Below are 144,179 nucleotides of genomic sequence, written 5' to 3'. Positions count from 1 at the left end.
GCTGTACCGGACAAACGGTTTTGAAATTCAAAAATCTGTTGAAGAATTCAGTGAGGGTTGCTCTGACGATGATACCTGCCAATTCTGGGGAAGATTGGACAAAAATTGTAGGAGAAGTAGCAAAAAAACGTGTTTCCTAAATCTTTATTGTACAAAAAAATCCAATATGGCGGCCGTTATAGGTTATTGAGGCTTTTTTGTTCCTCATGAGAAATAAGGCATATCTAATGAATTTCAGAATTTTGGGACAAATGGGATGCGAATGGCATCACTTTGTAAATGGAAAATTGGGGCTTGGCCGTAGCGCCACCTATGGATAATGGTGCGTCATTTGTGGTGTGGTAGTTACTCCTGGCCTATACTATCAATGTTTCAGGATTTTGAGAACTTTTTCTAAAATGCATTACCATCAAGATCCACAAGGGCCTTCACTTCAAGCTAAGGAATGAGTGGCGGCTTGGTCAGCCCACAATTGCCTGAAATGTTGTGTATGCGTCTCGCCAAGCCCGCGCGTGTGTCAAGGGAAAGGCTGAGTGTGTGAGAATGTGGAGCACGCGCGCGCTGAAGAGCAGGGGAGACATTTCATTGAAAATTTCGTTAGCAATTAGCCAAGCATGCATGTTTCAAATATTCACATAAAATCGACTTTTCATGTTACAGTCAACTTTTCCTCAGATTTGTGTACTAAACATTCTCAAGAGTCTTCATATGAACTTGTGATTGAATCAAAGTATCAGTTTTTGACCGGCGGATGTGTAAAGCATTATTTTAGCGTGAGCAATAAATTCGATTTGCTTTATATCAATCATTTTTTGAGATATGAAGTTGCCTTTGCACATGGTAACATGTTGTAGTGTCGTCTACCGATATACCAAGTTTAGTGTTGATATCTCAAAGATCTGCAGAGATTTGACCCAAGTTCCTGTTTGGTTACTTTTTTGCTGATTTTGATTGGCTGTGCAGGACAAACGGTTTAGAAAATCAAAACGCCATGGGATAACTTTTGTGAGGCTTGGTCTGAAGATCATCTCTGGTCATTTTGAAGAAGATATGACAAAAATTGTAGGAGGAGTAGGCTTTCAAAGGTTTTTGATACAACCGGAAATTGCGGAAAATCCATATAACCGGAAATTGACGTCATAGGGTGCGTTGAACTCGGCTTGATCCAGGGAATCCAATGGTACCTCATTTTTGAGAATCAGTCATACGGTTCAAAAGTTGCGTGTGTAAACACAAGTCCAACTTTGACCCATTGGTGGCGCTAGAGTGGTCTGATGGGATACATGAAACTTGGTGTAGGTATAGAAGGAACTGTCCTTAATGAGTGTGCCAAATTTAACAAAAAGTTATCCAAGGGGTCTAGGGGCTGCCATTGACTCCCATGGAACTAGAATAATAATAATAATAATAATAAAACTAACAATAACAATAGGTTTCCTCCTTACGGAGGAATCCTAATAATAATAATAATAATAATAATAAAACTAACAATAACAATAGGTTTCCTCCTTACGGAGGAATCCTAAATATAACTGCAAGCAGCAATGGCGGATTCCTCCAAACATTGCAAACCACTGAAAAATGTATATTCTTTACAAATTGTCACTGTAAAATTCCATGCTGCAGACTTACCAATGGGATACCAAATCTGAAATGCAATACCATCAAGATCCACAAGGGCTTTTATTTCAAGCCAAGGAGTGAAGGGAGGGGGCTTGGTGAGCCTACCCATTCCAGAAAGCCTTGTATCTTTGTGTATCAGGGCGTGGCCTGTAGCGTCACTTATGGGTGATATTGGGCCATTTGTGGTGTGGTAGTTACTCTTGGCCTATACTATCAATGTTTCAGGATTTGGAGAACTTTTTACCATTGCATCCAAAATCGGAAATGCAATACCATGAAGATCCACATGGGCCTTTGCTAAAGACCAAGGAATGAGTGGGGGCTTGGTCAGCCCACAATAGGCTCTGTGCACAATCGTACTGACAAACTTCCGCCGTAGCCCAAATTCGGCAAATCAGTTTCCGGTTTACTTCCTGTCCTCATCCGAATTAGTGAACGAACAACAAGATGAGTGGTGCAGTTGTACGGAAAAAAGAAAGTAAAAAGAAATATAATGTACGTGATACATTCAAGTTCCAAGGTACTGTGCGTGGGTCTAAGGAACACTGTTGTGTGCCACTTTGCTCGGCTTCAGGCCGTTATAACAACCATTTGAGCTTCCACTGCTTCCCGAAGGACACCTGCCTTCGTGCGCGGTGGCTGCACAAAATAAGGAGGGTGGAATATTCGGTGACCCAACACACCAAGGTTTGCAGTCGACTTTTCGAAGACCATGAAATCGTCACTACTGCTAAGGGTAGACGGGTTTTGGCAGCAGGCTCTGTTCCTTCTTTATTTGAGTGGAACAAATACACCAGTAAGTCACGGGCTGGTGTTTGGGAGCGCCGATCTCGACCACCAAGTCCGGAACCTGACCCGGCAGAGCCAGAGGAGGACAGCGAGCAACCCGCCATGGTCCCGATGGTCGTGGACCACGACTATGGGGCCAGCGGTACCGTATGTGTGGACAGGGAGCAGTATGGAGATATGTTGAGGGAACTCGAGGCGCTGAGAGAGCAGGTCCAAACGTATCATCTTTCCAACTTTGGACTGAAACAGTTTGCTTCGTCTCCTGAAGACATCAGATTTTACACCAGGTAAGCTAGTTATTAGATCAACATCTTCTCTTAACTTGATTATTTCCTCTTTTTTTCTTAAAGGTCTCATGACATGAAATGTTCACTTTAGGAGGTTATTGAACATTAATGAGTTCCAAGGCTGAATTTCGGGAAAGAGACTTCAGATATTAGGGGACCATTAAGGCCTATATAAAAGCATACAAAAACAGCATGTCATGGGATATTTAATGTTATTCTTAAGCTTGTATGACAAGACAACTGATTTCAATTGTAATGCTGTATTTTAGATTCCCCTCACACGAGCATCTGATGGCGTTTTGGAACCTGATCGAACAGCCAAAATAATTAGGGTCACCAGAGCACAACAACTGAAAGCCCTTTAACCAGACCAACTGTAAGTACCCATTCACCCAAAAAACACACAGACACAGATCCCTAAGCATTAAAAGGGTGGTTTTGAACTAACACTCATTAAACACTTCTCCCCACAGAAACTGCTGCCAATAGATGAGCTCTTCCTGACATACCTGTCCACTGGCTGTACCCAGAGGGAGTTGGGTCATAGATTTAACATCCACCGAGCAACCGTCAGCCGAATCATCGTGACCTGGGCCAACTTCCTCTACAGCTTACTGGGCTCAGTCTGTATATGGATGTCTCCAGCAGCTGTGAAGGCCCATCTTCCACGCGACTTTGATGGCAGCTACAGTGACACACAGGTGGTCCTCGACTGTACAGAGCTACGGTGTCAAACACCGTCATCCATGCTCCTTCAGAGCGAAGTTTTCTCGACCTACAAGTCCCACTGCACCTTTAAGGCCATGGTGGGCATGTCCCCTCACGGAGCCCTGAGTTTTGTTTCAGCACTCTTTGAGGGTTCCATGAGTGACAAGGAGGTGTTTCGTCAGTCAGGGATTGCACCACTCTTAACGCCTGACATGGCCATCATGGTTGACAAGGGATTCTTGGTGGATGACCTTGTACCTGGGACTGTTCATCGTCCTGTTCCTCTCCAAGAGGGCCCAAATGCCAGAGGTGGATGTTCTGAAGACGCAGTCCATCGCCCGTTTGAGGGTGCATGTCGAGAGGATGATCAGAAGAGTTAAAGAAAATAAACTCTTTGATACCACCATCCCTCTCTCCATTGCAGGGAGCATAAACCAACTCTTCACTGTCGCTTGTCTCCTCTCAAATTACCAAAATGGACCTCTTGTCAAGAAATGGAGATATGAAGTTTGATATTGTAGCTTAATCTTTTTCTGAGGAATTTGATAACTATTGTTCTGTTAAACATACAGAATTCATGAAATGAAATCATTTTAATTGCCTTTAATATCAAGATAATAAATATTTCTTGGCGTGCTCACAGCACACACACATTTTATTGTGTTTACTTTTTGGGAAGGCAAGGTTAATCATGGAAAACATCTGCCATTGAAAGTTAAAGATGCACAAACATTAACATAAAATAATCTCAATCATAAAACGTACCATTAAAAGTGAAAATTAAAGAACAGATCTTAGAATATTTTATCTCAATCCTGAAGCATTACACATTTCTGCAAGTAGACATAAAAATAAAACCTGTCTACTTTCTCTCTGATTATATCCAAAACATCATTGTCTCTGTAAATTCTTTGGATGAGTACATCTTCCTCAGCTGAGACTACAAAATCACACCAACTCATTCCCGTTATTAGCATCTGCCCCTGTACTTGCCAGTAGTAAGCATGCTTTTCTTTTAGCTCCAATTTGCCTGACTTCATTTTGAGATACGGGCAGTCCACATAGCTTTTAACATTTGGGCACTTCATCTCAATCAGCCCAAACTGACATGGCTCTGAATGGTCAAAGATTAACCCGTCTGGAGACGCCCCCAGCCAAGGAGCGTCAGGGTGAATTACCAATCCACAGGGGTAGTGGTTGACCCTTTTCATTTGGCAATATTCCCAAATAGCATCTGCCTCTAATTCGAGCCCCCTCTTCATAGCTGCCGTCTGACGTGTCCCTTGCAGTATCCGGTTAGCCAGACCTTCTTCAGAGTTCTCTCCAACCTGGCAGATCTCCCTGAAACGTGACGCCGTCAATCTATGCCTCCTTAGCTGATGCCATTCAGTACATGAACTTTGTGCTCTGGTAGCACATTCAAATTTGTGCACCATGTCCCAGGTGACCTCCAGACTCCTATGGTGTAGCTGTTGTGGTTCAGTACAGACAAACATGCAACTTGATGGCTGTAGGCAGTAATTCTGAAGAGGCATAGATGGACGTGGTGGGGCAGCATGGAAGGACAGATCTCTCTTTGCTGTTGCTGGTTGTTGGTAGGACAATGGACTTCCGGCTTGAACCTTGCCAAGGGCAGAGTCAACCAGGGGAATTTCACAGCTAATGCCCATGCTGCAGATCATCGGCGCCTCCGCTGTAGAAAAATCTTTATACGCCTCTGTCACCTAGGGATGTAATAATATAATGATTAGCAATATCAAACAAAATGATTATACCATACATTTTCATGGCCACAATATGTTGCGCATCATGCACAACGCCAGACACCATTACAAATAAGTTCATAATAAAGAACCCTTGTGTAAACATTTATTTTGTTTCAGTTCAATCAATTCTTTCTTCAAAAGCAGAATACTTGTTTGTATAATTGATGGGTCATAGTACATTTAATCAAAAGGAGAGGAAAAAGAAAATCATGAAATACTAGTATATTGTTTGATATGAAATCCCTACTAACCCGAAGGACAGTAAGATCAGGCAATTCCCCACTGAGGCCTTTGTAGAGTGTGCTCCTGTGTGGAACATAACACTTTCATGAGTGGAAAGTGGCATATCCACACAGGTATTTTAATTCAAACAGGCAACATATTGGAATACATCGACAACATTGAGGGAGTCAGTTGGCTGAGCGGTGAGGGAGTCGGGTTAGTAATCCGAAGGTTGCCAGTTCGATTCCCAGTCATGCCAACTGACGTTGTGTCCTTGGTCAAGGCACTTCACCCTACTTGCCTCGGGGGAATGTCCCTGTACTTACTGTAAGTCGCTCTGGATAAGAGCGTCTGCTAAATGTAAATGTAAAATGCAATATTCAGGTTTTACCTTACACCATCTTTGGTTGCTCTACACTTTGGTTTAGCAGAAAGCACAGCCATCTTATCCACAGGGCCTGGCTTTACACCCTATCAAGTTAAGCACAATACAGTTAGAAGTTAAATATAGTTAGAAAATATATCCAACAGCTCTGTAATTACAGTGCAAACTTACCAACGTTCTGGGCTTGTGCCACTGCTGTTCTCCTTCAGTACAGCTTAGCACAGGAGGGACCACTGGCACCTTCAGCTGAGAGTAATGTGCTGACTGGAACAGCAAAGCGACACAGTGGTTGCATAAAGCTGCTCCAGCAACACATGTACAGCTGTGATGAAGCAGCTCCACAGGACTGGAATCTTTCAGTACCACCTGCATAAGTAAAATGTCATAGTAAATACTTATCTTAGCTTGGTCACTGTTTAACCATTCTTTTAGGACACAATCTTGTTTTTACAATATTTTCTATATCTAATATTCTAGAATCAGAGATCAAATGTCATGTATTTCTATATGTTGGATTAGAGTATGTTGTATAATATGCCAACTGCATTAAATCAACATCCATAATCGTTTTTCTTTGAAACATGATAGCCTAATACCTTAAACACAAGATTGCATCTTAAATGAATGACAGTTGGGGGAAACTTGAATAAGAACACATTTAACAGTCAACTTTTTCTGAGATTTGTGTACTAAACATTCTCAAGAGTCTTCATGATTTTGTGATTGAATTAGAGTATCAGTTTTTGACTGGCGGATGTGTAAAGCATTATTTTAGCATTAGAAATAAATTTGATTTCCTTTATTTCAATCATTTTTTAAGACATTAATTTGCCTTCTCACATGGGAACATGATGTAGTGTCTTTCACGTGACACACCAAGTTTGGTGGTGATATTTCAAAGATTTGCTGAAATTTGATCCAACTTCCTGTTTGGTTGCTTTGTTGCAGATTTTGATTGGCTCTACCGGACAAACGGTTTTGAAATTCAAAAATCTGTTGAAGGATTCAGTGAGGGTTGCTCTGACGATGATACCTGCCAATTCTGGGGAAGATTGGACAAAAATTGTAGGAGAAGTAGCGAAAAAACGTGTTTCCTAAATCTTTATTGTACAAAAAAATCCAATATGGCGGCCGTTATAGGTTATTGAGGCTTTTTTGTTCCTCATGAGAAATAAGGCATATCTAATGAATTTCAGAATTTTGGGACAAATGGGATGCGAATGGCATCACTTTGTAAATGGAAAATTGGGGCTTGGCCGTAGCGCCACCTATGGATAATGGTGTGTCATTTGTGGTGTGGTAGTTACTCCTGGCCTATACTATCAATGTTTCAGGATTTTGAGAACTTTTTCTAAAATGCATTACCATCAAGATCCACAAGGGCCTTCACTTCAAGCCAAGGAATGAGTGGGGGCTTGGTCAGCCCACAATTGCCTGAAATGTTGTGTATGCGTCTTGCCAAGCCCGCGCGTGTGTCAAGGGAAAGGCTGAGTGTGTGAGAATGTGGAGCACGCGCGCGCTGAAGAGCAGGGGAGACATTTCATTGAAAATGTCGTTAGCAATTAGCCAAGCATGCATGTTTCAAATATTCACATAAAATCGACTTTTCATGTTACAGTCAACTTTTCCTCAGATTTGGTACTAAACATTCTCAAGAGTCTTCATATGAACTTGTGATTGAATCAAAGTATCAGTTTTTGACCGGCGGATGTGTAAAGCATTATTTTAGCGTTAGCGATAAATTCGATTTGCTTTATATCAATCATTTTTGGAGATATGAAGTTGCCTTTGCACATGGTAACATGTTGTAGTGTCGTCCACCGATATACCAAGTTTAGTGTTGATATCTCAAAGATTTGCTGAGATTTGACCCAAGTTCCTGTTTGGTTACTTTTTTGCTGATTTTGATTGGCTGTGCCGGACAAACGGTTTAGAAAATCAAAACGCCATGGGATAACTTTTGTGAGGCTTGGTCTGAAGATCATCTCTGGTCATTTTGAAGAAGATATGACAAAAATTGTAGGAGGAGTAGACTTTCAAAGGTTTTTGATACAACCGGAAATAGCGGAAAATCTATATAACCGGAAATTGACGTCATAGGGTGCGTTGAACTCGTCTTGATCCAGGGAATCCAATGGTACCTCATTTTTGAAAATCAGTCATACGGTTCAAAAGTTGCGTGTGTAAACACAAGTCCAACTTTGACCCATTGGTGGCGCTAGAGTGGTCTGATGGGATACATGAAACTTGGTGTAGGTATAGAAGGAACTGTCCTTAATGAGTGTGCCAAATTTAACAAAAAGTTATCCAAGGGTTCTAGGGGCTGCCATTGACTCCCATGGAACTAGAATAATAATAATAATAATAATAATAAATATAACTGCAAGCAGCAATGGCGGATTCCTCCAAACATTGCAAACCACTGAAAAATGTATATTCTTTACAAATTGTCACTGTAAAATTCCATGCTGCAGACTAACCAATGGGATACCAAATCTGAAATGCAATACCATCAAGATCCACAAGGGCTTTTATTTCAAGCCAAGGACTGAAGGGAGGGGGCTTGGTGAGCCTGCCCATTCCAGAAAGCCTTGTATCTTTGTGTATCAGGGTGTGGCCTGTAGCGTCACTTATGGGTGATATTGGGCCATTTGTGGTGTGGTAGTTACTCTTGGCCTATACTATCAATGTTTCAGGATTTTCAGAACTTTTTACCATTGCATACAAAATCGGAAATGCAATACCATCAAGATCCACATGGGCCTTTGCTAAAGACCAAGCAATGAGTGGGGGCTTGGTCTGCCCACAATTGCCTGAAATGTTGTGTATGCGTCTCGCCAAGCTTGCGCGTGTGTCAAGGGAAAGGCTGAGTGTGTGAGAATGTGGAGCGCGCGCGCTGAGGAGCAGGGGAGACATTTCATTGGAAATTTCCTTAACAATTAGCCAAGCATGCATTTTTCAAATATTCACCAAAAATCAACTTTTCATCTTACAGTCAACTTTTTCTGAGATTTGTGTACTAAACATTCTCAAGAGTCTTCATGAACTTCTGATTGAATCAGAGTTTTTTGACTGGCGGATGTGTAAAGCATTATTTGAGCGTTAGAAATAAATTAGATTTCCTTTATTTCAATCATTTTTTAAGATATTAATTTGCCTTCTCACATGGGAACATGATGTAATGTCTTTCACGTGACACACAAAGTTTGGTGTTGATATTTCAAAGATTTGCTGAGTTTTGATCCAACTTCCTGTTTGGTTGCTTTGTTGGCTATACCGGACAAACTGTTTTAAAATTCAAAAATCTGTTGAAGAATTCAGTGAGGGTTGCTCTGACGATGATACCTGCCAATTCTGGGGAAGATTGGACACAAATTGTAGGAGATGTTGCGAAAAAACGTGTTTCCTAAATCTTTATTGTACAGAAAAATCCAATATGGTGGCCGTTAAAGGTTATTGAGGCTTTTTTGTTCCTCATGAGAAATAAGGCATATCTAATGAATTTCAAAATTTTGGGACAAATGGGATGCGAATGGCATCACTTTGTAAATGGACAATTGGGGCTTGGCCGTAGCGCCACCTATGGATAATGGTGCGTCATTTGTGGTGTGGTAGTTACTCCTGGCCTATACTATCAATGTTTCAGGATTTTGAGAACTTTTTCTAAAATGCATTACCATCAAGATCCACAAGGGCCTTTGATTCAAGCCAAGGAATGAGTGGGGGCTTGGTCAGCCCACAATTGCCTGAAATGTTGTGTATGCGTCTCGCCAAGCCCGCGCGTGTGTCAAGGGAAAGGCTGAGTGTGTGAGAATGTGGAGCACGCGCGCGCTGAAGAGCAGGGGATACATTTCATTGAAAGTTTAGTTAGCAATTAGCCAAGCATGCACGTTTCAAATATTCACATAAAATCGGCTTTTCATGTTACAGTCAACTTTTCCTCAGATTTGTGTACTAAACATTCTCAAGAGTCTTCATATGAACTTGTGATTGAATCAAAGTATCAGTTTTTGACCGGCGGATGTGTAAAGCATTATTTTAGCGTTAGCGATAAATTCGATTTGCTTTATATCAATCATTTTTTGAGATATGAAGTTGCCTTTGCACATGGTAACATGTTGTAGTGTCGTCCACCGATATACCAAGTTTAGTGTTGATATCTCAAAGATTTGCTGAGATTTGACCCAAGTTCCTGTTTGGTTACTTTTTTGCTGATTTTGAAAAACTAACAATAACAATAGGTTTCCTCCTTACGGAGGAATCCTAAATATAGCTGCAAGCAGCAATGGCGGATTCCTCCAAAACATTGCGAACCATTGAAAAATGTATATTCTTCACAAATTGTCACTGTATAGAAACATCCATGCTGTAGACTTACCAATGGGATACCAAATCTGAAATGCAATACCATCAAGATCCACAAGGGATTTTATTTCAAGCCAAGGAGTGAAGGGAGGGGGCTTGGTGAGCCTACCCATTCCAGAAAGCCTTGTATCTTTGTGTATCAGGGCGTGGCCTGTAGCGTCACTTATGGGTGATATTGGGCCATTTGTGGTGTGGTAGTTACTCTTGGCCTATACTATCAATGTTTCAGGATTTTGAGAACTTTTTACCATTGCATACAAAATCGGAAATGCAATACCACCAAGATCCACATGGGCCTTTGCTAAAGACCAAGGAATGAGTGGGGGCTTGGTCAGCCCACAATAAGCTCTGTGCACAATCATACTGACGAACTTCCGCCGTAGCCCAAATTCGGCAAATCAGTTTCCGGTTTACTTCCTGTCCTCATCCGCATTAGTGAACGAACAACAAGATGAGTGGTGCGGTTGTACGGAAAAAAGAAAGTAAAAAGAAATATAATGTACGTGATACATTTAAGTTCCAAGGTACTGTGCGTGGGTCTAAGGAACACTGTTGTGTGCCACTTTGCTCGGCTTCAGGCCGTTATAACAACCATTTGAGCTTCCACTGCTTCCCGAAGGACACCTGCCTTCGTGCGCGGTGGCTGCACAAAATAAGGAGGGTGGAATATTCGGTGACCCAACACACCAAGGTTTGCAGTCGACATTTCGAAGACCATGAAATCGTCACTACTGCTAAGGGTAGACGGGTTTTGGCAGCAGGCTCTGTTCCTTCTTTATTTGAGTGGAACAAATACACCAGTAAGTCACGGGCCGGTGTTTGGGAGCGCCGATCTCGACCACCAAGTCCGGAACCTGACCCGGCGGAGCCAGAGGAGGACAGCGAGCAACCCGCCATGGTCCCGATGGTCGTGGACCACGACTATGGGGCCAGCGGTACCGTATGTGTGGACAGGGAGCAGTATGGAGATATGTTGAGGGAACTCGAGGCGCTGAGAGAGCAGGTCCAAACGTATCATCTTTCCAACTTTGGACTGAAACGGTTTGCTTCGTCTCCTGAAGACATCAGATTTTACACCAGGTAAGCTAGTTATTAGATCAACATCTTCTCTTAACTTGATTATTTCCTCTTTTTTTCTTAAAGGTCTCATGACATGAAATGTTCACTTTAGGAGGTTATTGAACATTAATGAGTTCCAAGGCTGAATTTCGGGAAAGAGACTTCAGATATTAGGGGACCATTAAGGCCTATATAAAAGCATACAAAAACAGCATGTCATGGGATATTTAATGTTATTCTTAAGCTTGTATGACAAGACAACTGATTTCAATTGTAATGCTGTATTTTAGATTCCCCTCATACAAGCATCTGATGGCGTTTTGGAACCTGATCGAACAGCCAAAATAATTAGGGTCACCAGAGCAAAGAAAACCTACGCCACTAGCACAACAACTGAAAGCCCTTTAACCAGACCAACTGTAAGTACCCATTCACCCAAAAAACACACAGACACAGATCCCTAAGCATTAAAAGGGTGGTTTTGAACTAACACTCATTAAACACTTCTCCCCACAGAAACTGCTGCCAATAGATGAGCTCTTCCTGACATACCTGTCCACTGGCTGTACCCAGAGGGAGTTGGGTCATAGATTTAACATCCACCGAGCAACCGTCAGCCGAATCATCGTGACCTGGGCCAACTTCCTCTACAGCTTACTGGGCTCAGTCTGTATATGGATGTCTCCAGCAGCTGTGAAGGCCCATCTTCCACGCGACTTTGATGGCAGCTACAGTGACACACAGGTGGTCCTCGACTGTACAGAGCTACGGTGTCAAACACCGTCATCCATGCTCCTTCAGAGCGAAGTTTTCTCGACCTACAAGTCCCACTGCACCTTTAAGGCCATGGTGGGCATGTCCCCTCACGGAGCCCTGAGTTTTGTTTCAGCACTCTTTGAGGGTTCCATGAGTGACAAGGAGGTGTTTCGTCAGTCAGGGATTGCACCACTCTTAACGCCTGACATGGCCATCATGGTTGACAAGGGATTCTTGGTGGATGACTTTGTACCTGGGACTGTTCATCGTCCTGCCTTCCTCTCCAAGAGGGCCCAAATGCCAGAGGTGGATGTTCTGAAGACGCAGTCCATCGCCCGTTTGAGGGTGCATGTCGAGAGGATGATCAGAAGAGTTAAAGAAAATAAACTCTTTGATACCACCATCCCTCTCTCCATTGCAGGGAGCATAAACCAACTCTTCACTGTTGCTTGTCTCCTCTCAAATTACCAAAATGGACCTCTTGTCAAGAAATGGAGATATGAAGTTTGATATTGTAGCTTAATCTTTTTCTGAGGAATTTGATAACTATTGTTCTGTTAAACATACAGAATTCATGAAATGAAATCATTTTAATTGCCTTTAATATCAAGATAATAAATATTTCTTGGCGTGCTCACAGCGCACACACACATTTTATTGTGTTTACTTTTTGGGAAGGCAAGGTTAATCATGGAAAACATCTGCCATTGAAAGTTAAAGATGCACAAACATTAACATAAAATAATCTCAATCATAAAACGTACCATTAAAAGTGAAAATTAAAGAACAGATCTTAGAATATTTTATCTCAATCCTGAAGCATTACACATTTCTGCAAGTAGACATAAAAATAAAACCTGTCTACTTTCTCTCTGATTATATCCAAAACATCATTGTCTCTGTAAATTATTTGGATGAGTACATCTTCCTCAGCTGAGACTACAAAATCACACCAACTCATTCCCGTTATTAGCATCTGCCCCTGTACTTGCCAGTAGTAAGCATGCTTTTCTTTTAGCTCCAATTTGCCTGACTTCATTTTGAGATACGGGCAGTCCACATAGCTTTTAACATTTGGGCACTTCATCTCAATCAGCCCAAACTGACATGGCTCTGAAGGGTCAAAGATTAACCCGTCTGGAGACGCCCCCAGCCAAGGAGCGTCAGGGTGAATTACCAATCCACAGGGGTAGTGGTTGACCCTTTTCATTTGGCAATATTCCCAAATAGCATCTGCCTCTAATTCGAGCCTCCTCTTCATAGCTGCCGTCTGACGTGTCCCTTGCAGTATCCGGTTAGCCAGACCTTCTTCAGAGTTCTCTCCAACCTGGCAGATCTCCCTGAAACGTGACGCCGTCAATCTATGCCTCCTTAGCTGATGCCATTCAGTACATGAACTTTGTGCTCTGGTAGCACATTAAAATTTGTGCATCATGTCCCAGGTGACCTCCAGACTCCTATGGTGTAGCTGTTGTGGTTCAGTACAGACAAACATGCAACTTGATGGCTGTAGGAAGTAATTCTGAAGAGGCATAGATGGACGTGGTGGGGCAGCATGGAAGGACAGATCTCTCTTTGCTGTTGCTGGTTGTTGGTAGGACAATGGACTTCCGGCTTGAACCTTGCCACGGGCAGAGTCAACCAGGGGAATTTCACAGCTAATGCCCATGCTGCAGATCATCGGCGCCTCCGCAGTAGAAAAATCTTTATACGCCTCTGTCACCTAGGGATGTAATAATATAATGATTAGCAATATCAAACAAAATGATTATACCATACATTTTCATGGCCACAATATGTTGCGCATCATGCACAACGCCAGACACCATTACAAATAAGTTCATAATAAAGAACCCTTGTGTAAACATTTATTTTGTTTCAGTTCAATCAATTCTTTCTTCAAAAGCAGAATACTTGTTTGTATAATTGATGGGTCATAGTACATTTAATCAAAAGGAGAGGAAAAAGAAAATCATGAAATACTAGTATATTGTTTGATATGAAATCCCTACTAACCCGAAGGACAGTAAGATCAGGCAATTCCCCACTGAGGCCTTTGTAGAGTGTGCTCCTGTGTGGAACATAACACTTTCATGAGTGGAAAGTGGCATATCCACACAGGTATTTTAATTCAAACAGGCAACATATTGGAATACATCGACAATATTCAGGTTTTACCTTACACCATCTTTGGTTGCTCTACACTTTGGTTTAGCAGAAAGCACAGCCATCTTATCCACAGGGCCTGGCTTTACACCCTATCAAGTTAAGCACAATACAGTTAGAAATTAAATATAGTTAGAAAATATATCCAACAGCTCTGTAATTACAGTGCAAACTTACCAACGTTCTGGGCTTGTGCCACTGCTGTTCTCCTTCAGTACAGCTTAGCACAGGAGGGACCACTGGCACCTTCAGCTGAGCGTAATGTGCTGACTGGAACAGCAAAGCGACACAGTGGTTGCATAAAGCTGCTCCAGCAACACATGTGCAGCTGTGATGAAGCAGCTCCACAGGACTGGAATCTTTCAGTACCACCTGCATAAGTAAAATGTCATAGTAAATACTTATCTTAGCTTGGTCACTGTTTAACCATTCTTTTAGGACACAATCTTGTTTTTACAATATTTTCTATATCTAATATTCTAGAATCACAGATCAAATGTCATGTATTTCTATATGTTGGATTAGAGTATGTTGTATAATATGCCAACTGCATTAAATCAACATCCATAATCGTTTTTCTTTGAAACATGATAGCCTAATACCTTAACCACAAGATTGCATCTTAAATGAATGACAGTTGGGGGAAACTTGAATAAGAACACATTTAACCCGGAGGGGATCAGCTAAGTAAACTTACCTGCCAAATGAAGATCATTATATTTGAGAGTTATAATAAACGTAAATGACCTTAGCTAAATCCCCAGGAACTTTAGGAACGCCGGGTTATTAAAGTAACAAGCTTTTAAGTGTTGGCTGAACCTGAATTTGAATTTATCAATCCTAACTTCACCATACACTCAAACTGTGAGGTTTCTCAGCTTTCCTCATGGACCTGTAGCACAATGCCCTGACCACGACTTCCCCTGTGTCCTGATCTTTATTAGAAACTGAGAGGGGCAGAAATACAAATGCTAATACATAAAAACGGACAGTTAGCGTTTAAAATAAAGAAAAACAAGCTTCTATACTACATTAAAAATGAACACATCGCTAACTAGCTTAGCCGCTAGCCGGCCGGAACACCACATTAAATTACTTACCCTCATAGTTGTGCAGATAACTGGATATGTAAAGTTTGAATCCCTTGTCCCGCTTGCTTGTTGGAGCAGGGGAACAAGCATTTACGATGCGATGGACGTCACTGACGCTTATTTTAGGCAGGTCTTGGAGACATCTACTAAAGCCGGACATTTTGGCAAAGCGGGTGATCGCCTCCAGTAAACCGGAAACTGATTTGCCGAATTTGGGCTACAGCGGAAGTTCGTCAGTACGATTGTGCACAGAGCCTATTGCCTGAAATGTTGTGTATGCGTCTCGCCAAGCTTGCGCGTGTGTCAAGGGAAAGGCTGAGTGTGTGAGAATGTGGAGCGCGCGCGCTGAGGAGCAGGGGAGACATTTCATTGGAAATTTCCTTAACAAATAGCCAAGCATGCATTTTTCAAATATTCACCAAAATTCAACTTTTCATCTTAAAGTCAACTTTTTTTCTGAGATTTGTGTACTAATTCTCAAGAGTCTTCATGAACTTGTTATTGAATCAGAATTTTTGACTAGCCGATGTGTAAAGCATTATTTTAGCGTTAGAAATCAATTAGATTTCCTTTATTTCAATCATTTTTTAAGATATTAATTTGCCTTCTCACATGGGAACATGATGTAGTGTCTTCCACGTGACACACCAAGTTTGGTGTTGATATTTCAAAGATTTGATGAGATTTGATCCAACTTCCTGTTTGGTTGCTTTGTTGACGATTTTGATTGGCTGTACCGGACAAACAGTTTTGAAATTCAAAAATCTGTTGAAGAATTCAGTGAGGGTTGCTCTGACGATGATACTTGCCAATTCTGGGGAAGATTGGACAAAAATTGTCGGAGAAGTAGCGAAAAAACGTGTTTCCTAAATCTTTATTGTACAAAAAAATCCAATATGGCGGCCGTTATAGGTTATTGAGGCTTTTTTGTTCCTCATGAGAAATAAGGCATATCTAATGAATTTCAGAATTTTGGGACAAATGGGATGCGAATGGCATCACTTCGTAAATGAACAATTGGGGCTTGGCCGTAGCGCCACCTATGGATAATGGTGCGTCATTTGTGGTGTGGTAGTTACTCCTGGCCTATACTATCAATGTTTCAGGATTTTGAGAACTTTTTCTAAAATGCATTACCATCAAGATCCACAAGGGCCTTCACTTCAAGCCAAGGAATGAGTGGGGGCTTGGTCAGCCCACAATTGCCTGAAATGTTGTGTATGCGTCTCGCCAAGCCCGCGCGTGTGTCAAGGGAAAGGCTGAGTGTGTGAGAATGTGGAGCACGCGCGCGCTGAAGAGCAGGGGAGACATTTCATTGAAAATTTCGTTAGCAATTAGCCAAGCATGCATGTTTCAAATATTCACATAAAATCGACTTTTCATGTTACAGTCAACTTTTCCTCAGATTTGTGTACTAAACATTCTCAAGAGTCTTCATATGAACTTGTGATTGAATCAAAGTATCAGTTTTTGACCGGCGGATGTGTAAAGCATTATTTTAGCGTTAGCGATAAATTCGATTTGCTTTATATCAATCATTTTTTGAGATATGAAGTTGCCTTTGCACATGGTAACATGTTGTAGTGTCGTCCACCGATATACCAAGTTTAGTGTTGATATCTCAAAGATTTGCTGAGATTTGACCCAAGTTCCTGTTTGGTTACTTTTTTGCTGATTTTGATTGGCTGTGCCGGACAAACGGTTTAGAAAATCAAAACGCCATGGGATAACTTTTGTGATGCTTGGTCTGAAGATCATCTCTGGTCATTTTGAAGAAGATATGACAAAAATTGTAGGAGGAGTAGGCTTTCAAAGGTTTTTGATACAACCGGAAATAGCGGAAAATCTATATAACCGGAAATTGACGTCATAGGTTGCGTTGAACTCGTCTTGATTCATGGAATCCAATGGTACCTCATTTTTGAAAATCAGTCATACGGTTCAAAAGTTGCGTGTGTAAACACAAGTCCAACTTTGACCCATTGGTGGCGCTAGAGTGGTCTGATGGGATACATGAAACTTGGTGTAGGTATAGAAGGAACTGTCCTTAATGAGTGTGCCAAATTTAACAAAAAGTTATCCAAGGGTTCTAGGGGCTGCCATTGACTCCCATGGAACTAGAATAATAATAATAATAATAAAACTAACAATAACAATAGGTTTCCTCCTTACGGAGGAATCCTAATAATAATAATAAATATAACTGCAAGCAGCAATGGCGGATTCCTCCAAACATTGCAAACCACTGAAAAATGTATATTCTTTACAAATAGTCACTGTAAAATTCCATGCCGCAGACTTACCAATGGGATACCAAATATGAAATGCAATACCATCAAGATCCACAAGGGCTTTTATTTCAAGCCAAGGAGTGAAGGGAGGGGGCTTGGTTGAGCCTACCCATTCCAGAAAGCCTTGTATCTTTGTGTATCAGGGTGTGGCCTGTAGCGTCACTTATGGGTGATATTGGGCCATTTGTGGTGTGGTAGTTACTCTTGGCCTATACTATCAATGTTTCAGGATTTTGAGAACTTTTTACCGTTGCATACAAAATCGGAAATGCAATACCATCAAGATCCACATGGGCCTTTGCTAAAGACCAAGCAATGAGTGGGGGCTTGGTCAGCCCACAATTGCCTGAAATGTTGTGTATGCGTCTCGTCAAGCTTGCGCGTGTGTCAAGGGAAAGGCTGAGTGTGTGAGAATGTGGAGCGCGCGCGCTGAGGAGCAGGGGAGACATTTCATTGGAAATTTCCTTAACAAGCCAAGCATGCATTTTTCAAATATTCACCAAATTTCAACTTTTCATGTTACAGTCAACTTTTTCTGAGATTTGTGTACTAAACATTCTCAAGAGTCTTTATGAACATGTGATTGAATCAGAGTTTTTTGACTGGTGGATGTGTAAAGCATTATTTTAGCGTTAGATAGAAATAAATTAGATTTCCTTTATTTCAATCATTTTTTAAGATATTAATTTGCCTTCTCACATGGGAACATGATGTAGTGTCTTTCACGTGACACACCAAGTTTGGTGGTGATATTTCAAAGATTTGCTGAGATTTGATCCAACTTCCTGTTTGGTTGCTTTGTTGACGATTTTGATTGGCTGTACCGGACAAACGGTTTTGAAATTCAAAAATCTGTTGAAGAATTCAGTGAGGGTTGCTCTGACGATGATACCTGCCAATTCTGGGGAAGATTGGACAAAAATTGTAGGAGAAGTAGCGAAAAAACGTGTTTCCTAAATCTTTATTGTACAAAAAAATCCAATATGGCGGCCGTTATAGGTTATTGAGGATTTTTTGTTCCTCATGAGAAATAAGGCATATCTAATGAATTTCAGAATTTTGGGACAAAATGGATGCGAATGGCATCACTTTGTAAATGGACAATTGGGGCTTGGCCGTAGCGCCACCTATGGATAATGGTGTGTCATTTGTGGTGTGGTAGTTACTCCTGGCCTATACTATCAATGTTTCAGGATTTTGAGAACTTTTTCTAAAATGCATTACCATCAAGATCCACAAGGGCCTTCACTTCAAGCCAAGGAATGAGTGGGGGCTTGGTCAGCCCACAATTGCCTGAAATGTTGTGTATGCGTCTCGCCAAGCCCGCGCGTGTGTCAAGGGAAAGACTGAGTGTGTGAGAATGTGGAGCTCGCGCGCGCTGAAGAGCAGGGGAGACATTTCATTGAAAATTTCGTTAGCAATTAGCCAAGCATGCATGTTTCAAATATTCACATAAAATCGACTTTTCATGTTACAGTCAACTTTTCCTCAGATTTGTGTACTAAACATTCTCAAGAGTCTTCATATGAACTTGTGATTGAATCAAAGTATCAGTTTTTGACCGGCGGATGTGTAAAGCATTATTTTAGCGTTAGCGATAAATTCGATTTGCTTTATATCAATCATTTTTTGAGATATGAAGTTGCCTTTGCACATGGTAACATGTTGTAGTGTCTTTCTTGTGACATATCAAGTTACGTGTTGATATCTCAAAGATTTGCTGAGATTTGACCCAAGTTCCTGTTTGGTTGCTTTTTTGCTGAATTTGATTGGCTGTGCCGGACAAACGGTTTAGAAAATCAAAACGCCATGGGATAACTTTTGTGAGGCTTGGTCTGAAGATCATCTATGGTCATTTTGAAGAAGATATGACAAAAATTGTAGGAGGAGTAGGCTTTCAAAGGTTTTTGATAAAACCGGAAATGGTGGAAAATCTATATAACCGGAAATTGACGTCATAGGGTGCGTTGAACTCGTCTTGATCCAGGGAATCCAACGGTACCTCATTTTTGAAAATAAGTCATACGGTTCAAAAGTTGCGTGTGTAAACACAAGTCCAACTTTGACCCATTGGTGGCGCTAGAGTGGTCTGATGGGATACATGAAACTTGGTGTAGGTATAGAAGGAACTGTCCTTAATGAGTGTGCCAAATTTAACAAAAAGTTATCCAAGGGTTCTAGGGGCTGCCATTGACTCCCATGGAACTAGAATAATAATAATAATAATAATAATAAAACTAACAATAACAATAGGTTTCCTCCTTAAGGAGGAATCCTAATAAAACTAACAATAACAATAGGTTTCCTCCTTACGGAGGAATCCTAAATATAACTGCAAGCAGCAATGGCGGATTCCTCCAAACATTGCAAACCATTGAAAAATTTATATTCTTTACAAATTGTCACTGTAAAAATCCATGCTGCAGACTTACCGATGGGACACCAAATCTGAAATGCAATACCATCAAGATCCACAAGAGCTTTTATTCCGAGCCAAGGAGTGAAGGGAGGGGGCTTGGTGAGCCTACCCATTCCAGAAAGCCTTGTATCTTTGTGCATCAGGGCGTGGCCAGTAGCGTCACCTATGGGTGATGTTGGGCCATTTGTGGTGTGGTAGTTACTGTTAACCTATACTATCAATGTCTCAGGATTTTTAGAACTTTTTACCATTGCATACAAAATCGGAAATGCAATACCATCAAGATCCACATGGGCCTTTGCTAAAGACCAAGCAATGAGTGGGGGCTTGGTCAGCCCACAATTGTCTGAAATGTTGTGTATGCGTCTCGCCAAGCTTGCGCGTGTCAAGGGAAAGGCTGAGTGTGTGAGAATGTGGAGCGCGCGCGCTGAGGGTCAGGGGAGACATTTCATTGGAAATTTCCTTAACAATTAGCAGAGCATGCATTTTTCAAATATTCACCAAAAATCAACTTTTCATCTTAGAGTCAACTTTTTCTGAGATTTGTGTACTAAACATTCTCAAGAGTCTTTATGAACATGTGATTGAATCAGAGGTTTTTGACTGGCGGGTGTGTAAAGCATTATTTTAGCGTTAGATAGAAATAAATTAGATTTCCTTTATTTCAATCATTTTTTAAGATATTAATTTGCCTTCTCACATGGGAACATGATGTAATGTCTTTGAAATTCAAAAATCTGTTGAAGAATTCAGTGAGGGTTGCTCTGACGATGATACCTGCCAATTCTGGGGACGATTGGACAAAAATTGTAGGAGAAGTAAAGAAAAAACGTGTTTCCTAAATCTTTATTGTACAAAAAAATCCAATATGGCGGCCGTTATAGGTTATTGAGGCTTTTTTGTTCCTCATGAGAAATAAGGCATATCTAATGAATTTCAGAATTTTGGGACAAATGGGATGCGAATGGCATCACTTTGTAAATGGAAAATTGGGGCTTGGCCGTAGCGCCACCTATGGATAATGGTGCGTCATTTGTGGTGTGGTAGTTACTCCTGGCCTATACTATCAATGTTTCAGGATTTTGAGAACTTTTTCTAAAATGCATTACCATCAAGATCCACAAGGGCCTTCACTTCAAGCCAAGGAGTGAAGGGAGGGGGCTTGGTGAGCCTACCCATTCCAGAAAGCCTTGTATCTTTGTGTATCAGGTCGTGGCCTGTAGCGTCACTTATGGGTGATATTGGGCCATTTGTGGTGTGGTAGTTACTCTTGGCCTATACTATCAATGTTTCAGGATTTTGAGAACTTTTTACCATTGCATACAAAATCGGAAATGCAATACCATCAAGATCCACATGGGCCTTTGCTAAAGACCAAGCAATGAGTGGGGCTTGGTCAGCCCACAATTGCCTGAAATGTTGTGTATGCGTCTCGTCAAGCTTGCGCGTGTGTCAGGGAAAGGCTGAGTGTGTGAGAATGTGGAGCGCGCGCGCTGAGGAGCAGGGGAGACATTTCATTGGAAATTTCCTTAACAATTAGCCAAGCAAGCATTTTTCAAATATTCACCTAAATTCAACTTTTCATCTTACAGTCAACTTTTTCTGAGATTTGTGTACTAAACATTCTCAAGAGTCTTCATGAACTTGTGATTGAATCAGAGTTTTTTGACTGCCGTATGTGTAAAGCATTATTTTAGCGTTAGAAATAAATTAGATTTCCTTTATTTCAATCATTTTTTAAGATATTAATTTGCCTTCTCACATGGGAACATGACGTAGTGTCTTTCACGTGACACACCAAGTTTGGTGTTGATATTTCAAAGATTTGCTGAGATTTGATCCAACTTCCTGTTTGGTTGCTCTGTTGACGATTTTGATTGGCTGTACCGGACAAACGGTTTTGAAATTCAAAAATCTGTTGAAGATTTCAGTGAGGGTTAATCTGACGATGATACCTGGCAATTCTGGGGAAGATTGGACAAAAATTGTAATAGAAGTAGCGAAAAAACGTGTTTCCTAAATCTTTATTGTACAAAAAAATCCAATATGGCGGCCGTTATAGGTTATTGAGGCTTTTTTGTTCCTCGTGAGAAATAAGGCATATCTAATTGAATTTCAGAATTTTGGGACAAATGGGATGAGAATGGCATCACTTTGTAAATAGACAATTGGGGCTTGGCCGTAGCGCCACCTATGGATAATGGTGCGTCATTTGTGGTGTGGTAGTTACTCCTGGCCAATACTATCAATGTTTCAGGATTTTGAGAACTTTTTCTAAAATGCATTACCATCAAGATCCACAAGGGCCTTCACTTCAAGCCAAGGAATGAGTGGGGGCTTTGTCAGCCCACAATTGCCTGAAATGTTGTGTATGCGTCTCGCCAAGCCCGCGTGTGTGTCAAGGGAAAGGCTGAGTGTGTGAGAATGTGGAGCACGCGCGCGCTGAAGAGCAGGGGAGACATTTCATTGAAAATTTCGTTAGCAATTAGCCAAGCATGCATTTTTCAAATATTCACCACAAATCGACTTTTCATGTTACAGTCAACTTTTCCTCAGATTTGTGTACTAAACATTCTCAAGAGTCTTCATATGAACTTGTGATTGAATCAAAGTATCAGTTTTTGACCGGCGGATGTGTAAAGCATTATTTTTGCGTTAGCGATAAATTCAATTTGCTTTAAATCAACCATTTCTGGAGATATGAAATAGCCTTTGCACATGGTAACATGTTGTAGTGTCTTCCTTGTGACATACCAAGTTACGTGTTGATATCTCAAAGATTTGCTGAGATTTGACCCAAGTTCCTGTTTGGTTACTTTTTTGCTGATTTTGATTGGCTGTGCCGGACAAACGGTTTAGAAAATCAAAACGCCATGGGATAACTTTTGTGAGGCTTGGTCTGAAGATCATCTCTGGTCATTTTGAAGAAGATATGACAAAAATTGTAGGAGGAGTAGGCTTTCAAAGGTTTTTGATACAACCGGAAATAGCGGAAAATCTATATAACCGGAAATTGACGTCATATGGTGCGTTGAACTCGTCTTGATCCAGGGAATCCAATGGTACCTCATTTTTGAAAATCAGTCATACGGTTCAAAAGTTGCGTGTGTAAACACAAGTCCAACTTTGACCCATTGGTGGCGCTAGAGTGGTCTGATGGGATACATGAAACTTGGTGTAGGTATAGAAGGAACTGTCCTTAATGAGTGTGCCAAATTTGTCAAAAAGTTATCCAAGGGGTCTAGGGGCTGCCATTGACTCCCATGGAACTAGAATAATAATAATAATAATAATAATAATAAAACTAACAATAACAATAGGTTTCCTCCTTACGGAGGAATCCTAATAATAAAACTAACAATAACAATAGGTTTCCTCCTTACGGAGGAATCCTAATAATAATAAAACTAACAATAACAATAGGTTTCCTCCTTACGGAGGAATCCTAATAAAACTAACAATAACAATAGGTTTCCTCCTTACGGAGGAATCCTAATAATAATAATAAAACTAACAATAGGTTTCCTCCTTACGGAGGAATCCTAATAATAAAACTAACAATAACAATAGGTTTCCTCCTTACGGAGGAATCCTAAATATAGCTGCAGGCAGCAATGGCGGGTTCCTCCTCAGCATTGCAAACCATTACAAAATTGACATGACACAGACATGTATTTCATACATGTACACAACATTTCAAGACAATTGGATCAATGGCTGATTTGAAGTCATTTTTTGAAATTCTTCACAAATTGTCACTGTAGAGAAATATCCATGCTGCCGACATTATGGTTTCTTGAGACTTCTTTGTTCCCCATTGGCAATATGGCATGCGTACCAACTTTTAGACATTTTGGACTGACAGGGTTAAAATGCCACCCTTTTGAAAGTGACAACTTTGAAGCGTGTTCTGTCAGGCCACCTGTGCTCTAGTCAGGCCCATCATGCAGAGATCCATTCTTTAAAAGCTTTGATTACAACAATAACTTTATGAAAGTCAGAATACACTTTAGTAAAGGACGTGTGTAGTTTATTTACTACTACTGCTTGCTCTGCCCACACACTTTCCCCATCCATGCCGTTTCCCTCTTTCCCAGTGCAGGTGGTGCGGTGGCCGCATGAGGTTTAGGTGTAGTCCAAAAGTTGCCTCCCACTATCAAAACATATTAACCGCAACATTGTTTTCAAATTTTCTCAAAGATGGCTTGAAAACCACAGATATTGACTCTCTTCTTGAGTAGATCTCTTTCCAGAATCTCAGTCAATCCAGAATCAAGATTAGCCTCATAGGCAATTGGTCTGGTCTAGGGCACAGCCCACGTTCAGCTCCTTGCAAGTATAGCCTGTGATACTAAAATGGCCGACTCTCTGTTCCCATTAAACTACACAGCATGCACACTCAAGGTGACCAACAAGATTATATTAACTAACAAACAATAACATTACAAAAACATCTAACTGAACGAACACAACAACTGAAATCCCTTGCGTAGCTGTTGTTTTTTTAAATGCCGCACTGCATGCTGGGTACCCAAGAGCGCTGACGCTGATTATCTAGCTGTGCTCCAACTGCGTGATATGACGAGATGCTAGTGGCGCGCTGATGTCTCAGAGTCTCCTGCCCGAGTTCAAGTTCTGCCCGATTAGCAAGCTATTTTTACTAATGTTTTGTTAGCAATTGAATGGTAATGCAAGCTAGCTAAAAACAATGTTAGATAGCTTGGCTAAACTGGTTTTCATAGCAACAGAAATCAACAAATCAGATTAGTCGAACTTTATTCAGAAATGGGGGGATGGCGGGAACATTAAAGGTGTAGGTACATTAAAAGTGAAATGGAACGCGTCTTTCTGCCTTGAAGCTGCGTGCGCATCAACAAGACCCCATCTATAGACAAGTTTACGCGCCAAATCCCAGGGGGCCGCCATAACTCTACACAAATGCATTTCATTTCCGCCGGAAGTGGTTTGCAAAGCGTCTGCCGGTGTAAACACAGCGATGTTGATGCTAGCTTGGGATCACGGTTCTACTACTTTGACATACTTGTCGTTTGACATTTACTACGGGATAAGTTGCCAACGTCGTCGCCATACTTTTAAGTACATTTTAGAGTAGATTTGTAGTTATAAAGCTTTTGCCAGTCCATCATTTTGTAGCTTTTAACGTGGAGAAAAGGCAATGTCAGAAGATGACTTTAGTCGGTGATTCATTAGAACATTTGTTTTGTAGCTCTTCATTCTCTCAGCAAAATGTAGGCTAATTATTTGGCTAAAGGATGCCACACGTATCAGACAGAAGTTGTTCTATAAATTCGTAGCCCGGCATTAAAAACATTTATAGTCGGTTGACTGATCGCGTTGTTGTACCCAGTCAAAGGAATAAACACACAGGAACATCATGAACATTCAATGGTCTTGCCAGTTATCCTGGCAAAACATGTAGCATAATGTTGTTTATTTATTGCCAGGACACGGTCCAAGTAGCCTAGGTATACATAACATTGAAAGCTAATTCGTTTGGAATTTCTAGGCTATTGATGTTACATGTTGATGTTCAGCCTATTAACAACTTCAGAAGGACAAGACAGGCAGTACACTGTTATCCTTATTTAAGTGGCTTGTCACTGCCTGAAGTGCCTACTTATCTATCTATTCTTCCTATGAACCCGGTTATGACTGCTTTAAACAAGCACCGGTTGGCTACACACCTCATGCCGGGCTTTTACAGATGTGTGTATTGGCACTTTGAAAGGTTTGAATTATTATATCCACATATCAATGTATAATTATTAAATCCACTACAAAGGAACACCAACAAAATGTGAATAGCCTACAAACAATAACCATACTACTGTAATATAACTGTAACAGGCTAGAGGCGATTCTAGGTTTTAAAACTGGTGGTCGTAGCACTATCTAACCACTCGTTCAGGTGCTTTCTCGAGTGTTTGCAACCAACTACCGTCGTTCCCGAACCACTTTTCTTCATGTTGTAAATTGTATATCCTCTTTGTCACTGCGATATCAGTGCTTTGTCGGCACAACGGAGCTAGCTAGCAAAACAAACCCAGCTCGCCAGAACGGAAGTGAATTGCATCGAAGGGAGGAGTTTAGGAAGTAGAGCGGAAACGGCTCATAAACTTGTCTATATGTAAAGATAACATCCAAGCTAACAATTTTGCCAAATCTGACTGCAGCTTTGTATACCATATGTACCGTGTTATGGTTGTTTGAGTTAAACAACTCGCTAAATGAATTAAATGTCTGTTAAATGTCAAATCCAACTATAAATGTATAAAAGAGAGAGTTCCAATCAAATCTGAATTTGTTTTAAACCTAGAGGTTTAAAAGGCTACCTTTGCCTAAACTGACATGCACCAACTCAGAGAACTGAGTTTCAACAGCTATTTACACATTTAGTCTCTATTTGTTACTCTACTCTTAAGGCATGTTTAACTTAATGTCTGCACCTCTCTGTCACCAACTGTATCTGGAGTGGGGGGTGGGGGCTTCACAGGGTGTCTACAGGTATAAACAAGTTAAATGTAAGACCTTTTAATACCACTTCCAAATGAAATTAAAGACCAAACTTACGATGGAAATACAAATCAAAAGTGGAAATATACAGTCATCTTTCCAAGTAAACACTGATGTCTGTTCAATATGAACAGTATGGTAAAATGACAATAATCGGTTGAGTTTAAGAACATTGACTAAATGTGTGTAATGCGAAAGGATAACACAAAAATGTAATTGCTGTCCTAAATTATACTTATTATTACACTAGGGTGGAAATGGTGGAGCAGAAACTAACAATTCCATGAATCCCATGGAAACAAAGGCAAATGTGTGAGATGTACTGATGTGGAGCACAAATGATCCAAGAAGCAGTACTTCTCTTGAGTGGTTTCTATTCAGATGAATAATCATTGGATTCAGGTCAAAAGTCTATCACTTGAACTAGTTTCATCACTTAAGACACAAAGTCAGCAGCTTGGCATACTGGCACATGGAAAGGATTAAACATTTAGACTTTCATCAAAGTAATGCTGGCTTGTCCTTTTTCATCAATGTCCTCAAAAAAGCAGGCTGCAGAGCTACTGTGTCTGTGGGGTGATTGTCTCTGGAGGGCTGGCAGGCAGGGGCAAGCAGGGCCTGCAGGCAGGCAGGCAGGCCAGCTGGATGAAGCTGTCCTGGGGTCAGGGCTGAAGAGAAGCTGTCCAGCTAGAGAGGGGTAGTCCAGCAAGGGGTCTGTGTGGATCTCACCATTCTCGAGTCTGTTGCATCCTCTGTTGAACTCTGTTGAGCAGGCCTCTGCATGACCCTCCAGACCTGTCAAAGTGAAGAAAGGGTCCATGTCAGTTGTGAAAAATGAAGCTTTTCCCATCTACACTTGATACAGACTTCAGTTTTGACTGTGAAATGCAGTGTCATTACTTGAACTTGAATCCAAATGTGTTGACCTCATGGAGACCCATGCAGTCACTCAAAACACGGGTTCGATTCCAGGCTCTGGCAAGAGTATTTACCTCTAAACTGGTCAATATATACACATCTGACAAAAGACCAGCTCGACCTTTGCTTGTAAACAGTGATTCTGACTGTCAGAGACCTTTAAATAGCCTGACTTACCGAAATTGGCAAAACTAGCCTGGCTAACGTAGGTCGCTTTCTCAGGGCATATGACGAATGAAACAGGCTCGCCTTGAAAAATCAGATATACTGACTATCTTTAGCAGGCCCTTGTCTACAAAAAGCAGTCCTCCCTGACGTTTTTGGAGTAGAATTGAGTGAAATACAAAATTGTTTACACACTGCCAGTGGGCGAGCCGAGCCTGACTCTGAGGCTAACGTCTATGCGGTCTCCCTGCCGCATAGGCTTATTACAAAGACTTTCACGCCCCAAATCACAATTATGAGCCGACAGGTCTGTGGGGAATTGCTTTTTCTCCTAAAGGCTGCTCTCCTCGACCTTTTTGATGAACAATTCGCCGAGATGCAAAATGACTCACTAATTAAAAACAGAGAGGAAAAAAGCTAGAGCTACAGTAGCTACTTTTCGAGTTCGGTTTTCCGTCACTTCAGAATCACGATCTAAAAGGTCTAAAAGTGCTAAACCTTCACCATAATTCAAGAGTAGTGTACTTTCACAAACCCAATCATTAATTCTAGCTTAAAATGTGTAAAAACAGGACTTACCGAAAGTGGCTGTCTCCAACACGGCTATTACGGGACTCCAGTTGAAAACAACAATGGCCGCCGAAAAAGAATTGATATTCGTAACGGCGAGCTGCGATTGGAAGCGAAATGAAACAGGGGCTAAAAAACGAGGGTGGGGGCTTGGTCACACTTGGTCAGCTGAGTGTGTGAGAATTTGGAGCAGGCGAGGGAGCAATTAGCCAAGCATGCATGTTTCAAATATTCACTAAAAATCGACTTTTCATCTTACAGTCAACTTTTTCTCAGATTTGTATACTAAACATTCTCAAGAGTCTTCATATGAACTTGTGATTGGATCAGAGTATAAGTTTTTGGCCGGCGGATGTGTAATGCATTATTTTAGCGTTAGCGATAAATTCGATTTGCTTTATATCAATCATTTTTAGAGGTATGAAGTTGCCTTTGCACATGGTAACATGTTGTAGTGTCTTCCATGTGACATACCAAGTTTGGTGTTGATATCTCAAAGATTTGCTTAGATTTGACCAAACGTCCTGTTTGGTTGCTTTGTTGCAGATTTTGATTGGCTCTACCGGACAAACGGTTTTGAAAATCAGAAATCCCTACGATAACTTTTGTGAGGCTCAGTCTGGAGATCATCTATGGCAATTTTGAAGAAAATTCGACCAGAAATGTAGGAGGAGTAGCGAAGAAACGTGTTTCCTTAATCTTTATTGTACAGAAAAATCCAATATGGCGGCCGTTATAGCTTCCAGAGGCTTTTTTGTTCCTCATGAGAAATAAGGCAAATGTAATGAATTTCAGAATTTTGCGACTTATGGCCTGCAAATGGCATCAATTTGAAAATTGACATATTGGGGCGTGGCCTGTAGCGCCACCTATTGTATCACATGGCCCATGTTTGGTATGGTAGTTAGTAATGGTCTGCAGTTTCAACATGCCAAATTTCACAACTTTTTACGGTACTGGTCTAGGGGCTGCCATTGACTCCCATGGGTAAAACATAATAATAATAATACCACCAATAACAATAGGTTTCCTCCTACCGGAGGAACCCTAATAAAACTAACAATAACAATAGGTTTCCTCCTTACGGAGGAATCCTAAATATAGCTGCAAGCAGCAATGGAGGGGCCAAGCAGTCCAGAGCAGGACATGGCCTCCATAGCACTTGTGCAACAATTAAGTCACAACAACCTGTTGCACTTATACAACACACCAAGTTTGGTTGAAATATATGTTTGCGTTCAAGAGTACTGAGAGTTCAAAGTTATTTTTCTGGTATAACACTGCAGGCCTCCTCTGCTCCTCATGGGAACGATGGAACCCAAGTCTGGTGACAATCGCGCAAATGGTTGCTGAGATATGCTCTTGCGCCTCGTTTGGCGGCTTTGCCACCGCTTTTGATCGTCTCTACCGAACAAACGTTTTTGAAAATTGAAAATTCATCTGATTGCTTTTGTGAAACTGGGTCTAAAGATCATCTTTGCCAAATTTGGTAAACATTGGACAAAAATTGGGGCGTGCAAAAGGTTTTTACACTTTTCCATGAAATCCAAAATGGCGGCAACGTCAATTCATTTATTATGAAAAGTTATCAATGGTCAGGCTTGATATCTCACAAGACATCAAGAGACAAATAAATTACTTTATTAAGGTAAAAACTTCAACAGTTATTAGCCAAAACACGTTTATGCTTCCGGCCACGCCCCCTTTTAGTCACATGACACAATTCTTGGAGGACATCCTTAGAAGGATCCGAGTAGGCGTACCAACTTTGGTGTCACTGCCTCAAAGAACTGCTGAGATATGGTTTCACTTCCTGTTTGGCGGCTTTTCTGCAGAATTTGATTGGCTGTACCGGAAAAACGATTGTGAGGATCAAAATTATTTTCGATATTTTGTGAGGCTTGGTCTGAAGATCATATCTGGTAATTTTGTAGAAGATTTGACCAAATTTCTAGGAGGAGTAGGCTTTCAAAGGTTTTTGATAAAACCGGAAATAGCGGAAAATCAATAAACCGGAAATTGAGGGAATCCAATGGTACCTCATTTTTGAAAATGGGTCATACGGTTCAAAAGTTGCGTGTGTAAACACAACTCCAAATTTGACCCATTGGTGGCGCTAGAGTGCCAAAGTATGGGACATGAAATTTTGTGAATTGGACCAGGGGACTGTCCCCAATGAGTGTGCCAAATTTCACAACTCTCGAACAAGCGCTTCTAGGGCCTGCCATAGACACCCAGTCTTAAGAAGTATAATAATAATAATACTAACAATAACAATAGGTGCCTCGCAGCTTCGCTGCTTGGCCCCTAATAATACCACCAATAACAATAGGTTTCCTCCTACCGGAGGAACCCTAATAATAATACTAACAATAACAATAGGTGCCTCGCAGCTTCGCTGCTTGGCCCCTAATAATAATAATACTAACAATAACAATAGGGGCCTCGCAGCTTCGCTGCTTGGCCCCTAATAAAACTACCAATAACAATAGGTTTCCTCCTTACGGAGGAATCCTAATAATAAAACTAACAATAACAATAGGTTTCCTCCTTATGGAGGAATCCTAACTAGAGAGGGTACAATTTCTGGGGAAATTGTAGGGTGTGCTTGCTTGCGTCGGTTGCACAGGGGTCCGTTTTTGAATGATATTTTTACAACTGATATTTCTGTATATTTATATAAAAATGCATACTTATTATTTATAAAGATTACATAGATTTAAAAGCATTTTTTTTTTGCTGCTCATTTACAACTGAAAATACGAGTGAAGTGTAGAATGAAATAGATCTTCTCATTTCCCCTGCAAGAGGCAGCCTCATCGTTGAATCAAAACGAATAGATTTGGCAGACCATTCATTAATAAAGAACCCCCTTTGAAGATTATTCTACGACGTTACCCGGCAGTAGAAGATGGATTCACGATTCAAACAGTACCATCTGCTAACTGAAAATATGCCCCCCAAAACGTAAATAAGCTTGACATTTATTTAGTGGAAAATCGCTCATTCATAAAAAGCTCACTGGTAGCGATCATTGTCAGTAACAACGCAAAATGCGATATAGCCCTGTGTGGAGAAGCTGCCCCGGTAAATTGTACTACTACGGTACAGTACTAGACTACTGCTGTGTTCGTCTTGGTAGCGATTGCGTTGGTTGAATTGGATTTAACGTTCCGTTGTACGGTTTAGGCTGAAATTAATTATTTTCATGAACAGACACAACGTTTAGGCTGTGGCAATGAAGTTCAGGTTAGTAGTTAGATAGACTTTTGATTTAAGTAAGGGGATTGCCGAACATGTTCTGTCGCCGTTTGACTTCCTAAACAGCTGTGTACTGTAGATGTTTTTGTAGTGTGTCTCGCGTAAGCTACAGCGTTGCAGTGAGCTACACTGGTTTGAAACCACAGGTAATGGTAATTTCACCAACAAATCGTTTACTAATGTCAGAATAAATCCTACAACGAAAATGTATATGTGAGGAATGTTTATTTTAACGATTGAAAACAGTTAAAATAACAATCAATATATATGTGAGAGAACAAAGGTTGTGCCCTTGCCGAAGGCAAAGCACACCCAATTATTAGTGTAAGAGTATAGGGTTTCAGAATGTTTTGGCAGTAATTAAGGTTGCAGCTTCAGTAACAAAAAAGATTCAATGTGCAATGCATAATAGACTTTCCTAGACATGAATAATTAGAATGAGATGGATCTAAAAAAATGTAACCTGTATTGTACTTTTAAATTATTTTGACGGTTTTTGCTGTGTAATAATAGAAAACGTACATCCTACTCCAGAAGAAATGTATACCATTTTCTGTTTCTAAGCATATCAAAAGTGAACTATTTTCTAAGTATACTTCTTACAAAAGTTAACTATTTTCTAACTAAGTATACTCCTTAAAAGTATATCAAAAGTTAACTATTTTCAAAGCATACTTAAAAGTATATCAAAAGTGAACGATTTTCTAAGTATACTCCTTAAAAGTATATCAAAAGTGAACTATTTTCAAAGCATACTTAAAAGTATATCAAAAGTGAACTATTTTCTAAGTATACTTCTTAAAAGTATACTTCAAAAGTGAACTAAAAGTGTACTATCCATATTTTAGTATACTTATAGTATACTTTAATATATGTATTTTTTGTAAGGGTATGTACCATGTCAGCGTAAAGGAAAGCTCAGAGTAGCTGAAAGGCTTGGTGACCGGCGTGGAGAAATGCGCGTCTGGTGTGAACAGCTTTTGCTCAGTCGGAGCCGATCGTGGCGCTGCGCGTCCAGGCGCTTCGCAGCCAGTGTCCCAGTCGTTAGGCGGCAGCCATGTTTTGGTTGCATCATGTTCACCATTTTATTTACAGTTCGGTAAATTCTACCCCCAAAAAAGGGCAGGCCAGCCTCAAGAGATGTGGAAATTGTGCTTTTAGCCAGATGGTCCTATTATTTTTGTGATTTGTGGAAAACTTGGTATTGTTTTGACGTTAGCCTCAGAGTTAGACTTGGTTCGCTCACTGGCAGTGAATGGGCGGACCTAGTTCAGGCATGGAACTCGGGCAGCACGCGTCATATCACCCATCGCCGTGTTCTCAGCCCATAGGCTTAGCTTGATAGGCGGCGCTATAAAGTCGCTCACATGCACGCACACATGTCCTCGATTACCCTTGTGTTGTGCGCTGCTGCCATTGCTGGTCGCGCCCCGATCTCTGTGTTGTGTTGGCCTGTCTGTCATTCGCGTTTCCCTGTCCGTCTCTTCAGTCTCGGACGGCGTGTGTGTGTTTTGGGGATCTGAACGAAGGTTTCGAGCTGCTTCCTGATGATTCTCCATCCGAGGAGCCCTGCACCGATGGGGTCGGTGGAAACTCGGGGCGCCAAGTCAGGCGCAGTTCCCGTTTGGCCTTGTCGGCCAACATTAAGGACTGTCCGTTGTACAACATGGGATTCGGCCACTAGGAGCTGTTTGGTCCTCGAGTGCGGCGAGGCCGTTCCATCCGCTCCCCTGCATGCTGCCGGGGAAGGCACCAGCGAAGGGCGGCTCCGTTTCCCGTGCTGCTGTTGTGCTGTCCAAAAAAGGGGCTCGCGTTCAGGAGCCGACCACGAGCACTCGCGGCATATCTGGCATATCCGAGGAGCGACTTTTGCAGGTACCGTCGTGAATCACGTTCAGGTTTCTCGGTGCACTGACCTGTTGGACAGGCGTCTGATTGATTGCAGGTTGTAGGGTTGGACATATCGTGCAAGGACAATGCAATGTGCACGCTTCTCAGTCTACTAGCAGTCAACAATAATAGGAGCATTAATGCATTGTTGTACAAGCCCGCATTCTAAGAATCAGCCAGAGTTCGCTAGGTAGCTACTTTAGCCATTAGTAGTGTTACCGTTACTAAGCTGCCCTGTTTGTCACTGCTTGACCGAGCCGAACAGAAGTGCTTGCTGTATTCGCGCCGTTTAAATTGGTTGTTAGAATCGTGGAGCAGATCCAATCTACTCGCTCGCATTTGATGACGTTTCTTTCAATTCCGAGCAGCGGTATGATGAATACAGCGGAAGCACTGGAGTACATCGTCCTAGTGACATTTTAAGTAGCCTAACAATGGAGACAGCAAACGTTGTCGGTTAATAGCAGTATTAGTTTAATAGGATGTGTCCTGTAAAGGAATGAATCTATGATGCTAATCCTGCTGCTATTTCATATACTACTAGTTATGTCTCTTACTTAAGAGACTCATCTTATGGTCCCATGACATGCTGTTTTGGATGCTTTATACAGCCTTAGCGGTCCCCTAATATTGTAGCCTATCTGGTCTACGGTCATTTGCACGCATGTTGTCTTACGACATCATAAGAGGAACATTTGTATTTGGAGCGTTGAGCTTCTTTTCTCAGGGCAGAAAAGAATACCCTGGCCCGGTTACACCTTTAGATATACCAATGTGTACTGACAATGCTGAACATATGTCTGATGTAATCAATGCGTCAGATAATGATTAACGATAATGATGAACCGAGAAGCTTGTGAGACGGTCTGCATGAAGGCAGCTATACTGATTGCAATAGGTATCTGCATGCTGCAGGTAGCCTGCAGGGACGCTTCTCCGATCTGTGCCCTCATCAAAGGGCAAGTGAATACCGTCAACCCCTGCCTAGAAAAGAAACCGAGCATGCGCTCGAGAAGGCGCTCAAGCTGAGCAGGCCTCCAAGCTGAGCAGGCGCTCAGGAAACCGAGCAGGCCCTCGAGAAGGCGCTCAAGCTGAGCAGGCCTCCAAGCTGAGCAGGCGCTCGGGAAACCGAGCAGGCGCTCGGGAAGCCGAGCAGGGGCTCGGGAAACCGAGCAGGCGCTCGGGAAACCGAAGCAGGCGCTCGGGAAACCGAGCAGGCGCTCGAGAAGTCGCTCAAGAAACTGAGCATGCGCTCGAGAAGGCGCTCAAGCTGAGCAGGCCTCCAAGCTGAGCAGGCGCTCAGGAAAACGAGCAGGCCCTCGAGAAGGCGCTCAAGCTGAGCAGGCCTCCAAGCTGAGCAGGCGCTCAGGAAAACGAGCAGGCCCTCGAGAAGGCGCTCAAGCTGAGCAGGCCTCCAAGCTGAGCAGGCGCTCAGGAAACCGAGCAGGTGCTCGAGAAGGCGCTCAAGCTGAGCAGGCCAAGCAGGCGCTCAAGCTGAGCTGGCCGAGCAAGCGCCCAGGAAGAGGCCGAGCAGGCGCCCAGGAAGAGGCCGAGCAGGCGCCCAGGAAGAGGCGGAGCAGGCGCCCAGGAAGAGGCCGAGCAGGCGCACAGGATGAGGCCGAGCAGGTCGCCCAGGCCGAGCAGGCACTCAAACTGAGCGGGTCTGATACCTCCGGTGACCAATGTGGTCCACATGTATCCTGTGGTTGGGTGGCTTCAAACATTGCAATGTTAGTATGTCTCTTCGGATCTCCATGCAGCCGTGGTGATCCGCAGACGTCCTCTGATGCGCTATGTCGCCATCAGAATCCAGTGTCTACATGGGGACGTCCGTCTAGATGCCCTGGGAACAGCGGATGCACCGCTGATTTGTCTCACACATAGTTTTGTTGCTAGTAACAGTTGGATGTCATGTGGCCCTCCTGAGGCTCAGGAGGAGCTCCGCTCTACACATAGTATAGACTGGCAGAGTGTCGGTGTTTTGGGGATTTAACTTGTTGCTTCCCCATGTACATCCATTCCTCCAATGTTAAACCATTTGTCATGTGTATGAATTAATGGTGAAATCAATCACGTGAGTGTCTTAACTGAAATGGGCGGAGCTAGTTCAGGCATGGAACTCGGGCAGCACGCGCCATATCACCCATCGCCGTGTTCTCAGCCCATAGGCTTAGCTTGATAGGCGGCGCTATAAAGTCGCACACATGCACGCACACGCGTCCTCGATTACCCTTGTGTTCTGCGCTGCTGCCACCCACCACCATCCCCTTCTCCCCCATGTGGTCTGTCTGTTCGCTCAGACGCTCTTATCCAGAGCGATTTAGAGTAAGTACAGGGACATTCTAAAGAATATATTGTGCTTCATCATTGTGTGGAGCACACAATGATTATTCATTTGAATAAAAACACTCAAGAGAATTACTGCTTCTTGGACGATTTGTGCTCCACATCAGTACATCATTTAGTCATTTAGCAGACACTCTTATCCACAGCAACATCTCACACATTTGCCTTTGTTTCCATGCGATTCATGGAATTGCTCATTTCTGCTCCACCATTTCCACCATAGTGTAATAATAAATATAATTTAGGACAGCAATTACATTTTTGTGTCATCCTTTCCCATTACACACATTTACTCAATGTTCTTAAACTCAACCGATTATTGTCATTTTACCATACTGTTCATATTGAACAGACATCAGTGTTTACTTGGAAAGATTACTGTATAGTTCCACTTTTGATTTGTATTTCCATCGTAAGTTTGGTCTTTAATTTCATTTGGAAGTGGTATTAAAAGGTCTTAAAAAGTCTTACATTTAACTTGTTTATACCTGTAGACACCCTGTGAAGCCCCCACCCCTCACTCCAGAGACAATTGGTGACAGAGAGGTGCAGATATTAAGTTAAACATAGTCATGCCTTAAGAGTAGAGTAACAAATACAAACTAAATGTGTAAATGGATGTTGAAACTCAGTTCTCTGAGTTGGTGCATGTCAGTTTAGGCAAAGGTAGCCTTTTAAACCTCTAGGTTTAAAAACTCCCCACCTCCATCAGAGACACTGACTGTCTCCCCACTTTCAAGAAAAGGCTCAAGACGCACTTGTTCCGGGAGTACAATGGTACTTAGCAATGATTGGCTGGACCTGATGTTTCCTCCAGGATCACAATGACTCTTATTGAGAGACTTGTTGCTCTTGTTGGTTAATTGTAACTGACTTAAAACTACTGTACTTGCTGTGTAATATATCTTTGTTGCTTGCTTTTTTCCACAGGTACACCCTTGCACTTTTTGAGGTTCATGTTGTTAAATTGTTTAATTGTAACTTGTTCAACTACATGCTCTTATGGTTCTTCTCTTTGGGACTTATTTCGTTTTCACAGTGTATGCTTCATGTTTTGGCTACCCGCATTGCTTGGGGCTATCTCGTTGTTATGATCAGTGACCTATGCACTTTTGTAAAGCTCTCTTTTGGAAGTCGCTTTGGATAAAAGCGTCCGCTAAATGCATAAATAATTCAGATTTGATTGGAACTCTCTCTTTTATACATTTATAGTTGGATTTGACATTTACATTTAGCAGACGCTCTTATCCAGAGCGACTTACAGTAATTACAGGGACATTCCCCCAAGGCAAGTAGGGTGAAGTGCCTTGCCCAAGGACACAACGTCAGTTGGCATGACCGGGAAGCGAACTGGCAACCTTCGGATTACTAGCCCGATTCCCTCACCGCTCAGCCACCTGACTCCCTGATCATTTAACAGACATTTAATTCATTTAGCAAGTTGTTTAACTCAAACAACCATAACACATTACATATGGCATACAAAGCTGGAGTCAGATTTGGCGAAATTGTTAGCTTGGATGTTATCTTTACATATAGATGGGGTCTTGATGGTGATGCACACGCAGCTTCCAGGCAGAAAGACGCGTTCCATTTCACTTTTACTGTGCCATACACTTTTAATGTTCGCGCCATCCACCCATTTCTGAATAAAGTTCGACAGATCTGATTTGTTGATTTCTGTTGCTATGAAAACCAGTTTAGCCAAGCTAATTAACATTGTTTTTAGCTAGCTTGCATTACCATTCAATCGCTAACAAAACAATAGTAAAAATTGCTTGCTAATCGGGCAGAACTTGTTAATGCAGGAGACTCTGAGACCTCACTAGCATCTTGTCATATCACGCAGTCGGAGTACAGCTAGATAATCAGCGTCAGCGCTCTTGGGTACCCAGCATGCAGGGCGGCATGTCAAAAAAACGAAAAGACTTCGGTTACAGCTATGGTCTTGGTAACAGCCATGCAAGGGATTTCAGTTGTTGTGTTCGTTCAGTTAGATGTTTGTAATGTTACTGTTTGTTAGTTAACATAATCTTGTTGGTCACCCTGGGTGTGCATGATGTGTAGTTTAATCGGAACAGAGAGTCGGCTACTTTACACTTTAAGGTTACACTTGCCAGGAGCTGATCATGGACTGTGCTCCAGCCTAGTAATTAACGAGGCTAGTCTTCATGTGGATTGACTGAAATTTTGGAAAAAGATCTACTCAAGAAGGGTCAATATCTGCAGCTTTCAAGCAATCTTTGAGAAAGTTTGAGAACAGTGTTGCGGTTATTATGTTTGATTGTGGAAGGCAATTTTAGGACTACATCTAAACCTCATGCGGCTGCATGTGGCAATGTGGACATTTATGTAAATGTTCACATTGCCTTTGTGTCAATAAATCAAACATAATTTAGACTGATGGTTTTTCAAACCTTATTGGCTTCAAGGTGACATCATTCTGATGTACCATGCGCAATTTCATGCAATTTTACCTTGAAATGTCAACCGTTTCTTAACCTTTTTCCCAAAGCTGAGCAAAGCTATTGATAAAATCGCAACAGTTGATGTGTAGCAGAGAGGATAAAGAGACTAACTTGTAACTTTATGCTCATGAGTTCAAATCCCCATTCAGCCTATTGTTGTTGGCCAACTACATTAAGTGGTTTTGCTCTCTTGTCCAACTCTTAATCTTCTTCAATGTACATTTTTATAATATTTTCCCATCTTGCGGAGGAACCCGCATTGCTGCTTGCAGCTATATTTACATTCTATTATTGCCATGTACTGTAAAATAATGAAATAACGAACAAAACATATAAAGAGTACAATGGGTTCAGAAATTCAGAATCACGATGCTAATGATACCGGCAAGACTAATCAATAACAATTATACATGTTGGTTACCCCTTGATTTCCTAGATGTCCAGAAAGCATTTGTTGAGCTTTTGACCCTAAGCTTCACATTCTGACTCAAAAAAGTGCCCTTATGTTTCTGGCTTTAGGTTGGCTACACTAAGCCAGATTGATGTGAGTTATTGTCAACTATATAATTAAAAAGGCAGTGATGAACATGGGTAGGCTAAAGGCCAGTATTAGGGTGATAATATAAATTTTGAAGATAGGGCATCTTCTACGCAAAAGCCAACATGCATATATCCTAGTAGCCTTTCTGAGAATTGTAGAAATTTCACTGCATTCTAAAACGTTGGACACTCATTTGAGAGCTACACTGCTGGCCACAGTCAACTTCAGTCAACCCATGGTCCATTAATGCTGCATTAGGCTATACCCTCCACCTCCTTCCCATCCAGCCCCTGTGCTGTGTCTCCAGGGGTATGACAGCAGTATGTGGGTCAGAGCTGCTTTCTGGGGCTGATGGCCCCTGTGGCCCCCTGCAGGCCGGACACAATAGCATCCCCCGGAGCGGGTACCATTGCTGGGATTCCCTGGCGTAACCGGGGCACCCCTCACCCAGAGCACAGACACACTGGCAGCAGCCCCACAATCAATTCCTCAATCTGTAAAGGGAAATGGCGAGACGCCGGCAAAAGGCCATAGTGGCTGTCGCCCCAACACCTTTTCGGACAGGCCCACCCACCGGCGCAGATGATCTCTGTCTAATCTGATCAGACCAAAACTTGGGCACCATGTAGTCTGGCAGGGTTGAAGGCAGCACAGTTTTCTATGCTGATTATCCTCTGAAATAGCTCCCCCCACCACTAATACATTGGCAAATGTATTTTAACAATTTACAATGGTCTTATAGTGTCTGTTTGCAACACTACTTGACTGTAAACAAAGAAAAAGTTACAGATCTTGTTTGAATATATCCTTTTAGATTCAAATTACGAGTTTGAATACATTTATTTGATATCGTCATCTGTGTAAGGGAAATGTTATAGTCACTTCATCCACTGTAAATTTCTCCATAAAGTGTGTGGTGCCCTTGTTCATCTTTGTAGAAGGAAACTTTAGTTAAATATACTCCCTACTATATTTTTTTATTTTTATGTAATTGCATTTGCCATAATTAAAGTTTAAAATGTAAAATCTGCTAATAGATATGATCTGGGAGTTCAAACCAAACTCCCAGCCTCTGTCTCCTCCCTCTGGACACTGAGAGGTATGGCTACTATCACTACAGTCATGTCTATAGGGATGAGAGATATACACAAGATCACTTTCACATACAGAATAAATAGCATGAAACAGAACATTTTATTAAACCCTCTAAAGCATGAATTATGTTTTTGCAGCAGATTTGATTTTGTTGCCTCAGGGCAACAATATGCAGTATTGGTAGTAAATCACAGAAAGAAAACATGTATTAGGAAAATCAAGAGGGAGCTGCTACTCTTTGTGTTTCAAATATTTCATTATGGCATTTGGCCACTTCAAATATATCCAAAAAGTGACAAGTATTTTATTTGACAAAAACTCTTTCGTCAGTCCATATCCACATCAAACAGTAGTGGTTTTCTTTTCAAAAACATTGTAGACCAGTGTTCACCTTCTCAGTGTGTGAAACGTTAAGAAGGTTGTGGTGTGAAGCAGAGGTGGGCATTACACTTCCTGCATTTAGCTTTTGGAGTGCCTTTGCAGCCTGGGACCCTGCATCTCCCCTTCTTCATCATATCTCATGATGATCCAGTGGCTGTAGCATCCATCCGCACATCTGGGACTGGGATTGGAGCAGTGGGTCCCTACCTCATCTTCTTTGCCTCATACTCACTGGAAATCCCACCACTGGGCCGGCCTCTTTTCTTCTCAAATCTTTCCCAGATTTGCAGAGTCCCTGTGCAATGTAGGATTTTAAAGGGGTGATTTACTGGGTTTTTGGGGCATTTCACACTGTTCCTTAAGGTCTCCGAATAGGGTATGTAACATTGGTTGGGCTGAAAATGGCCCGGGTGCTATTCTATGCCCCCTGATACATCCTCTGAAATTTTCCCGGGAAAAAACGCTAGGTTTTCTCATTTTATGGTATGCTCATGAATATATAGATGAGCTAAATTTAAAAGAGGTATTGAGACTGGAAGAACTCCTACAGTAAACTAATTCCGCATAGCACAAGGTGCAAACAACCTTAGTCTTGTCAAGGTTTCCATTGGGAAGCTTCTTAAAAATACATTTTCCCTGAAGCAAACCAGGCGGCTTCATAGCTGCATCCATGTTAGCACGTTACGTTTGATGTGATAATTTCATACACAAGGCATACACACAGGTTCAAAGACTCGTTCTCGCCCTCTACAGTGCAATTCGGCAAGGTATACATCCGCGCTAAAATATCAAGGTGAAAGTCATTATAGCTTGCGTAGTACAGACCCAGCTCCATACCCAACTTTGAGAATAGATTAACGGCGATATTTTTTTATCGCCCGATAAGAGTCTCAGGTTAACGCAGCGCGTTAACGCCGATAACGGCCCACCACTAGTTAAAAGTATTAAAGAATGAAAGATTGAGAAACAGAAAAAAGTTTGAAGTTAGAAAAATGAGCAAATATAGTGATGAAGAGTATATTGCATAACAGTTATCAATATCATAGCAGACAAAAGTATGTCAGCAGTATGAAGGTGAACAAAAGTGTTGCTTTGAAACCAAAATGGTGAGACAGTTTTAAAAGTATATCTGTCATTGTTATGCATTGCAATATTTTCTCACGGTTGAAAAAGGAGAAAAAAGAGTGATGAAAAGGGTATCTTATTTAATTTTATAAATGTTAAAGCGTTATGTTAGAGACATTTTATTTAATTCTAAACCTTTTACATTTTTAAACCTTAGTATTAGTTAGACTTGTACACTTCTTATTTAAGATTCTTAGATGTTTAATGTGTGCACCTTCCTGCCACAGTAAATTCCTTGTCTGTGTGATGTTTCTTGGCGAATAAAACCCATTCTGAAAAGTATTAATAATTGAAAGATGTAGAAACAGAAAAAAGTTTGAACAGTGGAACAGTGAAGAGCGTTGGCCAATCGGATTGGTTCCTTGTTTCTTGTAACGTAGCAACTGTTGGTCATTGTCAACATTTCTAACCTAGAATCTAGGTTTTAGGTTCAAGATGAAGGAGAAACTAATCATGTGTGCCTGCACAACCAGTCCTGTTCAGACACTTAATTTAAAGATGACATCAAAATAATAATCCATAGTGCAGGGTTGCCGATGTTGTCGTTGTCCCTGGTGAGTTTTTTAAATTCAATCTCGTCACATTATGTGACTTTGTTGTGCAACTGGAAAAGCTAGCTACTCTAACTCAGAATGTTGCTGCAAAAAAAGCAGAACTATTGTGGGTGGTAAATAAGATCATGATACATCTAGCCAGCGGATCATTTCTTGCAAGTGTGTCAAAGTGGTATTTTTGCAGACTGTATTAACACCGTAGGCGTGAATAATGCATGCATCGTCATTGTCGTCCATCTTTAGCCGAAGAAGCTAGAGAGAGGATGCAATGGGAGATTTCCTACAGTTAGCTAGATACTGATTCAAATTGAAAACGGAGACGATCTTTTGATTAAAGACAAGTTCCTTAACCTCTGTTGTCAATATCGCCGATAAAAAGTAAATACTGTTACGAAGCATTTGTTTGTAGGTAACGAACGATAGACGTAGCCAGTTCTCGCAGTTCTATGGCAGCTACAGTACTGTATGATGACAGTCGTAGCTAGCGTTGTAAGCACTCGTCACTAGAATGGCCATAACTTTAAAACAAAAGATAATATTTCAAATCTGTCTGCTGTTCTACATTGCCCACACAATTATGTATATATATATCAACTCTAACATGGCCTGTATCTTGTATTGAAAGTGCTCGAAAATTAGCTTGTCTAATGTATGGTGGACTGAGAAAACATATTTGTCAAAGCGGAGCGAGCGGATGTCGTGGGAGAATTCCTACTGTGTTAGATTTACTGCTTCAAATTGAAAACGGAGAAGAAATTTAGAGTAAATACAAGTTTCTTAACGTCTGTGTTCAATATCGTCAACTAAAAGTAAAAACTTTTCAGTTACGAAGCTTTTGTTCGTAGTAACGCCAGCTGCAGTAAACCTTTCGTGACCCCGGTTTGGCTGTTCGTGACAGTCGGATATGACAGTGTTGAGCCTCGATTGTTGCAGATTTCTGTGAAACTTTCTTAAAGAAAAATTATCTAGATAGATTATGTACACTTTAAGTTCAATGTACATACCTTGTTTGGCCAATTTGGTCGATTGTGGAAAAAAGTTGAACCGTTTTTAGTTATGGAGAGCCATAGCGCTAGCTTGGAATTGCGTTATCCCACTCATCACTTCAGTGGTCATAACTTTTGTAAACAAATTAGTCTATCTTAAATATGTCTGCTGTTATGAATTCATGACAAAAGTACGCACATTTCATACGCTCTAACTTATCCTCTATCTTGTAGTGAAAGTGGTTAAAAATGAGGTTTTCTAAAAAAGTAATGCTGACGGAGAAGATTTTTGTCAGAATGGCTCCGTGAAATCGTCTTGATAAAGGATGATTTGCCTAACATGATCATATAAATATTTACATCATTAGAAAGCCCTAAATCTTGTCTTCAAAATGGTATAAACAGTTCAGGTATATTATTTGAAAAAAAAAATCTGCATATTCAGGCAGAAAAGTGTTAAACAGTGTCAAAAATTGACGCGGTGAGAAACAGTTCTGTCAGTGCATGACGTCACAATTGAATTTGACTTGAACATTCTGAACCATTGAAACCCATTCATTTTTTTTTGCACTTTAAACTTTAATACCTTAAAAACTTAAAATGTTATCAATGAGAAAAGTAATAGCACACTAGAGCAGTTCAGACTTTATCAAATGAAGTTTGAACGGTGTTTCTAGCTTAAACGGTGTGAAAGGAGTAGGCGACGGAAAAAAGTGGGAGGAAAATAAAAATAAATAAAAATAATAATAAGTATGCAGAATAACAATAGTGTTTTTGCTTGCAGCAAACACACTAATAAAAAAAAAAAATAAGTATGCAGAATAACAATAGTGTTTTTGCTTGCAGCAAACACACTAATAAAGGAAGCGTAAACCGGACGATCGATTTGTACTTCGCATTTTCGTTGAACAGTGGTTGAACAGACAGAAGGGACCACCATGACTAGGTAAGTTGACGTTAGTTAATGTTCGTCAATGTTTATCACTTTGACAAAAATAGTCTAGCTAGCTAGCCATGGAGAATCTCTTCCGTCTGTTCAATCACTGTTCAACGAAAATGCGAAGTTTGACGCTGCATAACATGACATAGCTCTAGCTAGGCTAGAGCTAGGCTAGCTCTGGACGTTCTGCACTGCACATAAGCCTATGGTTTGAGAGCATGTTTGAATATTAAAATAACAAAGTAGGAGGCTGTAATTTCTTATACATGCAATATAAGGTGTATACTGAAGGATTCATATATCTGTGTCTATTCCAATATGTAATGATGGTATTCAATGACACAAATCTGTGTTCTAGAAAGAGTGGTCTGGAGTCGCAGAGGTCCCATAATATCAGCTTTAATGCAGCAGTTGGAAATCAACAAGTACAGAGCTCTGGGGTTGTCTACGTTTCCCTACCCGCAACAGACTGGGGAGTCTGTTGGCTGAGCGGTGAGGGAATCGGGCTAGTAATCCGAAGGTTGCCAGTTCGATTCCCGGTCATGCCAACTGACGTTGTGTCCTTGGGCAAGGCACTTCACCCTACTTGCCTCGGGGGAATGTCCCTGTACTTACTGTAAGTCGCTCTGGATAAGAGCGTCTGCTAAATGACTAAATGTAAATGTAATGTAACAGAGTTTGGGCTGGTTCACGAAGTCCAACTGGCTATCTTTCCCTGCCCCAGCATATCATATACAATGCAATTGAAAACACAAGTATCAAAAAAGGGTTGAGCTTGTTCTCTCGTGCATCAGGGAGTTGTTCTTGCCTACCCCACCTGCTCAGGTGCCATCTCCACCCAGTTTCAAGGTTGTTTCTGAAAATGAAGAGATAGAGACACAAAGAACAGCCTGCTTCCCACACTCAGTGTGAGACCCAATCTTTAAGCCTGAGCACACTTCTAAGTTCATAACTTTAATAAGCACAATGCATAACTTTAATAAGCACAATATATTCTTTAATCCCTCTTTTGATCTCTGAAAACACCAGAGATCAATCAACACCGGACCAACCACCGTCTCCTCGTCCTGGTCAGCCAGCCCCAGCAACGGCATTTGGAACCCCTTCGTCGGGTTCTCCTCAGCCGAGACAATGATCCTGTTACACAGGGACCTGATACATGGGATACAGCAACAATCATGTTGGTATTGATATAGCACACTCTTAAGTAAAATAGCGGAAACCTTCTTAATCCAGTACAATTCTAGTGTGACCACTCATAGGTCTGATGAGGCATAGGGGCAGATGGGGCAGGGTCTCCAAGGGGAAGGGGTAGATCGTCCAGTGAGAAAGGGGGAGACATGGTCTCCAGGGGAATGGGGCCTTAGAACAGGGGTTAGGTAGTCAGACCCGCCGGTCTGACTCGTCCTGAAGCAGAAAAGAGTTACAGTCCCAGCATCACCTTATCTCCCATGATCCATGATCAAGCAGTAACTGAGTCAAATGAGATGCGAACAGTTGAACACCAATGATTAAACACAGATATTGAAATCAAGAACCCATTCGAGGATTTAGTGGATATTTTTAAAGTTCAAATAAATCCCTCCTTTCACACCCTTTTAGGGTGTGACAACAAACACAAATTAAAAAATATCCCATTACTGATTACACAATGTTGACATACAAATCAACAATAATGATGAGACTATGCAGCGTTACAGTGGACACAGTGGGAAAACCCTAATGATGTTATAGGGGAAAACCCACCGTCACTCCGCAGAGTGGACATTCGACATCCATGTATCCACGGCAGACCTGGACATACTCACAGGCCCCCTTCACCACATACATACAACTTCAGCCAAGCTTTTAGAATTGTAATAAAATAAAATAAATTTGAAACAAATAGAAAAACCAGAAATTAGACAGGATATTTTAAAGTTCTCATAAGATCCCTCCTTTCATTGATAACTTTAATCAATACCCAATCTCCTCGTTTGACTCCTCCACTCTTTGGTTTACTGCTTCACCTGGAACAGAATTTAGCAGAAGACATCTCTTTTTTCGTTAGCATTAGGTTTAAGTTGTGTAATTATGATCTTCTATAATTCAATTCAAATGTTGTTAAATGCATCTGGTACAGGACTGGGAAAGATTTCAATCCACTGTAAACATATCTATAATTACCAGGCAGTATTGACCCTTCAGTTTTCTTATTGTTGAGCAAACACATGTAACAGCATCTACATTTACATTTAGTCATTTAGCAGACGCTCTTATCCAGAGCGACTTACAGTAAGTACAGGGACATTCCCCCCGAAGCAAGTAGGGTGAAGTGCCTTGCCCAAGGACACAACGTCATTTTGCACGGCCAGGAATCGAACTGGCAACCTTCAGATTACTAGCCCGACTCCCTCACCACTCAGCCATCTGACTCCCTAATAGTCTAATAAGACAATACATCATTATTTGATATTCAACTCCTATTAGTCATGCCTAGAAATTACAATCTGTTTCTTTGTTCCCTTCTTTAGAAAATCAACTGTTAGTCTAATTTCTTTCACTTCAAAAAACCTTTTCTGTCTTTTAAAACAGTTAAGTTTAAGACCAATATTGTTTTAGATTCTCTATTTTACCAAATCACACCTCTTTTTATCAAAGATATGATAAAAGCAATTTTCATTATGCCAAACCAGAATCTGTATGCTTCTTAAATGAAATATAGACCAAATAATGTTCTTAATGTAGCTATTAACCAAACATTTTTCCCAACTATATTTTCTATAAAGGTCAGATAGGTAGAACTCCATAACTCGTTTTGCTGCAGTTCAAAACGAGCCAATTAGCTCAAACCATCATAACCACAATTTATCAGACTTGATGAGTCTTCCCAAATTATTTCAGAACTGAATGTTATAATAACCCTCTTCATAATCCAACATTATCACAGCCTAACTGTTTATCCCAAACAGTATGCCAGGCTCTGATAAAACTCTCAAATAAAACTTAAAACCAAATTACAATTAAACTCCAAATAAAAGTACATTTAGTTATTTTCTCTTTCTCATTTTTAACCAAATTATATCTAATACCTTTATCAAAACTCTTAAAAACCCCAGATTTTACTATTTTGACTTAAAATGTTATCCCATATACCCTCAAAGTATATTCATATTTTCCTCTTCAAAACATCAGTGTTTAAACCAATCATCTCTTCACATCCACAAAACGTTCTCATGTTTCATTTCATAACCTTCCATGATCTTCTCTAATCCAATCCTTTATGTAACTTTCCAATTGCTTCCTCATAATTGTTCACATAAATTTCCTCAAACCATTCTTTGACCAACACAGCTGGTTTGCTCTAGTATAACTCTTCCAATTGTATTAGAACCAATTTATTAACCAGGGGTTCAATTTCTGCATTTTTACTGAATACCATCACACATCACAGATTTTCCGCCTATAAATCCAAGTTCTGGTCGGAAAGGCTTCAAAAAACCTCCCTGTTTGGCTAGGAATTATAACAAATGTTGATCACGCATTTGTTAACCACCAAACTTGGGATTCATCTAAACGAACACATCTATCAGCATTAATACTCACATAATTTTGCAGAACTATACCCTCTGGGATCACCTTTGTAAGATCTCAAGTAACAGGACTCTTTTAGCCCCCACCTTTCTCCAACTCTCCTCTGGATTTCTGTAACTTCTTGGTCAAAGAAAAAAAGCACGAGATTGATAAAAGTGAGTGATCTCACAATTTGACAACTTGTTAGATTTTGCACTGAAGGCAATTATGGTCCTTGGAGGACACCTAGTGGATCTTTTTATTTTTTATAAAGAACGACATATGTTTAAAATACCGTCCAACTCAACCCGATTCCACACAAATATTACTTTTTCAGGGACTGTGACCCTTTTGTACCGGAGAGGACAAAGGAAAGAAAAAATAAACACACACAAGACAAATTCAGGGACTCTAACCCTTGGAGTGTATTTTAACCTCTCCTTTTTTAAACACAAAACAAGTTCAGGGACTCTAACCCTTGGAGTGTATTTTAACCTCTCCTTTTTTAAACACAAAACACGTAGGCCTACAGGGACTCTCACCCTTTTTGAAGAGGACTCTAACCTCTCCTTGACAAAGACAAACCACGTGTTAGGACTCTCACCCTTTTGAAGAGGACTCTAACCTCTCCTTGACAAAGACAAAACACGTATAGGGACTCTCACCCATTTGAAGAGGACTCTAACCTCTCCTTGACAAGGACAAAACACGTGTAGGGACTTCCACCCTTTTGGAGAGGACTCTAACCTCCCTTTGACAAAGACAAACGTGTAGGGACTTCCACCCTTTTGGAGAGGACTCTAACCTCCCCTTGACAAAGACAAACGTGTAGGGACTTCCACCCTTTTGGAGAGGACTCTAACCTCTCCTTGACAAAGACAAACGTGTAGGGACTTCCACCCTTTTGGAGAGGACTCTAACCTCCCCTTGACAAAGACAAACGTGTAGGGACTTCCACCCTTTTGGAGAGGACTCTAACCTCTCCTTGACAAAGACAAACGTGTAGGGACTTCCACCCTTTTGGAGAGGACTCTAACCTCCCCTTGACAAAGACAAAACTTAAAAACGGTTGATTTCCCACCACTGTTGGTTTGACTAGGTACGATGAAACATAGTAATCGTCTAAATTTGGTTCTCAGTTTCGAATAGCAGTACTTTGAATTAACAGGTGTCTGCTTACCTTTTTTTTAAATGTTGAGGCGCCTCTGACGATTACGTCTGCCTCCTCGTACCGGTGTATGGGTCTTTCTCCCGATCTGTCGGTCAGGCCGGAACCCTCTGGACTCCCTCTTTTCAGCGCCGGGGTCACCATTTGAAGGATTCATATATCTGTGTCTATTCCAATATGTAATGATAGTATTCAATGACACAAATCTGTGTTCTAGAAAGAGTGGTCTGGAGTCCCAGAGGTCCCATAATATCAGCTTTAATGCAGCAGTTGGAAATCAACAAGGACAGAGCTCTGGGGTTGTCTACGTTTCCCTACCTGCAACAGAGTTTGGGCTGGTTCACGAAGTCCAACTGGCTATCTTTCCCTGCCCCAGCATATCATATACAATGCAATTGAAAACACAAGTATCAAAAAAGGGTTGAGCTTGTTCTCTCGTGCATCAGGGAGTTGTTCTTGCCTACGCGTCCCACCTGCTTGGGTGCCATCTCCACCCAGTTTCAAGGTTGTTTCTGAAAATGAAGAGATAGAGACACAAAGAACAGCCTGCTTCCCACACTCAGTGTGAGACCCAATGTTTAAGCCTGAGCACACTTTTAAGTTCATAACTTTAATAAGCACAATGCATAACTTTAATAAGCACAATATATTATTTAATACACATCGTATACTTACTTTATTTCGTTGCTGTGGCAACTATTCCTTAAAAAACTTGCTAAAAAAACGGTCTCGGCCGATAATCGGGTCTAGAAAGTTAGGGTGGACGATAATGGGACCCCCTGGCTAACTGCCAAAATGAGGATATATTTTTTTTTTGGCATATCCTTATTGGTTTTTATAACCGGAATGTTGTAATATACGTGTGTGATTATATATTAAAGTACAATGCTTTCACTTGATGTTTTTAATTAGTATTTAATCGAAGTTTTCGTGAAATTTCTATCGAGCGTCGAGAGCTAGGTGGACAATAATGGGGCCCCTTACGCTATATTCGTAACAGCTAGCTGCGATTGGAAGCGAAATGAAACAGGGGCTAAAAACCGAGGGTGTGGGCTTGGTCAGCACACAATTTCCAGAAAGTATGTGTGTGCGTCTCACGCCAAGCTTGCGCGTGTGTCAAGTAGGGTGACCACCTGTCCCGCTTCGACTGTATCGCACAGCATTTTCAATATGCGACGTGCGGGGCAAGGGGTGATGATTTTTGCTGTGCGACACAACGCAAAGCGCGACAGGTGGTCACCCTAGTGTCAAGGGGCAGGATGAGTCTGAGAATTTGGAGCACGCGCGCTATGGACCAATTCAATTGAATTCAATCATATATTGACATATCAAGCTGAAATTGCGTATGGTACTAAATAATGATGTCATCTTGAAGGCACAAAGGTTTGAAAAACCATCAGTCAAAATTATATTGGATTTATTGACACAAAGATATTGAGGCAATGTGTACATTTACAAAAATACACCCCTTTCAGCCATCTTATATTGCATTTCTTATTCCATGTCCTATATAAAGACATGTATTCTACACATCTGTTACAAATTTCAAGTCGATTGGATCTATGGTTCATGAAGAGAAGGGTTTTGAAGGTTGTACCAAATTTGGACAGTACAGCCAAATCTGTCATGGCGGACCTTATGGGTCCTTGAGGCTTTTTTGTTCACCATGAGAAATAAGGCAAGTATACCAATTTTCAGGCATTTTGGAGTAATAGGGCGCTGAGGAAATCACGTACACTTTGGGCGTGGCTTATAGCGCCACCTATGGGCGTACATGGGCCACTAGCCGTCTGGGAGTAGTGAGTGACCTGTTGTATCATTGGGCCAAATTTGATAAAATCGGGTCAAGGACTTTTTGAGCTATTGAGCCATTTAGCGGAGAATAGGAAAAATAAATATAGCTGCAAGCAGCGATGCGGGTTCCTCCGCAAAATGGCAAAATATTATAAACATGTACACTGTTGAAGATGGAGAGTTGGACAACAAGAGAGCAAAACTACTTCATGTTTGGCCAACAACAATAGGCTGAATGGGGATTTGAACTCATGAGCATAAGGTCACATGTCAGTCTCTCTATCCTCTCTGCTACACACCAACTGTTGAGTTTGTATGAATAGAAAGGGCAGAGTATTAGTTTTGGTCAGCTTTGGGACAAAGGTTAAGAAACGGTTGACATTTCAACGTAAAATTGCATAAAATTGCGCATGGTACATCAGAATGATGTCACCTTGAAGCCAATAAGGTTTTAAAAACCATCAGTCATAATTATATTTAGTTTATTGACACAAAGATATTGAGGCAATGTGGACACTTACATAAATACATCCCTTTCAGACATTTTGTATTTCATTTCTCATTCCATTTCACCCTATATAAAAACACATCTGCCCGCACACTATCCCCATCCATGTTGTTTCTCTCTCTCCCAGTGCAGGTCACGCCAAAGCAGAAATGCTGCAGCAGCCACATGAGGTTTAGGTGTAGTCCAAGAGTGGCTGAGCGGTGAGGGAGTCGGGCTAGTAATCCGAAAGTTCCCAGTTCGATTCCCGGTCATGCCAACTGACATTGTGTCCTTGGGCAAGGTACTTCATCCTACTTGCCTCAGGGGAATGTCCCTGTACTTACTGTAAGTCGCTCTGGATAAGAGCATCTGCTAAATGACTAAATGTAAATGTAAAATGTAATTGCCTCCCACAATCAAAACATAACCGCAACATTGTTTTCAAACTTTCTCAAAGATGGCTTGAAAACCACAGATATTGACTCTCTTCTTGAGTAGATCTCTTTCCAGAATCTCAGTCAATCCAGAATCAAGATTAGCCTCAGAGGTAGTGATGCGTCGTTCGTGAACGATTCGTTCATTTTGAACGAATCCTTACAAGGACTCGGGAGTAACGAGTCCTCGCAAAGAGTGATTCTTTCATTTTCTCGTGTCCGCGCATCGGGACTGTTGCATAGGCTCGTCCAAGTAAACATAAATGATTCGTTCATTTCCCGACTCGGTCTTCGGGTACGAGTATTTGGATCGTTTTTCACGTGACCTGCTTAGGCTCTGTAGTGGTAGCTAGAGGAAACGCTAGAGGGAACGATTTGTTAATTTCCCGACTCTGTCTTTCTACGAGTCTTTGGATGACTTTTCACATGACCTGCATAGGCTCTGTAGTGGTAGCTAGAGGAAACGAACGATTCGTTCATTTCCCGACTCAGTCTTTCTACGAGTCTTTGGATCATTTTTCACGTTACCTGCATAGGCTCTGTAGTGGTAGCTAGAGGAAACGAACGATTAGTTCATATCCCGACTCGGTCTTTCTACGAGTCTTTGGATCATTTTTCACGTGACCTGCATAGGCTCTGTACTGGAGGAAACGAACGATTCGTTAATTTCCCGACTCGGTCTTTCTACGAGTCTTTGGATCATTTTTCACGTGACCTGCATAGGCTCTGTAGTGGTAGCTAGAGGAAACGAACGATTCGTTCATTTCCCGACTCGGTCTTTCTACGAGTCTTTGGATCCTTTTTTCACGTGACCCGCATTGTATTTTTTAGTAGAGGAAACAGTTTCCTCATTCCCTTTTGCGTGGCCGCTGTTTTAGTAAGACGTGAATGATATTCGCTCCAGTCATCATACTGACTGGTTTTGTTATCTTCACTTTACATTTACACTTACAGTTTAGTGCAGTGTAATTGTTTGCCGTGATAATTAAATGCTAGTGTGATAATAAATGAACAAATCATACAAACTGTCATGATACATTATTTTAATGCAGGAATTTCTTTTAAAATAGTATCTGCTGGTGCACATGTCATGCACTAACCTACATGAGAATATGATACGTGTTTGCAGTGGACGGATAGCCCCCCCCCCCCCCCCCCCTTCCCATTAAACTACACAGGGTGACCAACAAGATTATATTAACTAACAAACAATAACATTACAAACATCTAACTGAACGAACACAACAACTGAAATACCTTGCGTAGCTGTTGTAACCGAACTATTTTCCACAAGTCTTTGCGTTTTTTACATGCCGCACTGCATGCTGGGTACCCACGAGCGCTGACGCTGATTATCTAGCTGTGCTCAGCTTTGCAGATGCATACAGCTTTGTATACCATATGTACTGTGTTATGGTTGTTTGAGTTAAACAACTTGCTAAATGAATTAAATGTCTGTTAAATGTCAAATCCAACTATAAATGTATAAAAGAGAGAGTTCCAATAAAATCTGAATTTGTTTTAAACCTAGAGGTTTAAAAGGCTACCTTTGCCTAAACTGACATAGCCTGGTCCTAACCAGACTCTCGTACATTTCATGTGTACAGAGAGTCTGGCCTCGCTCCATTGACAAGCGTTGACTTCCTTGTAGGCGGATACTCTGTTGAAGTTTAAAACTATTGGATCTGGCCAGAGCCACTCTGATATTCCATAACCAATCGCTAGCGTTCGCCAATTCATTCACCACTACTGTAACAGAGCTAGCTGCCGTAGCTGCAAAATCAAACAGTTCCCAAACCCCGTGGGGAGGAGGGCCACAACATCATGGCCACCAACAAAACTCAGCAAAACTTGTTCTTGCTCCAGCTTTAGTTTATAGATATTCAGCAGTGTTGCCACAACGGACAGAATGGCTTCGCTCGCATCTTTCTCCGCCGCCATTACGGAACTTGATGAAGAAAATGTTTTGTCCGTCTCTTCATAAACGGAGTGACTAAGTTCAGTTGAGTTCTGGATTTTAATACGTATTTATCAATCTGCAGATTGGGAGAGAAAACCAGACCTCTGACAATAAATGACAACACAACACCAGGCTTAGGTCTCAATCATGTCTCTCTCAGCTCTGAAAGCCGGAGGACCATCTTTTATAGGGCACAGGAATGTAAACATAGATAGTGACAGGCAGTAATGACGTTACAACAGTCTCAGAGGAAGAGATTCACAGCTCCCAACACATGACCACTCAGACTAGAGAGATCATAGTTGGCGCTCTCCTTGTAGTCATGACAAAGGACGTTTACCCAGTACTTTCCCCTGATCACGAACATCTATTAACCCTGACACATAGACACAATCTACTCTTATTAATAGCAAGCTTACATGAGAACATACTAACTAGTATCCAATGACTAGTTATATTGATTAGTGAATAATGTAAGCACACCGGAAATCGCAATTTCTTCCACAAACTACAACACAAACTAGCGCACAACATCAACGTCATCGTTCTCAGCCACTCCCTCTGTTCGCTGATTCGCCGGTAGAAAATCTACCGGAGACATCCGACTTACGTACCTCATGGCCAGACCTAGTACAGAAGCAAAATCAAAATTGAGCGGAAGTACGTAGGAGGGCAGAGCCAGGCTAAAACTGACATGCACCAAGTCAGAGAACTGAGTTTCAACATCCATTTACACATTTAGTCTCTATTTGTTACTCTACTCTTAAGGCATGTTTAACTTAATGTCTGCACCTCTCTGTCACCAACTGTTTCTGGAGTGGGGGGTGTGGGCTTCACAGGGTGTCTACAGGTATAAACAAGTTAAATGTAAGACTATATGTATAAGACATTTTATTACCACTTCCAAATGAAATTAAAGACCAAACTTACGATGGAAATACTGACGAAGAAAGTGTTTGTCCGTCTCTTCATAAACGGAGTGACTAAGTTCAGTTGAGTTCTGGATTTTAATACGTATTTATCAATCTGCAGATTGGGAGAGAAAACCAGTCTTCTGACCATAAATGACAACACAACACCAAGCTTAGGTCTCAACCAGGTCTCTCTCCGCTCCGAAAGCCGGAGGACCATCTTTTATAGGGCACAAGAATGTAAACATAGATTGTGACAGTCAGGCAGGAATGACGTTACAACAGTCTCAGAGAAAAGATTCACTGCTCCCAACACATAACAACTCTCACACTAGAGAGTTCATAGTTGGAGCTCTCCTTGTAGTCATGACAAGGACCGTTTAGCCAGTACTTTCTCCTGACCCCGAACATCTATTAACCTGACACATAGACACAATATACTGTTATTAACAGCAAGCTTACATGAGAACATACTAACTAGTATCCAATGACTAGTTATATTGATTAGTGAATAATGTAAGCACACCGGAAATCGCAATTTCTTCCACAAACTACAACACAAACTAGCGCACAACATCAACGTCATCGTTCTCAGCCACTCCCTCTGTTCGCTGATTCACCGGTAGAAAATCTACCGGAGACATCCGACTTACGTACCTCATGGCCAGACCTAGTACAGAAGCAAAATCAAAATTGAGCGGAAGTACGTAGGAGGGCAGAGCCAGGCTAAAACTGACATGCACCAAGTCAGAGAACTGAGTTTCAACATCCATTTACACATTTAGTCTCTATTTGTTACTCTACTCTTAAGGCATGTTTAACTTAATGTCTGCACCTCTCTGTCACCAACTGTTTCTGGAGTGGGGGGTGTGGGCTTCACAGGGTGTCTACAGGTATAAACAAGTTAAATGTAAGACTATATGTATAAGACATTTTATTACCACTTCCAAATGAAATTAAAGACCAAACTTACGATGGAAATACTGACGAAGAAAGTGTTTGTCCGTCTCTTCATAAACGGAGTGACTAAGTTCAGTTGAGTTCTGGATTTTAATACGTATTCATCAATCTGCAGATTGGGAGAGAAAACCAGTCTTCTGACCATAAATGACAACACAACACCAAGCTTAGGTCTCAACCAGGTCTCTCTCCGCTCCGAAAGCCGGAGGACCATCTTTTATAGGGCACAAGAATGTAAACATAGATTGTGACAGTCAGGCAGGAATGACGTTACAACAGTCTCAGAGAAAAGATTCACTGCTCCCAACACATAACAACTCTCACACTAGAGAGTTCATAGTTGGAGCTCTCCTTGTAGTCATGACAAGGACCGTTTAGCCAGTACTTTCTCCTGACCCCGAACATCTATTAACCTGACACATAGACACAATATACTGTTATTAACAGCAAGCTTACATGATAAACGTACTAACTAGTATCCAATGACTAGTTCTATTGATTAGTGATTAATGTAAGCACACAGGAAATCCCAATTTCTTCCACAGTCCCCCCTTTTGACGTTTAACGTCAACACAACAAACAAGTTTCATAACATTTCAAAACCTTAACAATCAAACAATACTTTATCTGCTACTACTCAGCACAGCATACATGATTATAGGATTTGAAGAAGTATTAGGTAGTACCCCATCAGGTGAAAAGTACAAAGTCCATAAAGTGAATAGCATAATGTTTAGCTTATCAATGATACCAGAAACAGAGGCATATTTCTCTCCCGGACATAACCAAGGGTCATGCTCTCATGAGCTCAACACAGCATGGTATAGATCAAACACTGTTCATAAATTCAGATTATTTCAAACAGTATAAAAGTAATAAAGTAACCATCTTTAATTATTGTTCACCGATCTTTGGTTAAGGACAGATCTATTCAGATTGCACACAGCATTGTATATCAGTTGGAAAATAGAAGGAGGCAAATGGCCATCTTTATTACATTGGCAAAATAGTCACTTGGTACTTGAGATTACATATCCGACATATCAATCATTCTCAGGGCAATGCAGTAATCCTCATTTTTGCTTGCTTTTGTCTGTGGCTTGATTTGGGCTACCATAATCTTACTGAGAGCCTACTGCACAGCACTGTACACAGCAGGCAGTACACATCTTCAAAGCACAACCCACAATCAGCACAACAACGATTAACATGCCCAATCCAGTGATTCCCATTTGAATGATAGTCGAAAAAGAAACACCCCCACAGAGGAAGTCAGCCAGTCAGCACAATTCCAAGCTTCAGGTTCCCCCAAAGCTGAAATTATGTTTTAATGTGAGCAGCCATACTTGTGATATTTGCAGATTCATCGTGGATAAAAGTACAACAGTCATGACCTATCACAGCACAGGTTGTTCCCTGAGCTGACAACAGATAATCCAGTGCCATTCGGTTCTGTAGCACTACCTGCCTCATGGCCTTCATCTCAGAAGCAACCGCAGTTAAGGCGTCGGCTGTCTCATTACCAATGGACTCCAACCCTACTGCTAAGCTCCTAATATCTCTAAAGGCAGTGATAACACCATACACAGGGAGAATGGCAGCTGTAAACGTGAAAAGTGACTGTGTACTATTGAATCTACGTGATGTGATCCCAGCTTCTTAGCATCTGCATTAATAATACTTCTCTTGTGGCGGTGCCACCATTGTTTGGAAAAGGGGTGCAGGGGCAACCCATCTACAGGTCTGAGGGCTCCTACAATAAACCCAAGGTAACACTTTCCTGACCAGTCGGCCGGCAGGAAATAATAAGCACTCTTACCACATACCCACATGGTGCCATTGTTAGCTGCACGAGGAACCCAAAATGGTGATGCCCTTATACTTACAGGTCCATCTGCAACAGGCAAATCATGCAACAGGCTGTTAGCATACATACCACAGTGTGGTTACATATATTTTTCCAAATACCTTCCCATAATTATTTAAACATTTAATCAACCATATACTACATCTTCTGTAGTATGCTAAAGGTGTAGGAATAACATAGTTAGCAACATCAGGAATTTATGTCACCCGCCCAAATGGTATACAGGACAAGTAACATTGAACTCAGATACAATTGAACTTACAAATCATCCAGTAGAGTGTGAGCATACATAGAAACCGTATCCTCACATGTATTTTTTTCACTCTCACTGTACCACTGTGCCATACACATAACCATGCAGGTGGGGCATATTCAAGAGATGACTGACTCATTCGACAGAACAGTCACATTTGTAACATCCAACCCTACACAAGGCCACTTCTTGACCTTACACATATCAGCCATTGACAGAGGGACAGATCCCTGGATAACCTCCAGAATGCTTGGGACTAACCACAAACCCTGCAAGGTCTGTCCCCTCTAATGCTGCGTCCAGTCATTTTTCCCGTCCACGGTAAGGTGTTGTTGTACAGATTGTTCTTCATGTGTGCTTTTTGATGAATCTTAATGTTCACATCAGTATAATTGGGAGCGTGCAATAGTGACTCTCGGTGTGGCTCATGTATGCGATGTCTGTGGACTCGTGCGTCCAGTATCAGTAAATGTCTGTCAGGTGTGTGCGTCAGTATGTCTGGATCTCATCTCTTATCGTAGCTCAGGCAGCGGCCTCGGTTTCCTTGAAACAACCGAGGGCCTCCACCACAGTATCCTCTCGTCCCCGTTCTGGGTGCTGTCATCTGCTTCATGTAGAGGCCGGAGGAAGACTGAAAGTGTCTTCCCCTCTCCAGGCTCCTCTCTCTGGTTTCCCATCTGGGTGCTGTCATCTGCTTCATGAATCACACATAGGGGAGAGAGGCATGGTAGCAACAGCAGCCCCTCTCTGGCTTTCTCCACATGTGACTCACCTTTCGACGTCTTCAACACCTCCGGCTGGGTGCTCTTTGGGACCTCCTTCTCGGCGCCCCTGGATTGGAGTGCTGGATGGCGGGGTCCTGGTTCTGGCTCAAATCGGTCCGCTGGACTGGAACCTGCTCCCGGATCAGCGAACGGGTCTCCACCCCCCTTGGTGTACTCCCGGAGGAGTAACCCAGTGGGGATGAGACAAATGACAAGTTGGAGCAGGCACCATGTGGAGGTGCACCTGCTCCTCCACCGGCCCCTGGCTCTCCATTGGGACCCTCCACCGTGTTGTTCGGTGGAGGGGCCGTTTTGCAGTGTGTCGCATGGATCCATGTCGGACGACCCTCCACTTTTACAGCTGTGTGAGTCACCAAGAGAAACCAGGTATGGACCAGTCCATCTCGGTGAGAGGGCAGTCCACCGTTTGTGCACTTTCACGTAGGATAGGGATGACATGGCTCCCCAGCGGGCAGCTTTCACCTGTGAATGCACAACCCTGGCTTCTCTAGTTAGGGCAAAACAAAAGTTTAACATTGTATCATCCATCTGGTGGATATCCATCTGTTTCAATGATAGTGGGGGAGAGACAGGCAATCTCATTGGTCTCCCTAAAACGATCTCATGTGGGGAAAGTCCATTCCTCCTCTGGGGAGTGGACCTCATGGCCATAAGAGCTAGTGGGAGTGCATCAGGCCATTTTAGGCCAGTCTCTTCACATATCTTGGCTAGTTTGTTTTTCAAAGTTCCATTTTGTCTCTCCACTGCCCCTGCAGACTGTGGGTGGTAGGGACAGTGGAAATGCTGGTTGATCTGGAGCGCTTTACAAAGTTCCTGAACAATTTGATCTGTGAAATGTGAACCTCTATCACTGGACAGTCTTGTGGGGGTCCCATATCTACAGATCACATCTCTAATGAGAATCTTGGCTATCGTGGTAGCATCAACTTTCCGACATGGGTAGGCTTCTACCCATTTCGAGAACATGTCAACAATTACAAGTACATATTCAAAATTACAACACTTGTTCATCTGCATAAAAACAATTTGTAAATGAATAAAAAAAGGACCACTTGGTGGCGGGTGGGCTGCGTCTCTTCTCTTTGGTCCCTTTCCGGGATTATGATGCTGGCAGGTATGACACTGAGCACAATGTTGCTCAGCCTTTGTGGACAACCAGGTGCAAACCAATCAGTATTTACTATTGAGACCATACCCCCCTTGCTCGTATGGGCACAGCCGTGCGCCATGCGAGCTAACCAAGGGAACAATGCACGAGGCGCCACCATGCGGCCGTCGGGGTGGCTCCACACTGCCGAAGTTGGATCTTTCACACAGCCAACGGATAACCAACCATCCCTCTCAGTGTTATCAGCAGCGGCTTGAAGGTCCGCCACATCATGAAGAGAGGGAGTGTGTGTTTCCGGTTGCTGAGACACAGAAAAAATAGAGACCTGGGACACATCAGAGGATTTGTCCGCAGCCTTTGCTGCTAAATCAGCTCTAGCATTTCCTCTTGAAACATCATCTGTATTGTTAGTATGAGCCTCACACTTAACAATAGCTAGCTTTGTCGGTAGTAGTTATGCAGATAACAAATTATCAATCATCTTTCCATTCTTGATTGCTCCACCTGAGGAGTTAATGAAACCTCTGTCTCGCCATATGGCACCAAAATCATGAGTAACTCCAAATCCATACCTCGAGTCAGTGTAAATATTTACAACCTTGCCTTCTGACAAACAACATGCCCTTGTCAACGCAAACAACTCTGCCTGCTGTGCAGTGCATTGTGGAGATAGTTTACCAGATTCGAATGTCTCACTGTCCGTGCAGACCGCATATCCGGAGTTTAGGGAGCCATCCCATGCTCGGGACGAAGATCCATCTACGTACAACACAAGTTCAGCATTATCCATAGGTTTGTCAAACAAATCAGGTCTGGGTGTTAGCACTTTATCGACAACCATCTCACAGTCATGTGGTTCACCATCATCAGGGGTGGGCAACAATGAAGCTGGATTCAATGGGGAGCATCTATGGATCGTAATGTTACTTTGAGTCAACAAAATCAATTCATACTTTGTGGCTCTGGTGGCTGACAGGTGTTGAGTTTTGGTGCGTAACAGAAAAGCACTTACTGCGTGAGGAACCAATACTGCCAAGGGCGACCCCAGCACTATATCTGTAGTTGCTTCCACACATGTTGCCGCAGCACAGACTGCTCGTAAGCACGGGGGGAAACCTGCTGCCACAGTATCTAAAGAGGAACTCACATAGGCGATAGGCCTCCTAAGATTACCATGCTCCTGGGTCAGTACACCCTGGGCAAACCCTTTGGCCTCGTGGCAGTACAGTGTGAATGGCTTGCTGTAGTCTGGCAGACCGAGAGCTGGCGCCTGGGCCAAAGCCTGCTTGAGAGATACAAATGATTTATCAGCTTCAATGTTCCACAACAAATGAGTATCAGTCTGGCCCTTCATTAAATCGAGGAGAGGTCTAGCCAACACAGCATAATCAAGGATCCACTGACGACAATACCCAGCTGAACCTAGAAAAGATCTGAGTTGTTTTGGTGTTCTAGGCTTCGGTATCAATCGGATGGCCTCCACTCTATCAGGAGTCAAATAGTCGCTCTGTACCTTTGAGTGTATGGCCCAGATACTTGACCTCCTCAGACCATAACTGCAGTTTTGCCTTTGAGGCCTCGTGGCCCTTCTCAGCCAGTGCATGTAATACAGCAATAGTGTCCTGTTGGCAGGAAGATTCTTAGAACATATCAAAAAGGTCATTAATATACGGCACCAGAGTAGAGCCGGGTGCTAAAGTGACATCCTGGAGGTCCTCTCGTAATGCTTGACTAAACAACGTAGGTGATTCGGTGTACCCCTGTGGTAGAACTGAAATGTATAGTGGACCTGGCGAAACGTGAATGCAAGCAGATACTGGCTCTCTTCTGCAAAGGGAACAGAGAAGAAAGCAAACAATAGTCATTCACAGAGCAAGAAAGTAACAAGGTTACTTGCTAAGTATCGTAACAGGGTTAGGCACAACAGGATGTATAACACAGGCATTACCTGCTTATAAACCCATAATAACCTTCCAAGTATTTTATTAGCCTTAAAGGATCAAATTGACCTTAAATCTACCTATGACTCCTTGTTTCAACAAAGCATCAATAACTGGGACAATACCTTTCCCTACTTCTCTATTACTAGCATACTGAGGTACGGTTCTCAAGAGTTGTACTACAATCAATGATAATAACAAGTTGGGTAGCATTCTTAATGCGCCCAATATGATTAGTGTGTGTGGACCACAGTAGCTCAGGCCCAGCTTCTAGCAAGGCCACATCTGCGTTCGCTAAATCTCTGCATTCCGAATCAGAATCAGAATCAGAATCAGAAAGGGATTTATTCGCCATGAAAGTTTGCACAGACAAGGAATTTGCTTTGGCAGGAAGGTGCATACAATAAACATATACCTAAAATTTAAATATGTGGACTAACTATACTAAGGGTACATAAACTAGCAGTACTAAGTGGGATAAATATAAGTTGCCGTAAAGAGCGCACCTAACGACCGAGGCAGCCATCATCGGCGCCATCTTGGATCTATTCCACTGCTACCAACATAAGATCTTTGTTCAACTAAAGTTTTCAGCTGTAAACGTGCATTTTAAAAGAAACACATACCTTTCCTTGTTTGGTTCACCCCTGTTCTGCATCTGTAAAACCATACTCTCTGTTATCAGATCCTTTTCCCCAGATCAAGAGAATGGGACGTATTCTCTTAACAGATCCTTTGCCTCAGATCAAGAACACAGATTGTTTTACATACTTTTTCAATACTTCACACGACCAGAGTTCTTGTACGCTATCAGAGTTTGCCAACTCTGACCAAGACAAAGTAAAAATAGCAAGTCAATTAATGACCCAAATTTACTAAACCAAAACTCTAATATTATCTTCCTCCTGTTGAGGCCTAGCAGACTCTGGTCTGCTAAGACCAGGCTCCCAACTGAACGTCACAATAAAAGGTTCTTAAATTGTTCACGTTACCAGCATCGCAGAGGGACAGCAGGCGCACCAAGCATAAAGCAGTCCGTGAATGGGGTTTTGGAAAAGGATCCCCTTACCTTTTAGTTTTGTGCACCACGGGTTCTGCTTTATACTGGTGCCGCCGTGGGTCTCTCCTGGATCTGGTTCTGTAATCCTGCTGCTCGACAACGCCAATTGACGAAAAAAGTGTTTGTCCGTCTCTTCATAAACGGAGTGACTAAGTTCAGTTGAGTTCTGGATTTTAATACGTATTTATCAATCTGCAGATTGGGAGAGAAAACCAGTCTTCTGACCATAAATGACAACATAACACCAAGCTTAGGTCTCAACCAGGTCTCTCTCCGCTCCGAAAGCCGGAGGACCATCTTTTATAGGGCACAAGAATGTAAACATAGATTGTGACAGTCAGGCAGGAATGATGTTACAACAGTCTCAGAGAAAAGATTCACTGCTCCCAACACATAACAACTCTCACACTAGAGAGTTCATAGTTGGAGCTCTCCTTGTAGTCATGACAAGGACCGTTTAGCCAGTACTTTCTCCTGACCCCGAACATCTATTAACCTGACACATAGACACAATATACTGTTATTAACAGCAAGCTTACATGATAAACGTACTAACTAGTATCCAATGACTAGTTCTATTGATTAGTGATTAATGTAAGCACACAGGAAATCCCAATTTCTTCCACAATACAAATCAAAAGTGGAAATATACAGTAATCTTTCCAAGTAAACACTGATGTCTGTTCAATATGAACAGTATGGTAAGAGAACAATTGACTAAATGTGTGTAATGCGAAAGGATAACACAAAAAATGTAATTGCCTAAATTATATTTATTATTACACTATGGTGGAAATGGTGGAGCAGAAACTAGCAATTCCAAGAATCCCATGGAAACAAAGGCAAATGTGTGAGACGTACTGATGTGGAGCACAAATCATCCAAGAAGCAGTACTTCTTTTGAGTGGTTTTTATTCAGATGAATAATCATTGGATTCAGGTCAAAAGTCTATCACTTGAACTCGTTTCATCACTTAAGACACTCAAAGTCAGCAGCTTGGCATGCTGGGACATGGAAAGGATTAAACATTTAGACTTTCATCAAGGTAGAAAATGTTGGTTTGTCCTTCAATATCTTCAAAAAAGCAATCTGCAGAGCCAGTAGACACAGTAGTCTGTGGGGTGACTGTCTGTCTCTGGAGCGCGTGCAGGCAGGGCAGGCCAGCGGGATGAAGCGGTCTTGGGGTCAGGGCTGAAGAGAAGCTGTCCAGCTAGAGAGGGGGAAGCCCAGCAAGGGATCTGTGTTGCGGGTGACTGTCTGTCTCTGGAGGGCTGGCAGGCAGGGGCAGGCAGGGCCTGCAGGCAGGGCAGGCCAGCTGGATGAAGCTGTCCTGGGGTCAGGGCTGAAGAGAAGCTGTCCAGCTAGAGAGGGGTATTCCAGCAAGGAGTCTATGTTGCTCTCAGCATCCTCTGTTGTACTCTGTTGAGCAGGCCTCTGCATGACCCTCCAGACCTGTCAAAGTGAAGAAAGGGTCCATGTCAGTAGTGAAAAATGAAGCTTTTCCCATTTACACTTGATACATACTTCAGTTTTGACTGTGAAATGCAGTGGCATTACTTGAACTTGAATACAAATGTGTTTACCTGATGGAGACCCATGCAAAGTCACTCAAAACACGGGTTCGATTCCAGGCTCTGGCAAGAGTATTTAGCTCTAAACTGGTCAATATACACATCTGACCAAAGACCAGCTCGACCTTTGCCTGAAATCAGTGATTCTGAGTGCCAGAGACCTTTAAATAGGCTGACCGAGTGAAACTAGCCTGGCTAACGTAGGTCGCTTTCTCAGGCAAATGATGAATGAAACAGGATTGCTTTGAAAAATCCTAGATACTGGTTATCTTCAGCAGGCTCTTGTCTACAAAAAGCTGTGAAAATTGTGAACATGACGCAACCAAAACATGGCTGCCGCCTATGCGGTCCCAGTTAACACAGTTACGTTGCCCTTTCGTTGCCGCAACGTCACTCGATGACCAAACATACGTTGCCATGACGTTGAGTGACGGACCGTGCATCTGGACCACAGACCGTGCATCTGGACCACAGACCGTACATCTGTGGGACACCAGAAGGTAACCGCAACGTAATCTTGTGACGTTGCCTGTCCGTAACCGCGACGTCCTGGTAACGTAATTTGTGTGACGTTGCCAGTCCGTAACCGCAACATCCTAGCAACGTTATGTTCTGACGTTGCCAGTCTGTAACCGCGACCTCCTAGCAACGTAATTTTGTGACGTTGCCAGTCCGTAACTGCGACGTTAATTAAGTAACCTATATTTCTCAATTCTACTGCTTATATTGGGGCGGTTCATATGCAGACCTCATTTGCCCCAAATGCTACTTGTTCTTGTATAATAGGCTACATGGTAGCAAACTTTAGGAGGACTATGTTTGTGTGATGTGTAGCCTAACTCAAGCTAATCATAAACGAGGCAGCATTACCATGTAACATTCAGTCATTTTATTTCAAACAAAGTGCCAAACAGTGAATTAAAATCTTCTGCCAGTCCCCGCTACAGGTCCTGTCTGTTGGCCCTGACAATGAAGCACAAAATAAGTTAGTGTCCTATCAACATAATTGCATGTGTGAAAGGGGCTATACAAGTCATAAAAAATCACATCTAAAATAATATACATCAAAAAAATATTATGGGATTCTAGTTTTTTGTCACATAGCCATGTGAAAGGTTGGATATGGAAGCTGCAATCATGATTCATACACCTTGCTTGTTTGGAATGAGCTGTCGGGGCGTGTTTGAGTGTCTCTACTATGACAAGCTCCACAGCCTTCTCTCCCAGTCCCGTCTTCCACTTCATCACAGCGTCTGCAATTAGAAGTCATGAACTTATTGTCAGCACCAATGTGAACGCTGCGTATAAGCCATAGTTCATGGCATCTCCAAACACCTGCCACTCTCTTTCGGAACTCCAGCACCTTAAGGCGCTCCTCAAGGTCTTGGAGTTCAGCTTGTGTTTGGGCCACCTGTAGGTCCATCACTGGCACCTCTTCAGTGTGTCTGCCCTGTAGTCGCCTAAATAGGAGAGCCTTTCGCTGGTTCTCCTCCAATGTCTCCATCTTCCGGAGCATAACCTGTAATGTGTCTGTAATTACGGACAAGTAAAACGAGTTTACAAGAGTTTGCATGATTGGCATACACTGTGGTTCTTCTAGATTAGCTGTAACATTGATGTAAATAACAAATGTTACCTTGAATGGTGTTTGCCCAAGATGGTACAGCTGAATGGGGTATACAAAGCATTAGCATGACAACATTTGTTGTTTTGACAAATGTGTTTCTCCCACGATCAGAACAACTTAGGTATGCCTTACAATGAGTTGGCAATGGTTTGAGTATTATTTAAGTGTCTTATATTTTTACTTGCCTGGCTGCCAGCTGTTTTCCTGGCCCCCCAATAGGTTCTCCTCCACCAGACCAGAGTTGACACGTATGGCATTTGGTGAGTTTTAAGTTAACCTTTAGGGTTGCTATGGCTCATACAATTATTGTAACTGTTATAAACGGTGATTCATCACTGCTGGTACTGCGGGAGGGTTAATTAACACTACAGAACATTGACCCAATTACATTTACATTTAATCATTTAGCAGACGCTCTTATCCAGAGCGACAGTAAGTACAGGGACATTGTCCATGGGACCAACTGGCAACATTCCCTTTATAACGTTGCTACGACGTTGCCACAACGTTGCGTCGCGGGTTACCATCTGAGCACTTACTGGGAACGTTGCCGCAACGTCATTTGTTAGCTGAGGCCTCCCTGGCGTCCTAACTCACTCCAATTACAAAGACTTTCACGACCCAAATCAAAATTCTGAGCCTTCAGGTCTGTGGGGAATCACTTTTTCTCCGAAAGGCTGCCCTCCTCAACCTGTTGGGTGAAGAATTCGATGAGATGCAAAATTATTCACTAATTATAAACACAAAGGGGAAAAGCAAGCTACTTTTCGAGTTCGGTTTTCTGTCACTTCAAACTCAATCTCCGTCCACACTAGCGTTTTCATATTGTTTTCCAAATGTTTGCCGTCCACACTAACACGGGTATAAATAACAATCGTTGTCATGGTTACGCCACTCCTGCCCCTCCCTCCTCCCTGCTCTATTTACATACATACTCCTCGGGCAATACTATTTGGTGTTGTAAAATTGTCCCACCAGCTAGCTGTTCAGCCAGGTCTCACCCAGAATCGCCGCTCTATGTTGTGGTTTAAACCGTCTTCTCTGTCTTGTCCCCCTATCGTTCAGGCACACCGAGTACAACGCTCGCCTTCTGCGTAGGAGTAACGCGTATCTATTAAGTGATAATACTTGTACCTGAAGTACACTAACTAAACTGGTAAATAAATTATAGAGATGGAGCAGCATATTTTTTCACCTTCCATGTTCATCTTGACATTATAGCTATAGAGCGCAAGCTACCCCCAATGCCATGGCAACTGAACGTCATCGTATCTGAAAAGCTCCATGGACCCCGTCCACAGTACTACGCGAACCCGGCGTTTTCAAATGTGGGCAGCGTATTCGAAAAACTCAGTTTTCAGTGTCTGAATACGCCGTATTAGTGTGGACGGGAGGTGCAATATGTATGCGTTTCTAAATTTACCTGGGCTAGTGTGGACGGGGCCTAAATGGTAACACTTGAATACGTTATGCAAATATGCAATGTTTGTTGAAATGTTAATAAATGGGAGCTTCCTCAAGCAGCCATCTCTTTCCCGACAATCCCATCTGTGCACGAACCCTTACATATGGTAATTAAACATTAAAACACCTGCGGCTTATAGTCCAGTGCGGCTTATATATGTACACATCATTCAATTTAGCTGCTGCGGATTATATTCAGGTGCGCCTTATAGTCCGAAAATTACGGTACATAAATACACTTCTTTCAGCCATTTTGTATTGCATTCCTTATTCAATATGACCCTATAGAAAGACATGTATTCTACAAATCTGTAACAAATTTCAAGTCAGGTTTCCTCCTACCGGAGGAACCCTAATAATAAGAATACTAACAAAAACAATAGGTTTCCTCCGACAGGAGGAACCCTAAATACTAACAAAAACAATAGGTTCCCTCCTACCGGAGGAACCCTAATAAATATATATAAAAGAGAACAATGGTTGTGCACAACCATAAAATTTAACCAAAGAAATAACTATTTTGGTCGGTGGTGTGCCGCAAGATGTTTCCAACATAAAAAATGTGCCGTGGCACATTTTGGAAAATGCTGAAAAATACTGCTGTATACCATGCAGGGTTATTTCTGACTTTTTTTTTTTACTTGATTGATATTGTATATATTTGTACCTCTTTATAGGCCTACAAGGGAATAAAACGGTTTTAAACGTTCGCCACAAGCAGTAAACTATAGTTGCTCTTTTTTCAAAGGCACATCCTGCCAGGGATTGTCAAACGGTCCTTCTCTGAAATTCAGCATGTTCTTGTTTGTGGTAATAAGTCACTTGACCAAATGACAATGTGCCTATTGTGGGAGGCTGATCCACACATTTAAGAGGTGATTAACCAGCTGACAGGACTGGAGTACAATCCTGCTCTTCATTTGGAAACAGTACTGCCACTCAGACCCCTGTCGTGTACGACGGATAACCATTATCGTGGCCATTGCACTGGTTGACCAGAAATGGACACGACATTACATAAAATACTGTAGCCTCCTTTTCTCACCATCTGTTTTACAGAAACATTAAGAAAACGTTTAGAAACAGAAACATTTGAGATCACCAGGGTCCGATTAAGTTATCAACCAGTCAATGAACTGGTTGATGACAATTATGATTTCTAATTTCATTTCTAAAAGTAATTTTCATTAGTCTAAAATGATTTATTTAGACTGGAGTCATGGCAATTGTTTATTTTCCACTGATGAATTATTGTCCACAGACGGATTTTCTGAAAGACATGCAGGCTATATTGAAAATTTGAAAATATTCAGCTGGTCAATGAGCAGTTTGTCTGGATCACCACTAGGGAGAGGGTGCTGAGTTTCAAAATTGTCTTAAATGTATTCAGTCAATGTTTCCAAACTCGGAATAGACGCGACTCTCTAGCTGCCGTTGCCTTTCTTTCTAGATGTCTTTTATTTTTTCCAAAATGTGTACGTTTCATTTTCGTTACAACATAGGCTAGTCAGTCTAATAGTAATTTCTTTTTTTGATAATCCGGGTGTGGATATTGAGGTACTGCAATCAGACTGGATACATATTTATCTATTTTGAAGTCACAGTTGAATAATTTTAAGATCATACTGTGGGATTATAAAAACTGGACATGTTCACTTCTGTTTGACCGATTTCGACTTTAGCATGCACTGTTGGCAGGTGTCCGTGTTGTGCGCTGCGTTTTTATCGTGTGTGCATCCCACGTCGGCTCAAACGCACGAAGGTAGGTGGATACATTTACATTAACTTAAATAAATAATATACCGAAAAGGACGTATTAATCAAGTAGGCTATATGTGTTTATTTAAAAGACATGCAAAAGCTAACTTGAGAAAAACTGTCTTTAATCAATTCCCAGAAATGAATTTGCTTTCTTGTTTCCTGGTTACACCTAAAGGAGTGTCTGAATCTTTGTTACCCTTCCAATGACTTTACTCTGAGTCATATTGGGCTGGTCTGTACTATAAAAGTCACTGGTGGGGTCTTCACAACAGGTCCAAAATCACACTGAAAATAAATAAATTATAGTTGACAATATTTGACTTTATATTCGACAGCCGAATGTGCATTTTTTAACAAATGAAACTCAAGGGACACAAGACTGGTTTGGTTGTTAACTTAAAAACATGGACTGTTGCATATCTCATTAATCTTGGTCTTGGCAGTTTGGGTGACTGATCCCGCAATGATTAACTAAGCTCCTTCTTTCCCATCAACAGAAAGCAGCTCTGTTCTTGTACAAGGGAACTTTGCTACCCATATAATACACTGTAATAGGGCTCTCTGATTGCAGTAATATTTCAGCCATTGAGACACCGGTGGCAATGAACCACACAACTTATATTTGGTGCAGAAACACAGGGGGCTTGGAAGGCGGCAATATGGCCCCCCAGTTGTAAAACGTCACTTGGGATCCTATTGAAAGTGCAATCAAGTGATTTTCTGATTGTTATTGACTGTGAGAACCTCACAGTTTGTGCTGGCAGCTAAAATATCCAGTGTTATGTTTACAGAGGGTCAAAAATGGACAGAATCAATGTACGCTCCTAGATTAACTGCTTTTGTTTGGTCCTTTTACTACTTCCACTCCTCTCCAATGCCAATATTTGCTTGGGAGAAGTGTAAGTAGTAAATGGGTGCACTGCATGGGTTGGCCATGCCTTATGTGCATATAACGTTTTTTACTTTTAAAGGCATCATCCATACCAGCATACAACACTATTATTGAGTCTTGCTTGCTTGCACAAGCAACTGATTAGAGAAACTATGAAGTGCATATGTGACAATAATCTGCCCCCATTCTATGTACTTTGTGGCACCAACAACTAAAACATTTTTTGATGTTTAGATGAGATTTGTCTCAGTAATTTGTCTCCTAAATGAATAAATAAATAAAACTGCAGTTGCATTGGATGCCATATTCAATTTCATATCATGAATGAACAATTGCTGGTTAAAAATGGCTTAATGAGAGATGGTGTGCATATCTCCTTCCTGTCTCCCTATCTCCACTGCCTTCACCAGAATAGAGTTCTTACACATGGCCTTTTGTCTCCTTACTATGATCTCAGCATTGTCGGCCCCTCAAACACACACGCACAAACTGAAATACACACACAGAGGCTTCTACATACACATCGATACACTCAAGCTCGCTCATATAGTCTCACACACACTGACACACAAAAACACAGTCACAGGCACTGTCTGTCACTACATCACTCTTTCTAGTACACACAGTCCACATTTATGACTACACAACAACAGTGTATTTGTCTGAGAAGACTGTCCTTCCATTCTCAGCTCCATCAGCCTGAGGCTCAGGCAGCTATCCTCAGAAGGGTGACGGCCTTCCCAGCATCAAACACTGCAGAGCACCAGCTACAGACACAACATCAAAAAGTTTTAAGACACACTAATACAATATGCCCACAGCAACAAACAGATAGAAATACACACAAAAAACATTTACCACTAACAAATACTTTCATCCTTACCATCATGGCTGCAGATTGATTGAATTGCACCCCAAGGGATGAATTCTTTGGGGGGGAATATAACTTTTGTCTTGCTCTCTTTGGTTCCACCCTCTGCTAGTGGTGTGTTCTGGTACCCAGAACGGCCTGAGCTCCACAGGAACCCGCGAGAACCAGTACAAGCTGATCAGGGACAGATACACTGGATGTAAGATCATCATGGGAAATGTGGAGATCACTCTAATCGAGGAGGACTGGGACCTCTCTTTCCTTGGGGTAAGAAGGCACACCACTACCTTAAATAGCAAGACTTTTCCCCCACACCCCCACAGGAAAAATACATTTATTATATTTATTATTGAAACTTCAAGTCTTAGTATCCAGCTCAGTATGGTGGAATGGAGGGAGACTTCTAGATATTAGAAATGTTCCAAAGATGCTTAAACCTTTAACTGTCACTTTAGTCCAGGGTTCTCCAATCTTGGTCCTCGAGGGCCGCTGTCCTGCATGTTTTAGATGTTTCCCTGCTACAGCACACCTGATTCAAATGAATGGTCATTACCCGGCTTCCACAGAGCTTGATAACAACCCATTCATTTGAAACAGGAGTGCTGGAGCAGGGAAACATGCAGGACAGCGGCCCTCGAGCACCAGGATTGGAGAACCCTGCTTTTGTCACTCAATTATCCACAACTCCCAACTTTATCCTGTTAAGTCCAAATTTGCAGTTGATCATTTGTTTATAATATCTATTTTATTTGTACACGTGTTGCTTTTGGTCTGGCTTTTTACTTTCAGTACCTGCATGTGATGATTTACTGAATGTAATCACTGCCAGTTTACAATTATTTTCTTTCATCACCATCTGAGTATGTTGGCCAGCTCATTTTGATATAATGTCATCCTATAATGCACCCACACTAGTTCACTTTGCTCATGTGCTTAAAGATCCTGTAAAGGATGAAATTGAAAATGAGTTTTAAGTTCATTACACCACAGAAGAATGTGTTGTTTACTACCCATCCAAATTCAAATTCAAAAAACCCACCGACAAGTATGTTAAATTAGACTTTGAAATCGTCTTCTCTGCTTGAGACTGGGGGGGGCGTGTCGCCTGAAGGAGCTGAAGCTCCGCCCCCTCGAATTTATTGAATTTAGCAACAACAGCAACACTAGCTAAATCAATTGCAGATATCAGAACAGACCTACCTGCAGTCTCTGAGTGTTTTAAGTGTTAATTACTTTGTCTTTGCATCGTACCAGCTGAGTAACAGAATGCAACCGTCTGTGATCTGACGTAGATCGGTCGGGTTTTGGCTTCGCCTATACAAAACCTGAGCTGAAAACGGAAGAGAAACTGTTCAACGGTCTAACTCCACATTTCAGTGCGACAAAGTTTTCGCGCTTTGCACATGCTTTCAGGAACTCATTTCACACGTATATAATGTACTGAGAAGCAAATCATGGAATTTGCTTTACAGGATCTTTAACATGCTTTGTCACTCACATGTTCTTTCAGACCATCAGAGAGGTGACGGGCTACATCCTGATCGCCATGAACCACTTCCGCCGGTTGCCACTGGAGCATTTGCGTGTCATCAGGGGAAACACACTCTATGACAGCAGCTTTGCCCTCTCTGTCCTGTTAAACTACCCCAAGGAGGGTTCCAATGGCCTTGAACACCTAGGCCTCACACACTTGACCGGTGAGGAGAGAAGAAAGGGATGTGGAGGAGGGCAGATGTTGGAGGCATGGGTTGAGGGTTGGGAGTGAGAGAGGGGAGGAAGAAATAGATTACAGAGTGTGGAATAAAGAAGTGAGCCAGAGAAGAAAGGAAGTGAGGGTAAAATTGTGAGGGGGAGAAAGACAAAAGGAGAGAAAGAGAGAGAAAAACCTTTTTTATAATGGGTGGATGGAGAAGAAACAAAGGGGATGAAGTAAAAAAGTGTCTATAGGGACAACATTGTGAAGGATGAAAGAGCTTTGAAGAAATGATCAGTAAACAGAGATTGTATGAACAAATTGGTTTGTACTAAATAGTACAGTATATTTCAAGTGTTTATCTGCTACAGAAATCAGTGTAGTTTTTTTTCCATTGAGTTTTGTTTTCCATTGAAGCCATTACTTCAGAAGCCGTTATGTCAAGGAGTGTGTGGGGGACCACTGTAATCTCTCCTTGCTGCTACTCCACACCCTTAGTAGATGCAGACGTGTGTACTGTGGAGAAAGAGTATGGAGTAGATTGTTAAAGGGAGATTGATGATTATTCCATGACTAATTAATGTTCTGTGAAAGCCCTCCTGCCAGCACAGGTGATTTGATCTGTATTCAGATATGTTTGTGTGTGCGTGAGATCATGTTTGCTTGTTAGTTTCTGTTACACAACCTCCAGCATTCTCGAGAAGAGCAGGTTCCTCTAACATGTTTCAACAAGTTTATTTTTAATGCGTGCATGTAACTTGTGTAATGTCTTGGTGTGCAGTGTCTGGCTGCTAACAGATCATCACACAAACCCTCACACACACACATATTCGCCATCCAACTGTCTCTCTTACACCCCCACATACTCTTACACTCTTTCTCTTGTGTTTTCTCAGAAATTCTGGAGGGTGGTGTACAGATCATCAACAACAGGTTTCTTACTCATGGTCCATGGGTGAACTGGCATGATGTTGTCAGAAACGCCAGTGCCCCCATAGACATTCAAGACAATGGAGAAAAAGGTGGGCATGGAGGTATTCTGTATGTATATGGTGAATACTACTATGGGTTGCTGTCCAAATATTGAAGAGGATGGAGTTATGTTAGACGGTATAACTGCATACAATATTCTTTCTTTCTTTCATACACACATCTTCAGGATTATGTCACCCTTCCTGTACGGAGCATTGCTGGGGACCTGATGAAGACCAGTGCCAGACCTGTGAGTTTGCCCTCTTATTATGAGCCTGTTCTGACATGTTCTTTATCTCTCTCTCTTTCTCACTTACTCAAATATTCTGTCTCTGGAAATAGATTACATATTTTTCCTTCCACATTTTCTTTCATGGCTTTTGACTTTTAGTCTTACAGTTAACCTCTTTCTCTCTTCACCCTATGTGTGTGTGTTCATGTGTGTGTCACAGTGACAAAGACGGTGTGTGCCCCCCAGTGTAATGGTCGCTGCTTTGGGAGGAGCCCCAGGGACTGCTGTCACATAGAATGTGCAGGGGGCTGTACTGGACCCCAAAACATTGATTGCTTTGTGAGTCCCCCACTCCTCTCTGTCTCACTCTCCTTGTATCTCTACCCATCTTATATCTCTCTCCCTCTCTCTCTCTCACTCATGTTGGTGAACGTGTTCAGCTGGTAACTGATCAGAAGCCACTTCAATAACAACAATGTGCTTTATATGGCAAGATTGTTCACTCACATAGTACAATTAAAGCCAACTGCATAAAGTTGGAATTAATTAACCCTCGTGCTGCCTTCGGGTCACATGACCCAAAGGTTCATAACGAACCATCGTTGTGTTTACCCAATTTTACCCAATACAAAAACAAATTATTATTTTTTTCTTTTAACCTTCGCAATGTGGGGGTCTGAGACAGCCCATCGGTTAAAAGAAAATGCTTCACTTTGTTTTTGTATGCGGTAAAGTTGTCGCAATACGACGGTGGGTCACAATGACTGATGGGTCAGAACGACCCGAAGATAACACAAGGGTTAAGGGAATCAGTTTTGATAGAACACAACATAGTGAATGGACTTTGTCCAGTCCAATTGTTATATGCTGATATTTAGACTACACCAGCAGTGAGAGACAACATCCATTTGGTTAGCTACCTAGTTAGTTGGTTAGTATTTTTCGGAAATAAAGCCGCGGTTTATACCCCACGCGTCTAAAGGTAAATATTAGTTAATTCCCGGGCAATAGAAAATACATTACGCACTTACTTTCGTTTTCGAAGTGTGTTACCTAGGGTGACCAGACGTCCAGATTTCGGACCGCTGTTGCGTTTCCTCCTTTTAGCCCTTTTGTCCTGTCCTCCTTCCTGCCCACCGTCGCAATTTACCACTTGCGTGGGCTTTAGTGCCAAAAAGAAAGACTTCCTTCAAACCTACTTGGAGTTCAGAACTCCACTTTGCCACTAAGAGCTAGTGATGGGAAGTTCTGGTCATTTTACGGACTCGGTTCTTTGAATCTCGTTCATTAAAAGGAACAAATCTTTTTTCAAGTCATTCGTTCATTTCAACGGGGGCCGGGGGGGGGGGGGGGGGGGGGGGTTAAATACAAAGCATCATGACACTTTGTATGATTTGATTTATATATCACGCCACACAATTACACTGTACTGAACTGTAAGTAAGTTAAACGACTAAGTTGCAAAAATTAACAAAATAACAAAACCTGTAATCAAATGAAAGATTGATGTAACCTGTAATCAAAGAACAAATATCCTTCACGTCTTACTGCTAAACCTAGCAGTCACACGAAAGTGAATGACGAAAACAAATCCTTTCTGATCCGAAGACACAGTCGTGGTTTCTTAGGTTTCGGTTTTCTCTACCAGGGGTGAGCCTATGTCACGTGAAAAATAATCCAAAGACTCGTACCCGAACGAAGGAATCGTTCCCCTTCCGACCGTTTCTTTGGGTTAAAGATTCAATCCTCTGCCAACAGAGTTTTCGGGTTAAAGATTCGTTCCTCTGCCTTCCGTGAGTCCAGGTTAAAGATTTGTTCATCTGCCGACCGTGAATCCGGGTACGAGTCTTTGGATCGTTTTTCACGTGCATAGGCTCAGTACTGGTAGAGGAAGTCAAAAGGATTCGTTCATTTCCCGACCGTGTCTTCCTTTCCTCTACTAAACCTATGCAGGTCATGTGAAAAAGGATCCGATGACTCGTACCCAAAGGCTCAGTCGGGAAATGAACTAATAATTTCTGTTTCCTCGACTGGGCCTATGCAACTGTCCCGATGCGCGGCCATGAGAAAAAGGAACGAATCACTCTTTGAGAGGACTCGTTACTCCCGAGTCCTTGTAAGGATTCGTTCAAAATGAACGAATCGTTCATGAACGACACATCACTACTAAGAGCAGCACAGATTAATATCATGCCTTCTGTAAGCTCTGTCGCATTGATATAGACGTGAGTAGTAGGGAGAAAGGGGCTTTAGAGCGGCATGCCACTACAGAACGGCACACGGATAATGCTAGTTCTGCCGGGCACTCTTCCTTAACATCATTTTTGCTCCGAACACAACAACAGCGGAAGATAAAAAAATGATTTAATGCTGTGAAACATCACCATTCTTACAGGAGTTTAGACTGCAGTTTACTGTTGACTTACTAAAATGACTAATGTTATTGTCTCAATTTCATACTAATGGCCCCCATCCCCCCCAGTCAACAACTTTTTGGGATTGTCCTCCTTTTTGGACCCAAGTGTCCTCCTTTTCAGGGTCATGCTTCTAGTCACCCTATACACAACAAGTGTAAGATTGCCTATAGGCTTCTCGTGCATTGCTTGGTATCATTGTTCCTGTATCAAGTGCGGCATGTGCGCACTTGTCCAGTGCGCTTTATACTCAGATTTACAAACACAAAGCTCCAATTCTGGTGGGGTGCGGTTTATAGAAAATGTGTCTTATTTTCTGAAAAATACGGTAGTTGGCCATTATCTGGAGCTTATCAGCTTTCTGTACTGGTTAGAAATATGCTTACACTGTTGTTATGTTGGTCAGTATTGGGTCATAATGCGCTTGCCTGCTTTTTTATGCAAACATTTAAAGTGTAACTTCTTCATGCTTGTGACTTATTATGGCACTTGTGTGTGTGCTTGTGTGTGTTTGTATGTACTTACATGTGCAGGCTTGCCGTCATTTCAATGACACAGGGGCCTGTGTGCCACAGTGTCCCAAGACCCTGATCTACAATAAGAACTCCTACCAGATGGAGACTAACCCTGACGCCAAGTACCAGTATGGGTCCATCTGTGTATCCCGCTGCCCTCGTGAGTACCTGTGTTTGTGTATGTTAAAGTATTTTGCATTTATCCTACTGTGCTTGCAACATTGGTACATTTTTCTCTGCCTCCCACCCCCCAGCACACTTCGTGGTGGATGGTAGCTCATGTGTGAGTGGTTGTCCCCGTGAAAAAAAGGAGGTAGAGAGGAAAGGCCAGAGGCAGTGTGAGCCCTGTTCAGGACTTTGCCCCAAAGGTAACACACACACACATGAATGCCATAACCTAAGTGTAGTAGGTGTCAGTAGTGAATATATAAGAAACACCAAAATCCCACAAACTACCCAACAAACAAATCAAATCATTGGCTGTTCCTTGTAGCCTGTGAGGGTACAGGAGGGGAAAACAGAGAGACGGTTGACTCCAGTAACATTGACAGCTTCATTAACTGCACCAAAATCCAGGGCAGCCTGCACTTCCTGATCACAGGGATTCTTGGGTAAGTGAGTTTAAAGGTGAAGAGGAGCAGCAATGTTTTGGTCTGATCAGTGATGGAATTGAAACTGAGATATGTTTTCTAGAGATGAATTTAAAAAAATCCCACCTCTGGATCCAAAGAAACTAGAGGTCTTCAAGACTGTCACAGAAATAACAGGTAAAGCTTAATTAAAGAAAGATTTCATCATTTTGAATGTTATCTGTTTTATATTTGCCTGAATGTTCTTTGTCTGCTGTTTACCCACCAGACATCTTAAACATCCAGTCGTGGCCAAAGGAACTGAAAGATCTATCGGTCTTCTCCAATCTCACTACAATACAGGGGAGGTCCCTCTACAAGTAAGTCTGGTATGTGTAATCACGTGTGTGCACGCATTTATGTACTTGTGTTTGTGTGTGGATGGGTGAGAAGAGGGTCATCATATGATGTCCTCTGATCCCATTATGTCTTTGTTGTTAACCTGATGTCATAGAATACAACTCGCTTGTCCAGCTTCCTTGGTGTTTGCATAAACTAAACCCTGCTTTTGTGTCAACAGCTCATGTCAGGTCCCCTGTTTATGCATGTCATGGGTGTCTGTAATCTATTGCTTTCTCTCTCTGTCTCTTTTTCTATCGCTCCCTATCTCCCTCCTGTTCTCACCCTCCTGATGTCCCTGTGCAGCGTTAAGAGGTATGGCCTATGTGTGTGTAATCCTGTTCTAAGCATGACTGTATAGTGTAATTAACATAATCTCATTAACCTGTTAATAAATCACTGCTTTACTTGCTTGCATAATATATAGAAAGACAGGATCAACATTTCCATCTGCAGCATTTTTTGACACCAAGTTGTACATGTCTCCTCTCCTCCAAAGGCGTTTCTCTCTGATGGTAATGAAGGTTCCTACCCTCACCTCTCTGGGCTTGAGCTCTCTTAGGGAGATCAGTGACGGGAGTGTGTACCTCAGTCAGAACCCCAAGCTCTGCTATTACCACACCGTCAACTGGACTCGCCAGTTTGGCGACCGCAGCACCAAACTCAATGACATCAAACTTAACAGGCCTCCGAGAGAGTGTGGTAAGATCCTGGACCCAAAGGATTGACTGGGAGGGGATGATGGGAAATGTATTCAGGGATACAAAAGGGGACAACATGTATTATTGAGAATACCATGGTTTATTGACTCTCAACAAAAAAAAGGTCCTAATAATACATTTATAAACTTCTGGCGTCGGGCATGCTGGAGCAGCTTTATGTCCTTGTGAGGAGCAGCCCCATATGGGCACAAGGTGTGCCCAATCAGCATCTGCTAGAACAGAAAAAAGGCAAGCCGATAGGCCCATAGCAGTTAACATAAAACAAGTGTCCTTGTGTTGATGATGTGTGTTGATGTTGTTCACAGTGGAGGAGGGGCATGTGTGTGACCCATTGTGTTCCGAGGCAGGCTGCTGGGGACCAGGGCCGGACCAGTGTCTTTCCTGTAGGAACAATAGTCGCCATGGCACTTGTGTATCCAACTGCAACTTTTACACTGGGTAAGTGTGTGTGTGTGTGTGTTTGGGTTTGTAGTTGTATGCAGGGCCGGCCCGATTCTTAACCCTTGTGCTGCCTTCGGGTCACATGACCCAAAGGTTCATAACGAACCATCGTTGTGTTTACCCAATTTACCCAATACAAAAACAAATAAAAATAATTTTCTTTTAACCTTCGCAATGTGGGGGGTCTGAGATAGCCCAACGGTTAAAAGAAAATGCTTCACTTTTTTTTGCTTCGCTTTTGTATGCGGTAAAGTTGTCGCAATACGATGGTGGGTCACAATGAATGATGGGTCAGAATGACCCGAAGATAACACAAAGGTTAAGCAAACTAAGTACCTGCTTGGAGCCCCTGTGGCCACCAGGAGACCCAAAAGTGCTTGAAATGTTTTTGTGAAATGTTTTTGTGTCAATGGTAATCATTCATTACTAGCTAGTTACTACTAAAATGTAACAGTAGCTATATTAAACCAGTTAAAATGGACATTTCCCTAGCTAGCTAGTTAGCTTGCTATCATACACGTATATCTAGGTGGATTAAAGATGTCAATGCTATTTCGGGATGTTTAATCAATCAAACGTTAACTTTCCTAAAACAAGATATTCTGGCTATGCTATGTTGTAAACTAACGTTACAGAAGTAAACAACATAGCTTCCAGGTAGCGGGTTTAACAAACCGTGAACCTAACCCTGAACTCTTGAGTTGATCTACTTTAAAATGGGAAACATTGGGTTCCAGAAAAGCTGATTTGAATTTGTGAAGTCAACTCGGAGTACGTCAACTCTGAGTTAAGCGCGGGCTCGAGAACTATTAAAAGCCAACATCAATGGATCAACTAGGATCCACAATGGCACCTGGCGACAAAAAACGTTGTCCTACTTCACCACACTTCAGATCTAAGTTTTATTTTGTGTTTATGGTCAATCTAAGCACATATTCCGGAAAAAAGCAACACAGCTGTAGCGTATACAATTGGCACGGGAGACAATTGCTGCCGAGTCAATGCATACATTTGAATGCAATAGCCAGTCCATACATTGAACATTTAACCCCATTGTCCATGTAATATTACAGGAGAAAAAGAGGTGGACTTAATAATAATAAAAAAGCATGTTCAATGTTATATTAAATATAAAAACATACTACAAACAGGTAAGGCATATTTTGCTTAAGCCTATACGCTTGTCATGTCATATTTGACATGATACAAAGTAAATATCAATTGGTGCCTATTTCAACTTGTAGTACCAGTTACCCCCCAACAGAATGCTTTTCGTCACAGGATGATGATGATGATTAAGATGACGAAGAGACATTGCTGCCGCAGAAATGGATGCAGAGAATTATGTATGGTAGCTACTGGTAGTTCTCTCCCCATGTACTTTTATTTACAGGCTTGTGTGGAATTGTCAGTTACACTGACATGAGAATAATGAATATAAAAAACGATTTGCACATTCTGATCCTGTTGAACAGAGCATGTATGCTGTATAGAGTGAGATGTTCATTTAATGGCAGGTGAATTCTGCATGTGGAACTGTGAAATGTAATGTAATCTCATGTATTCCCAATTACAAAATGAGTTGTACAAACTGCACCTCATGAAGAAAGTGCCAAAAACTGACCAAAAGATGGTGTAGGGTAGAAGAATAAAGGCTAATCTTGAAAATGATTTACTGGAACACCAGTTACAGGAGGGTGCTTGGTCACAGGTGATGTTAATTCTAGGAACAATAGCCTATATGAATACTAATTGTTGAATTTGCTGAATATCTATTTTGACCAAGATATGGTATACTTAAGGCAGAAGAATAAAGGCTAATCTTGGGTAACACTTTATATTAAGGTACACATATTCACCCTTTACTAGTTGCTTATTAGCATGCATATTAGTAGCAACTTGACACTTTATTAGTCATTAGTTACCACTTATTAATGACATATTATGCATGACCATATTCTACAACTACTAGGCCATTAACTACAGGTTTTTCCTCACAAACCTCATAATTACTGGTTATTGATAGTAAGTAAGTACATTGTTATACATGAATTAAGATCTTAATATGCTTTGCTCAGTATGGGCTTTATAAGGCAATAGCACCACAAGAATAGTAATTTTACCTTAATAAGGCCTAATTGTGAATTGTATATTAAAATATAATAAACACAAAACTACAAGTGTTAATAGTGTCCTAATAGCTCTAAATTGAGTATTTATAACTAAGAATGTGTTCCCCATTCTAAAGTGAGGTCTTGCTCATTACTATTCAACTAGTAGTTTGAAACATATTAACCCATATAGGTTCCCTATTCTAAAGTGACCTCCTCTTCACACCTATTACATCTATTATAGCACACAACTAAGCCCCTAAGTGATGGTTTACACCTTTAAGATATTGAGGACTATTGAGATGCATATGTTCTAATCCCATTCTGTGATAGAAGAACAAAGTCAGTCCAAGTAGAAATATCTTCTTTATTAATCAACTACTTAAGTGATTGTTTAAACATCTCTTTTATAAAAATAAAACACATTCAGCTGACATCTCCTTGGTGTATAAAGGAGTATAAAGCTTAAAAGTATAAAGGTGTATAAAGCTTCAGAATCTCTTTCTCAGACAGTTATACAGGATATTTTTTCTTGATGTCATGCAAAAACATTCCAAGTGGTCCATTTCTGTGATGGTTTCCACGCCAGTAAGTCCGCTCAATTACATCTAAGCAGGGAAGTAGTGGGGGCTAAACGCACGTAAACGCCGTTTACGCACCTCCCGAAATCCGGAAATAGCGTTTATCTATGATGCTTACCGGCTGCAATTTAGCTGCACATTGTCCAACTAATGCTAGGTTTAATGACTGGTCGTCTAATTAAATATCCGAATACATATTTACATTAAAAAACTATTCAACTTACTACGACTCTTATCCATTAATTTATACTGTTAAGAGTGTGCTAACCGAATAATCTTTAAATGTTGCATTAAAGATACATCCCCATGGGTATTTTGAACTACTTACCAAAGGACTCGCCATTGAAATCATCAGCATTCTAGTTTTGTTCTTATTCGCTGACGTTCTTTGTGTGATAGACAGACGAAAATGTCCAATGATACTAGACACAGAAATGGCTATATTTGATTGGCTTAGATGGTTTTGGGAGCATTGTTCCCGCCTTCTTCTACGGAGACACAACTTTTTTTTACAAGTACACAAATCTTTTTCTTCTACGGAGACACAAAACTTTTTTTACAAGTAATCAAATCTTTTTCTTCTACGGAGACACACAACTTTTTTTTACAAGTACACAAATCTTTTTCTTCTACGGAGACACAACTTTTTTTTACAAGTACACAAATATTTTTTGCAAGTTCCAAATATTTTTGGCAAGTACACAAATCTTGCCTTCTTCTACGGAGACACAAAACTTTTTTTTGCAAGTACACAAATCATTTTTACAGAGCTCGCTCTCCTGGCACTAATTTCACGCCATATTTATCCACCTCTAAATTGCAGAAATTGCGTTTATCCACCTCTAAATAGCGTTTATGCGCGTTTACGCACATCTAAGTTCCCTGCGCCTCGTATTCTGCCGTTGGAATAATCCAAAATAAATTTGGTGTAATTTTAAAACACCAAAGACATTTCATATTGTTTAACATATAAACGCTGTAGTCTGAATCATTTCATCTGCGCTGTAGGGTCTGTGACCCTCCAATCAATGCGTTGCGGCTGCGGCAGCGACACCAATCAGGATCCACGAAGTATGTACACACACGTTGTGGATTAGTTTATCTGTTCGGAACGGATTAATTAGCCATGGATATCATGCGATTTTTGAAGAGACCATCGAGTGCTGCCACTCCCACAGATGCCCGCAAAAGGCCTCAAGTAGAGTGATCAATTCACGTTTGTAAACGTTGTTTTGGTTTGCACAACATCGCATTAAGACAGGGACAATCAGAATCAGAATTCGGTTTGTTCGCCATGTATGTTATACAAACACGGAATTTACTGTGGCAGGGAGATGCAAAACACTAAACATATACAGATCTTAAATTAAGTAAAAGTACAAAAGTTTAACTATTTCTAAGAACTAAACAATCTAAGAATTAAACATCTCCCCAGCTAACACAGTTACAGCCAACACAGTTACGCTGCCCTTACGTTGCCGCAACATCACTCGATGACCAAACATACGTTGCCGCAACGTCTTTGGCGACGTTGCGGGACCGTGCATCTGTGGGACGCCAGAACGTAACCGCAACGTAATCTTGTGAATTTGCCAGTCCGTAACCGCGACGTCGTGGCAACGTTATTTTCCGACGTTGCCAGTCTGTAACCGCGACCTACTAGCAACGTCATTTTCCGACGTTGCCAGTCTGTAACTGCAACGTTAACTAAGTAACCTATATTTCTCAATTCTACTGCTTATATTGGGCGGTTCATATGCAGACCTCATTTGCCCAAAATGCTACTTGTTCTTGTATAATAGGCTACATGGTAGCCAACTTTAGGAGGACTATGTTTGTGTGATGTGTAGCCTAACTCCAGCTAATCATAAACAAGGCAGCATTTCCATGTAACATTGTTATTTTATTTCAAACAAAGTGCCAAACAGTGAATTAAAATCTTCTGCCAGTCCCTGCTACAGGTCCTGTTTGTTGGCCCTGACAATGAAGCACAAAATAAGTTAGTGTTCTATCAACATAATTGCACGTATAAAAAGCCACTATACAAGTCATAAAAAATCACATCTAAAATAATATACATCATCCAAAAAATATGTGATTTTTGTCACATAGCCATGCGAAAGGTTGGATATGGAAGCTGCAATCATGATTCATTCACCTGGCTTGTTTTGAATGGGCTGCCGGGGCGTGTTTGAGTGTCTCCTCTATGAGGAACTCCACAGCTTTCTCTCTCAGTCCCATCTTCCACTTCATCACAGCGTCTGGAATTAGAAGTCATGAACTTATTGTCAGCACCAATGTGAACGTTGAACGCTGCGTGTAAGCCATAGTTCATGGCATCTCCAAACACTTACCACTCTCTTTCGCAACTCCAGCACCTTAAGGCGCTCCTCAAGTTCTTGGAGTTCAGCCTGTGTTTGGGCCACCTGTAGGTCCATCACTGGCACCTCGTCAGTGTGTCTGCCCTGTAGTCGCCTGAATAGGAGCCTCTCGCTGGTTCTCCTCCAATGTCTCCATCTTCCGGAGCATAACCTGTAATGTGTCTGTCATTAAAGACAAGTAAAACAAGTTTACAAGAGTTAGCATGATTGGCATACACTGCGGTTCTTCTAGATTAGCTGTAACATTAATGTAAATAACAAATGTTACCTTTAATGGTTGTATACAAAGCATATATTTTTTTGAGTCTTATATTTGCACTTGCCTGGCTGCCAGCTGTTTTCCTGGGCCCCCAATTGGTTCACCTCCCCCAGACCAGAGTTGACATCTAGGGGTATGGAATCTGGTGATGCAAAAGTTTTAAGTCTTGCTTTTGCTTCAAAACATAGCCTTTAGGTTGCCATGGCTCATACAATTATTGTCACTGTTTTAAACAGTCATTCATTACTTTACCATCATTTCCCAGGGACACAGTGCTAGGCCGTGTGACGGTGGTAGGATAATCTGTACAGAAATGAAAATAGAATGTAGTTTATGTACATAGTTATAGCATATTGATATTAAAGGAGTAGCATTGCACATATGTGATCGTTCGAAAGCAGGGCCCCACATCGTAGCGTCGCACATGTGTGATTCTGAACATTCCAACCGACTGTTTTCCGATGTCATATAGTTTCCAAAAACTATATGACAAACGCTATAGTATGGCTTCAAAAGTTACAATTAGTAGGCTAACAAGTAACACTAGCAGGTAGTAGTATTGCTACGAGTATTATGCTAGGTTGCTAGGTAACGGAAGCTAATTAAAGCTACCTAGCTGCCGTTTTGGAAAAATAACCGGTGGAAGCATCGGAAATATTTAGAACTCACGCATCTAAAGGTTAAAACGAATACATTTATCCAAAAACAGATTTCATGTACAAATTGGTAAAGTTAGTGACATGATACTTTTATAGACGCCATTGCTGTGCATGCCATGACCGACTGTGATTAAAACGTGATCAGCCACGCTAGCTCCACACAGTCTTTGAAAATTCCGGGCTAAATAAACTATTTTGGGACAAGGTTTTTTAACAGTTCTGAACGTTTATTTTCACTGATTCTTTTGTGGGTGATTTGTGAGACGCTAAACTTTGATAACATGTAGGCCTATGCATTTTCAGTATTTCAACATAACTTTCTGGAGGGTTTAACCTCTACTGTACTGTAGCTAGCGAAATCCTAACGTAAACAATGTGAATCTGATAGCACATAAACAGGCTAAACGGCTTGACGACCCTGTAAATAAATAAATAATAAAATTAACAGTTTACCCACCTCTATTTTTACCACTACACCACTGCATCTAAGTGATCTTTTAACATTTTGTGTGCGGTTCCCTCTTCACGGAGAAATGCTCTGAAAGTTTCAATCATTTGGATAGTTTTTGAAGATATTACTCAAAATCAAATACTACAAAAAGGAACAACCTGAGAGGACTGAAGCCAAGGAGAACAGAAGTATTTTGGGCTGCCCTCCAAGACCACAGGCAAGCAAGCTAAAGCTTGTTCCCTGTAGAACTATGGCTTGTAATGACTGCAAACAACTTACTCAGAGGATAGCCAAACTGGAGCTAAGAGTCAGAACCCTCTTAGATATCAGAGAGACCGAAGGCTTTATAGATTCCATGCTACCTAGCCCGGAGGCTAAGCTACCTGCCAATGAGCCACCCTTGGAACCAGCTTTCTCTCCACCGGCCGTTGGACCGTATGAGTCATGGCCTGCTCTCGGCGCTAAACCAAAGAGGCCTAGCGCCGCTTCTACCTTCATCGGAGATGGGACTGTCACCAAGGATAAACAGCAAAAAAAGCAAGGCAGAAACTCTTCCCGCATCACCTCTCCTCCTGTCACACTCAGAAACAGTTTCGAACCACTGGGAACTTTCTCTCCCTTGTGTGTGGAATCCAAGGCGAAGAGGCACAGGAGTGCTAGCCACGCAGCTAACAAACATGAAGGGCCCAGATCGCCGACACACCATGATGGTAGCTACTACACACATGCAAATCCAACACATCATCGTCTGCTGCGACCGGGAGTCACCCATTTCACTCCAAGCCCCTCTCGGACCACTCGGGGCGCTGTTCGACCCCCTATCAAGCCTAATCAGACAACAATATCACAGGATTATCAAGGTCCAAGGTATGCTAAGACTACCCACAGCCCATCAACACACAGAGGAGCTAACACTGCTAGCACTATAGAATCTACTGCTAGCACTAACGCAGTGGCTAACCTTGGTCTAGCACAAGGTCCTATCATTGCTAACCCAAATAAGATAAGAACTGGCCCCGCAGCTACTGATAAGGCAAACGTTAGAAATGCAAACACAACACCACATATGGCCACTATCTTGATTGGAGATGCCATGATAAACTGTACATGATAACATGTTAAACTGGCAAAGACAGAAAATATTTGTCTTAGCAACACATCTGTCGAGGAACTGTCGTCAGAGGTACAAACAATCCTCAACAATAAACCAAACAGCCCTAAGATTATCATCCACACTGGCTCTTTTGATATCCTACACAAGAAAACTGGCACTGAGATACTTAAAACACATTTCACCCAGCTACTGAACACACGCAACAGATATCAAGATGTATTCATCAGTGGACCGATTGTATGCTTTCGCAGAGGAAAAGAAGCCTTCAGTCGACTACTATCTTTCAACACATGGTTGGCATCTGTCTGTCTGACATACAAACTGAGATTTATCGATAATTTCAATGTGTTCTGGAACTGTGCAGACGGTTTTCAAGCTGACGGACTCCACCCAAACCGTAGAGGATCTCGACTACTAACAGCAAACATCAATCACGTGCTCCTGACCACAAATCAAGCTTCCATCCCTGTTGTGTCTAAGCTGACTGACGCACCCCAAACAACCTCCCATGGAACAGAACATTCAAACAGCCTCCTGCAAGGACATGGGCCCTGCACAGATCTGCACCCCCCGGATGAATTCCCTTGTGATGGAACAGCTCAGTGACATAGACCTTCCCAAAGAAAAGCTACGCTAGGACAGCCACCATGCTATTTCATTAAACATACCGGTCATCATCACAAACAGAAAATGGCATGGTAAAATGCATGGTTACAAACCTGAAACTAGTGTTAGAAGTCACAGAACTATCCATATTCTTCCAACAGATTTATCTACCCCTGTTTTATCTGTTAATAGCCCACAGATGAAACTGGCCCTTCTAAATGTTAGATCACTAAATAACAAAACATTTCTAGTTAATGATCTGGTCAAAGAAAACAACTTAGACTGCATCTGTCTAACAGAAACCTGGCTAAACAATGACACAGCAACAGCAACTTTGATAGAAGCGTGTCTGCCCGATTACAGCTTTCACCAAGTTTCTAGGAAATCAAAAAAAGGTGGAGGAGTCGCAGCTATTTTCTCCTCTAAACTGTTGTTCAAAATCACTGAGCTAGGTGAATTCACATCATATGAATATCTTGCTATAGAGCTCAAAACCGAATCAATACTTTTTGTTATTATATATCGGCCACCCAAGCACTCGCCAATATTCATACAAGAATTCTCTGAACTATTATCACTATGTGTCACTAGATATGACAAAGTAGTTTTAAACGGAGATTTAAATATCCAAGTAAATAAAAAAGCAGACCCAAGAACTATTGAGCTATTAAATCTCCTCGACAGTTTCAATCTAACTCAACACATAACAGACCCAACACACCGGCACGGAAACAAACGAGATCTAGTGATAACTGGACTAAATATCAATAATATTTCAATAACTGATCTACCCCTTTCAGACCATCATTATATACTTTTTAATGTGGAAATTATAACAAAAAACAAAAAAGAATTCTTAGTCCATAGAAGATATTAAGATGATACAGCTGTGATGACATTTTCTGAACAATTTGCTCTATATGAGCCGACTAATCATGATTGCTCTCTGAATGAAATGGCAGAGAACCTCAATGATGCATTATTATCTGTGTTAGACTCTGTTGCGCCACTGAAAACCAAAAAGAAGTACACAAGCAGAACCTCCCCATGGCTGAGAAATCAAATGTTAGTGAAACGAAAAGAAAATGCCATGCAGCAGAGAGAAATGGAGGAAAACAAAGATCACTATCCACTACAATATCTACAAAGATACACTAACCACCTATAACAAAACCATCCGTCTAGCAAGGAGAGAATATTTCTACATTCAACATTATTACAGAAAATGCCAGAAATTCCAGAGCTCTTTTCTCCACCATTGACCAGCTGCTAAACACTGTCCCTGCTCCACCTCCATCCTCAGCAGTTAAATGTGAAGAGCTTGCTTTGTTCTTCAAGAACAAAATAACTTTGATCAGAGCTAGTATTATTAATAGTGGGGTGGAAACTGACATCAGTAGATTCTGCAACATAACCATGAGCACATTTACCTGTATCACACTTAGTGAACTTTCCAAAATTGTCAACGAATCTAACTCCACAACCTCAGATATTGATCCTATACCCACAACATTCTTTAAGCGAGTGTTTGATAGTGTCTCAGGTCCGGTGCTAGAGATTATAAACACATCCCTTAGAACTGGTGTCTTCCCAGATGCCTTCAAAACAGCTGTTGTAAAGCCCCTATTAAAGAAACCCAAATTGGATAACAGTCTACTTGCAAATTACAGACCAATATCAAACCTTCCATTTATTATTAAAGTACTGGAAAAGATAGTTTTAGTCCAATTAAATTATTTTCTTGAAGAAAATAACATCCTGGAAGTCTCGCAGTCAGGTTTCAGGAAATATCACAGTACTGAAACTGCTCTCACCAAAATAATTAGCGACCTCAGACTAAACTCTGATGCAAATAAAGTCTCTATCCTTATCCTGTTAGATCTCAGTGCAGCATTTGATAAAATTGATCACGACATCCTAATCAATAGACTGGAAAAGCTTATTGGGTTCACGGATAGTGTATTGAACTGGATGAAATCATATATCACAGGAAGGAAGTTTTATGTTAGTTTAGGTGACCATAGGTCCAAGAAACATGAGAACTGCTACGGGGTTGCTCAAGGAAGCTGCTTAGGTCCATTACTTTTTTCTCTTTATATGTTACCACTCGGCAACATAATCAGAGATAATAACATAGATTTCCATAGCTATGCGGATGACACACAACTATATATATCCACTGAACCCAATGATGCAACGGCCATCAATTCCATTACCAACTGCCTGTTGGTAATAAACAAATGGATGAATGATAACTGATGATAAGTCCTACTATGTGGCCCCAAATCCAAAAGAGAGATGCTTATTAACCCTCGTGCTGCCTTCGGGTCACATGACCCAAAGGTTCATAACGAACCATCATTGTGTTTACCAAATTTTACCCAATACAAAAACAAATAAAAATAATTTTCTTTTAACCATTCCAATGTGGGGGGTCTGAGACAGCCCGACAGTTAAAAGAAAATGCTTCACTTTGTTTTTGTATGAGGTAAATTTTTTTGCAATACGACGGTGGGTCACAATGACTGATGGGTCAGAATGACCCGAAGATAACACAAGGGTTAAGAATCTTGGAGGCTTAACCCCCTGTCTTAAACCAGAGGTGACGAGTCTCGGTGTAATCCTGGACTCAGATTTGAATTTCAACTCTCACATTAATAAAGTGACCAAAACAGCTTTCTTTCACCTGAGGAATATAGCAAAGTTACAACCATTCATAAACCAAAATGATGCAGAGAAGTTAATTCATGCTTTTATATCCAGCCGGCTGGACTACTGTAACGCACTTTTCGCTGGTCTTCCCAAGAAAACCACTGAAAGACTACAGCTAGATTATTAACCAAAACTAAAAGGAGAGAACACATTAGTCCTGTCCTAGCTACTTTACACTGGCTCCCTGTTACCTTCAGAATTGACTTTAAGGTCCTTTTCCTCACATACAAAGCTCTACACGGACAAGGACCTAGCTACATTGCTAACTCTTTTATAAACTACACACCAGCTAGAACACTGCGATCATCAAATGCAGGCCTATTAGAGGTCACCAAAAGCAGTCATAAGAAGATTGGTGATTCGGCCTTTGTCAATTATGCCCCAAAACTATGGAACAAATTACCCATAAATATTAGGGAAGCAAACACTCTAGACATTTTTAAAAGACAGCTTAAAACCTACCTTTTTACCGAAGCATTTAAGTAATTTTATCTCAAAAGGGTTTTCCTACTTTTATTAGTTATATTATTGTAGAATCTTGGTTTAGTAAATTTGGGTCATTATTTGACTTGCTATTTTTACTTTGTCTAGGTCAGAGTTGGCGAACTCTGATAGCGTACAAGAACTCTGGTCGCGTGAAGTATTTAAACAAATATGTAAAACAATTTGTATTCTTGATCTGAGGCAAAGGATCCGTTAACAGAGAATACGGCCCATACTCTTGACCTGGGGAAAGGATCTGTTAACAGAGTGTATGGTTTTATATATACAGACCAGGGGTGAACCAAATGTATATGTTACTTTTAAGATGCATGTTTAAAGTTGTTTTCTCTCTTGAACAGAGATCTTATTGGGATTTTTATTTTTGTTTGAATTGTTTATCACTTGTATTATTGTTTTTATTGATTTTATGTAAAGCACCTTGAGCTACAATTCTTGTATGAAATGTGCTATATAAATAAAGTCTTACTTACTTACTAAAGTCTTACTTTTTGTCCAGATAGTTGACTTGCAAACACCCCAAAGTCTCTCCAGGTTTAGTGTATGTGCAGCTGTAACGGGGTCAACAAAATATTCTTGATGGTTGACAGTCAGGTTGCAGAGGTGTCAAAAGTATTCACATTCATTACTCAAGTAGAAGTATAGATACTAGGGTTTAAAAATACTTCTGTAGAAGTATCAATTCAATCTTTTTACTCAAGTAAAAGTATAAAAGTACTGGTTTCAAAACTACTTACAGTATAAAAGTAAAAGAAGTAAGGGGAAAAAATGCCATTAAGGACAAAAGCTTAGGCACAGGGGTCTATAATGCACGACCCCACCTCCCTCCAAAAAAACATTTTTCCAAAGGCCATTATGACTTGTTATATTGAAATGTTAATGTTGAAAAATGTGGGCTGCACCTGTTTATTAGCCTGGCTCTGCCCTCCTACGTACTTCCGTTAAATTTGGATTTTGCTTCTGTACCAGGTCTGGCCATTCGGTACGTAAGTCCGCTTTTTCAGGTTGATTTTCTACCGGCGAATCAGCGAACAGAGGGAGTGGCTGAGAACGATGACATTGATGTTGTGCGCTAGTTTGTGTTTCCGTAATGGCGACGGAGAAAGATGTGAGCGAAGCCATTCAGTCCGTTGTGGCAACACTGCCGAATATCTATCAACTAAAGCCAGAGCTAGAACAAGTTTTGCTGAGTTTTGTTGGTGGCCATGATGTTGTGGCCCTCCTCCCCACGGGGTTCGGGAACAGTTTGATTTTCTAGCTACGGCAGCTAGCTCTGTTACAGTAGTGGTGAAGGAATTGGCTAAGGCGAACGCTACCGATTGGTTATGGCAGATCAGAGTGGCTCTGGGCAGATCCAATAGTTTTAAAGTTCAACAGAGTACCCTCCTACAAGGAAGTCATCGCTTGTCAATGGAGCGAGGCCATACTCTCTGTACAAATGAAATGTACGAGAGTCTGGTTAGGACCAGGCTACCTGTTTATGCCCATTGAAAATGAACGCATTTTAGTACAATGCAAATACATTAAAGAACCATATGTGTAGCCTACTACTAAGCATTAACATGTGTTTCATGGAGCGCAAGATATGATGACTAGTTGCATATAAGTATTGTAATGCTGCAAAAAGTCCAACTTCAGAGGCATGTTATCAGTAGCCTTTATTCAAATTAGACGGCGAGTTTGTGAAAGCCATTAGCTCGTGGTAGCCTACTTGGGTGCGTAGAGCTTGCAGCGCATTCTAAAGGAGTTGTTTTTGCATCCAAACATGTCGAAACATTCTTCCAGGTACGGCCAGGGATGTAGAAGGGTTGGCTAATCTTCCTAGCTACCAACCTCCTTGCTGGTGCTTGGTTCGGACATTTTGCTTGAGTCTCTGCCACTGACATCTTCGTAGGCTACATACGTCTGCTATTTCCTTGCTGGAGTTTGACGTGATTGTGTGTCATGTGCAGGTGATGGATCACGTATAAACCAATAGGGTGTCGGAATGGTATATACTTCTCATCCAACCACAATCAAATTCACTCTATCTAACTTTAGAATAGGGAACCTATATGGGTTAATATGTTTCAAATTACTAGTTAAATAGTAATGAGCAAGACCTCACTTTAGAATGGGAAACACATTCTTAGTTATAAATACTTAATTTAGAGCTATTAGGACACTTAACACTTGTAGTTTTGTGTTTATTATATTTGAATATACAATTCACAATTAGGCATTATTAAGGTATAATTACTATTCTTGTGCTACATTGCCTTATAAAGCTCATACTGAGCAAAGCATATTAAGATCTTAATTCATGTATAACAATGTCCTTACTATCAATAACCAGTAATTATGAGGTTAGTGAGGAAAAACCTGTAGTTAATGGCCTAGTAGTTGTAGAATATGGTCATGCATAATGTCATTAATAAGTGGTAACTAATGACTAATAAAGTGTCAAGTTGCTACTAATATGCATGCTAATAAGCAACTAGTAAAGGGTGAATATGTGTACCTTAATATAAAGTGTTACCTAATCTTGAAAAATATTTACTGGAACACCAGTTACAGGAGGGTGCATGGTCACAGGTGATGTTAATTGTAGGAACAATAGCCGTTAATTCCCATTGTTGGATTTCTATTTGTAGGCAGTTAAGAAGACCAAATACAATTTCAATTATTTGTCTTTATTTCAGTGCCAAAAAGCATTTGGTCGGTTCTGAGTGCACGTCCACGGTGTGTTACATTAGCGATCTAAGGGCTGAGAATGTTGCTAAAATAAATTACAGATTGTGACTGGAAACAGTAACGTTAACTTAGGTAGGCTATTCATCAGGGAATTAAAGCACATCAAATCGCAGTCTTAAAATTCTCTCGCTGCGTATAACTAAGCTAATTAAATTGTCTGAGATCGGTCGGCTGAACCAGGAAAGGATATCCCATGTCTGCCAAAGCTATTTATGGAAGCAAATCGTGACCAAAATTAAAATGCATTTGCAGAAATGCTTTTTCATTTTAAGAATGTGGCTCCATTATTTGACTCATAAATGAAATTAGTAATCAATCATCCTATTTGCATTTTAATTTTCTTATTCAAGAGTGCTCAATCTTTCACTTAATTAAAATGAAAAAGAAATAGACATTTGAGATTTAATTTTCAAAATATGCCCCAGCAAATAGATACCAAAATTCAATTTGAAATGTAAAATTTGAAAATTAAAATGCATTTGCAGAAATGCTTTTTCATTTTAAGAATGTGGCTGCATTATTGGACTCATAAATAAAATTAGTTATCAATCATTTTATTTGCATTTTCTTCTTCAAGACTGCACATTTTATGCCATAATCAAAAAGAAAATAGAGCGGACATTGCTTTTTCGTTTTCGCGGTCTGCCCGCAAAGTACTGCCCATAATTCGAAAATGAAAAAGCAATCTGAGCGGCGCAGCAGAGTGATGTCAGTAGCCGCTCATCTTCAGCTCCCTGCTGACCGAGCTACCAATCTTGTTCGGTAGGGGGCGGTGTGCACATCTGCATTGCATTACATTGCAAATGTGCCGGGAAATTTATTGAATTGCCGGGTCTTTAGAGGACGCATCACATATCATATAATATAATATTTGCCATCATGTCATGAACGTAAAAATGTTCGACTGAAAAATCTAATCTGTTTTTAAATAACGGGAATAAACTATATTAACAACATTTCATGTATGTGTGACAACCATTTGCTAAACTTGCTACAACAGGGCAGGCAACTCGAGCCATTTCTCCCTGTGCTCATTCAATATGGCTCATTCAGCTCCTGGTAAAATCTCCTATCGGCCAATGTGAACTTTTGTGCTCGTGCCCTGTTAGTATCCGCGAGCACATTTGCAGGCAACTTTTATTGACGTAAGCAAATAAATGGGGTGCTAGTTTACCCATTTCGGATTGGTTTCAAATTTAGCAAAAAATCTGGAAAAATTATTCTATGAAAAAGCTAGTAGTACGAGCCAGGTTCGAGAATCAAACACAAATTATTGGGGGAGATAGTTTTGTAAATGTTGACTGGAGTTAATAGAATAAAAACGACCGGAAGAGCCGGAAGTCTAACAAGAAATGCAATACCACCCACCGGGGCCGTTGCTTCAAGCCGAGGGGCGAGGGGTTGGGGCTTGAGTACTTTGAGGGCAGACCACAAAAACGAAAAAGCAATGTCCGTTCTGTTTTCTTTTTGATTATGGCATAAAATGTGCAGCCACATTCTTAAAATGAAAAAGCATTTTAATTTAAATGTTGGTCACGATTTGCTTCCATAGCTATTAGGCTCAGAAAGTGGGAGGGGATAGGTAGAAACGCAGAGTTTGTCATGGAAAACCTGCTAGCGAGCAGGTTAGGTTCACAGAGTAAGTTACCATGGACACTGACCCAAAGTTTTCGTTACCTCTCTTTCTGAAAACGGAAAACCGGGAGTATGCCTCTTTTCAGGGTTAACAAACTCGAAGTTTTCACTAAACCCGCTACCTGGAATACCCCCCAGCAGTCATATAGCGTTAATAATAATAATAATAACTAGAGAGGGTAGGTATAATTTCTGGGGAAATTGTGGGGTGTGCTTGCGTCGGTTGCAGATGGGTTATGTATATCTGAGTCCACACATTCGTAGATATAGGCCTAGGTTTCAACTATATGGAAACAGATTATGAGGTCGAACAGATTAAACTAGAGAGGGTACAATTTCTGGGGAAATTGTAGGGTGTGCTGCTTCCGTCGGTTGCAGAGGGGTCCGTTTTTTAATGACATTGATATTTCTGTATATTTGATATTAAATGCATACTTATTATTTATAAAGATTACACAGATTTAAAAGCATAATTTTTTTGCTGCTCATTTACAACTCAAAATACTAAGAGTGAAGTGTGGAATGAAATAGTTGTCTTTTTTCCCCTCCAAGAGGGAATGGTGATCGGCTATATACAGTAGCAGCCTCATAGTTGAATCAAAACAAATACATTTGGCAGAACGGTGGAAACATTTACCTAATCTCTATGACTTAAACGTCCTTTTAAGTTTTTCCCTTCTCGTGATATTTTCAGGCATTTAGCCTACTCATACTGCATTCATTCATTAATAAAGAACCCCCTTTGAAACGTATTCTAGCAACGACGTTACCGGTGTTACGTTCCTACTGGTCCCTATTCACCGGCAGTAGCTAGCTATCTCAAATGGAGTCGCGATTCAAATAGAACCATCTGCTAACTGAAAATATGCCCACAAAAACGTAAATAAGCTTGACATTTATTTAGGGGGAAATCGCTAATTCATAAAAAGCTCACTGGGAGCGATCATTGTCAGTAACAACGCAAAATGCGATCCCTGTGTGGAGAAGCTGCTAGTGATGGGTCGTTCGCGAACGATCCGGCTCTAAGAGCCGGCTCTTGAAGGTGAACGTCGGGAGCTGGCTCACATATCTGAAGAGCCGACAGATAGATTAATACAGCCTATAAAAACTAAATGATTATGAAATAATGAATTTTAATTGTATTTAAAATAATTGACTAATTCAATGAACAACAAAAAAATACTTGTAGGCTTAAAGGCGCACACGATCATCCTCACATTCTGTTCCTGTCAATCCTGCATGAGGGAGGGCCGAGCCAACTCACACACAGTCAGAGTAGTCAAAACTCGGAGAGCCATGACAAATCAATGCATTTTTTAAGATATGTGGTTACGGTCGAGTATGATTTCATTTAATAATTTAATTCAAATAGTTTTCACACCTATCATAGTCAAATTCATAGTTAAAACATGTGTGGCCCGGTAATAGTCAGACCAGACACAGGAATGTAAAGATTGTTTTTAATTATTTGTGGGTTTGATTACCTGACTGCACTTATTAAGAACAGTATTAATCTTTAAGCTTTAAGGAGCTTTCAGAACAAAAATACTTATTTCCTCACTTAGCTACATGTATACAATAGGTAAAAAATAGGCAACAGTATACGCAACAGTAGTGGCTCTTCTGAATAATGAAAGAAAATAAACAAAAATACAATGGTTGAGCCACACATTAGTACATTGGTTAATTAAAACATTTGACAATTAACCATGTTCATGACATTTCAAATACAAACTCACTTTCTCTCCGGTGTACAGCCTGTGCGCTAAATCACGCACGGAAATTAGACATACAACCAGCAATATCTCCCCTCTGGATTAGGCAAGAACATGAAAATAAACACAATTTATTAGTATACACGGCTTACGCAATATTGAACAATTATATGTTCTAGTGTACTGTGTTTAATTTCTTACGCTATCCCGCTGTTCAATACGTTCCACCTTGTGGTAAGTATTCCTTCAGCTCACACGCAGTCACCATCCAGACTAAATCTACATGAATTTATAATCATCGACAACAAATATTGGCCCGTTACATTTGCAGTGTTCTCATCCACCAACATCGATAGCCCATTAAGGTAAAATAAAAGTTTTTAATCCTTATTTCTAACTTTGTCGTCAAGAATACACACCTGTATCGGAAGCTAGCTCTGAAGTCTTCTACCCGCGCTAACTTTGTGACATAAAACGCGATTTCACCACCATCGCGAGCTAACCGTGAACTGCTCTTAAGGTGACAGTGTAACCCCAACCAAGAAGCCGCTATCCAAGCAAATAAAACAAACTGGTATTTAACAACTCAAAAACAGTCCCTACCCCTTGCTCACCTGGCTACACATGTATTTTTTAAAGAGCCGTTCGGGAGCCAAAAGAGCCGGCTCTTTTTAGTGAGCTGAGCCTTACGAGCCGGCTCACGAAAAAGAGCCGGAATGCCCATCACTAGAAGCTGCCCCGGTAAATTGTACTAACTACTACAGTAGTACAGTTACCTGTGTTCGTCTTGGTAGCGATTGCGTTGATTGAATTCGATTTAACGTTCCGTTGTACGGTTTAGGCTGAAATTAATTATTTTCATGAACAGATTGACAAAGTTTAGGCTGTGGCAATGAAGTTCAGGTTAGTAGTCAGACAGTTTCACCTATTGAAAGACTTTTGATTTAAGTAGAGCTAAGGGGAGTGCCGAACATTACTTGTAATCTATTGTCATAATAAATCCTACAACGAAAATGTATTAGTGAGGAATGTTTATTGAAAACAGATGCATCATAGACCGCTGTAGTATGTGTTGCTCGGGCAACAGAGGCTAATGTCATGATGCTTCAGTGAAATAGTAGCCTACTGTTTCCGAAAGTACATGTACTTCCTTAATAATATAAGTTTATATTGTACATTACACTTCACAATTGTTTTTCATATCACAAAGTAAAATGAGTAAATAGTTATCACCCTGGCCTCTTTGCGTGTGCCGTTTCTGCAGCTGCCTTGCAGTAAAGCCATAGTTAGCCTAGCTATCTCCCAGAAGTTAATGAGCTGCTAAACTAATGTCAGAGCCTGTTTAAGGAGAGCCTGGCCACATTTTGTTGCAGTTCCACAAGAGTTCCACTGGGAGTGATCGTGGTCGAGTGCAGAATGAATGGGAGTCTATGGAGCTAAACGGCTAAATTTGTCTCTTTCACCTGATTGTAGTTGAGAAATCTCTGATATGATTGTAGTTTTTGCATGTTAAACATGGATTACAGGTCAAAAGTTGAATGAACTAGTACTTATGTTTTCGATTTCTTACAGGGTAAGTCGTTGTTGCCCATAACACGCTAGCATTCTGCTAACGAATGCTGATTGGTTAGTGAGGGACAGACTACGACCAGAGATCCCGCTTGATGGCATCCGAAGCAGAACCAGAATGTCAGAGCATTAGCAACATTAGCAACAACATTAGCAAACCAAAACTCTTTCTAGCATGTGTATTGACAGGGAGAGCCTAACCTGTCAGCTGTGTTGTCGATGCCTCGAGAGAAAAGTGGAAGTAACCAGAGCTTGCCGTCAAGCAGTATCTCAGGCCGTACAATGTGTATGACGTCAATGACATTTTAAAAGGCTTTTTAGAACAGAAATCACCAAGCGGTGTGTATTTTTTTGCCTCCCCTTTCAAATTCTGGATTCAAATTACTAGACAAAAAATTATATCCTGAGAAAAGTGGATTTTGAGGGATATAGCTCCATAGACCTCCATTCATTCTGCACTCTAGTGCCCTCATATGGAACTAGAGTGGAACTGCAACCAGTTCAGAACCCGGAAGTTTCCCGAGAGTGGCAGTTCTCTCCATAGATATATAAAGTAGTGGTGGGCATAGATTAATGTTTTTCATCTAGATTAATCTCACTGTAATCTTGGCGTTAATCTAGATTAAAATGTCTCATTTGAAATCTGCCGAAGGCATTCAGAATATGTGTGCTACCCAAATAATGACTAAAAGTAAGTCTTTGTGAACGGGTTTCTCAAGCCAGGTGGCGCATTAGACCAGGAGCTCATCTCCTGTTTCCAAAATGCATCACAAACTGCTTGAGAAAGCTGTTCTACTATGATGATGAAAATAAATTATGTTCAATAAGATGTACTTGTGTTTATGAACTGTTTATTAGATTAGTTAGCTTGGCTGATAGAGCTGTGCTGACGGGCTTGCCTCGGTTGCACTCAAACATCGTAGTTTGACGACGACTCTTCCCCTGCGCTACATCACATTTACATTACATGTTACATTTATGCATTTAGCAGACGCTTTTATCCAAAGCGACTTCCAAGAGAGAGCTTTACAAAAGAGCATAGCTCACTAATCATAACAACGAGATAGCCCCAAACATTGCGAGCAGCCAAAACATGAAGCATACATTGTGGAAAACCAAATAAGTGCCAAAGGGAAGAACCATAAGAGCATGCAGTTAAACAAGTTACAATTGAACAACATGAAACTCCCCACAAGAGTGCAAGAGTGTACCTGTAGAAAAAACAATCAACAGTAAAATATTTCACAGCGAGTACAAGAATTTGAAACCATTACAACTAACCAACAAGAGCAACAAGTCTCTCAATACGAGTCATTGTGATCCTGGAGGAAACTAACATCAGGTCCAGCCAAGCATTCCTAAATGCCGTTGTACTCCCGGAACAAGTGCGTCTTGAGCCTTTTCTTGAAGGTGGGGAGACAGTCAGTGTCCCTGATGGAGGTGGGGAGTTGATTCCACCATTGGGGGCCAGACAGGAGAAGAGCTTGTGTTGGGACTTTCCATTGGGAAGATTCTTAAAAATGCATTTTCCCTGAAGCAAACCAGGCAGCTTCATAGCTGCATCCATGTTAGCACATCACGTTTGATGTGATAATTTCATACACAAGGCATACACACAGGTTCGAAGACTCGTTCTCGCCCCCTACAGTGCAATTCGGCTAGGTATACATCCGCGCTAAAATATCAAGGTGAAAGTCATCATAGCTTGCGTAGTATAGACCCAGCTCCCAACCCAACTTTGAGAATAGATTAACGGCGATATTTTTTTTATCGCCGATAAGAGTCGCAGCGGCTGTGTCTACTACCGCGCACTTGTGCACTTCGAGCACTGACTTTCAGTGCTTAGGGCACTTACACTGACAGAACCAGCAGAATTCAGTGCACTGAAAGTACCCGGATGACGCACTGCAAACGGTCAAAATATTCAGTGTACAACGATGGACACTACTCGCCCTAAACGGGCGCCATATTGGCTACGTAGCGGAAGAGCCCTTTCGGCAGCTTTTCATTTCTAAAATAATGGCAGTTGAAATGACTCGCGAGCAGATTCGCCTTAGATTCACGGGTGTCACAATCAGATTTGCGTCCGTCACTTCCCGCCAAGTGGTTAACTTAAGTGTTCCATTTAAGACAGCACTACTCAGCGACGGAGTGCACTACAGATGTAAGTGCACTGTATTGCTGTGTACTTAGTAAAGTGCGCGGTAGTAGACACAGCCTAGATGTCTTACGGCGGAGTCTAGAACGTCCGCACATGGCAGCCATCTTGCTACAGTCAACTCGCTCACCCATGACATTGTGTTGGTGCTACATGTACTTTTTAAATGACCATAACTTGCTCAATTTTCAACCAATGTTTAAACGGTTTGGTTTAAACCCCCCCCCCCCCCCCCCCCCCTCATTGCACAGTCTCGCGCTTGCTCTAAATTCAAAATCCCCGAATTCAGGGAGATTGTATAGCATTTGCGGGAGTCCGGGAGACGCTATTGAAATGCGGGAGACTCCTGGAACTTCCGGGAGACTTGGGATGTCTGGAATATAAGTATGCAGTGGCATAACGACATCTCTGACGTTGATAACAAACCAAACCGTTTCAACATCGGTTGAAAATTGAGCAAGTTATGGTTTAAAAAGTACATGTAGCACCAACACAATGTTATGGGTGAGTTGGCTGTATTGACTGTAGCAAGATGGCTGCCATGTGCGGACGTTCAACTCCGTTGTCCGGCAACGCTGACGAGACATCTACCCTTTATATACAGTTAGGTCCATAAATATTTGGACATTGACACAATTTTCATGATTTTGGCTCTGTATACCACCACAATGGATTTGAAATGAAACAATCAAGATGTGCTTTAAGTGCAGCTTTAATTTCAGGGTATTTACATCCAAATCAGGTGAACGGGGTAGGAATTACAACACATTTTATATGTGTTGTAATTCCCCTTTTTAAGGGACCAAAAATAATTGGACAAACTAACATAATCATAAATCTAATTGTCACTTTTAATACTTGGTTGCAAATCCTTTGCAGTCAATGACAGCCTGAAGCCCATAGACATCACCAGACGCTGGGTTTCGTCCCTGGTGATGCTCTGCCAGGCCTCTACTGCAACTGTCTTCAGTTCCTGCTTGTTCTTGGGGCATTTTCCCTTCAGTTTTGTCTTTAGCAAGTGAAATTCATGCTCAATTGGATTTAGGTCAGGTGATTGACTTGGCCATTGCAGAACATTCCACTTCTTTGCCTTTAAAAAACTCTTTGGTTGCTTTCGCAGTATGCTTCGGGTCATTGTCCATCTGCACTGTGAAGCGCCGTCCTAAGAGTTCTGAAGCATTTGGCTGAATCTGAGCAGATAATATTGCCCGAAACACTTCAGAATTCATCCTACTGCTTTTGTCAGCAGTCACATCATCGATAAATACAAGGGAACCAGTTCCATTGGCAGCCATACATGCCCACGCCATAACACTACCTCCACCATGCTTCACTGATGAGGTGGTATGCTTTGGATCATGAGCAGTTCCTTCCCTTCTCCATACTCTTCTCTTCCCATCATTCTGGTACAAGTTGATCTTGGTCTCATCTGTCCATAGGATGTTGTTCCAGAACTGTACAGGCTCTTTTAGATGTTTTTTGGCAAACTCTAATCTGGTCTTCCTGTTTTTGAGACTCACCAATGGTTTACATCTTGTGGTGAACCCTCTGTATTTACTCTGCTGAAGTCTTCTCTTAACCCTTGTGTTATCTTCGGGTCATTCTGACCCACCGTCGTATTGCGACAGATTTACCGCATACAAAGACAAAGTGAAGCATTTTCTTTTAACAGCTAGGCTGTCTCAGACCCCCCACATTGCAAAGGTTGAAAGAAAATTATTTTAATTTGTTTTTGTATTGGGTAAAATTGGGTAAACACAACGATGGTTCGTTATGAACCTTTGGGTCATGTGACCTGAAGGCAGCACAAGGGTGAATTGTTGACTTTGACACAGATACGCCTATGTCCTGGAGAGTGTTCTTGATCTGGCCAACTGTTGTGAAGGGGTTTTTCCTCACCAGGGAAATAATTCTTCTGTCATCCACCACGGTTGTTTTCCATGGTCTTCCGGGTCTTTTGGTGTTGCTGAGCTCACCAGTGCGTTCTTTCTTTTTAAGAATGTACCAAACAGTTGATTTGGCCACACCTAATGTTTTTGCTATCTCTCTGATAGGTTTGTTTAGATTTTTCAGCCTAACGATGGCTTGCTTCACTGATGGTGACAGCTCTTTGGACTTCATATTGAGAGTTGACAGCAACAGATTCCAAACACAAATATCATACTTGAAATGAACTCTAGACCTTTTATCTGCTCCTTGTCAATGAAATAACGAACTCCCATGAGGGAATAACATACACCTGGCCATGGAACAGCTGAGCAGCCAATTGTCCAATTACTTTTGGTCCCTTAAAAAGGGGGGGGCCACATATCAAATGTGTTGTAATTCCTACACGTTCACCTGATTTGGATGTAAATACCCTGAAATTAAAGCTGAAAGTCTGCACTTAAAGCACATCTTGATTGTTTCATTTCAAATCCATTGTTTTGGTATACAGAGCCAAAATGATGAAAATGGTGTCAATGTCCAAATATTTATGGACCTAACTGTATATCTATGGTTCTCTCTATATTAGACATTCTCTGCTAATGTTCTGCTAGAGGTAGTCACAAATCAAATCACGTCACGCGTGTTTTCGTGACGTTAGCAACGTCAGTGACTGTGGCTAGCAAGTTAGCCACCGTTAGCTTAATCTTTCGACACAAAAACTTAATTTCTACTTAAACCATGCAACTAGCAACCAGCTGCAGCAAACACTTAGGCGACCCCGGTTTGGCTGTTCGAGACGGTCAGCTATGACAGTCTTGAGCCTCGATTTTTGCTGATTTCTGTGAAACTTGCTAAAATAAAAACTATGTAGCTAGATTATGTACACTTTAAGCTCAATGTACATACCGTGTTTGGCCAATTTGGTCGATTGTGGAAAAAAAGTCGAACCGTTTTTAGTTATGGAGAGCCACCGCGCTAGCTTGAAGAGAGAATAACAGAAATGTAGCTAGAATCCACACCTCAAACAAGTTAACCTAGACGCAAAACTGTACGTCCAATCCAAAAAATAAGGATATATTCCGAGACCCAAGACTGCCGAAACCAGAGATATCCTTTAAATGTCTGTGCGGTCAGAAATACAACTCTACCGGCAGTTTCTAAAACGTGTACCCAATTCTGCTTTCATGGTGCGTGTCTGTTTGGTTGCCACAGTGATGGCGCAGCTGTGATCGCTAACGAACTGGGCAGAGAGAATAACAGAAATTTACCTAGCATCCACACCTCAAACAAATTAACCTAGACGCAAAACTATACGTCCATTCCAAAAAAATTAGGATATTTTTCGAGACCCAAGACTCTGCCGAAACCAGAGATGTCCTTTATATGTCTGTGTGGTCAGAAATACGACCCTATCGGCAGTTTCAAAATCTTGTTCCTTCGGCTTTCTCTGACAAATTTTACCCACCTCTCCATTGAAGTTAGTGAGAGAATTTGAAAGGCTGCTCTCGCTTCAAGGCTCATAGCTGAAAATCTGTAAATGTGAGCTCTTTAGTAGTTACATTGGCTGAAAGGTGACAATTTTTCCTACATTTTAAGGTATAACTTGTTTCTGTAAGTTAAACTATATGAACGTTAGAGGAATTTGTTTGACAATTTAGTTGAATATCAAGAAAAGAACAGCTGGCTGCTCATTCATAAAAATCAAGGAGCAAAAGTCTTCATGTATTTGAAACTGTCATAGTTCAAAATTGGCTGAATATTTGAAAAAGCTGAATCATTTGGGAATAGCTGAATGTCTTGTGAACATTTTAAAGGTTGAATGGTGTCTCTAGCTAGAAAGTATGCTGAAGTAGTTACGTTTGAAAGAGGAGGAAGCTTTTTAATGATTTGAAAGGATTTACCATTACTTTTAATGGGAGAATAATTTGCACAAAAACCTTAATATCTTAAAAAGTATAAAAGTGAGAAATACCAAAAGACATAGCACACATCTCCTGAAGGAGCTGAACGTTTTGATACAAACTTGTAGGAATCGGTGAAAGTATGCAGGACTAGTTAAAGGACAAAAAACGGCGGAAGAACTAAGAAGTTGGAAAAATAATAGTGAAAATGCTGAACAGCATTCTCACAATAAGAATATGAAGAAGTTGAATAAAGATTCAATGAACAATACTTGGAATGCTGAAGCAGCATTCCAACAATAAAGAGAAACAGGAAAACAATAGTGAAAATGCTTAACAGCATTCTCACAATAATAATAATAATATATATGTTAGAGAACAATGGTTGTGCTCGCCAAAGGCATGAGCACACCCAATGAGCGAAAACAAACACAATTTCCCCTCATCTGTCCATATGAGAAATGCCTATGGCAAGCTAACTAGTGCTACAGTGGCGCAGGGCATGTTAGCCGTTTTCACAAACAGATTGAAATAAAGTTTAGGCTGTGGCATTGAAGACAGCGACACACCACACAAGCTTGAGTTTAAATACATTATTTAATGTGACATTACTTAATGTACATGCAAGTCTTGAATTGCTTAAATGTATGATGCTGCTAGTACACCACGGCATGCACGTCGTATCTATGCATCGCTGCTAACGTGTGCTGACGTTGTGACGTAGACTAGCACTGAGGTCCCTTCTGCCAACAAGGCACTTTTTGCCACAAAAACGTTGTAAGCTGAGTGGTGAGGGAATCGGGCTAGTAATCCGAAGGTTGCATGTTCGATTCCCGGTCATGCCAACTGACGCTGTGTCCTTGGGCAAGACACTTCACCCTACTTGCCTCGGGGGAATGTCCCTGTACTAACTGTAAGTCGCTCTGGATAAGAGCGTCTGCTAAATGACTAAATGTAAATGTAAGCTCCAAACCGTGCAACGGAAGATAAATAAAAATACAAGTAAAGCAATCGCTACCAAGACGAACCTTTTGACACTAGGGTTGTCCATGTCGTCCAAATATTGACGGATCCTTAGGGGTGGGAAAATAAATAATAATAAATAAATATATATGAGAGCGAACAATGGTTGTGCTTACCAAAGGCTTGAGCACACCCAATATGTAATATTAATGATAATACATTGTATTAGTGATGGGCCTTTCTTGTACTCAAAGCACTAGAGTATATGACAATCACAATATTACAGAATAATATACATTAACAAAAACCACAAACAAATTGATAAGTAATGATGTTGCAGGTTCCTCTTATTATTTAAGTAGCCTTAACTTTGACAGTTTTCCACATTTGCATTTTTGTGTGGCCTATAAGAAGGAAACTTCACTAAGGGATGTATTGTATCTAAGTTAATGGATTTTAATTGTAGTTGACTGTTGTTATGCCCTTTGGCACACAGCAAATTATTTTAATCAAAAGCAATTAAAGTGCTTAACTCGTTTACAGTAAATGCATTGTCTGCTAGTTGGGTGTGCTTTGCCTTCGGCCAGGGCACAACCTTTGTTCTCTCACATATATATTATTATAAAAAAAAAAAAATTGCCCCCCTAAAACTCTGTCAATATTTGGCCTACATAGACAACCTAGGTGTCAAAAGTTTCGTCTTGGTAGCGATTGAATTGCTTCTATTGGGATTTACGTTCCGTTGCATGGTTTAGGCTCAAGTTAAGTTTTTGTGGCGAAAAGTGAAGCTAACGGTGGCTAATTTGCTAGCCACAGTCACTGACGTTACTAACGTCACTACGTCACGAAAACACGCGTGACTACCTTTGGCAGAACATTCGTTTCGCATCTGTTAAGGGATAGCTAGGCTAACTATAGCTTTACTGCAAGGCAGCTGCAGAAACGCCACAAGCAAAGAGGCCAGGGTGATAACTATTTACTCATTTTATTTTGTGATATGACACACAATTGTGATGTGTAATGTACAATATAAGCTGATATTATTAAGGAAGTACATCTACTTTCGGAAACAGTAGTCTACTATTTCACTGAAGTATTAGCATCATGACATTATAGTGTGTTGCCCGGGCAACACATACTACAGTGGTCTATGATGTATCTGTTTTCAATCGTTAAAATAAACATTCCTCACATATACATTTTCGTTGTAGGATTTATTCTGACATTAGTAAACGATTTGTTGGTGAAATTACCATTACCTGTGGTTTCAAATCAGTGTAGCTCACTGCAACGCTGTAGCTTACGTAAGACACACTACAAAAACATCTACAGTACACAGCTGTTTAGGAAGTCAAACGGCGACAGAATATGTTCGGCACTCCCCTTACTTAAATCAAAAGTCTATCTAACTACTAACCTGAAATTCATTGCCACAGCCTAAACGTTGTCAATCCGTTCATGAAAATAATTAATTTCATCCTAAACCGTACAACGGAACGTTAAATCCAATTCAACCAACGCAATCGCTACCAAGACGAACACAGCAGTAGTCTACTAGTACTGTACCGTAGTAGTACAATTTACGGGGGCAGCTTCTCCACACAGGGCTATATCGCATTTTGCGTTGTTACTGACAATGATCACTACCAGTGAGCTTTTTATGAATGAGCGATTTTCCACTAAATAAATGCCAAGCTTATTTTCTTTTGGGGGGCATATTTTCAGTTAGCAGATGGTACTGTTTGAATCGCGATTCCATCTTCTATTGCCGGGTAACGTCGTAGAATAATCTTCAAAGGGGGTTCTTTAATAATGAATGAATGCAATGAGTAGGCTACATGCTTGAAAATATCACGAGAAGGGAAAAACTTAAAATGACGTTTAAGTCATAGAGATTAGGTCAATTTTTACACCGGTCTGCCAAATTTATTCGTTTTGATTCAACGATGAGGCTGCCTCTTGCAGGGGAAATGAGAAGACATCTATTTCATTCTACACTTCACTCGTATTTTCAGTTGTAAATGAGCAGCAAAAAAAATGCTTTTAAATCTATTTAATCTTTATAAATAATAAGTATGCATTTTCATATAAAATATACAGAAATCAGTTGTAAAAATGTCATTCAAAAACGGACCCCTGTGCAACCGACGCAAGCAAGCACACCCTACAATTTCCCCAGAAATTGTACCCTCTCTAGTTATTATTGTGAGAATGCTGTTAAGCATTCTCACTATTGTTTTCCTGTTTCTCTTTATTATTATTATTATATCAACTTCTTAGTTCTTCCGCCGTTTTTTGGCCTTTAACTAGTTCTGCATACTTTCACCGATTCCTACAATTTTTGTATCAAAACGTTCAGCTCCTTCAGGAGATGTTGGCTATGACTTTTGGTATTTCTCACTTTTATACTTTTTAAGACATTAAGGTTTTTGTGCAAATTATTCTCCCATTAAAAGTAATGGTAAATCCTTTCAAATCATTAAAAAGCTTCCTCCTCTTTCAAACGTAACTACTTCAGCATACTTTCAGCTAGAGACACCATTCAACCTTTAAAATGTTCACAAGACATTCAGCTATTCCCAAATGATTCAGCTTTTTCAAACATTCAGCCAATTTTGAATTATGACAGTTTGAAATACATTAAAATGTTTGCTCCTTCTTGATTTTTATGAATGAGCAGCAAGCAGAGTGGCACACTCTGCTGGCTGCTCTTTTTCTGATATTCAACTAAATTGTCAAACAAATTCCTCTAACGTTCATATAGTTTAACGTACAGAAACAAGTTATACCTTAAAATGTAGGAAAAACTGTCCTCTTTCAGCCAATGTAACTACTAAAGAGCTCACATTTACAGATTTTCAGCTATGGGCCTTGAAGCGAGAGCAGCCTTTCAAATTCTCTCACTAACTTCAATGGAGAGGTGGGTAAAATCCGTCAGAGAAAGCAGGAAGGAAGACGATTTCGAAACTGCCGGTAGAGACATACTTCTGACCGCACATACATATAAAGGACATCTCTAGTTTCGGCTCGAGTCTTGGGTCTCGGAAAATATCCTCATTTTATTGATTGGACGTGTAGTTTTGCGTGTAGGTCAACTTGTTTGAGGTGTGGATGCTAGGTAAATGTTCGTTTTTCTCTCTGCCTAGCTCGTTAGCGATCACAGCTGCTCCATCACCGTGGCAACCAAACAGACACGCACCATGAAAGCAGAGTTGGGTACACGTTTTCGAAACTGCCAAGAGTTGTATTTCTGACCGCACAGACTTATAAAGGATATATCTGGTTTCGGCACAGTCTTGGGTCACGGAAAATATCATTATTTTTTGTATTGGACGTACAGTTTTGCGTCTAGGTTAACTTGTTTGAGGTGTGGATTCTAGCTACATTTCTGTTATTCTCTTTTATAATCAAGCTAGCGCGATGGCTCTCCATAACAAAAAACGGTTCGACTTTTTCCCACAATCGACCAAATTGGCCAAACAAGGTATGTAGCGTCACTGTGTCCAATCCCGACCGGTTTTTAGCTAACATTCTGATAAAATGCCACTTCAAATATTGATAAAATAATCGTATCACGTTTTCAGCTGATTTATGAAGGATTCAAAATCTTTGTGTCTATTCCAATAAGTAATGATGGTATTCTATGACACAAATCTGTGTTCTAGAAAGAGTGGTCTGGAGTCGCAGAGGTCCGATAATATCAGCTTTAATGCAGCAGTTGGAAATCAACAAGTACAGAGCTCTGGGGCTGTCTACGTTTCCCTACCCGCAACAGAGTTTGGGCTGGTTCACGAAGTCCAACTGGCTATCTTTCCCTCCCCAGCATATAATATACAGTGCAATTAAAACAGAAAGATGAAAAGAGGGTTGAGCTTGTTCTCTCGTGCATCAGGGAGTTGTTCTTGCCTCCACGTCCCACCTGCTCGGGTGCCATCTCCACCCAGGTTCAAGGTTGTTTCTGAAAATGAAAAGATAGAGACACAAAGAACAGCCTGCTTCCCACACTCAGTGTGAGACCCAATGTTTAAGCCTGAGCACACTTCTAAGTTTCATAACTTTAATAAGCACAATGCATAACTTTAATAAGCACAATACATAACTTTAAGACATGCCTCCTTCATAAATCCTGTTGTTATATTCACTCGTGCACAGTGCCCGTGATGCATTCAGTGATTAAAATGCCACACATATTAATAACTGGGATCATAGTTAGTGCCGTGCCTGATATGCAGCTGGTGATTACAGTTCTAGAATATGTGTTGTAATGTATTATACATTCTTTAATCCCTCTTTTGATCTCTGAAAAAACCAGAGATCAATCAACATAGCCCGGACCAACCACCGCCTCCTCGTCCTGGTCAGCCAGCCCCAGCAACGGCATTTGGAACCCCTTCGTCGGGTTCTCCTCAGTCGAGACAATGATCCTGTTACACAGGGACCTGATACATGGGATACAGCAACAATCATGTTGATATTGATATAGCACACTCTTAACCCTTGTGTTATCTTCGGGTCATTGTGACCCATCAGTCATTGTGACCCACCGTCGTATTGCGACAACTTTACAGCATACAAAAACAAAGTGAAGCATTTTCTTTTAACCGTTGGGCTGTCTCAGACCCCCCACATTGCAAAGGTTAAAAGAAAATAATTTTTATTTGTTTTTGTATTGGGTAAAATTGGGTAAACACAACGATGGTTCGTTATGAACCTTTGGGTCATGTGACCCGAAGGCAGCACAAGGGTTAAGTAAAATAGCGGAAACCTTCTTCGTCCAGTACAATTCTAGTGTGGTCAAGCAGTATCACTCTTGACCTAGTCGTAACCCTCTTTTCCGGACTCTCACATTCGTAGCAATAGCAAAAGGTTCACTGGCCCTTCTTCACCAACTCCTGCAACGTACGACTGGATTCTGGAGCAGCACAACACATGCTCCAGTGGTACCACGTACTTCCTTTCCCCAGCACCCTTAGGGCGTGGAAGGTTCTCTCGATGACCTTGAATGGTCCTGTCCATAAATGTACAACAGGCTTTCCCGAACATCTGATGATGTATTGGGGCAGGTGGGACAGGGTCTTCAAGGGGAAGGGGTAGATCATCCAGTGAGAAAGGGGGGACATGGTCTCCAGGGGAATGGGGCCTTAGAACAGGGGTTAGGTAGTCAGACCCGCCGGTCTGACTCGTCCTGAAGCAGAAAAGAGTTACAGTCCCAGCATCACCTTATCTCCCATGATCAAGCAGTAACTGAGTCAAATGAGATGCGAACAGTCGAACACCAATGATTAAACACAGATATTGAAATCAAGAACCCATTTAAGGATTTAAAGTGGATATTTTTAAAGTTCAAATAAATCCCTCCTTTCACACCCTTTTAGGGTGTGACAACAAACACAAATTTAAAAATATCCCATTACTGATTACACAATGTTGGCATACAAATCAACAATAATGATGAGACTATGCAGCGTTATGGCCTAGTGGTGAGGACACACTGGACACAGTGGGAAAACCCTAATGATGTTACCGCCGTCACTCCAGAGCGGACATTCGACATCCATGTATCCACGGCAGACCTGGACATACTCACAGGCCCCCTTCACCACATACATACAACTTCAGCCAAGCTTTTAGATTTGTAATAAAATAAACTAAATTCGAAACAAATAGAAAAACCAGAAATTAGATAGGATATTTTAAAGTTTTCATAAGATCCCTCCTTTCATTGATAACTTTAATCAATACCCAATCTCCTCGTTTGACTCCTCCACTCTTTGGTTTACTGCTTCACCTGGAACAGAATTTAGCAGAAGACATCTCTTTTCTAGTTAGCATTTTTTATAAAATTGGTTAACCATTTGATTCGCCTCTTCATCATGCTATGTGAAAGGTTTAAGTTGTGGTATTACATATGATCTCCAATAAATCAATTCAAATGGTGTTATGCATCTGGTATAGGACTGGGAAAGACTTCAATTCACATAGTAAACATACTGTATCTATAATTACCAGGCAGTATTGACCCTTCAGTTTTCTTATTGTTGAGCAAACACATGTAACAGCATCTAATAAGACCATACATCATCATTTGATAGTCAACTCCTATTAGTCATGCCTAGAAATGACAATCTGTTTCTTTGTTCCCTTCTTTAGAAAATCAACTGTTAGTCTAATTTCTTTCACTCCAAAAAACCTTTTCTGTCTTTTAAAACAGTTAAGTTTAAGACCAATATTGTTTTAGATTCTCTATTTTACCAAATCACAGCTCTTTTTATCAAAGATATGATCAAAGCAATTTTCATTATGCCAAACCAGAATCCGTATGCTTCTTAAATGAAATATAAACCAAATCATGTTCTTAATGTAGCTATTAACCAAACATTTTTCCCAACTATATTTTCTATAAAGGTCAGATAGGTAGAACTTCATAACTCGTTTTGCTGCAGTTCAAAACGAGCCAATTAGCTCAAACCATCATAACCACAATTTATCAGACTTGATGAGTCTTCCCAAATTATTTCAGAACTGAATGTTATAATAACCCTCTTCATAATACAACATTATCACAGCCTAACTGTTTATCCGAAACAGTATGCCAGGCTCTGATAAAACTCTCAAATAAAACTTAAAACCAAATTATAATTAAACTCCAAATAAAAGTACATTTAGTTATTTTCTCTTTCTCATTTTGAACCAAATTACATCTAATACCTTTATCAAAACTCTTAAAAACCCTAGATTTTACTATTTTGACTTAAAATGTTATCCCATATACCTTCAAAGTATATTCATAGTTTCCTCTTCAAAACATCAGTGTTTAAACCAATCATCTCTTCACATCCACATACCGTTCTTGTTTTATTTCATAACCTTCCATGATCCTCTCTAAACCAATCCTTTATGTAACTTTCCAATTGCTTCCTCATAATTTTTCACATACATTTCCTCAAACCATTCTTTGACCAACACAGCTGTTTAGCGTTTACCGTCTATTCACTTAACTTTGCTCTAGTATAACTCTTCCAATTGTATTAGAACCAATTTATAAACCAGTGGTTAAACCTCCCTGTTTGGCTAGGAATTATAACAAATGTTGATCACGCATTTGTTAACCACCAAACTTGGAATTCATCTAAACGAACACATCTATCAGCATTAATACTCACATAATTATGCAGAACTACACCCTCTGGGATCACCTTTGTAAGATCTCAAGTAACGGGACTCTTTTAGCCCCCACCTTTCTCCAACTCTCCTCGGGATTTCTTTAACTTCTTGGTCAAAGGAAAAAACACACCACACCTCTCTATTTTTATTAAACTCAATCTGACTCCACACAAATAGACAGTGTTCAGGGATTCTAACCCTTGGAGAGGACTCTAACCTCCCCTTGGACAAGACAACAAGTTTAGGGACTCTAACCCCAGGAGAGGACTCTAACCTCCCCTTGGACAAGACAACGAGTTTGGGGACTCTAACCCCTGGAGAGGACTCTAACCTCCCCTTGGACAAGACAACGAGTTTAGGGACTCTAACCCCTGAAGAGGACTCTAACCTCCCCTTGGACAAAGACAACGAGTTTAGGGACTAACCCCTGGAGAGGACTCTAACCTCCCCTTGGACAAGACAACGAATTTAGGGACTCTAACCCCTGGAGAGGACTCTAACCTCCCCTTGGACAAGACAACGAATTTAGGGACTCTAACCCCTGGAGAGGACTCTAACCTCCCCTTGGACAAGGACAACGAGTAAACACGGTTGATTTCCCACCACTGTTGGTCTGATTAGGTACGATGAAACATAGTAATCGTCTAAATTTGGTTCTCAGTTCCGAATAGCAGTACTTTGAATTAAAAGGTGTCTGCTTACCTTTTTTTATGTTGAGGCCTCTGACGATTACGTCTGTCTCCTCGCACCGGTGTATGGGTCTCTCCCCCGATCCGTCGGTCGGGCCGGAACCCTCTGGACTCCTTCTTTTCAGCGTCGGGGTCACCAGTTGAAGGATTCAAAATCTTTGTGTCTATTCCAATAAGTAATGATGGTATTCTATGACACAAATCTGTGTTCTAGAAAGAGTGGTCTGGAGTCGCAGAGGTCCGATAATATCAGCTTTAATGCAGCAGTTGGAAATCAACAAGTACAGAGCTCTGGGGCTGTCTACGTTTCCCTACCCGCAACAGAGTTTGGGCTGGTTCACAAAGTCCAACTGTCTATCTTTCCCTCCCCAGCATATAATATACAGTGCAATTAAAACAGAAAGATGAAAAGAGGGTTGAGCTTGTTCTCTCGTGCATCAGGGAGTTGTTCTTGCCTCCACATCCCACCTGCTCGGGTGCCATCTCCACCCAGATTCAAGGTTGTTTCTGAAAATGAAAAGATAGAGACACAAAGAACAGCCTTCTTCCCACACTCAGTGTGAGACTCAATGTTTAAGCCTGAGCACACTTCTAAGTTTCATAACTTTAATAAGCACAATGCATAACTTTAATAAGCACAATACATAACTTTAAGATATGCCTCCTTCATAAATCCTGTTGTTATATTCACTCGTGCACAGTGCCCGTGATGCATTCAGTGATTAAAATGCCACACATATTAATAACTGGGATCATAGTTAGTGCCGTGCCTGATATGCAGCTGGTGATTACAGTTCTAGAATATGTGTTGTAATGTATTATACATTCTTTATTTACTGATTTCACGTTAAGCTTTAACTTCTTACCTTTCGAGCTAAATTTTGTTTAAAAATGTATAGTTAGCTTAGCCTTGACTAGAGCCGGTCAAAAGACGCTGGCGCCGGTAAATTAGCCGTGCGCTACCCTTGTCCAAACCCGACCGCACTTCTAAACACTGGCCGCTGCTGTTTTTCTGGGGATATTAACTTGAGCCAGGGTCACCAAACTGACCATCAATGCTGTCAACATATCCGGGGACGTAGTTATGTCCTCCACAATAACATATCACGCTTCAACATCTCCAAACTATGCGATAAAATCTCAATTTGACTGTATACCACCACCTGCTGGATGTTTTGTTGAACTCTTCTTAAAGTTTGTTAGCCCTTCCTCCCCTCGACTACAGATCACTTCACACATGATCGTGTATTTTCATTGGCAAGACAAAGTAGTGTTAAGCTAGCATTGAAATACACTCATATGCTAACCCATAGTAGCAGTACGATGACAACACAGACACACTTGTCAGAGTAAAGATCGTCGCCCAAGCGTCGCCCGAGTGGTCTTTCGGCCAAAGTAACTTTCCTATATTATTTAGACATGTAGACGTCCATATATGTTCATGAAATTTTACATGTAGATTGGTTGGTATGCCTAAAATAATACTACTTACAATTTGCTGGCGATAGCAAAAGAAAATGCTGGCAAAAAGACCGGAAACTGAGTGTCCAAACCCCGTTCGGGTTTGGACAATAGTAGTTTACAGCGGTCGGGATTGGACACAGTGACGTTAGCTACATTGACCTTAAAGTGTAAACAATCTAGCCTCCATTCTAGTGACGCTACGACTGTCATCATACGGCGAAACCAGGTCACATAGCTACGTTTTTCCAGACATAATATTTGGTCTCCGTTTTCAATTTGAAGCAGTAGATGTAGCTTATGTAGGAAATGTTCCATTGCATCCTCTCTCTAGCTTAGCTTCGGCTACAGATGGACGACAATCACGATGCATGCATTATTCACGCCTACGGTGTTAATACAGTCTGTAAAAATACCACTTTGACACACTTGCAAGATGATCCGCTGGTTAGATGTAGCATGATCTTATTTACTACCCACAATAGTTCAACTTTTTTTGCTGCAGCATTTTAATCAGTTAGTTCCAGGTCCTGTCTAAAATACATTTCAGACCTTTTGAAAGCTGAGCAAATGACTCTACTACATTTTCAAATTCTTCTGAATTATTTCTCTTTTTGCATTGTTCTTCTCTTTTCTGTAGTTTTATGCCTTCGTCCAGCTCCTGCCCCTTTCAAAAATACCTTTCGGGCGCTTTGAAGCTTCAGCTTATAACTTTCTACTAAATTTTCACTATTTTCATCTTTTTTAGCATGGTCAGCTATCCCCATTCAGGTTTTCAGCATTCTCACTGCCATTTCGCAGGAACAGCCTTTTTTCTAGTTGGGTGTGCTTTGCCTTCGGCAAGGGCACAACCTTTGTTCTCTCACATATATATTATTATTGTGAGAATGCTGTTAAGCATTCTCACTATTGTTTTCCTGTTTCTCTTTATTATTGTGAGAATGCTGTTAAGCATTCTCACTATTGTTTTCCTGTTTCTCTTTATTATTATTATTTTATCAACTTCTTAGTTCTTCCGCCGTTTTTTGGCCTTTAACTAGTTCTGCATACTTTCACCGATTCCTACAATTTATGTATAAAAACGTTCAGCTCCTTCAGGAGATGTTGGCTATGACTTTTGGTATTTCTCACTTTTATACTTTTTAAGACATTAAGGTTTTTGTGAAAATTATTCTCCCATTAAAAGTAATGGTAAATCCTTTCAAATCATTAAAAAGCTTCCTCCTCTTTCAAACGTAACTACTTCAGCATACTTTCAGCTAGACACACCATTCAACCTTTAAAATGTTCACAAGACATTCAGCTATTCCCAAATGATTCAGCTTTTTCAAATATTCAGCCAATGTGGAATTATGACAGTTTGAAATACATTAAAATGTTTGCTCCTTCTTGATTTTCATGAATGAGCAGCCACTCTGCTGGCTGCTCTTTTTATGATATTCAACTAAATTGTCAAACAAATTCCTCTAACGTTCATATAGTTTAACGTACAGAAACAAGTTATACCTTAAAATGTAGGAAAAATGTTCCTCTTTCAGCCAATGTAACTACTAAAGAGCTCACATTTACAGATTTTCAGCTATGGGCCTTGAAGCGAGAGCAGCCTTTCAAATTCTCTCACTAACTTCAATGGAGAGGTGGGTAAAATCCGTCAGAGAAAGCAGGAAGGAAGACGATTTCGAAACTGCCGGTAGAGACATATTTCTGACCGCACATACATATAAAGGACATCTCTAGTTTCGGCAGAGTCTTGGGTCTCGTAAAATATCCTCATTTTATTGATTGGACGTGTAGTTTTGCGTCTAGGTCAACTTGTTTGAGGTGTGGATGCTAGGTAAATGTTCGTTTTTCTCTCTGCCTAGCTCGTTAGCGATCACAGCTGCTCCATCGCCGTGGCAACCAAACAAACACGCACCAGGAAAGCAAAAGGAACACGTTTTTGAAACTGCAGGTAGAGTCGTATTTCTGACTGGACAGACATATAAAGAATATCTCTGGTTTCGGCAGAGTCTTGGGTCTCGGAAAATATCCTTATATTTTGGATTGGACGTACAGTTTTGCGTCTAGGTTATCTTGTTTGAGGTGTGGATTCTAGCTACATTTCTCTTATTATCTGCCCTCAGAGCGTTAGCAATCATAGCTGCACCATCACCGTAACGACAGACACGCACCACTCAGTCTCTCACACAGGTGATTGGTACGTTTACTTGACCATGAGAAACCCGATTACTAGCAATTGTCGGTTTATGCCAATAATACGATTACTCCATTTACATGTGTAATTAGTTATGCGATTACTCAATAAACGCGTCTACATGATTCTTTTTTATTAATCGTTGTATGCTCCACGGCCAAAACTTGCACCATCATCCTTCTGCAACAAAGTGTCGCCGTGTCTTCCTGTATCGGCTCTACTGCTGTATGTTTCATTCCATCAACACATTGAATCCTACTAAGAAAGCCGAGTAAACGCACTCAATGGTAGGCTACATCTGCTACTGCTATTACTATCCCAACTATAATTTCAGCTGTTAAAACGATAATATTCTTGTTACGACTAGCTAGCCTACTTCTTCTGTTTAACAGTTCAGCTTTCAGCTTCTCCCACATTGTAGGCTATTTTAGCTCTTAGCTTTGTTAAGATGATGCAGTTCAGCTTCCACACTGCCTCTTTTGTGTGACTCACACATTTTTGAAATTCATTTCAGCTTGCGGGTATTTTCTCATTTCTCACTTTTATACTTTTTAAAATATTAAGGTTTTTGTGCAAATTATTCTCCCTTTAAAAGTAATGGTAAATCCTTTCAAATCATTGTTGGAATGCTGCTCCAGCCCCTTTCAAAAATACCTTTTGGTTGCTTTGAAGCTTCAGCTTATAACTTTCTACAAAATTTTCACTATTTTCAGCTTTTTTTGCATGGTCAGCTATCCCCATTCAGGTTTTCAGCATTCTCACTGCTGTTTCGCAGGAACAGCCTTTTCTAGTTATTATTATATCAACTTCTTAGTTCTTCCGCCGTTTTTTGGCCTTTAACTAGTTCTGCATACTTTCACCGATTCCTACAATTTTTGTATCAAAACGTTCAGCTCCTTCAGGAGATGTTGGCTATGACTTTTGGTATTTCTCACTTTTATACTTTTTAAGACATTAAGGTTTTTGTGCAAATTATTCTCCCATTAAAAGTAATGGTAAATCCTTTCAAATAATTAAAAAGCTTCCTCCTCTTTCAAGCGTAACTACTTCAGCATACTTTCAGCTAGAGACACCATTCAACCTTTAAAATGTTCACAAGACATTCAGCTATTCCCAAATGATTCAGCTTTTTCAAATATTCAGCCAATTTTGAATTATGACAGTTTGAAATACATTAAAATGTTTGCTCCTTCTTGATTTTTATGAATGAGCAGCAAGCAGAGTGGCACACTCAGCTGGCTGCTCTTTTTCTGATATTCAACTAAATTGTCAAACAAATTCCTCTAACGTTCATATAGTTTAACGTACAGAAACAAGTTATACCTTAAAATGTAGGAAGAATTGTCCTCTTTCAGCCAATGTAACTACTAAAGAGCTCACATTTACAGATTTTCAGCTATGGGCCTTGAAGCGAGAGCAGCCTTTCAAATTCTCTCACTAACTTCAATGGAGAGGTGGGTAAAATCCGTCAGAGAAAGCAGGAAGGAAGACGATTTCGAAACTGCCGGTAGAGACATATTTCTGACCGCACATACATATAAAGGACATTTCTAGTTTCGGCAGAGTCTTGGGTCTCGGAAAATATCCTAATTTTAGTGATTGGACGTGTAGTTTTGCGTCTAGGTCAACTTGTTTGAGGTGTGGATTGCTAGGTAAATGTTCGTTTTTCTCTCTGCCTAGCTCGTTAGCGATCACAGCTGCTCCATCGCCGTGGCAACCAAACAAACACGCACCAGGAAAGCAAAAGGAACACGTTTTTGAAACTGCAGGTAGAGTCATATTTCTGACTGCACAGACATATAAAGAATATCTCTGGTTTCGGCCGAGTCTTGGGTCTCGGAAAATATCCTTATATTTTGGTTTGGACGTACAGTTTTGCGTCTAGGTTATCTTGTTTGAGGTGTGGATTCTAACTACATTTCTCTTATTCTCTGCCCTCAGCGCGTTAGAAATCATAGCTGCACCATCACGGTAACGACAGACACGCACCACTCAGTCTCTCACACAGGTGATTGGTACGTTTACTTGACCATGAGAAACCCGATTACTAGCAATTGTCGGTTTATACCAATAATACGATTACTCCGTTTACATGTGTAATTAGTTATGCGATTACTCAATAAACGCGTCTACATGATTCTTTTTTATTAATCGTTGTATGCTCCACTGCCAAAACTTGCACCATCATCCTTCTGCAACAAAGTGTCGCCGTGTCTTCCTGTATCTGCTGTATGTTTCATTCCATCAACACATTGAATCCTACTAAGAAAGCCGAGTAAACACACTCAATGGTAGGCTACATCTGCTACTGCAATTACTATCCCAACTATAATTTCAGCTGTTAAAACGATAATATTCTTGTTACGACTAGCTAGCCTACTTCTTCTGTTTAACAGTTCAGCTTTCAGCTTCTCCCGCATTGTAGGCTATTTTAGCTGTTAGCGTTGTTAGATGATGCAGTTCAGATTCCACACTACCTCTTTTGTGTGACTCACACATTTTTTTTAATTAATTTCAGCTTTCAGGTATTTTCTCATTTATCACTTTTATACTTTAAATATTAAGGTTTTTGTGCAAATTATTCTCCCTTTAAAAGTAATGGTAAATCCTTTCAAATCATTGTTGGAATGCTGCTCCAGCCCCTTTCAAAAATACCTTTCGGTTGCTTTGAAGCTTCAGCTTATAACTTTCTACTAAAGTTTCACAATTTTCCGCTTTTTTAGCATGGTCAGCTATCCCCATTCAGGTTTTCAGCATTCTCACTGCTGTTTCGCAGGAACAGCCGTTTCTAGTTATTTATTTATTTTTGCCCCCCTAAAACTCAGTAAATATTTGGCCTACATAGACAACCTAGGTGTCAAAAGTTTCGTCTTGGTAGCGATTGAGTTGCTTCTATTGGGATTTACGTTCAGTTGCATGGTTTAGGCTCAAGTTAAGTTTTTGTGGCGAAAAGTGAAGCTAACGGTGGCTAATTTGCTAGCCACAGTCACTGACGTTACTAACGTCACTAACGTCACGAAAACTCGCGTGACTACCTCTAGCAGAACATTAGTTTAGCAGCTTGTTAACTTCTGGGAGATAGCTAAGCTAACTGCTTTACTGCAAGGCAGCTGCAGAAACGCCACAAGCAAAGAGGCCAGGGTGATAACTATTTACTAATTTTACTTTGTGATATGACACACAATTGTGATGTGTAATTTTCAATATAAGCTGATATTATTAAGGAAGTACATCTACTTTCGGAAACAGTAGTCTACTATTTCACTGAAGTATTAGCGTCATGACATTAGCCTGTGTTGCCCGGGCAACACATACTACAGTGGTCTATGATGTATCTGTTTTCAATCGTTAAAATAAACATTCCTCACAAATACATTTTCGTTGTAGGATTTATTATGACATTAGTAAAGAATTTGTTTGTGAAATTACTATTACCTGTGGTTTCAAACCACAGGTAATGAGAAGGGAAAAACTTAAAAGGACGTTTAAATCATAGAGATTAGGTCAATTTTTACTGCCAAATTTATTCGTTTTGATTCAACGATGAGGCTGCCTCTTGCAGGGGAAATGAGAAGACATCTATTTCATTCTACACTTCACTCGTATTTTCAGTTGTAAATGAGCAGCAAAAAAATGCTTTTAAATCTATGTAATCTTTATAAATAATAAGTATGCATTTTTATATAAAATATACAGAAATATCAGTTGTAAAAATGTCATCCAAAAACCAGATATTGTACCCTCTCTAGTTTATTTTGTTACTTTTCAGTATACCATGTTCAGTCAGCCACTAGTACTGTATTACTTTGAATATGAAAGTGAAAAATAACACAAGACCATTCTAACTGGTTTGCAATTTATTTTAAACAAAAACCATAGAAGGTTAAAAACCTAAATGTCAGATTGACAATAGGATGATGTAAGCAGCACAACTACAACCAATAAAATTGATATGGGTATAGTTTATGTGTCAAGCATTGACAATAGTCAATATCATTTGATTCCTTTAGGCAGTGGGGGGGGCCTAAATCAATTTCTTTTTAAGTCCCCATGAAGGTTGGGTATCAGGTATCCGGTATCAGGGGGGGGGGGGGGGGGGGGTGGTAGTTGTTTGTATATGTGTGTCACCCTGTAAGTTGTTGCTGTTGTGCGTGTATTTGTATCTGTAGGTTCTAACCATCTGCCTGTTGTTCCATTTCCCCAGTGAGCCCAGGGAGTTTGAAGGGCCTCAAGCAGAGTGTGTAGCCTGTCACCTAGAGTGTAAACCACAGGAAGGAACACAGCACAGCTGCACTGGACCGGTACTAGCTCTCTCTCTTAACTTCTCTAACTCCTTGGCATTCACTTCTCATTCCTTTTTAAGATGTGTATGACTCATTTAATTAGTTACACACTTAGTACACCAAATGTGTTCTCTTATACAGACTTCTTTTAGTACCATTAAAACTGGCTTTTATTATTTTCTGGAGACTACTGTGTAGATTTGGTGGAAGGACATATTTTGAATATATAAGATAGGTATCCTAACTGTGAAGAGGAGAGGATGATAATGCAGAAAAGAAGAGAGTGGGATTTAAACACCTGTACTCCTCCCTTTTAATTGTTTTTTATTTTATTTCATCTTTATTTAACCAGGTAGGCTAGTTGAGAACTAGTTCTCATTTGCAACTGTAACCAGGGGGGGTATTCCAGGTAGCGGGTTTAACAAACTCTGAGCCTAACCCTGAACTCTGAGTTGCGTTACTTAAAAATGTGAAACTCCGACTTTTCGGTTCCAGGAAAGCTGATTTGAATTTGTTAAGTCAACTCGGAGTACCTCAACTCTCTGAGTTAAGCGCGGGCATGAGAACTATTATAAGCCAACATCAATGGACCTCTGATACTAGGATCCACCATGGCACCCGGCGACAAAAAACATTGTCCTACTTCACCACACTTCAGATATAAGTTTTATTTTGTGTTTATGGTCAATACATATTCCGTAAAAAAGCAACACGGCTGTAGCAGCGTATAGCCTACAATTGGCGTGGGAGACAATTACTGCCGAGTCAATGCATACATTTGAATGCATAGCCAGTCCATACATTGAACATTTAACCCCACTGTCCGTTAATATTACAGGAGAAAAAGTGGTGGACTTAATAAATTAGCATGTTCAATGTTATATTAAATATGAAAACATACCACGAACAGGTAAGGAATATTTTGCTTATTTTTCTCAATTTCTCACTCTCTTTTTCTCTCTTTCCAAGGAAGCGAATGAGTGTGTGGGGTGTGCCAGTGCGAAGGACGGACCTTACTGCGTGCCAACCTGCCCCAGTGGTGTGATCGATGGAGATAGGGGTCTCCTCTTCAAATACCCCAACAAGGAGGGCAGCTGTGAACCCTGCCAACCCAACTGTACACAGGGGTGAATGTGTGTGCATGTATGTGTGTGTGTGCCATAGCATTTCATACAGGTCCCTTGTTTTGACTCTGCGCCTCTTGTCACAGGTGTTCAGGCCCAGGTCTGAAGGATTGTTCAGAAGCAACTAGACAAATAAATAGGTGACTGTCTTCCCCTACTGGTGGATTTAAAAATGGCACTGCAATACCACAAAAGACAAACACACAAACTTACACACACACACATGCTCATCCCAGTCTCAACATAACACCCCCTCCCTTCTCCAGTCATCAGATAACTGGAATAGCGCTTGGAGTCCCGGCAGGTCTAATCGTCTGCCTCGCTCTGTTCTCGCTGGGTTTGCTGTATCATCGAGGCCAGGCCATCCGCCGCAAAAGAGCCATGAGGAGGTACCTCGAGAGTGGAGAGGTGAGAGAGGGGTAGTAAGATGAGAAAGGGGTAGTAAGATGTCTAGCTCCATCTGACCAGGTTGTGGTCGCATGGAGCCTGGTCGACCACAAAAGCAAAGGATATGTTTTTTACAGAATGTTAATGAGTAAATTCAAGTTTACTGTATGAGGTGTGTGTTTAGGTGTGTGTGTACATAATGTGTGTGTGTCAATAGAGTTTTGAGCCATTCGGTCCAGGAGAGAAGGGGGCTATGGTCCATGCTCGCATCTTGAGGGCCCCAGAATTAAGGAAGGTCAAAGCGCTGGGATCTGGGGTGTTTGGCAGTGTACACAAGGTCTGAATCCGCTCACAATTTCCTCTCACTACGTATTTATGTCTGGGATCATTCTATTTTCATACTGTTTTTGTTCAGTACTTGTTTTGTACTCTAATATGAAATGCATGCACAACAGTGCAAACTTGAATCTAAACTAATGATGTGTATTTAGGGCTTGTGGATGCCGGAAGGAGATTCAGTGAAGATCCCTGTTGCCATCAAGACCATTCAGGATCGCACTGGCAGACAGACCTTCCATGATATCACTGATGTGAGAGGAACCACTATGATACTTCATCTGCCCAAAAGCATGCATGCATGCATACGGACACACACGCACACACATACAACCAAAAGTGCTGAGCTAATTATGTCAGATTGAATGTTTGAAATCCCCAAAATACCATAAACATTGTAATTAGGACAACAATATTCTGATGTCACAGATGTGCAAAGTGTCACAACTAGGGTGTAGAAAGTGCCAAGCTGCTAGAAATGCCATTGGCAGTGAATGGCACCAACCACCAAAAAGATGGATGGGAATGACATGCCTTTGCTAAGAACAGAAGATTATCCAGGCCATTAGCAGGGTGGATTGGGGTTCTGATTCAGGATGGTTCCCAAAGTTCCCTATGCACGTTAATCCAGGCATCATAAAGTTTAATCTTTAGGCCTTGTCTTTGGCTAGGTATGACTTCCCTCTAAAGGGACTTCCCTCTAAAGGGAGTCAGATGGCTGAGTGGTTAGGGAATCGGGCTAGTAATCAGAAGGTCGATTCCCGGTTATGCCAACCAAATGATGTTGTGTCCTTGGGTAAGGCACTTCATCCTACTTGCCTCGGGGGAATGTCCCTGTACTTTCTGTAAGTCGCTCTGGATAAGAGCATCTGCTAAATGTAAATGCAAAACTCCCAACTCCCAAAGTCATGAAATGATCCAATGTCATGAAACGTAATCTCTTGCACATGACCACTAAGTAAATACAAATTGAATGATGTGTTGTATGCATGCAGATGTTCCTTTATATAAACACTGGGCTTCCCTATGATACAGGTGTTTATATAATGAATCACATGATTGGTGGCCACCAGGGCTGGACTTGGACCAAAAAATTTCCCTGGCATTTTTTGCTCAGACCGGCCCACCACAATCGGTCGGACTCTGATCCACTGCGTCTGACACAAGAAACAGAGGGGGAGGGGGTGGAGTCTGTTAAGTAGGGGTGGGGGAAAACATTCGATTCACAGATTAATCACAATTCAGTCTTCTAGCGATTCACATCGATTCACAAATTTCAAAAATTGTAAATTGTTATATTTTATTTTTTCAACACTTAACTGCCTGTCACAGTCAAATAGAAACAAATAACACTAAACAGCAAACTTGAATCAAATGTAAGCATATATTGAATTAAAAAAAAATATCTATATATATTGAATCGAAATTTGATTAAAAATCGAGGTACCAAAAGATTCCCACCCCTGCTGTTAATAGATGTGATTGGGCTAGCCCAGTGTCAGTATGGAAAATGAACCAATGGGCCACTGTCCCTGCTTTATGGGCCGGTCGTTGGCCAATTTTAAGTTGATAAAAAAATCATATTGGCCTCAAGTGCGTCGGCCCACCGGGCATTTGCCTGGTATGCCAGATTACCAGTCCAGGCCTGGTGGCCACTTAGACATATATCAAATTAATTTGTGTTCTGAAATAATGAATGGATCTGGTAATTTCTCACTATTACTGAGAACCAATTTATTGATGTAACAGAATGGAGCAGTTTGAAAATGAAGCATTTGCTTCAAATGTTATCGGGCCAGCCATTGCCTCACTGTCCCACACCTACTGTAGCTAGTCTTCACACATGTCTATTGACTTATATGTTTCCAGGGCTCTAGAGTGCGACCAAAATGTGTACGGGTGCGACAAATTTTTTTCCTAGGTCGCACCGGTGCACCTAACCTCCTCGCATCCGCTGTCTCTCCACAAACGAAGCGTTTGTTATCCTTTGACGGAACTGACACTCATGGTTGGATCATATCGTGGTCTAAACCAATCAGAGACAGAGATGGGGCGGGTCTTTGCCTCTGATTGGTGGCTGTGGTCCAGATATTCCTGCTCTGTGATTTAAATTACGACCCGAGCACCAGAGAGTCAGTTTAGCAGACCTGGGCATTGTACGCGTGAGGTAAATCAAAAATGTTAAATAAATGAATGTGTTGAGCGGTCGTAAATATGTAGTCCTGAAATACTACAGTTATCAGGCAATTTACATATGTGCGCTTGCGCAACCTTGCCGACAGGAGAGTTAGCTATTGGTTAGCCCTCGAAAATGAAAAACTTTGCCTCTGATTAACTTTTAACAAGACATGGACTTCTAAGTATCTGTTTACTGAGGTCAAAGTGAAAGCTGTGATAAAAAAAACTAACTCGGACATAATAAGAACTTGACTGGACTGATTCAGTGGGCGCGGGCTGATGGTTTGCAATTGAACTGCAGACCCTGGGGCCCGTTCTCCGTAAGTCGCTTATTACATCCGAGATCAAATGACACATCCAAGATGACTTCATCTTGCTAATCATGATCTGGCTAATTCGGTTCTTCGAACACCCATGTTGTTTATAATTAGTATACCTGGATTGAGTTATGCGTTGGTCTAAAAGGGGGTATGTATCGATAGTAGAAACCTTGATCAGCAACGCTGCTATTGGCTGCTCACCGTCGCCAAAATGAGTGCCCTGTTTCCGCAACAAATGCTACAACAGAGCAACAGCTTGCTCCGAATTTGAAGATTTTATCAGAACGCCAGGGAACACTAGCCTGGTCCTAACCAGACCCTCATACATTTCATTTGTACAGAGGGTCTGGGATCGCTCCTTTGACAAGCGTTAACTTCCTTGAAGGCGGGTACTCTGTTGAAGTTTAAAACTATTGGATCTGCCCAGAGCCACTCTGATCTGCCATAACCAATCGCTAGCGTTCGCCTTAGCCAACTCCTTCACCACGGAGCTAGCTGCCGTAGCTGGAAAATCTAACTTTTCCCGAACCCCGTGGGGAGGAGCGCCACAACATCATGACCACTAACAAAACTCAGCAAGGATTGTTCTTGCTCCGGCTTTAATTTATGGATATTTGGCTGCGTTGCCACAACCGCAGAATAGCTTCGCTCGCATCTTTCTCCGCCGCCATTACTGAACTACAACTCAAACTAATGCACAACATCAACGTCATCGTTGTCAGCCACTCCCTCTGTTCGCTGATTGGAACTAATAATTTTTTTTTCTTCTGAAAACCGACTGATGCATTGAAATCCCAGACCTAGTACAGAAGCAAAATCCAAATTGAGCGGAAGTACGTAGGAGGGCAGAGCCAGGCCAAGGGAACACCTCAAAGTCTGCAAAATCCAAGAAATAGGGCTGGCAAAAAGTAGCAGACCAAATTAAATGTAGAGGAGTGACCATGCGATTTATCGCTTATTACAGTAAGCTAGGCCAGTTTTTTTTTTTTTTCATACTTTCATATTTTCATTTATCATCTTTAATGTCAATGTTTGGTTTCAACAAATGTATTATGTAAATGACACCTCACAAAAAAACGATAGGCTATCCTTTCAAAAAGTATAGGCTAGCATATCGCGCTGTGCTTAAGGAGCCTATCTATCACGCATTGAGCAATTAATTCGGTTTCATGTTAAATTCTGCTAATTATTCTTGCATCTTCTGCAACAGGTTCCTGTAATAAAAACGGACAAGACATGTCTGTGACAGACTTCCTGTATCACCTCTGCTTGTAAAGCCTCAATCTAATCGTGGTTTGCTACATTGACGTCAGTCATGGCCGATCAAGCGCTGTTTGCTTACTTTACTTTATTTATAATTAAACTTAGTCTTTCCGTTAGTGAAGAGGCGGACTAAAACCCTTTCTTCAACACATTTTTTATTCAATTAAACAGTTTGGTCCGGATTTGAGCGTTGGCGAAACTGAAGGTGTCAGAATAATTACAAAACACGCGTCAAAGTTGTAGTGTGTGAGTCTGGCCAATCATGAAATAGCTGTGTCGTCATTAGAACCCGTGCAGTTGCCATAGAGTTAATATTACTAGAGGAAGCAACTTTTGTCTTCCAAGATGGCTTCCCCATTCATTTCTATGAAAAGTGCCCAGTGGCGCAGTGAGGCAAGCGAGAGCACGACCACTTCCAACTCTTCCGGTCTAGCTTTAAACAGTGGCTCTTTTTTTCCCTAGCTCTGAGACCTCGTGCACGCTTGCAACTAGCTGTACACGTCATACTTTGCGACAACCAGTCGCGAGCATAGATTTATATGGTTGCGAGCGTGTGAGCTAAGGCATTGCAGTGGCAGAATGGGGTACAAATCCGATAAGAATCAGAGACATGATGCAAACTTTACGGAAATGTATGCTGTCATTGTATAGTATTCCTTTCACTTCGTTTTTAGAAATAGGCTATAGGGCTAAATATAGGTCTATTCTAGATGGAACTCATCACATATGTTGCTTTTTTTCTTGTGATTTGAGTATGATTTCCAACGCATTGTATCGGATTAAATAAACTGTTAACATGAACACCTAGCTCCGTCGTTGTTCTCGCCAGGCAAAGAAAGCTTAATAGTTTTTTTGGTAACAGAAATCTTCCATTATGCAGACTTACCATAGCTTACTGTCAACTGTATATTCAAACGAAATGCCACGAAATTCACACTGCCTTCAATTTACATATCAGTGTAGAAATGTGGCCTGTGTTTTCATATGTTCAACCTACAAAACCAAATGCCTATTAATGGATATAACGTGATCTAATAAGACTTGGAAATAATGTAATAAATAAAAGCTTGAGAAGTGTCTCTAAAATATACTTTATTTAACATTTGCCTTTGAAAGGGGCATATTAACAGAACTAGGCCTATATACAAGACCATTCCATCAGATATAAGTGGGGTTGAAACAGTCACTGAGGACCTTCATTGTCCCACAAAAGCAGTCTGGCACAATTTTAAAAAAGAATAATGGGTGTGTTTAACAAAAGCTTCTGAAGGCAAGACTAATCATATTTATATAATTTCTTATTGTGGTTATCAGTTAAAGTATTAATCTTCGTCTATGCTCCAGATAGACATGTCAACAATATGCTCACGCATAACATAATGTAATATTTGCCATCATGTCATGAACGTAAAAACGTTCTTGACAGAAAAATCAAATCTGTTTTTAAATAACGGGAATAAACTATATTAACAACATTTCATGTATGTGTGACAACCATTTGCTAAACTTGCTACAACAGGGCAGGCAACTCAAGCCATTTCTCCCTGTACTCATTCAATATGGCTCATTCAGCTCCAGGTAAATCGGCTATCGGCCAATGTGAACTTTTGTGCTCGTGCCCTGTTAGTATCCACGAGCACATTTGCAGGCAACTTTTATTGACGTAAGCAAATAAATGGGGTGCTAGTTTACCCATTTCGTATTGGTTTCAAATTTAGCAAAAATCAGGAAAAATTATTTTATGAAAAAGCTAGTAGTATGAGCCAGGTTTGAGAATCTAACAAAAATTATTGGGGGAGATAGTTTTGTAAATGTTGACTGGAGTTAATAGAATAAAAACGACCGGAAGAGCCGGAAGTCTAACAAGAAAATGCAATACCACCTACATCCACCGGGGCCGTTGCTTCAAGCCGAGGGGCCAGTGGTGGGGGCTTGGGCGAGGGGCGAGGGGTGGGGGCTTGGCAGTTGCTCTTGAGAAAATGTGCTCGGCTACACAGCCGGCAGTTCTCGAATCGATCTCACTGTACTAGTGATGGGCATTTCGGCTCTTTTTCGTGAGCCGGCTCGTATGGCTCAGCTCACCAAAAAGAGCAGGCTCTTTTGGCTCCCGAACGGCTCTTTAAAAAATACATGTTTTAACTATGAATTTGACTATGATGGGTGTGAAAACCATTTGAATTAAATTATTAAATGAAATCATACTCGACCGTAACCACATATCTTTAAAAATGCATTGATTTATCATGGCTCTCCTCCGAGTTTTGACTACTCTCTGACTGTGTGTGAGTTGGCTCGGCCCTCCCTCATGCAGGATTGACAGGAACAGAATGTGAAGATGATCGTTTCAAGTCAGCCGCCTGCAGCCTGCTGCGCTGCATGAAGTCAGTTCATGTCGAACCCACCTAATGACAAATCGTCAACAATCAAATCCAGCTAACTGAGTTACCGACGTACGGAGAACGGGCCCCAGGTTTACAATAGCCATCAAGTTGTTTTCAAATGTGGCAGGTTGTAAACAAGCCCTTATGTCTTTACTTTGACTTGGGGCATAGGGCACTAACGTTACCATGCTTTTGATATTGTTGAGAGGATACAGGCTAACAATCAAACAAACTGGGTAAACTGAGCAAAATTCACAGCACATGTCAAGCTAGCTCCTTTTTGCTGAACATTGATTAGAATAACTTCGTGTGGCAATTTTATTCAGACCCGACTATTGTTAGCTAATATTTCACATATGATATTATTATGCAAATGAAAGACAAACAGATCCAACTCTGAAATTACATTTAATTGTTGACTCAACAACAATTTACAAACAATGCAAAATCTACGTTGATTGCAATGGTTTTCTGACCGGGTACCAAAGCAGTTTTGCCCTCTGAATGCGCACTCACCCAGTAATGTTTGTATATATAAAAAACTCATTTTGTCTAAAGCGTTTGTCAAGTTATTGTATAAATTACCACTCTCTCTCTCCCTTCTCTGTGTGCTGTGCAGCACATGCTGTCAATGGGCAGTCTGGACCACCCCTACATTGTGCGTCTCCTAGGTATCTGTCCTGGTGCCTGTCTGCAGCTGGTTACCCAGTTTAGTCCCCAGGGGTCCTTACTTGAGCACATAAGGCAGCATAAGGAAAGCCTGGACCCGCAGCGCCTCCTCAACTGGTGTGTGCAGATTGCCAAGGTGAGCGTGTGCATACACTGAAACAGAGAATACTTGTAGATGGAGAATAATAAATGTTTGTATAATTTTTTAAGCATGTTAGGTAAGAGAAAGGGGGAAACTATATACATGTTATGCCCAGTCTTAGAACATTAAAAAGAATGCTAGTTTAGATTCTTCACTAAAAAGGCTGGTCAATAGTTCAGGTTCAATATGTAGTTACTCAGACATGCCACATAATTGTTTTGTTTGAAATATTAGATGTGAGGTGTTTTATGTTTTTAAGCTGTGGTTGCACTCATCATGTCGGAATCACCAAAACAGTGATTTTGTATCTAAAATGTATTTCTGAAGTGTTTGTGACAAGCATTCTGTCAGAAGTGTTTGTGTCTCAATGAATGGGGAGTCAGGTGGCTGAGCGGTTAGGGAAGCGGGCTGGTAATCAGAAGGTTGCCAGTTCGATTCCTGGCCGTGCAAAATGACGTTGTGTCCTTGGGCAAGGCACTTCACCCTACTTGCTTCGGGGGTACGTCCCTGTACTTACTGTAAGTCGCTCTAGATAAGAGCGTCTGCTAAATGACTAAATGTAAATGTAAATGAATGAAAGTATGAATGCTTTTCTGCGTCCCAGGGCATGTTCTACCTGGAGGAACACTGCATTGTTCACAGAAACCTGGCTGCCAGGAATGTCCTCCTGAAGAGTGACTACATCGTCCAGATCTCCGACTACGGTGTTGCCGACCTCCTCTACCCTGACGACAAGAAATCTGTCTATAGTGACGTCAAGGTGATGATGATGACTCATCTATGGCCAGTTCATGCAGACAAGTAATCTTGGTATAATCCAGTCTAGACCAAAATAATATTTGAATATATTCTATTTTATAATCTTCAGACTCCATTAAAATGGATGGCTCTGGAAAGTATCCTGTTCCGGAGATATTCCCATCAAAGTGATGTCTGGAGTTATGGTGACACATTCCATTATTTTGACTGGTTGTGTTTCGGGTCTGATGGGATAACATTTTTACTGATGTTCTCTAAAGCAGTGCTTCTCAAATGGTGGTATGGTACGCATTTTCCAATGTGAAAAATAAATAAAATAAGAGAGTAAATCATGAAAATACTGGTATAAATACTTTACACAATAAATACGGGTATAGGAGGTACTTGGATTCACAAATCAGCAAAAAAGGTTATTGAAGCCAAAACTGTTTGAGAACCACTGCTTTAAAGCATATTTAATGAGCCAATAGACAGAGGGTTGGTAAATGACTTACATGGAAATTGTTGGGTTTGTTTGTCATTATAACAACACTAAGCCATTGACCTCTACCCAACACAGGTGTGACTGTGTGGGAGATGATGTCAAACGGGGCAGAGCCTTATGCGTCCATGCAGCCTCATGAGGTGCCTGGTCTGTTGGAGAAGGGCGAACGTCTGTCCCAACCACATATCTGCACCATAGATGTTTATATGGTCATGGTCAAGTGTGAGTTACACACACATGTACACCCATAAAAAGACTCATACACAGGCTCACATACATTCATATACATCCATAGTTAAGCTCACTCAAACACATATCCATACACACTTAAGCATGCCCAGATATGACACTATGGTGGGATTAACTGAGTCAGTCAGCAGGAAACACCTCATTCAAACCTTTGGTCATCTGTTTTCTCTTTTGGCAGGTTGGATGATTGATGAGAATATCCGACCTACTTTCAAAGAACTTGCCAATGATTTTACTCGCATGGCAAGAGACCCGCCTCGCTACCTTGTCATCAAGGTAAAAAAAAGTTAATTTGAGTTGAAGTTTGTTATGATCCTCTAATTGTAGGGACAAAGAGAGGCCTAACAAGGAGTGTTTGGCAGTATGCAAACAAGTGACATGATGGTTATATACAAAAACTTATATTTACTAGTACTTCCTAGTACTCCTCCTGTGGCATAGTAAACAAATGTCACAGGAAAACAGTGGAATGGTGCCAATGGAAAGTAATGAATAGTAGAGTGTCATAACTACCAAACCGAGAAACAACCGTACACTAAACACATGGGGTGGCACCCGTTCCTTACCTAGTGTTTTAAACAGAAGAAAAGCTACTTGATGACATGTAGGCCCATGGACAGCTTACCTACTCCAAAGCCCCTGTGCGAAGGACAACAAAAACAAACAAAAAGCACAATACCGCGTAGTGGAACAAAACAGAAAATTTAAAACTAAACGACAGGATGACAACACTTTAACCACCATCTAAAAACTAAACTCACTACAAACACAAAAACAGATAGAAACGTATGACACAACCCCAGAACCAAGTCGACTACACAGAAACCAACAGTGACTACAGAACAGAGGACAGGTGAGGTTTAAATGAAGGGGGGTGAACATATGATTGGTTGGAAGCAGTTGAGCTTGTGAAGGGTGTAGTAGATAGCCAATCACAGACGGACACCTGACTGTAGCAATGAGAGTGAGAGGGGAGAAACAGAAGGTAAGATAATACTAGTGGTGGGCCGTTAGCGGCGTTAACGCGCTGCAACTCTTATCGGCGATAAAAAAAATATCGCCATTAATCTATTCTCAAAGTTGGGTTGGGAGCTGGGTCTATAGCAAGCTATGAGGACTTTCACCTTGATATTTTAGCGCGGATGTATACCTAGCCGAATTGCACTGTAGGGGGCGAGAACGAGTCTTCGAACTTGTGTGTATGCCTTGTGTATGAAATTATCACATCAAACGTGACGTGCTAACATGGATGCAGCTACTGGTTTGCCTCAGGGAAAATGTATTTTTAAGAAGCTTCCCAATGGAAACCTTGACAAGACTAAGGTTTTTTGCACCTTGTGCTATGCGGAATTAGTTTACTGTAGGAGTTTTTCCGGTCTCAAATACCACCTAAACGCAAAGCATCCCTTAGCCAGTACATCTTATTGAACATAATTTATTTGTGATGCATTTTGGAAACAGGAGATGAGCTCCTGGTCTAGTGCGCCACCTGGCTTGAGAAACCTGTTCACAAAGACTTACTTTTAGTCATTATTTGGGTAGCACACATATTCTGAATGCCTTCGGCGGATTTCAAATGAGCCATTTTAATCTAGATTAATCTATATTAACGCCAAGATTACAGTGAGATTAATCTAGATAAAAAAAATGAATCTATGCCCACAACTAGATAATACACAGCATACAACTATACGGACACAGACAGAAATATAAATGAATAAACGTGTCTGTAACAAAGTTATTTATAAATTGGCAGTAACACTCCTGGCCTTTCACAGTCAGAAGGAGCAGAGGCATGGTCAGAAGAGAACAACCAAAGGGAATCTGAGTTGGTTCTTCTGGAGGCAGTTTTGGAGGATCAGGAGGTGGTGGAAGGCAGTCTGGCCATGCCTCCCCTTCAACTGTCTCCATCTAGAAGCATGTCTCATCAAAGAATAAACTCCTACAGGGTAAAGCCAGTAGAACGACTTTGACTTAGAAATATTGATCACAGACACACAGTCAATAAAGGGTACATAACCGCATGGTCTGTATCTCTTTCTTTATCTCGATTTTTTTCTCACTTCTCATCTACTTCTCTCTTTCTTTTAGAGTGGCATCTCCCAGGCTGGACCAGTGGGGTATCTGCCAATGACACCTAGCCAAGGAGACAATCCACGCCAGGTTAAAAACAACCAAACATTCAAGCACACACACACGAATACACACACAAAATCAGAGGAGCAAAGGAACCTTCATCTCCAATTGGGTCTTTTCACATTAAACATTATTATGACTGGGTTTTGCCAAAAATGTTTAGACTTTTGCCATAGTACATTTTTTTAATTGAGTCAAATCATAATTTTACACTTGCTGATTGGCATTTGGTTGCCCTTGGGGGAAACCATTTTTTCTGCTCACCCATTTGTCACTTTCAGCTGTGGTCCCTACGCTCTCATTTCAACTCGGTGAGAACACTGTCTGAGGGGTCAGAGGGCAGGGGGTGTGGTCTGGACATGGAGCTGACGGAAGGCCCGTCGCCAACTGGCAGTCTGCACGGGGCTAGGGGTGTTGTGAGTTATTTGGGTGGTACAGAGCAGCACAGCAATACAAACATGTTTGCCAGAGGACACAGGAGCATGTCTGCAGCCTCTGAGACCTCAGAACTGGGCAAAGAGGAGGACTGCTATGGATACGTGCTGCCTGGATCATCAGGCTCAACAGAGAGAGGTGACTGTCTACACACACCTCATACCTGTGAATGCAAAACCTTTGAATGTGACATTTCTGTTTTGCCGGTACTGTGTTAAAAGCATCCTCTATTCTCTCAACTGTAGATTTTCTTCTGTCCCACAAAGTCTACAGAGTAAGCCACCTAGGTGGGAGAGGCTCAAGATCCTCCAGACGTCTGCTACAATCTCCGCTGGCGACTGTTGCAGACCCGGTCCAGGACTATGAGCACATGAACAAACCTGCTTCTTTGCCCCGCTCCCCTCAAACGCCATCCCTCCAGATAGAAGGTCCAACGACAGTGCTTTGGAAGAAAGTCTTGCCTTTACCCTTCTCGACCCATAATACTTTACCCTTGCCATTAGGGGATGACATAGTTAATGTTCACTCTCAGGTGAAGTCCACCACTACCTTCAAGGCCACAAGGGACCAGAAGATAGTGCAGTGTCCTGAGGCATCAAGAAGAGACCTGTCTGAAGAGGAGAAAAAGGCTTTGAATGGAACAGTGCCTGATGGTGCTGAAGCCCCAGGGAACCTGAAGCAGCAGGAGTGCGTAGAGTACGAATACATGGACATCCGTAGATCAGACTCTGGAGACAGGCCCATCTGGTTAAGAAGGGAGAGTGCAGTAGCTGAACAGAACACTTTGGATGCAGAGAAGAGAGAAAGAACAAGAGGGACTCAGGCAGAGGGGGAGAAAGAAGAAGGAGAGGAAGATGAGGAGGAATACCAATACACTAATCCGCAGCCCAGACTGAAAGAGAGCCTGGTTGGTTCGTCCAGGCCCAGGCCAGATGTGTTTGCAGCTGGAGCAAGAGGGGAGGAGGAGTACGAGGAGATGGATGGCTGTGGTGGGGCCTCTTGCGCAGGGGGTGAGGCAGAGTATCAGAACATCCCAGGGAAGGGAAGGGAAGGCGGCGAGGAGGTGTGTAGCAGCAGGTGCGGGGGGCTGGGGGGATACATCAAGGTGTGCACAGTAGTAGGAGATCCCACAGGCAACACATCATTTGACAACCCAGACTACTGGCACAGCAGACTGTTCCTCAAACCAGATGCTGTGCGCACTTAATGAGGCAGACTGGGACATAAAAGTTCTGTCAGTTGCTAGCTTTTATCCACAGTACTGTTGGCCCTTTTGCAACTGTGTCGAAGGAATGTGAATGAAAGCTGTCGTCATTACTTTTACAGTTTATTATTATTATTATTATTATGACAAAAGATTATTAAGATATGTAAAACATACTATACAAATCAAATTCTCAGCAGGAAGACTGGAAAAGTATGATTATATGACCTGCCTAAAGATCAATTATCAATGTTTACACTTGATTTGGCTGGCAGCTGACCTTTTTATCTGATCACCTTTGTTGCATATATACCATTTTGAAATGTGGAGCCATTAATGAAATGAAGTTTTCCTTAACAGCAACAGCAAGAATGGCTGCAACTTGCAGGACAGGTTTTTACAGTTCTATTGTTAATTGTGTTTTTAAATAAATTGATTGGATTTAACATAAAGCATGTTTACTGATGGAAGCATACACTTGAAGTGTATATTTCCCAGCCTGTTGATGAACAATAAAAAGTGAACTGATTTGGATGAAGTTCTATGAAAGGGGTATAACGCAATGTTAAATTGTGTTCTCAGCTGTCATATTATTTGGTAAGATTATATTCTACCATATTATAGGTTATTTTTTACGATGAGTTTATTTCCTATATACATGTGTTGTAATAGGTAATTGTGACCACGTGTCCTGCACCAATTTAAGAGGTCAGCATGACCAAATTTTGTTGTTACGACTGAGGCTTTTCCAGCGCGCCATAAATTTAATGAAGTGAATAAAGTTGATCCCAACAATCTATCTTACTTAAATCTTTCTTTGTTTGGAGTGATGGATGTACTGGATTCGAATGCCGGAGGAAGATGGCAGAGATTAGTTTTCGACGGAGGCGAACTAATACTTTTGCTAATGTGTGCTGACGTTGTGACGTTAGACTAGCATTGAGTTCCCTTGTGTCACACAAGGCATTTTTTGCCACAAAAACGTAATTTCAGCCTAAACCATGCAATGGAACGTAAATCCCAATAGAAGCAACGCAATCGGGACCAAGATGAACATTTTGACACCAATGTTGTCAATGTAGTCCAAATATTTAGGGATCCTTAGGGGTGGGGAAATAATAAATAATAATAATAACTAGAGAGGGTATCATTTCTGGGGAAATTGTAGGGTGTGCTTGGTTGCAGAGGGGTCCGTTTTTTAATGACATTTTTACAACTGATATTTCTGTATATTTGATATTAAATGCATACTTCTTATTTATAAAGATTACATAGATTTAAAAGCATAATTTTTTTGCTGCTCATTTACAACTCAAAATACTAAGAGTGAAGTGTAGAATGAAATAGTTGTCTTGTCATTTCCCCTGCAAGAGGGAATGGTGATCGGCTATATAGAGTAGCAGCCTCATAGTTGAATCAAAACAAATACATTTGGCAGAACGGTGTAAACATTTACCTAATCTCTATGACTTAAACGTCCTTTTAAGTTTTTCCCTTCTCGTGATATTTTCAGGCATTTAGCCTACTCATATTGCATTCATTCATTAATAAAGAACCCCCTTTGAAGATTATTCTACGACGTTATACGGCAGTAGAAGATGGAATCGCGATTCAAACAGTACCATCTGCTAACTGAATATATGCCCCCAAAAACATAAATAAGCTTGACATTTATTTAGTGGAAAATCGCTCATTCATAATAAAGAATATATTGTGCTTATTAAAGTTATGCATTGTTCTTATTAAAGTTATGAAACTTAGAAGTGTGCTCAGGCTTAACCCTCGTGCTGCCTTCGGGTCACATGACCCAAAGGTTCATAACGAATCATCGTTGTGTTTACCCAATTTTACCCAATACAAAAACAAATTAAAATAATTTTCTTTTAACCTTTGCAATGTGGGGGGTCTGAGACAGCCTAGCTGTTAAAAGAAAATGCTTCACTTTGTCTTTGTATGCGGTAAATCTGTCGCAATACGACGGTGGGTCACAATGACCCGAAGATAACACAAGGTTAAACATAGGGTCTCACACTGAGTGTGGGAAGCAGGCTGTTCTTTGTGTCTCCATCTCTTCATATTCAGAAACAACCTTGAAACCGGGTGGAGACGGCACCCGAGCAGGTGGGACGCGTAGGCAAAAACAACTCCCTGATACACGAGAGAACAAGCTCAACCCTTTTTTAATACTTGTGTTTCAATTGTACTGTATAAATATATGCTGGGGAGGGACAGATAGCCAGTTGGACTTCGTGAACCAGCCCAAAACTCTGTTGCGGGTAGGGAAACTTAGACAACTCCAGATCTCTGTACTTGTTGATTTCCAACTGCTGCATTAAAGCTGATATTATCGGACCTCTGCGACTCCAGACCACTCTTTCTAGAACACAGATTTGTGTCATTCAATACCATCATTACATATTGGAATAGACACACAGACTTTAAATCCTTCAAATGGTGACCCCGACGCTGTAAAGAGGGAGTCCAGAGGGTTCCGGCCCGACCGACAGATCGGGAGAGAGACCCATACACCGGTACAAGGTGGCAGACGTAATCGTCAGAGGCGCCTCAACATAAAAAAAAGGTAAGCAGACACCTGTTAATTCAAAGTACTGCTATTCGGAACTGAGAACCAAATTTAGACGATTACTATGTTTCATCGTACCTAGTCAAACCAACAGTGGTGGGAAATCAACCGTTTTTGTGTTTTGTCTTTGTCCAAGGGGAGGTTAGAGTCCTCTCCAGGGGTTAGAGTCCCTAAACTCGTTGTCTTTGTCCAAGGGGAGGTTAGAGTCCTCTCCAGGGGTTAGAGTCCCTAAACTCGTTGTCTTTGTCCAAGGGGAGGTTAGAGTCCTCTCCAGGGGTTAGAGTCCCTAAACTCGTTGTCTTTGTCCAAGGGGAGGTTAGAGTCCTCTCCAGGGGTTAGAGTCCCTAAACTCGTTGTCTTTGTCCAAGGGGAGGTTAGAGTCCTCTCCAGGGGTTAGAGTCCCTGAACTCGTTGTCTTTGTCCAGAGGGAGGTTAGAGTCCTCTCCAAGGGTTAGAATCCCTGAACACTGTCTATGTGTGTGGAGTCAGATTGAGTTTAATAAAAATAGAGAGGAGTGTGGTGTGTCATTTCTTTGTCTTCTCCGGTACAAGAGGGTTACAGAATTGAATTGATGTGAAAAAGTGTGGAGTTGGGTTGAGTTGAACGGTATTTTAAACAGATCTGTCGTTCTTTAAAAAATAAAATAAAAAATAAAAGGATCCACTAGGTGTCCGCCAAGGACCATAATTGCCTTCAGTGCAAAATCTAACAAGTTGTCAAATTGTGAGATCCCTCACTTTCATCAATCTCGTGCTTTTTTCTTTGACCAAGAAGTTACAGAAATCCAGAGGAGAGTTGGAGAAAGGTGGGGGCTAAAAGAGTCCAGTTACGTTGAGATCTTACAAAGGTGATCCCAGAGGGTATACCCCTGGTTTATAAATTGGTTCTAATACAATTGGAAGAGTTATACTAGAGCAAACCAGCTGTGTTGGTCAAAGAATGGTTTGAGGAAATGTATGTGAAAAATTATGAGGAAGCAATTGGAAAGTTACATAAAGGATTGGTTTAGAGAGGATCATGGAAGGTTATGAAATAAAACAAGAACGTTTTGTGGATGTGAAGAGATGATTGGTTTAAACACTGATGTTTTGAAGAGGAAACTATGAATATACTTTGAAGGTATATGGGACAACATTTTAAGTCAAAATAGTAAAATCTAGGGTTTTTAAGAGTTTTGATAAAGGTATTAGATGTAATTTGGTTAAAAATGAGAAAGAGAAAATAAATAAATGTACTTTTATTTGGAGTTTAATTATAATTTGGTTTTAAGTTTTATTTGAGTTTTATCAGAGCCTGGCATACTGTTTGGGATAAACTGTTAGGCTGTGATAATGTTGTATTATGAAGAGGGTTATTATAACATTCAGTTCTGAAATAATTTGGGAAGACTCATCAAGTCTGATAAATTGTGGTTATGATGGTTTGAGCTAATTGGCTCGTTTTGAACTGCAGCAAAACGAGTTATGAAGTTCTACCTATCTGACCTTTATAGAAAATATAGTTGGGAAAAATGTTTGGTTAATAGCTACATTAAGAACATGATTTGGTTTATATTTCATTTAAGAAGCATACGGATTCTGGTTTGGCATAATGAAAATTGCTTTGATCATATCTTTGATAAAAAGAGCTGTGATTTGGTAAAATAGAGAATCTAAAACAATATTGGTCTTAAACTTAACTGTTTTAAAAGACAGAAAAGGTTTTTTGGAGTGAAAGAAATTAGACTAACAGTTGATTTTCTAAAGAAGGGAACAAAGAAACAGATTGTCATTTCTAGGCATGACTAATAGGAGTTGAATATCAAATGATGATGTATGGTCTTATTAGATGTTGTTACATGTGTTTGCTCAACAATAAGAAAACTGAAGGGTCAATACTGCCTGGTAATTATAGATATGTTTACAGTGGATTGAAATCTTTCCCAGTCCTGTACCAGATGCATTAACAACATTTGAATAGAATTATGGAAGATCATAATTCCACAACTTAAACCTAATGCTCATGAGAAAAGAGATGTCTTCTGCTAAATTCTGTTCCAGGTGAAGCAGTAAACCAACGAGTGGAGGATTCAAACGAGGAGATTGGGTATTGATTAAAGTTATCAATGAAAGGAGGGATCTTATGAAAACTTTAAAATATCCTGTTTAATTTCAGGTTTTTCTATTTGTTTCGAATTTAGTTTATTTTATTACAATTCTAAAAGCTTGGCTGAAGTTGTATGTACGTGGTGAAGGGGGCCTGTGAGTATGTCCAGGTCTGCCGTGGATACGTGGATGTCGAATGTCCACTCTGTGGAGTGACGGTGGGTTTTCCCCTATATCATCATTAGGGTTTTCCCACTGTGTCCAGTGTGTCCACACCACTTGGCCATAACGCTGCATAGTCTCATCATTATTGTTGATTTGTATGTCAACATTGTGTAATCGGCAATGGGATATTTTTAACATTTGGGTTTGTTGTCACACCTTACTGTTCGCATCTCATTTGACTCAGTTACTGCTTGATCATGGGAGATAAGGTGATGCTGGGACTGTAACTCTTTTCTGCTTCAGGACGAGTCAGACCGGCGGGTCTGACTACCTAACCCCTGTTCTAAGGCCCCATTCCCCTGGAGACCATGTCCCCCCCCTTTCTTACTGGATGATCTACCCCTTCCCCTTGGAGACCCTGCCCCATCTGCCCCTATGCCTCATCAGACCTAGGAGTGGTCTTCCCCCCCCTTCCCCTTGAAGACCCTGTCCCACCTGCCCCAATACATCATCAGATGTTCGGGGAAGCCTGTTGTACATTTATGGACAGGACCATTCAAGGTCATCGAGAGAACCTTGCACGCCCTAAGGGTGCTGGGGAAAGGAAGTACGTGGTACCACTGGAGCATGTGTTCTGCTGCTCCAGAATCCAGTCATACGTTCCAGGAGTTGGTGGAGAAGGGCCAGTGAACCTTTTGCTATTGCTACGACTGTGAGAGTCCGGAAAAGAGGGTTACGACTAGGTCAAGAGTGATACTGCTTGACCACACTAGAATTGTACTGGACTAAGAAGGTTTCCGCTATTTTACTTAAGAGTGTGCTATATCAATATCAACATGATTGTTGCTCTATCCCGTGTATCAGGTCCCTGTGCAACCAGATCATTGGCTCAGCTGTGGAGAACCCAAAGACGGGGTTCCAAATGCCGTTGCTGGGGCTGGCTGACCAGGACGAGGAGACGGTGGTTGGTCCGGGCTATGTTGATTGATCTCTGGTGTTTTCAGAGATCAAAAGAGGGATTAAAGAATATATTGTGCTTATTAAAGTTATGCATTGTGCTTATTAAAGTTATGAAACTTAGAAGTGTGCTCAGGCTTAAACATAGGGTCTCACACTGAGTGTGGGAAGCAGGCTGTTCTTTGTGTCTCTATCTCTTCATTTTCAGAAACAACCTTGAAACCGGGTGGAGACGGCACCCGAGCAGGTGGGACGCGTAGGCAAGAACAACTCCCTGATGCACGAGAGAACAAGCTCAACCCTTTTTTAATACTTGTGTTTCAATTGTACTGTATAAATATATGCTGGGGAGGGACAGATAGCCAGTTGGACTTCGTGAACCAGCCCAAAACTCTGTTGCGGGTAGGGAAACTTAGACAACTCCAGAGCTCTGTACTTGTTGATTTCCAACTGCAGCATTAAAGCTGATATTATCGGACCTCTGCGACTCCAGACCACTCTTTCTAGAACACAGATTTGTGTCATTCAATACCATCATTACATATTGGAATAGACACACAGACTTTAAATCCTTCAATAAAAAGCTCACTGGTAGCGATCATTGTCAGTAACAACAATATCATTCATTAATAAAGAACCCCCTTTGAAACTTATTCTAGCAACGACGTTACCGCCTGGGGTTGCGATTCCTCACCCGGCGATACCTCACCCGGGGCTTGCGATACCTCACCCCCCCAGGCGAGTTTACACGGCTGTTTGCACGTCAATGATGCTTCACTCCGTTAACCTGCGCCTCGTCCGTTACTGTTTACAACGTTAGCGTGGCTACTTGTTTGGCGTTGCCTTTTCAGCGTGAGATATACAATGTGTGGCGTGAGAGAGTGAGAAATGGTTGAAATGCGTGTGTCACAAGGCGAAACCATGAGAGTTGGCAGCTCTGGTAACATAACCGCATTCAGTAACGCAATATTCAAAGTCTTATAAGGTCTAGTTTAGCAGCGTAAATTTGAAGTTGCTCATTATTTAAGAGTTCGTTAGCACTAAGTGTGTTGATGAGAAGTCAGGAGGACAGGACTAGCCAAACAACTATACAAAACTAGAAAGGTACATTTCCTGAAGAAACTGTGTGTGTTTGCTGAAAGCAGTTGAAACGATTGTTTTGATGGCTTGAATAGTGAAGGTTTTACAAAAATTTTAAAAGAGGTATGTGCTTTAAAAACAAAATGGTGAGAAAAAGTGTTAAAAGTATATCTGTCATTGTTATGCATTGCGATATTTTCTTACTGTTGAAAATGGAGAAAAAACAGTGATGAAAAGATTATTATTCATCACTTATTGACTTACATACATTTTTAAGCGTTAAAAGTATTAAAGAATGAAAGATTGAGAAACAGAAAAAAGTTTGAAGTTAGAAAAATGAGCAAATATAGTGATGAAGAGTATATTGCATAACAATTATCAATATCATAGCAGACAAAACCTAGAATCTAGGTTTTAGGTTCAAGATGAAGGAGAAACTAATCATGTGTGCCTGCACAACCAGTCCTGTTCAGAAACTTAATTTAAAGATGACATCAAAATAATAATCCATAGTGCAGGGTTGCCGATGTTGTCGTTGTCCCTGGTGAGTTTTTAAAATTCAATCTCGTCACATTATGTGACTTTGTTGTGCAACTGGAAAAGCTAGATAGTCTAACTCAGAATGCTGCTGCTGCAAAAAAACAGAACTATTGTGGGTGGTAAATAAGATCATGCTACATCTAGCCAGCGGATCACTTCTTGCAAGTGTGTCAAAGTGGTATTTTTACAGACTGTATTAACACCGTAGGCGTGAATAATGCATGCATCGTCATTGTCGTCCATCTTTAGCCGAAGAAGTTCGAGAGAGGATGCAATGGGAGATTTCCTACAGTAAGCTAGATACTGTTTCAAATTGAAAACGGAGACGATCTTTTGATTAAAGACAAGTTCCTTAACCTCTGTTGACAGGTTAACAGACAGAGGTTAACCTATCCTGCCTAAGCCAACATTCCAAACATTCCATATGCTGTTGAAATATGATATTCATATTAATATGCACATTTTATGAATTTTCATATTAAATCATACACCTTAACTGTTGACACCATATTGAAGAACAGAACTAGGGGATTTTTATGATGTGAATAAATATATGATTACTTAAGGCAAATCATATTTTATCAAGGTGATTTCAGGCAGCCATTTTTTACAAAAACTTCATCCACCATACCTCATCAGACAACTTCATTTTTAACCACTTTAATTACAAGATGGAGGACAACTTTGAGCAGGTGGAATATCCACAAATCTGTGGGCAATGTAGAACAGAAGACAGATTAGAAATATCATATTTTGATTAAAAGTTATGACCGTTCTAGTGACTACATGGAAACATGTGGAAACATGGGGGAAACCTAAATTTCTCTGCCCCAAAAGTAGCTAGCGCTATGGCTGGATACTCCTCTCGATAACTAAAAAACGTTGGAGTTTCTTCCACAATCAACCGAATTGGCCAAACAAGGCATGTACATTTAGCTTACAGTGTATATAATCTAGCTAGTTAATGTTGTTTTTCTAAGTTTTTTAGAAATCTGCTCAAATAGAGGCTAAACAGTGCTACTAACGTCATTACTGCCTGTCCTGCCGGACACGGCAGGACGCGAGTCACTCCCACAAACAAATTCTTCGTAAGTAAAAAGTTTAGACTTTTAATTGACAATATTGACAACACATATTAATAAACTTGTCTTTACTCAGAATATCGTCTCAGATTTCAATTCGAAGCTGTAAATCTAACACTGTAGGTAATCTCCCATTGTCTCCACTCTGGCTCCGCCTCGAAAAACAATGGCTGCCGTTGCAGACGATACATTTATTTTCCCCTCCCAGTAACCCCTTAACCAATGATATGTACTTTGAGCTTAACTTGTCATGAGTATCTGGCAGTTTTCAGAAATAAAATCGGTGATTGGACGGCAAAGATATTAAGGCGGGTCTTATGGGTCATTTTAGACCCATATTTGAATGGGCCGGCATGATAGAGTTAACACTTTCCTGCCTGAATATGCAGACTTTTTCAAATAATATACCTGAACTGTTTATACCATTTTGAAGACAAGATTTAGGGCTTTCTAATGATGTAAATATTTATATGATCATGTTAGGCAAATCATCCTTTATCAAGACGATTTCACGGAGCCATTCTGACAAAAGTCTTCTCCGTCTGCATAACTTTTTTAGAAAACCTAATTTTTAACCACTTTCCCTACAAGATAGAGGATAAGTTAGAGCGTATGAAATTTGCGTACTTTTGTCGTGAATTCAGAACAGCAGACAGATTTAAGATAGACTATTGTGTTTAAAAGTTATGACCACTGAAGTGATGAGTGGGATAACGCAATTCCAAGCTAGCGCGATGGCTCTCCATAACTAAAAACGGTTCTACTTTTTTCCACAATGGACCTAATTGGCCAAACAAGGTATGTACATTGAATTTAAAGTGTACATAATCTAGCTAGATTATTTTTCTTTAAGAAAGTTTCACAGAAATCTGCAAAAATCGAGGCTCAACACTGTCATATCCGACTCAGCCAGTCACGAACAGCCAAACCGGAGTCACAAAAGGTTTACTGCAGCTGGCGTTACTACGAACAAAAGCTTCGTAACGGAAATGTTTTTACTTTTAGTTGACGATATTGAACACAGACGTTAAGAAACTTGTCTTTACTCTAAATATATTCTCCGTAGGAACAGTAGGAATTCTCCCACGACATCCGCTCGCTTCGCTTTGACAAATGTTTTCTCAGTCCACCATACATTAGACGAGCTAATTTTCGAGCACTTTCAATACAAGATACAGGCCATGTTAGAGTTGATATATATATATACATAATTGTGTGGGCAATGTAGAACAGCAGACAGATTTGAAATATGATCTTTTGTTTTAAAGTTATGGCCATTCTAGTGACGAGTGCTTACAACGCTAGCTACGACTGTTTTATCCTTGTCTCAGCGCTGTGTGTCTGTAACAAGAATCCCAAAAAGTGACTCCAAAGATCAAGTAATTGGATGCATTCGACGGAGGATTCGAAATGAAATGGATGATTATGATAACAAAACGAGTCCTACTGGCTTTTGATAATTGCCAAGTTGAAGGTCTTATGTGACATGGCAGTACTGTATGATACAGTACTGTACACAGCAAAATCTGTAGTGTTAATTTGAGTTAAATTCCCATTGTTAATTATTCCGAGTGAATGGGCGTTGATTTGTGTGTTATTTTAACACTCGCAGTGCTGAAAAGGCTCTGTGGGGGGCGTCATTTCAAGGAGTCAGGAGCATACACTCATTCTGAGTTACTTTCCACATCCGGTTTTTTCGCGCTCATTGACGAGAAGGACATTTGTC

At 41.1% G+C, this 144,179-nt stretch overlaps 1 protein-coding gene and 1 long non-coding RNA gene across 2 annotated transcripts; one reads left to right on the top strand and one right to left on the bottom strand.

The window, feature by feature from the left end:
• The first annotated feature begins 68,178 nt into the window (after window positions 1-68,178).
• Window positions 68,179-134,757, top strand: LOC136945813 (receptor tyrosine-protein kinase erbB-3-like). Its single transcript, XM_067239882.1, has 28 exons — window positions 68,179-68,405; window positions 70,280-70,434; window positions 71,678-71,864; window positions 72,757-72,882; window positions 73,020-73,082; window positions 73,285-73,403; window positions 76,012-76,153; window positions 76,248-76,361; window positions 76,487-76,604; window positions 76,687-76,760; window positions 76,852-76,942; window positions 77,461-77,663; window positions 77,989-78,121; window positions 119,815-119,911; window positions 120,863-121,020; window positions 121,104-121,157; window positions 121,284-121,425; window positions 121,622-121,741; window positions 121,896-121,994; window positions 128,502-128,687; window positions 129,298-129,453; window positions 129,562-129,637; window positions 130,012-130,158; window positions 130,364-130,461; window positions 131,964-132,134; window positions 132,277-132,348; window positions 132,603-132,894; window positions 133,002-134,757. Exons 1-28 carry the CDS (start codon window positions 68,327-68,329, stop codon window positions 133,961-133,963), a joined length of 4,434 nt encoding a protein of 1,477 aa, XP_067095983.1. The 5' UTR covers window positions 68,179-68,326; the 3' UTR covers window positions 133,964-134,757.
• Window positions 83,302-83,890, bottom strand: LOC136945826 (uncharacterized). Its single transcript, XR_010876862.1, has 3 exons — window positions 83,709-83,890; window positions 83,521-83,598; window positions 83,302-83,359 (listed from the first exon to the last, which is right to left on the bottom strand). It is a non-coding gene; the product is annotated as an uncharacterized lncRNA (long non-coding RNA).
• Window positions 134,758-144,179: the final 9,422 nt, after the last annotated feature.

This window comes from Osmerus mordax, chromosome 7 (assembly GCF_038355195.1).
Source record: "Osmerus mordax isolate fOsmMor3 chromosome 7, fOsmMor3.pri, whole genome shotgun sequence".
NCBI lineage: Eukaryota > Metazoa > Chordata > Actinopteri > Osmeriformes > Osmeridae > Osmerus > Osmerus mordax.
Note: the sequence above shows the minus strand (reverse complement) of the source record. Positions and strands in the feature narration are given on the sequence as shown.

Bases quoted from the DNA above. Each gene is read 5' to 3' on its own strand.
- LOC136945813 (XM_067239882.1), top strand. From the start codon at position 68,327: ATGCACTGTTGGCAGGTGTCCGTGTTGTGCGCTGCGTTTTTATCGTGT. The intron at 71,865-72,756 runs GTGAGGAGAGAA...GTGTTTTCTCAG, and splicing joins AGGCCTCACACACTTGACCG to AAATTCTGGAGGGTGGTGTA. The intron at 129,454-129,561 runs GTGATGATGATG...TATAATCTTCAG, and splicing joins CTGTCTATAGTGACGTCAAG to ACTCCATTAAAATGGATGGC.